This window comes from Vanessa tameamea, chromosome Z (assembly GCF_037043105.1).
Source record: "Vanessa tameamea isolate UH-Manoa-2023 chromosome Z, ilVanTame1 primary haplotype, whole genome shotgun sequence".
Taxonomy (NCBI): Eukaryota; Metazoa; Arthropoda; class Insecta; order Lepidoptera; family Nymphalidae; genus Vanessa; species Vanessa tameamea.
In genome coordinates this window covers 6,023,772-6,132,779 of record NC_087341.1, presented here as the reverse complement: position 1 = coordinate 6,132,779, position 109,008 = coordinate 6,023,772, and the positions used below count along the sequence as shown (strand labels likewise).

Genomic DNA, 109,008 nt, shown 5'->3' with positions numbered 1-109,008 from the left:
ATTATGTATATTTATAGGTTCTTCTTTTAGGCTACATTGTATGGAAACTGATGTTTGTGAAAAAATTGTAAAGTTATTAAACAAAATGTATTATATGATTGTGGCTAGTTTGCGTGAGGCTCCTGAATCATATTGTCCAATAGAGAAAATGAGATTTTTTATAGATTGTAATTGCAACTTTAATGTAATATCTTGTGAAAAGCATAAAGGCTCATTAATTGATTATATTATTAATCTAGCAATAAATAGAATAATTCACAGTTGGTGTAAAAATGTTAATAGAATTATAGATGGAAAAATAACGTCCTTTGACCAGACTGATCCAATTAAAGTTCAAGCATTTGATTATTTTAAAACTCACAAACACAAGAAAACATAATAATAAATTGCAAAGCATTGCGTCATAATATATTTACAACAACATTATGTATATTCATAGTAACATTGATCACCTTGATAAAATCTGTGATAATCATTCTATGTCCACAAGAAGTAAGGATAAACTCATAACGGCAAGGTCACTTCGCTAAGTCTATTGACTTCCTGAATCCTTCTTGAGGCAAAGTATTCTATAATAAAATTCCACAGACATTTTTAACTTTGCTGTTTGATAAATTAAAATAATTTGTAAAAAATACATTGATAAAGAAGGCATATTATTCAATACAAGATTATACAAACGATAAAAAAAGTGGAATTAATACTTGTTGACTTCCAGGCAGAATATATTACATGCATATATAATTGTAATTAACTAACATGACTGTTTTTTTAAATGTTGAAAAAGAGTACTGAGTTTCTTGCTGGTTCTTCTCGGTAGAATCCACTTTCCGAACTGGTAGTAACTTCACTTAATATAAAAAAAGTTGTTGAATGACGATTCAAAAGTGCTTGTTAAAGACAACTTGAATAAAGTATATTTTGATTTTTGATTTTGAAATAAAAATTTAAAGGTCAATCATGCAAGTTTTTCATTGTAAAAATATGTCAAATAATTGTTAAATGACAAATTTACTAAATATGATGAATTTGTGGATTTTCAATTTTCACAAAATTCTTTAATAAAAAATAAGATATAAATTAAATAAAAAATAATATATATAATAAGTTTAGGTTAATGCCATCTATGGGGCCAATGAGAAACTAACAACCGCCATCTAGTGGCCGAGGCCCGTAAACTTTTCTATTAAATCTTGAGTTGCTTATCTATAGCTATTTAGTATAAGTGTATTATCTTTATCTATGATCATTAGTTCCATCTGTCAAAAACGAATAACTGCTTGGATATTTTCGCTGAATATTTTAAAACATACGATACAATTCAGTGTTGCTAGAAATATTCTATAACAAAGGTTAATAAACTAGTTTTATTATTTTCACAGCTAAAATGTCAAATTATATTTATATGCCGTTTAAAAAAAAAGAGATTAAGTAAAATAATTTTAGTAGTTAATAAAACTTAAAAAATATGAATTACTACTTACCTTACACAATTTTTCCACTTGTTTGAAATACTGTCAATTAACATTTTATTCACAATTTAATTTTATTGTAGATAATTTATTTAATGTGGAGGGGTGCCTCTTCGTAAGTGAATAAATCTGTAGCTTTACCATGGTGACAGATCCAGTCCATAATGTTTGTTAGGGTACAATAATCACTATTAATAAAGTCAATCATATAAAAATCTTGTCACCAGCTCCCCAAAATTAAATTAAATTTAAAATGTTTTTAGTTGCACAAAAATAGTATACCATTATTTGTATTTCGTGCATTGCAACGAATTGTAACATGATAATCGCTGATAAAGTTATTAATATTTAATTTCCTACAAATTGCTTGGAGTACGAGTGGATAAACTATTTCTCCTGATTTACATATAAAGCATTGTGAGACTTCTTTGGTACTCCTGCAAAATTATGACTATGACATATTTACTTCAATTAAATACAGATTTTTCCCAAAATTACCTCTGTGATACTTAACACTTTTTGATTTCAGTACAATGTATGTTATTCCCTGATTGCTATTAGTTACTACTTATTCAATAAAGGATGCTGAAATTATAAAAACCATATACAATTTAGAATTAAAAATAGTTACAGTGAAATAATAAAGAAGTAATATTTAATTAAATGAAATTTTACAATATTTTAGTGGTTTTCAGTATTTATCAGAATCTGAATGCAAGTAATAATATTTGAAGCATGTTAAATTAATTCTGTATAACTGGAGAATTGCCTCCCTCACACAGGACAAAACCATATTACAAGACATTAAACACTGAACTGAAATGAATAAATAAAATGTTAACAGAGTAAGAAAACTAATAATAACTTTACTTGACAGTGGGGCTTTCTGCCTATGTGGTTATACAGTAATAATTGGTACTTTTGTGTTCCAGTTTGAAGGATGAATGAGCCATTGTAACTACGGGCACAAGAGATATATGTAACATCTTAGTTCCCCAATAGTTAATATTTCTTACAGCTGCAAAGTCAATGGGTGAAAGTGGTGGTGACCATTTACCATCAGGTGACAAAATTGTCCCTCCGGTTAACTATTTAAAAAAAAATCTTAACAGAAATGATTATCTAAATGATTATCAATTTTATTAAGAGAATAACAATTATTTACATTTGTTTGGATATTTATATATTTTTATGGAACTCTCCACCCATATTATGGAACTCAACACAAAAACATAATATATTATTATCTAACATTATTTTCAGTCCTCTTTCAATTCGACTCATATTCCATATAATAAATTTCAGAAGATGTTTAAGGACGGATAAATAAATTGAAGCTTATTTGCTCAATGGATAAAATGATAAAACAAAATTCAAATAAAAATTTTGAAACAAAGCAGGTGTTGCAAGAATTGACTTATATGAATTCTACGTAAGTCAATAGCTGCAAGCTTTTTGCCATTCATTTATTACTATTTTACTTTTGTGTTTCTTTTTTTATTAATTTCAACATCATTAAGTTTTATTTAAATATGTACTATATTAAAATTTTATCCCTTACTTTTTGCACTTTTTAACATATGCATTATAACTTGTCATGTTATATATAGTAAGAAAATATTATACACCATGTTTTATAAGCAATTCAAACATAATTTATGTTTTTTAATTAGTTCTAATTATTTTTTTATTTTGATTTTATCTATATTTACAATGTCTAGCTGAAAAAGGAAATATATTTTTTTAATAGTATCATCATTTCCTTGCACAGGAATCTCGCTATTGTAATAAAAACTTACTTTTATTTCATTACATATTGCAAATGGCCTCTTAGTGGCTCGATGATGCGGAATTGTTTCGCTGCAGATTTACCAGAAACCATCTTTGCTTAATCGGGTTTGTGCAATGAATAATTTATTTGGGTATGATGCGGCGCTTCTTATCCACAGCAGGAGTCTACTTAAGATATTTTTATTTTTGCGGCGCTTCTCATCCGCAGTAGGCGTCTTCTTAAGATATTTTTATTTTTGCGGCGCTTCTCATCCGCAGCAGGCGTCTTCTTAAGATATTGTTATTTTTGCGGCGCTTCTCATCCGCAGCAGGCGTCTTCTTAAGATATTGTTATTTTTGCGGCGCTTCTCATCCGCAGCAGGCGTCTTCTTAAGATATTTTTATTTTTGAGGCGCTTCTCTTCCGCAGCCATCAAGATCACTCGGATTGACATGTTTCAAAACTTAAATGAAAGTAATCAACGAATTAGGTTCGTATTAATCAATTCAAAATGTATTTAAACTGAATGAATAATGATAAAAATAATAATTTATTTTTATACTTACATTTTGCTATTTCAATCTTATAATACCACTCTTCACTGATCTATTGTTATGTCATTTTTAGCAACAGAAACTGTCGTTTCCACATATTACTTAAAACCGTCATCGCTATTTCATTCAAAACTATTTTATCGATAAATTTCTATAAAGTTAAGTGTTAAAAAAGTTTAACCGATTATCACAAAACCGTCACTTTGACAGATTCCAATCGCAACAGATTAAAATAGCGATTGAAATCGACGAACTCTAATAGCCGCCCCGCAGGTCCTAAAGCAACATTGTTTTAAATATTTATTATTGGTACTGCCAATTCTAGAAATACTTAAATTGTTGTGTTAATTACGACAATGTTATATAAAATTTCAACAACGTCCTCTATTTCTTACCATGAGTACTACGAGCAATTAAAAGAGTTGCACGTAGCGCTATCTGTCGTAAAAATGTATCAGCCGTTGTTAGCTTAATCCGACTCCAAAGAAAAGGAATATAGGACATAGTCGTCATAATCGTATATCCAAAGGAATAATAATAATAACACATAGTTACTTTTAATAAAATATGTTTTGTAATATATTTTTTTTTTTCATAAATAAACAGTTATATTTTCATATACCTAAGTGCTAAAGAACCAAATATTTTGATTTTATTTTAATTTTAGTACCATTGTCTTGAATATACTGTAAATTACTAGTACTAGTGACAACTGCATAATATAATTAATGTAACCCATTCGTATACCATATTCATAAAACATGGTATAAATGAAAACAGGCTATTAGTTCAAGATTTTCGTTTTCTAATTCAATTTCTAATTTAAAATGATCATTTTTAAAAATAAAATTAAAACACCATTTATGTTACATTACTTTTTATTTTAAATGACAAAATAAATGATAAAACGAACACAAAACACATCAGACAGTATCAGATCGGTACATAAATAAATTTTAGATAATTTATAAATTAAACAACTTATTCCTTACACTAGCTCCATCTCAAACACTTCACTGTTAATAATTACAAAACAAGTAATAAACTAGAAATTCTGTTACATTCCATTGTTCATAAAGTATTTCTTTATTAGTTACAATACAATTTTTGTTTTTAATTACGAGCTTTTATTTATAAAAATAATGTGGAATCTTATTTTTACAGGTTTTCGGGGTCCACTTAAAAGTGAGTAAATGTAATTAAAAGAATATTTTATATATCAATAGATCGTATTTCTATAAACAAAACATTAATATTAGTAAAATGCTTGGATGCGAGCTAAGTATTATAAAATTATTTGTGCTTATAATGAGTCAATAATTAAATTGCCCTTTTATTCTTCAGATATGATCGAGATTATAAAGCATCTCGCATCTACAGAGAAAATACTTCTACTTTTTTTATTAAGAAGGGCGATGGTCAGCCAAGCACTAGATCAATGATTTTTTTTCAATAGTGTAATGCTTCCCTACGTTATCTAGGCAACAGCTACAACGCAGTGGACCCTAGGTACTTAGTATAGGTTACAAAAATTGTATTAATTATAAATCGTTTTCAGACTGCTGAGAAAACTTTATTTGTTTTTAAATTTATTTTATTTTTGCATACAATTTATTTTGTATGTAAGTTAAATACAAGATTATTGACAAATTATCTTTGTTTTTTTTATGTTGTTTTGAAGTACAAATTATCTGTGTAACATAGTATAATGTAGGGAGTTGTTACTACCAAGCAGTATTTTTGAAAACTATAATTTAATTATCATTATATTATTAATGTTTCATTTGTCAGCTTACACATATACATATGTATATAGGTTTTGTGACACAATATTTTCTATGATCGAACTATAAGATACATTTCTTGAATTTTATATAATAGATTTGCGAAAGTTAAATTACACCTACTAGTGGTTTAGGTTAGGAATGACTGATCAAAAAATTGTCTATTAATATTAATTAGTCTAGCAACAATTTATTTAGTTTTATCACAAAACCGGGAGACATGTTGAAACTTGGAGGGTAAAGACAAAATAATATTTTACACTAATGTAGGAAGATACGGTTGATTAATTAATTGGAAAAGTGGAATAATTATTTTCTAATTTCATATAAATTCAATAAATCTATTGGAGTTATCATAGAGAACAATATGTCTTCAGTCAAACTTAATATTTGATCGATAGGTATTGGTTTATTTTGTTATGGAAACGGGAACTAGTACACTTAAATGCATAACTATTCTTTTTTATTCAGTATATGATCATTTAATTTTTTAAATACCGTGTTGCAATGTAATTTTCACACACAAACACTTTTAGGCAACATATAGGCCGTTTATATGAATTAGTTCTCGTTTTCATGACTAGTCGTAATTAATTTATATATTATACGGCAGAAGACAATTTTATTAACATCCCTTAGATATTCCAAGTGTTCTTATACTATTAACCTTACGGAATTGTTAAGGTTTGCTATGTTTTGTTACTTTTCGATAACGATTCTTAACCTTTAAGACTGTGAGCTACTTTAAATAAGTCAAAATAATTTTCTACGCAGCTACTTATTTATAAATTAACAAAACATTATACTTTTAGTTAAAGTGCAGGCTAATATAAGATATTTTATTAATTTAATTTCGACGTTAAAAATTAAAGGTACTTTTTAATATAATTATGTTTTTCTTAAACTGACTATTTATAGATAAAAGAAGGAAATTGCTAGGACGACATCTTAAAGGCAGGCAAAATGAGATGTTATGCGCGATCCATATATCCAATTAACTTCTAATAAAATAAGTAGCGAGTTGAGTCAATAATATGGTTGTAGTAACTATTCAATTTAAATTTATTTGAAAAGCTATTAATTCTGTTTCCATTGCTTCATAAAAATTAATGCAAATTCATATTAAATTTACGTTTTCCTTAAACTATGTCCTCTAGTATATTTTCTAATCACGATGACATACTACGAATTACTTCACCTTTTAATCATCTCTTTCTACCTCTAATGTGAGGCAACTCTAAGTTTGTATAATATACGTAGACTACTCTACATTATTACTTATAGAGTTTTGATGTAGGTTATTGGCTAGAAGTTTGTTCGTTCGTTTTAAACAGCATTATACATTCAAGTTTTAATTTTGAAAATATATTTTTTTAATCTGTGCGCTAATTGACTTGTTCGTCCGCGTCTATATCGATAGAAATATTTAAAAAAAACTTAATTAATTTTCTGGCAAAATAATAAATAAATAATGTTCCAGTATTTTCTATAGAGTTTGTAAACTATATTATATACAAAGCTTGCTGGTGTTAAAAGTATTTGGAATCGGTCTAGAAGTTGGAGTACTTATTTAAATTTTAGAGATTAAGAGTAAAAAGACAACTGGATATTTCATAACGTTGTGTATATGGTTATCTAATAATATCTACTTTTATTTATCTAATGTTAAACGTCTTCAATTTGCCAAAACGTAACATACCCGCTTAATAGCTATACTTAAACAATAAAAACCACAAGAAAAAAAATTCGTTGTCAACTTCGATATTATTGCTATCGTTGTTATATTGCTTTTATTCGATTTTTATAAATATAACTTTTAAAACACTACCATTTTTACTAACTTGTGTGACATACTTCTATCTTAAGCAAAACATCTTATAAATCTATACGCAATCACTACATCACCGATACACCTACAAAAGTTAAGTTATATAAAAATATTAAATATATAATTTAATACATTTTTAATCAATAGAAATTCTGGTGCATTGATACAAACTTTTACCTTAAAAAAATCTATACTGTGACTCTAAAAGCATTTTGACAACAATTTTTTAATAAAACAACTCTTTTATAATATATTGAAATGAGCGAATAAATAATTACTTTTTTATGTTGAACACATATAATACCTTGTTGGTAATTGGAATCGATTAAGCTTCAATTAATAAATGTTATAAAAAAAACTTAATAGAGTCACAGCTGACAACAATTTGAAACATAATCAACTACCGCCTCAAATAACAGTTACTCGGTAGTTGGAACGCAATATAAAAAAATCAACTTATTATTTTTATAACCAATAAAAATTAAACTTTATTTTTAAAGTAATTTACATCGCCGTAACAATATAATAATAGCACAAATATCTAAAAAAATAAAGGCATTGCTGGTTTATTAAAACATTTATATATTAAAGTAAAAAAAAATATATTCAACATTATAACTTATTGCATTGTAATATTCAGTGGTTTCTGATTATATATCATGTGACTAGATCAATATATTCGCTAGTTTGGGATAATTTGTACAATGACATGAAATATATCCGTAAGAAAATCACGCCCGAACGTTGTTTCACTAAAATTTTAATTGATAGCATTCTACTCGCATATTGCAAACCTTTACGATTAATTCAACGCCACTTAGACTAAACTAAGTCTTAATGAATATTAAAGTAAATAATATTGCTTTTATGATGTCAATTAATTAGACTATGACTAGATCTAAATTATTGCTATAATGTATTATTGCTTAGATATTGCTAATTTGGACAATCTTACTTGTATTATATCACTGTAATTGTGTTTTATATTTTATCTATAAACTTTTAAAAAATTCTTCTATTTCGTATCATTTATATACAAACGGCAAAAGGAACCTAAGAATTATCGCGATGGAGCCTCATTACGCGTGTGTGTTGGAAACTAATGAATAATTAGGTTTTTAGCTTCTACGAAATTATATATATATATATTAATGCATAATTGCATGCAAATTGTAATAGTTTTGTTTTCTAAAAATTAAATCTTAAATAATAAGAGTGTGGAATTTAATATCGATTCAAGATATATTTTAACTTTTTTAAAAACAAAACATGTATAAATTTATTTCAAAATGGTAAACAATGGTAATGATTGATTTGTTTATCGCAATCACATGCTATTTAGCTTATAAATAAAATTTTTCAAAATTAGTTACAGCTGTAAGGTGATCTCATTTTGATACAGACTATATTTTAATATTTCGTCATTATCAATATTACTTTTTTATAAATCTCCCTTCATTGTATACATATATTTTATAATTATTTCTTGGATATAATAAAGCTAACTTGCAGTTTCACAACGCATGTTTTGTTTTTAAAATAATTTGTCTTAGCATATATAAAAAATTATGTTTTTAGCTCCAATATATAAAAAAAAAAAAAAAATGACGTTTAGTATCAATTATATTTATTAATGATTAATACCGTTTTTAATGTGGTGTAGTTCATATTAGAGTTTGATTAATTTTGTAAAATGTACTGACGATATAAAATGTAGAATTATTTAAAGACACATCACTTTTTTTTCTTTTTAAATTCCGTAGTATTTACGTTTTTTAAAATTTCGTTTTTTTTCTTTTGCAGACTCTTTGGTCTGTTTAACGTTATTAGCTATAAATAAGTAATTATAGCGATTATAAGACTACATCTATAATTGTAAAGAAGAAAATTTGGTACACAATTAAATATTTACATTAAAATATCGTTATATATTTTTGTATATAAATTGGTTTCATCGTTATCATTATTGCTTACTATCACTAGCTTAACGTATAACCTCTAATACTACAATAACGTTAGTATAAATATTTGAATAAAATATCTCGATTAAGTTTTTTTAAAAGCCAATACTTAAGCATCTACGAAGACAAAAAGGGGCTAGATAGATAATATTACTAGGGTTAATTGAAGGATTATGTTTAGGAGTACAAACGCTAAATTCTACATGATTGGCTTAGATTTTCAATAGATAAGAGGAGGAATTAGAAAAAGTGGAGGGTAAGTGATTGAAAGTATAGCTAATGAAGTCACTATAACGTATAATAATTCAATTTAATTTTGAAAAACAATATCACATTATAATAATAAATTACACAATATTCGATGTTAATTTCGTTTCATTAATTTATCAATTTATTAAGTACTTCGAAGCACCAAAAATATCTACCAAATATCAATAAACGATGAATATAAACTACGTAAATTCTACCGTAATATTGCTTATAGATTTACATTATATTGCTTTTTACGCGCAACCATTGCCTGGTAAAGCTTATTTGTATTAACGAAATGGTATATCTTTAAAGTAAATAAGATAAAACACTGAAAACGCAAGTGTGGCACTGTATATAAGAAGGAAAAATATATCTAACATGAACTAATTTTAAACAAAGTGCGAATGTATAAAAAAGGGATTTCGATTTAAACAATACGTCACCGGTGTCAGTCTATTGTTAATAATTTTAAAAAGAAATTCTTAAATCTACATCTAATTGGTGAATTATTTAACCGTACAGGAACTTTTAATAGAGGATTTTATAATTGACAGGGTTAACTGAAATTCACTGACAAAGAATTGACTCGCGAGGCTTCAACTAATACGCTAGGGTGACGTCGACGACGCAGAGGGTGGATCCTTTAAAGATGTATGTCATCTATACTTATACACGTGAGCATAAATACTACACGAATAATCGTAGATACATACACGTCGTTAGAGGAGAATCATACGATTTCTTAAACCCACGGCGTAGTAGACGTAACAGTCTTCTACGAGAGCTACGAAACGCTACGGGGATAGGATAAAGTCTGCTGCGTCCATTGACAGCGGTGCGCGACTTGATAATACCTACATTATTATTGCTTTTCGAATACCCATTTCATCCGAGCACCTCGTGCTCACCTCAGTAACCTAGTGTTAATGCTACCTTATTCTAAACTAGTTTATTGCCAGTTACGTTCGACTTGACACTAATAACACACTCAATCTAAAGGCATGCTCGCTGAGTGACGCGGCGAAGCCCGTCCCATATAGCCGTCGCGTGGCTCGCCGCCGCCCGTCCATAACCGTTTACTTCAATCACTTTAATTATACATATTTGTAATGTATCTATCATAGCAATATATTGCATTATTAAAACAAATGAATGGTTTTGTGAATTTGTCCGTAATTATTATATATTTTTTAACATAAGCGTATGAAAAATAAATACGATAAAGTAAGGCTATTTAAAGTAATATATATCGCACGTGAGGGGGATTGCGTGCTAAAGGATAAGGGGGTAAAGTGGGCGCGGGTGTGGGACGGTGCGGCGCGTCGGGCGCGTGGTCGCCGCTAAGGCACTGTCGCGGGCGGCGGCGGGCGGCCCTGGCTGCGCGACGGATTGTGCGGAGCTTCGGACGGAAAGTTTTGGCAAGTTCCTCACCGAGACGGACGACGCGGCGCGCACGGGCGCTCCGCCTTCGTCCACTGACGAACTCGGCGCTTGGCTCTCGCGACTCCATTTTAACTTACACCCTAATACTCTAACCTACTTCGCGGTTTGTAAAAATCACCTACAAAAGATATTAGTTTCATTCGTATTTCATTACTTCTATGTATATAAGGGTATATTTTATCGACATGTATATACATAATTCAATGTTTAACGTTATTAGGACGTTTATCGCTACGGCCTATTACCGCGTCTGCGGCGCTACGGGGTCGTACGTGATTCGTTGTTTGCGAAACGTTGCTCGATTGCGGCACGACATGATCAGCAGATATTTTTCTCCGCTACAAGTCGTGCGCGTCTACCTATTTTAGAATTTGTATATTTATATTAATTATGCTAGTAAACTAAATTCATAATAATACTTTACGTTTATATGTAAATCTTACAACAGTGATTACGGTCCCTGGTTGCTTTCGGTTCTGTTGCGCGTTTAACCGGATGCGGAGGCAGGGGTTTCTGGTGATGGTGGTGAATCGTCGTCGCGCACACACGCCGATTCTTGGTGTTTATTGAGGTAGCTCTTCAGGGCGAAAGTCTTATGACAACGTAGGCATTCGAAGTTTTTATCAGCGGAGTGCGTCTGCATGTGCGCGCGCAAGTTAGACCGATCAGCGAATGCTTTTCCACAGTGTGCGCATCCATATGGTTTTTCGCCAGTGTGAGAGCGGAGGTGACCTTGTAGCAACCAAGGCCGAGAGAACAACTTACCGCAAACGCCACACACGTGTGAGAGCTGGTGCGTGAGCACGTGCATGGCAAGCGCTGGCATCGATACGTAAGCCTTACCGCATTCTCCACAACGCTTTGCGGCGACGGAATCGAGGCTACGATGAGTTTGTTTGTGCCGTGAAAGGTTTGAAGAGGTTGCATATCGTTTACCGCACTCACTACACGTATACTTCGATTTTGGTTCAGGCTGTTGGGCGCTCTCAACGGGGGCGTTTGCATAACTTTTGCGCTTCGAACGACCATCGCTAACAAAAAAGGCGTCATATGTGTAAGCGACTGTTTCTCTTGGACGCTCTGTTGTCTGCTCCTGGGGAGGTTCGGGTGGAGGTGGTGGTGGTTCCGGGGGTGCAGGGTCGGTGCGTGGCGGTGTAGTCAGGAAAACTGCATGTTGGCTTAAGTCGAGAATTGCGTGAGCCGCATTGAGATCCTCTTCGGCCCGATGGAGGTACGCGCGGTCGCCGAGACAGTAGGGGCGATAGATGTCTTTCTTCTTGGGCGGTAGAGACAGAAGGGTGCCCGAGCTGGAGTAGCACATGGAGTTAGATTTGCCGCTCGCCGGTGGCGGAGGAGGGGAGACAGGCGAAGATTGGAGCTGTACTTGGAGAAAAGGCTGTTCTGTCGAGTCGGAGGCGGAGAGGTGCAGAAGTGCGTAGGACAGAGGCTGAGGCGCCGGCTGAGAGGGGCCGGATGGAGCCGGGCTCACCTCGTTCGGCAGTTGTGCGGTGAATTGCGTGGAAGGCTGCTCCTCGGTGTAGCCTGTGTATAAGAAAAAAATAGTTCATTACTCCAAAAAATATAAATATTTGAATCGAAATATGCTGAAGTTTTCGACTGGTTTATAAAATTCAAACTTTACTAATATTCTTAAAGAGAACACTTAAATTATACATATGATATAAAAGTATTAAAAAATATATAAATTACACGATAATACATACATTCTTTAAAACTTCTAATAATATTTTAACAGCCATTTACAAGTAATTTTAATGTATAAATATATTGAGAAAAACTTGGGACATATTTCGATTGTTTTAACAAAGAGTATTTTTTGTTATTATCACGTTGTCATTTAAGAAATGTACAGATTTGGTACTGTACTGTTATTAATAATAAAGTAAGTGGAAGAACTTTTAGAAACAATAGCGGCAAGGAAACGTCGGACCAGAGCCGAAGCCCTTGTTTGCAAGAGTTATACTGGAATCGTTAATAACTTACAGAGGCAACCTGTGGCGTTCACAGACCAACCTGTAGCTTCTTAGATTTCAGAACTTTTATGACCATACTTTATAGACTTATTAAAAATATTATTATGTACCTATATAAACGTTTGCCTTACTTATATTATTGTAATAGATTATAAAATCAGAAAATTAATAACATACATTTATATCGCCAAGGTTTATGCAGTCGCCCAATTTTCATTTAAATACAAAATTTTAAGACAAAATTTATATCATAACAATAAAAAAGTCTTTGTACATAACTATGTAGAATTTAATATTTTATAAATTTATTAACCTGTTTTTTACAATTTAATTTTTTGCGTTGTCCTGTGCAAATTTTGCAATCGCACTAAAACTTACTTTTTCTTGAGCTAGACTGGAAACTTAAATCGTAGCTAGCAATACCAAATTGACACAAACACGGATATTTTATTTAAAGATGCTGCATAAATAAACATTTGAAGTAAGATTTAATCGCAAGGCACAGACGTGTATCTATCCGTATGTCATGTCCGCTTGACTCGATACTGATCGTACTATTGTTGTTTTTCTCTATTTAAAAAAAAAACAAATTTGTTTGTTCGACTGAAGTCAGCCAGGTTTGGAATTAATAAAGCAAAGACGCTCCAAATAATCATGTTACACTTAACATATATTCAGTTTGAAAATGTTTATAAATTAACTAAATCAAATGATTTTGTAATAAAAATATCTTTAACTTATAACTTTAAGTTATTGCTCATTTCTAAATGAAAATGTATTAAATAAACATCAAGTGACGCAACATAAGCTCCCCGGATCAAGAGGCTTAACATTGAATGTGTAAGTAAATGAAACTTTGCTACGAGACGGGATTATTTGGAGCGGGGCCGGAGGAGGGGAGGGTGTGCTACAAGGGGCCACTAGGAATCCTTTTCCTCTATCTGGTCTTTGTTAATGTTTTTAAACGTAATATTATGATTTTATAATAATTTGAACTGTTATAATACTTGCTTATATAATTATATGATATATTTACGATGAGTAAGTATGAATATTACTTCAGTTTGCAAAGTATGAACCAAAATAAAATCATTTCTCTTGTATCTTCTCATTTTTTTGGATTATAACTCGACTTGGGAACCTTCAAGAAAAGAGCGTACTCCTTACTGAAAGGCCGGCAACGCACCTGCAAGCCCCCCGGTGTTGCAGATGTCCATGGGCGGTGATAGTCACTTTCCATCAGGTGAGCCTCCTGCTCGTTTGCCAACTCTAACATAAAAAAAAATAAAAAATCTACTTATTTTTTTTATTAGAGCATGATATTGTTAAATGCTTTATACTTAGTATATTTGCAAACAATTATAATCGACTTTGACGTAGTAACATTAAAAAAAAATCAGGTTTCGAAATAACAAATTCGAATAAAATTAAAGTTAATTTAACGAAAATAGGACAGTTCATTTAAGGTAGTCAAAGGAATGAGTTAGTCGATTAATTCCTAATTTCCAGAATATATCATTGAAAAATAGACGAAGATAATAATAAAAACGTCTTAAAAATTAATAATTTGAAAAAATAATAGTTTCATGAAGCCTTAATTTAGACCAGAAATAATGGTCTTATTTGTTTAACATGTTTGATTTTAAATATATATTTATTACAACAGTTAACACTAAAATAGTATATAAACAGACAATAACGACGAAATTAAAGTGCCCTCATTCAATACGAGTGAAATTGGTAGCATTGGAGAATATCGCACCCAATACCGACGATCAACGTTCGGTTTTAATTAATCGAATTGTTGCAGAAAATCGAGTTCCGCCACTAAATTTATTCAAAAGTGGCGTGAAGCTAACAAGTTAATAAATCGATTTTCTAGCTCACAATCGACTAGCTTGGCAGGTCGATTACAGTAGACTGGCTGTTTGTATAGAATCCCTTCCTGTGTACCTTTGTCAATATTGTTTTTCAAAACGATCACGAGAGATAATTCTAGTTTAGATCAATTCAATTATTCGCCCACTTACTTATAATTTTGAATTGACTATTCAAGTGACAAAAGGTGTAGTTACGGTCTTAATTGAATACATTCTTTACATCATTTTGAAAGAACTAAAGTATTTCTTTATATATTTTGTAGGTGGAGACTGTGTAGACTGTTCTGGGTACCATCCACTATTTTTTATATACCAAATATACTTTTTTTTACTATTAGTACAGACACTACACATTGACAATGTGAAAAGTATTTTTTTTACACTGAGGGTCGCATCTATTCAATCAAACGAATATTATGAGTAATGTAATAAAACTTTTAATGCAATATTTGAAAATGATAATTACAGTAGCTACATGTTATCTGCCATATGCTACTTAGACACAACTTAGACGCAAAACGTAGACACTAAATGCGAGACGGACAGAGACTCCACAAACTCTAAGTAGAGTGCTATAGGGCGAGCTATGTTTCACATACATATCTTTTCAAATAAAATCTGAATGACATTATCCGGCGACGATTTAGTTTATCCGTCGAAGAACCGGAGTTACCAATACAGCTTTCAAAATTTACAGACTGAAGTTATAGTGGTTACTTAGAACCGGAATTGGCACACGCAGTGCAGAATAAAGAAGGTGTCGAGAACCGTTTAATTGCGGAAGATGGAATACGGAAGCCTGCATCAAGGCTTCCGTATTCTACTGGCATGGCTGGTGCACTCACTGATAATGATGATGTATGTACATTAGATGTGTAAACTTGATTTGGTTTTATATGAAAACAACAGTTAATGTTTTTATTACATGGATCACATGATATCTTAAGAACTCTTGAATAAAATTATTCCAATATTACGAATTGAATGTCAATTCAATTTCATTATTGGGACACGGTTTGAAGATCGATCTATAGATTGGTCCGAGATTGATTTAAATTTCGAATTGTAGATATACTGTAGCAATATTCAATTTAATCATAAGGAACCAACCCAATCTGGACAGAAAGATACGATATTCAGTATTACAGGTAAGGAAAATCCATCAAGCGGATTAAATTTTACATTGTTTGATTTATGGTTGAACATAAAAAGTGAAGTGAAGACACAAAACTTTATTATATATAGAAAAAATAAAACTTCACGTTACATATTAAATTAATTTATATTTCATTTAATAATGCTAACACAAAAGAAACACTTTAATTCGAAATTTGTCGTTGTTAAAAGTTAAGCCGCTTAATTTTACGAAAGCGTAAAATTTCGCTGACAAAGCGATTGGTAGGTTACACAAAGGTGCCTCGGAAAGCTCCTGTTTTTAAAGTGATTAAATATTTCGTCGGCGTTGCCATGGAAAATGTTGACTTATTTTTCAAACGAACGAACTGTTTCGAAGGGCTTATAATTGTTTTATGATTTCTAATATATTGTTACAATAGGTCAAATACCTTTAATTAAGTTGGGCTTGGCGACCCTTCGTAATACGATCTCTTACGTATAAAAATTAACACAGTGCGGCTAGTCCGTACGTATTATATTTATATGTATAAATGAGTGTATTGATATTGTATGTGTTTTATGTTTATTTATTTTCTATTTATCGACTCAGCAACAATTACTCAATTATTATAAATTTTAAATATTATATGATATTAATTATAATTGTGCTACATACATTATATAACATTGTAGTGATAATATACTATAGTAAAAGTTACTTTATGACATGGGTGTTCCCCGTGTCATAAAGTAACGAATAACAATAATTACGAAATATTGTTATCAATCGATATTAAAGTTGTAAATTTATATATCGTAACAACGTCAGAACAAATGATCAGGCAATCATTACGATTTCGTACCTGCCCGAAAATTTTCGTTTTCTTAATTTGTCTTTTTAATTTAACTCGTGTCTGGTGAAAGGATAAAACGAGAGAAGCCCTACATCAGTTGGATGAAAATCTTCCCCATGTGTACACACCAACCCACATTGGAGCGTAGTGAATTAGGGTCCAAACCATCTTGTCAAAAAGGAGAGGAACCCTAGCCCAGCAGAGACATTTATAGGATATTACTTTAATATAAAATTTAAAATAATTCTTAACTAAAATTGTACTAAGTATGAATTGTCAATGTAAGATTCTGCCTTACCGCACATACAACAAAGATAATTTAACAGAAAAAAGCAACTAAAGTAGGTCTCTATTTTAATTGCTCTTTTATTACAAATAGTGATTCTGTACAGGCCTCGCAACAAAAGTTACTGAAAAATGAAATTTATTTGACCCCTGTTTCATTTCACGTTTTTTGAGTGAATGCTGATGTATTTCTTTATTCGTTAAACACAAAAGATGATCAAAAAGATTTCGTATCTAAAAATATGTATATGCATTTAATATATGTTTCGAATACGTACATATATTTATTTATACGTATATATTTATATATATGTAGTACACGTATTTATTTACGTATTTTTAGATTTATTAAGATAAAAATAAAGATTTTTATGCAACAATTATTTCAATTTAAATCAATTATTTTAAGCATTATGTAAAGAAACGTACCTTAATGACGGATATAATTGTATGTCATATTGTCCACTTGATAAAACGTATGTATAAGTATTTTGCAGTAATAATCATTACATAGTATAAAACAAAATCTCTTACCGCTGTCTGTCCCTGTGTATGCTTAGATCTTTAAAATTACTTGTAATTATTTGTACACCTTATAAAGGTCTTCAAGTAAAAGTCTGCGATGGTATATGTCTATCTCATAGGGATAACCCACAATAACCATTTATTTTTTCCTTTTCTTTTTACGACAAATAATGTCTTATTTTCGAAGCGATTTTAAGCAATACAGCATTAATCCTTATCCAATTACCTACCTTAAATACATTGTGCATTTAATATAGATCAATAGCATTTAATATGGCCCTTTAAATCATGTAATTTAAATGAATATTATCGAAGATATTACAGATTTAAAACGCAGGGACTTAGCGGTTTGTATTGTCTAATGACTGAAAAACTGTGAACGTTGTAAGACATTCTGTAGTATATTTAGTACCAGCATTGCACCCGTGCGAAGTCGGGTAGGGTCGGTAGTTAAGTAATAAATCAATTGCTTCCTGTGTATTAGATTTATGCGTAGTTTGTGTTTGGTTTTAAGGTCTGATTTTTATAGTGTTCTTAATGCTGTTACACAGAAATTATTTAATAATGTGTCAAAAATTTGCACCTGTGCATTGTTACAATTTACAATGCAAACTGCTCTCGCAAAATGAAAATCATTTGCAACATTTGTTTATAGTCGAATATATAAAACAGTATTTCTTTTTTCCTTTCCTGGCTAGTAACCGCTATTTGAGCGACAACACATATTAACTAAGGCTATTTCAAAAACGGACGGATTTCAATAACCTGTATGTCAATATTGTTACTAGATTTACAAATAGTGTATAGTAACGGGAAACCAAAGCGTTTATATTTTTTTGTATACCCTTGAGTATAAAAAATAATATATTAAAATCAATTTTTAAATGACGGAGTTCTGAAGTAAAAAATATAAAAAATACCACTGAATTGATAAATTCCTTCTTTTTTCGAAGTGAAAAATAGTAGACGTTGCAGGTACTGGTAATACAATTTTCTAGAATGTCGTCTTTCTATCTCCGTTGTATTGTGTTTCCGTTGTTGTCCGGACTCGCTGGCGACTCGGTGGCGCTGGATATTTGATTTAAAATAATTTTGCATTTTTATTGAAGAAGTTTCCTTTAAATTTCACAACAAAATAATGTTTTATAAAGATTTATAACTTTACTTCATAAACATTAATAATATTCATAAAGTATATGTACTAGCCATTGGCTAAAATCACCACGATAACTGGCTGAATGACTTGGGAGTCATTCAGTCACACTGGGGTGTGACTATAGATTTATTGTTAGAAAACTCTTCCATCCGTGTCGAAGAAGGTCATCTTAATTGTTTTAGTGGGTAAGAATCTCACATAACCCGGTTCTGACCCAGAGTTCCGGTTACCTTCTTAAAGATTTCTACTGGTCTTGATGTTTATGGTGTTTTCCTTTTAACAAACTTTTAAGTGAGTATGAGTATTTAGGCTACTTAATCTAAGAACTATACTACTGGTCATGGTATTGACCTTGATCAATCTTTAGAGAATGGTTTGTGAAGCTATGCAGTTGTATTATTACGAAATGCCTTTGGTCGGTAGCAGAAATAATTTTATTTCTTGTAATTGGCACAGCTCGGTTTTGTGGATCTTAAACGAATGCCAAGTCACGAGATTCTTGCACAATAATGTATTATATTAGTTTTTATTTTGAAAATATCTTATCATTTATATTGAAAAAACTTTAATGCAATTAATTTTTTAATTGATTAAACTTAAAACTGTTTCTTCGACTAATTAAATGAACGATAGATAAGCTATTTGTATTATATACTTTATTTATTTATTTATGTATTTTACGTTCAATTAATTTAAGTGCATAAAAATAAGTTATCTGCTTGTATAATTCTTATATTAATATAAAATGTACCAGATTAATATACAGACACACTTAATAGTAAATTTGTTCTGATCGATTCCGTCTCATCAGCCATATATTACAACATGACATGTGTTTCCAATAACCGGTGTATTTCCAAGCTCTCGTATGTCATAGCTCGATGAGAAGACAATTCAACGCGAGTTATTAGACTAAGGCCTATAGCCCAATGCTGTACCCTTTTTTTGAGGTATTCGTTCGTAAAGCCGTTCGTTGCTCTGCCAACTTTACAGCTATTCCAGGAAGCTACAGAGCATTGAATGTCGGAAAATTTTATATAAAATCTATCTATTGGTTCAGAATATAAATCAAGGAGCTTGGAAACTGCAGCCTTGTATGCTATTTATTAGACCAACGAGAGCAATCAATCATTAGGAATATTATTTCGATGGTTTTGATAAATAGATAAGTAAAATTGAAAGCAGCACGTGCCGAGCCAAATTGATCTTGCATTTAAATCCATGGTTTTAAATTTATTTAAGGAGAAATTACTATTTTATATTCAACTCTTTGATTATATCTATCTAGATAGACTGTAAAAACTGAAAACGTGTCGAAATAGTAAAAGTACACTCAAACTAGTAAACTAAAGTATGACGTTTTGCGAGTGACAAGCCCAGGTCACGCACACCAAGATAATAAAGTTGGCCCGTTTAATTTTCCTTTTTTGTAGTGCGACACTCTACTTAGTTATGTATGTGTAGTATATCATATGGAGTCTTCATGTGAATTATTTTTATTAAGGATAAATACACTGACATATATTTATAACGAATCATTGTAATCCAAAACATGTTGTTCGATAAGAATTTATAGCGCTAATCTCTTTAATTAACGGTATTAAACTGTTATTAGCGGCTGTATTAGCGCTAAATTCGTTAAATTTTGTCTCAAAATTAATTATTATCTGTATAAATTTGTGTTAAATTAGCGGCTATTGTTCGATTTTAGATATTGACCGACGAGCGCTTTAAAATAAACACATCGTAATAAATTCGTGGCTGCGATCAAATTTCTATATAAATAAAGATACTGCATTTTTTTATAGCTATAAGTTAATTTTAACAAAATGAAAAAATAAAAATATTAAAAGCTCGACCATCATTTAAGGCATTGGATACAAAACAAACATATCAAAATCTACGCTTAGCGTGCCAACTGTGCGGCGCAAATACAATAGCAAAAACAAACCCGGACCGAGGGATGAGCGAAGGGGTACGCCGCATTGCACCAGTTGAATCTCGACCCCTGAACACCCCGAGGGTGCACCTCCCTCCGTCGCGTCCCCCCAGGACTCCCTCCTGGATACTTGTTGTACGTTCATACAGGATAGGGATGCTTACAGAATTGATTTCGAGGAAAATTGTAAAATATTTTCAAAAGAATTCAATTATTTTTGTCATTGAAAAGTTTGAGTATATAAAATACTCGTATTCTATATACCTTACTTTACTTTGTTTAATTTCGGCGTATAAGGTCAAAATAAATTATATTAAATTCCAATATATACTGAACAGATTAAATATTATTTATTCCAATCCACCATACAAAAATATTGTACAATAATAAAATCTGTTTTCTCTTGTATAATGTATTCAATAGGTATACATTATTTTATAACTTTCGGTACGTCAATAATGTTGAGCAAGCGAAATTATAACATGAATACCATTCCTAGATAAATGTGTTCATTTCCGTCTATTACTGGAATTGAACGAAATCATTGTAATTTCAAAAACATTTGGGAAGTACATTTATACAACGTAAATTAAACAATTTGAAATTTAGGTCAGGCAGACCCGGAGTTCGTTCTCGTATTCCGGACAAAGCTGTCATGCAGCTGTTTCGAAGGCTCGACATTCTCACATGCTCACGTTTTCCACCATTTACGTTTATCTGATTGTATTTGCTTAGGTATATTGTGTCAATTTAATGAAACAATTCTTTTCTACGATAAGAATGATTTTATTCGTTTAATATGCATATAGGTATAAACTGAATCTACTCGGCTCTAATTTATGAAAAGGAAAAAACGCTTTAGCACCAAAATGTTGCTTTTGGGAAATGGGATTCAAAGTAAAAACTTAATTTAACCTCATTTTCCAAAAGTACCATATTGGCGCTTTCGCTCTTCCCACTGACTATAAATTAGAGCCGAGTAGGTTCAGTTGTTAGAACACGTAAATCTTAACCGAGAGTTACTTTACTTTTAATATGAAATAAAAACAATTTGCTACCAAATTTATATGAAACTGACAAATTGTATCCAACTATAAAATCTCTTTTAATAAAATTATATTTTACATTTACTCTGCACTCTTCTCAAATATAATATGATTCTGATAGCAATCTCCCTCGTACAAGAACCTTGATAGTCCGCTGCCCGGAGTTGTGTGGCATCAGCAAATTTTAAAGCGGAAGAATGCACGGAAGATGTAGATTTATAGTTTTCTCTTTAACTGCTCTCGTGTAGTTGATGCGATCGAATACTTTTTGCAATTGCTTTTAAGAGTGACCTCTATATCATTGTTCTTACTACAATTATATTTTATTGTAAATTATATGGCTACAAATCTAGATGTTGTTCAATTGAGTTATCAACTAATGTTCAATAGCAGCTTCACATAAAATCCTGTTACATCTCCGAAGTGACGTCTCATCGAAGTATAACAGTGAGGTAAGAACGCTATGTGTTTGCGCTCAACTCATCCAATGATATGTTGAGAATAACATAATTAGCTATGTGTCTAAAGACATTCTAACAAGTATATTTCCACCATCACTCATCACAGCGTAGTGGAATAAACTCCAAACCTTCTCTTAACGAGTGCAAGGTGGGGTATTTTTACCGAGCTATAATTTTGCTACTTTACTTTGCCATGGAGTTTGCTGGTTTTGCAACGCAATTGGTACACATTCATGAATAACGAACCGAGCGTGCGCTTTTAACCTATATAATTTTTAATGCCCAGTTTGTCGACCTTGAAAATGTATTTGGTCGTAGGTAGCTTCTATTTAAAAACTGTGAAAACTTTAAGTGACATGTTAAAATAGTTCTTAGCCAATAATGATCATAATGGTAAAAAGCGATGATGGATACTAATTTAAACAGTTTCACAGAGAACTTCAATTTATACATCAAAAGTTAATGAGAGTTCAAAGTATTCATTCATACTAAGACGCACATTTTCTTGGATTATTAAAACCGAGACTTGAAGCGCTGCTTGTTTCACGTGATCGATCTTTTTGTTTGCATTTTAGTACCGATAAGTCTTCCTTTAGTTTTAGAGATATTTAGAGAAATGTCTTGCAATCGTAATCGTACCAAAATTATAGTTTATTTAATTAGTCTTGACTCCTTGAGGATTTCGAATGATAGCGGTCCCGTCTGCTTCATTTCGAAATCTGCTACATGGAAGTCTCGAGTGAGATCTCGGACATGTAGTAGTTACTGCGTAGTTATGTGAAATATGAATAGAGGGCTAAAGCACAGATCTTGTGAAACATATGAATGGGCAAAAAGTTCGACGTCTATAAAATTGTGATGGTGATTTATTTAAGATCTCAATCAAATAAAAACTAGTAATACAATTAGCGCATAATATTCCCGATAGAGTAAATCGTAAAAATAGAAAATAAAACCAAACAACAAATTGGTAGAAGATTAGAATCCCAATAAAATTTGCATAAGTATTTATATTTTATATTATATTATATCATTTTTATTTTTTTTAATAAAATAGAAGAATATTCAGACAATACAAAAGACGCCCCAATGTCACGGACAACAATCTATCACTATGCTATCTCGATACCATAGAATACTTCAGTTATATTTAGCAACAGTCAGTAACATTTTCAATAGTTGTCCACATTAGAAGTTCATCATCAGCGAAATTGACCGATCACTTTTGGATTTTCATAAATAGTGTTGAAAAACAACTTTTTGATTTTTGCAAGCCAAATGGATTAAAAAGTGTGCTTGTTTCTGTGTAATTTTCAAATTTCAATTCCGGTTGTAGTTGAATTTCGGCAGTGTAATTGTACTGGAAATTCAATTAAGCGACATACGCGTACGCATTACGTCTGTAGACACAACGGACACAACGTTGGTTCTGTTGACATAAAACGATCACGTCAATATGCTTATGCTAACAATGTTTAATCTACATATTTCATTTCGATATCTATTATTAACAATAAGCGTTATTTTCTATAATCAAATCAAATCAAATTATACTTTATTCAAGTAGGCTTTTACAACCAATTTTGAATCGTCATTTAACAAACTATTTAAAGTAAAGCTACCACCGGGTCTGATTGTAGATTTTACCGAGAAGAACCGGCAAGAAACTCAGTAGTTACTCTTTTTCAATATCTAAAAATACAGTCATATATAATAGAATATAATTTCATAATTTCCTGAATGAAATTTCGAAAAAAATCTAAAGAAACTTGTTTTGAACACAACATTAATATTGGAAATACGATCAACATTAATTTTCTTTATATAAATTCAGCTAAAAATGACTTTAAGTTAAAACAGTAGAAGTTGTCGTCATGGTTAGCGTCTTAAAAAATAAAAACAGTTTGTAATAGGATCGATAAATTATATTGTTCTATTTACAGTTTAATAAATCTTTTTATTTCTATGTTAAATGAGACATAAAATATCGACTTTGTTACCTTTTCAACTGTTCTAACAGCTTGCTGTCGTTTAACAACGGCCACCTCATTCGGTATAAGCATTAATATATCAGCAGGCCACGTTATTTGTCAGAAACAAATTAAAGCTTTTAATGTCAAGGAGAGTGGAACGACCACGCGACGGTAACAACGTGGTTTATATAACTTGGAATTTCAGAATTCACCATCGACATCGTCGAGACAGCATTTAGTGTGAGTTTGATATTTGTAGAACATCACCCTAATCCAAATGCAAAGGCATGTCGGTAATTATGTTTACCTTTACCTGTAGGAATACTTTTAGGAACTATATATTGGTTTCGATAAAATATATATTCTAATGAATAATGTGTTGAATCTTCAACATTCAATCAGCAAACATTAATACTAAGGCAGTTTTAATTAACGATTGATACCTATTGTAGATAAAACGCGACAAACAAGAAAACGAAATAAATCATCGGAATCAAGAAAATAAAATAAACAATGACTTTAATTTTTTCTCGTGCACTTTCTGAGGAGGGTTTACAATGCTTCAGCTTTTTAGGTCAATAGGCAGCGACAAACAAATATACCGTAAGCTATAAGCTGCTCTGCCGCGTAAAGGCCGAGCTGGTTACAGAGATAGAAGAAAATTAAACAGCTACTACAATGATTATTAATTTAAATTAGTACTGTAAATTGAAATTAAAATTAGAGTTAAAAAAAAATACGAGAAACGTTAATCTACTCAAACCGGCTTCGCACGGTCAGAATTGTCTACATAAGAATTTGTGTACTAGGAATCTTCTCGATCATACTCTGAACAATTCAACAAATCTTGAACTCTGAACAATTCAGCGGATCTTGGTGTACCAGCATATACAGGACAAGCATAGAAACATTAATATTTATTTATAAAGAAGATTCTATAGTTTAAAAAACGTGAACCTCGATGTTCTAATTGAACAGATCAAGTTCGGTGTAAAAAATAAGTTAATATTTTATTTAGTAAATAAAACATTCATTGAAAGAGAATTCATTAAATATTGGCTGATTGCTATTACATTTATTTCGTATCGTCGAATATCTTTACAAGCTTATATTCTGAATGAGACGACTAAGAGTAAAGGCACAAACTATACAAATTAGATTTTATCTGTTAAGTTTATTTTATTAAAAATTAATTAATTTAACGTTAAAGAGAGCGCCTTCCTGAGTGAAAATATGTAAAGAACAATGTTAAATAATATATTATTATGAATCACATATGTATACGTGTGATAAAAAACATATTAGCTTGAATCGATTTTCAATTCGTACAAATGTATTGAGTCTTACAAAAAGCCGTAGCACTTGGCCTTGTTTGGAACTCATAAATCGTAGACTCGCTTACAAAAGGAAAAAGTGCCGCGAGCCGTGTACCGATGAAAGTAATTTATTACTTCGGAGCATTCCATTACGGTCTGTTCTGATAAAGTATCACACCGCAGGTTTTGTCTAATCCATTTTTGTTTTAAATACCGTCCAATTTATCACAGAAGTGACATCTAAAAATATATTAAAATTATATTACTTAATTCTATATGATACATATCTTTTACATATTTTTCTGTATTAGCTCAGATTTGTAGATATTCGCTTTGTGATAAAACTATTACCGTGACAAGGATATGTCGATGTTAGTTTAGGAACATGTGTTTGCAATAGTTATTAGAAAATAATAAGAAATATTCTCACCTGTATATCATATAATATATTATTATCATCCACTTGTTAACCACAAAAGTTATTTTCTGTAATAGAAAACAATTTTCATTTATGTTCCAGAGTAAGTTCTTATTCTAGTTTTTCGTTGTATGTAGATAATGATGAAATATTCATTATGGTTCTAGTCAATAGTGATAATAGACAAATAATATTTCATTTATCATTTTAGATTATTGTTAGTGTAGTGCAATGTCTTGTAATGTAGTGTAGTTTAGTGTAGTGTATGGTAATTCGGATATGCACATTAAAAACTTTTTATGTTGTCATTTAACAAATATTTATAAAAAAATATAAAGGTGATTTTTAAACTTACTTTAAGATATTTTATTTTTATTTCAAATATTTTAAACTAAATGCAACGAATAAGAATATCTAGGTCATACTTTATTAGATATATTGTTTTCTTAATGGTCTTAATTTAAAATTTTATTCTGAATATCTCAACTGATGTCAAGATCTGGAGATGACCTGAATCTTGTACATCTTGGAAGATATCCAGCAAGGGCTACGCAGTAAGTGAAACTCCCTTGATTGAACCTTGAATTTGTTTTAAAACGAACTCTATTTGCCAAATACTTTTTGTCTGACATATTTATAGATTGATGATGAGATGGCATTAATTTGAGCAATATACGAAATCGAAAAAATAACTAAAACACTATATAAGTTTTTTAGGTACATAATAATTGATTATTACATGAAATCAAGTCTTAAGTTATACAAAAGATAACTCGGAAGTTTGTGTTGAATAACAAACGCGCTGGTAACAAAGTTTTGTGATTAAATCATGTTGCCTGTTTGGGTGATAAAAATTTAAGAGAAAAGCAGAAATATGCGTTTTGTTCTGAGTTGAAAACACATGGAAATAGAAGTTATTGTCCTTATTCAAAATTGAACATATTTGCAAGCATGTAATTTCCCAACTATATTAGTGGAAATGCAACGATTTATAACAAAATTCTGACCTGTGTAGTCGGGTGACACAGACCACAATCGAGTTCAGTCTCATCAACCAAATAATATGAAGGCCCCATTGCAGATTACATTCTATAGTGCTACCAAGAAATGTTGTAGTGACAATATCATCATCATCCTTCTGCTCTTATCCCAATTTATTTGGGGCCCGCGCAGCATGTTTTTTCTTCCATACTTCTCTGTCTGACGTCATCTCACAAGTAACATTCTTTCCAGCTATATCGTCTTTCACACAGTTCATCCATCGTTTCTTTGGTCATCCCCTTCCTCTATATCCATACACATCCATGCGCAAGACCTTCCTCACAATATGTTGCAGTGACCATGTCCATCATTAAGTAGTACCTCAGTTTTAACACATTTAACATTTGGAGTATTGACTTTGACTATTTAACAGTAAATTATTGACACTAAATCAACGTACTATTTCAGAAACAGCATTGTTTACTTCGTCAGATATTGCTTGACGTATTTTTATTTTATATATTAAATAAATAATCCGACGCAAATTATGATGTTCCAACAAATCTTGTTAGCGAAGAAGGCGAAGCCTGTACATCTAAACCAGAGATGAGGGAAGTAGTTTTATGGGCTTATATATAATTCAAGATTGGAAAAAGTAGTGTTTCTCCAATTCTCATTGGGAATCTGTGTTGATGACCCCTGTCCATTATTATTATTACGACTACCCGGCAAAGCTTCTAGACTGACCAAGGGTTTCTCTAATATAGTTTAAACAGTCAAGTGCTAAGCGATGATACTGAAGATGAATGCAACTGATCCAATATGACGAGACTAGGTAAAGTCTGCCATATACTTCCAGGCCTCATGGAATACATCTGTTCCGTGTTCATGGCTTGGTGGGAATAACTTCGGGAGGAAGTCTATGGAATAAAACACTTTTAAAATTACCAATGTTTAACCAACTAGTTGTTAAGCCCTTTTAAAACGAAAATTTTCTAGCAATGCTCTGAAATAACATGACCTACGGTGAAGAAATGTCGACATTGTTTGCGGCAGAAATTCAAGTTCACTCCCTGTTCTTTGGTAAAAGTTTGTATGCTGTCTATGTTGAGAATATCTTTTAAGACTATAATCTGAGATAAGTTTCGAAGAAGAACAGCACAGACTAAGATTGTAAAATTTGTATACAAAAGTGCAACCAGTCCTAGAGCGCGATTAGAAAAACGCAGTGTAAACGTCTACCAACGTCTCCGGTATCAGAGGACACTTCTTTTGGCCTGCTTTGTTTCATTGTATTAGGTAGGCAGACAAGTGGATATTAGTCACCACTATATCTGATGGCAAGAAGTCACCATTGCTCAGATATTGAATTAGAATTCGAAAAAAAATATTTAGGATACGAATATTTTACAATTGAAAAAATCCTGATAAAGATATTAAAAAGAAAGTTTTAAGCTTCTTATATCCACCAATGCACCATCAACCTTGGGAAATAGTCATATTCCTTGTAGCTGGAGTTATACTGACACTCAATCTTCGAAGCGGAATACAACAGTACAGACTATTGGTGCATGACAATTGAATATATTTATAATGATGTGTGAGTGGTATCTAGTCAGACGGGTATAAAGACCCACCACCAAATTTGGATCAAGGGGATAAATTCGTGATTGATTGATTAACGTAAATAAATTCGTGCTTAGCTGTAAAGGAAAACCTCGTGAATAAACCTGCACGTGTTGGATTAAAATTTACGACACGATTGTGGAATATATCTACCAAGGTAAACTACGCTACGCGTAGATATGTATCCCGAAATCTTTTCCTTAAGCATTTTTTTTCATGAATGACTGAAATATATTAGAACTATTTAATAGTATTATTCTATATTATATAAAATGTGTTATCATATAGAGTAATGTTATAATAAAATCAATCATCAATCAAAAAATCATGGCTGTTCCTCGATACTTTTTAGAATTTGAAAAGCAACATTATGTAATTAATAAAAGTTCATTTAGATCTCCACAACTCCAAATCGCTCGAAGTATTAAGAGAATAAATGAAATTATATTAAACGAATTTCCTATAAAGAATTCTTGGTATTTGACAACAAAGGCATTTGTCGGAAGCACACAGAAATTGTTAAGTGTTATACCGCATACCCTTCCATTAAAAAACGTTTATTCCAACTTTCAAACGGTTTATGCATGTGATTTTAATGGTTTATTGTGGATTAAATAACTTTGTTTGAGTTACAATACTTCAACTTGTGTACATAGCCTGTGGTGTTTTGCTTTAATGACATTATTGTGAACTAGAACTTCGTATAGCATTGTTGCATTTCAGAGTGATTTTGAAATAAAAATGTATTTTCACTTGATGTAAAGAGAGATTAATAGCAGACAAATGTAATCAAACGCGCTTATATATATGAGGGATTTATTTGTAGGAACACACAAGCATATTTTATTTATATGGGATATTTGACGAATGAGAGTTTCAGTCTTATAAAGTTATGAGCTCAAGATATATTGTCATTATTTATCCTGTTACAACATTTCGTCGTAAGTTTGATAAATGTTAGGAAACAGACCTCAAAAACTAAGCCATACTTAAAGCTTTTAACCCATAGAATACGATTAAAGTTTTTTTTTTTTTTTTACGTTTTTACATCATTTTATTCAGTACAGATATTTTAATAATGTAAGCGTTCATTGCTGTTTAATTAAAAATAATATTCGATTTTGAAATTGTAAAATATAAATGTACATTTGAGTTTATGAAACGTTTGCTTGAATAATTTTAATTCAATCTCGAGCAATTGTTGGATATGGACATTTAATATCTTTACTAAAGGTTTTGAATGTAGAAGTAATTGTTTTCGATCATGGTCCAAACATTCCAGGTATATATTATAGACACGCATGCATTACCTAAATATTTGTACTTATTTAAAAGCATTCAAAGTTTTCATTTCTATATGATAAAACTATTTAAAATTTTAAATTAATTTTATTCAGAATCACGGGGGCGTCCCATAGTACACTTTGAAGTAACTTGACTTAAGCGGCTTTGAAAGAAATTACTAAATTTTTTAGAACTTTGATATAAAAAATGTGACGTAATTCTTGCAATAAAAATACTTCTTTTGAATATATTAAATTCAACGTTACTGACCTGTCATGTCGAACATCCATAAAAATCTCTTATTTAACACTTATTATATCTATTTAACCTTAGGTAATATTTTATTTTAAATGAAATAAAAAATGAAAGACATACAAAATTTCAACTTCAATCTAAACCCCTAAAGCGATGAATTATCACAAACCTTTTTCATAAAAATATTGTAGGAACGGTCATTAACTCATGTCATTAAAAAAATGAAGCCATTAAAATAATTCGAATAATAAACGATCACTGAATAGAAAATCTCTATATTCTAGATGGAATTTATTTTATGAAATGAAAAACACACAAAATTAAAAGTATTTAAATATATAATAGAATAAAATTAAATATGTATATCGACGTCGCTCGATCTGTATGATAACAATTTATACGTCAATGAATACGCATCAAATGAAGGCCTACGGAACTCTGCCGGCCCTACATAATTGGCTACATGCGGCAGTGTGGACCAGAAAATCAATAAGTGACCCTTGTTTCATGGTTCGCCACCCAAGCGTTTACGGCGGACTGCACCTTCGTGATACAAATTCGATTAATATTCGAAGGCGACGAAATAAATTTTAAAAATGTTATATTTATATATAAAAATATATATATACATATACTGGAATTGTATTTAAACGTACACTTAGTCTAGAAATGTTTGGTAAAATCGTTTAGAGTTTTAAAGGCAGATCAACTTTGACTTTTATAAACTTTTTGTCTTTTTTTGCCACACGTCACCCCGTACCATAACAATTGTAAGCTGGCTATTGCAGAAAATATTTACTTTTTTAATATGATAATGATGAAAGCGATCATTTTTAAATATTTAGAGGAACATTAACCGTTGAACAAACACCAGTGTCGAATCAAGAATCTTTGATAAAAAATTGTGAAATATTTTTCGTGCGCAGTTGTAACTGGTTGAACTCCCGGCTAAACTCAGCAAGCCCATTGCCCGTGAGACAGCCGATAGTGCTTTATCATGGGTGCCCCATGAGTCGCCACTTCGACGATGGTTTTTATTTTCGTCATGTAAATATTTTTCTTTTATTTATGTTTATTATTATACTTAGTTTATACAGTTCATTCAGTTTTATGCATTTTTTGGAAAATGTTATAATGGTAATGACAACACGTGATTTATATTTGAAAAAATCTTTATAAGTTTTTTTATGATTGTCACAAATGTATTAATACTTATGATGTTTTGTTTTGATTTGTTTTATTATTATATCATTATTTTATAAGTACGATTCAGTGATTAAAGTGTGGAAGCACGTTAAACATTTAATCATTATTGACTTTGCACGAATATAGTCTCAATTAAAATTGAGAAAATACAAAAATAATAGAAGAAGCATTATTACTCGAAATAACGGCTAGTGAGTAAGCATCGGAAATTAAGATTGTTGTTCGAGGGTTAGACTCGGTTATCCCGTAAAGTGGTAGTTAAGCGAAATTATGTAAAAAATAAAAACACATCTTCAATAACCTATTGCTTTAGTTATTTTGCTCCCATCGATCATATTAGTTTGATTTCTGACTGAAAAGACGGTTTATGAATCTTATATTCATTTTCTTAAAATTTCTTAAGAGAGTATAATAAATATTTCTATTTATTATAATGATTATACTTTACAAATATATAAATATATGTTTAATAAAATTAAAGAATTGCAACTTACTAGCGCGAACAGATGAATCGTTACCAGCAGTGAGACGAACATTTCTACTTAGAATATAATCATAATTTTTCATGTATTCTTACACGAAGTACTAGTTCTGGATCTTACTGTATATGCCTGTAAAGTTAGTAGTTAGTAGTAGTAGTTATATATGGTAAATTAAATTTATTTCAGAAAATTTAAATGTATAGTTGAATAGAACTCATAAATCACACTCGACAGTGTAACGTATGAACAACCGTTATTCTATCGCATCAAAACAAATTAAATGTGTCCAAATCCGAAGAATTTACAAGTGGCCATTGAAAGCGTTCATCTCCTGACTCTATTGTCATATCAGTTCGATGCTTCCAAACTATTGCATTGCCGTACGAAGTACAAATACTTGCGAAGTTTCGAAACAATACGACAGTAGGAATTGGTTAAAATTGATTTCCTATATTCGTTTACATACTGACTTTGCTAATTAAGTACCGATCGAGCTGTAATCAATGAAGCGTGTAATAAAATCAAATAACTCAGGCCAACAGATAATGTATTCTATACACTTCTAAAACTAAAGTACAACAACATTTCGGTTGTTATACTGTCTACAATATTAAACAGAGTAAATAGATTTATCGTTATTATATCTGTGTAGCAAGAATTGATTGATTTGTGTTAAATCGTGACATATAAATCACGAACACACAAAATACTGATTATGTCGCTTTAAATATGTGGCATTACATTAAAACATCATAAAAATCTTTAAAAATGCAAGACGAAAATATATTTCACAGAAAATACATCGAATGTAAGTATACCGTCGACTTAGCCTTTCAAAACGTTAAAGTTCAACGTTTTCAACGGCTCATCGCAACTCTCGGCGAAAACGCGACACGACTTTCCTTTCCTCGCAGACAGGTACATCGCTTTTGCTTCTTCGCTGTCAATTGGAAATATTGTAGACTGAAAGTGAAGCGAACAGGCGTGAAAGCTCTCCGCTTCACCAAGCAAATGTAAAATCAGAGTGTATTCAAAAGTATTGAAAACAGGATTGACAGAATCTTAGTAAATATGAAATTAAAAATTATATTAGTTTTTAGATATTTCTTATAAAGATATTTCGAAAAATGTATTTTATGACATGATCGAAGTAAATTATACTAATAGTTCTTAGGTTTACTTGGTGCTACACAATTCACTTTTCATGTTATATTCTATCGAAAAAGAGCAATAATTTTTATTGTTGTGTTCCAATTTCAAGGCTAAGTAAGCCAATGTAATTTCCGAGAGATTTGTGGCGCATTGGTTATGTAATATAACTCACAGCGCCAATGTTTATGGGCGGTAGTGATCAGTTACCGTCAAGCGGCATATTTGTTAGACCGCCTACCTATTTCATAAGAATAGGTTCCTAGGGTTGAATCATCTTAAAAGCTTTCACCTTTTAAACCTTATTAACGTTATGAATGTTCTAAAGTTTCGTTGTATGTGGTAAGTATGACGAATAAACCTGGCAATTTTATAAATTAATTTACCAGTTAAGACACTATAATTATTATTTGTTATAATTGATGATTATTAAAGAACTTAAATAATATATTCTTTTATGATAACTTAATACGATCTATCATACAAATATTATCTATGCATATAGTGAAATCGTAACCGACCGAAATCTGTACATGGAAGATATTTGAGAAAAAATATTACTGGGGTATTTATCAACGCAGTAGATCACATTAATATGAGTTTTAGAATTTTTGTCTGTTTATCTGTTCGTCTGTTACCGCTAATCTTAAAAATAGCTTAACAGATTTGCATGCGGTTTTCACTGATTATAGTACACATACTAACTGTACTCATCACTGACTGTATTAACCTTGAATTAACATATAGCGTTTTTGTTATTAAAATCGGTTCTCAAATAAAAAATATATGTTAATTTTAGAAAAATACATCCAAATATTTATTGAAAAAATATCGTCAATCAACTTGACGATATTTTTTTAATAAATATTTTAGTTAAAACTTCGATTAACTATAGTTTATAAAACCGTATGATTAAAAGATAATGTGCACACAAAGTTAAAAAAAATGTAGATTTCTGCGATTTAGAAATTACCAACAATTTACAATGTAAGTTGAGCTCTCTTAGATGTAATCGGACATAATAAATAGGGTTCAGCTTAGGCTGGTTTTATGCTGGTTCGTAGTTTGGTTGCCTTTTAGTTAAGACTGTATATTTTGCCTTCGCGTATTCGGTATATAATTAAATTGACTTTCCTAATTAATATTGTGTTTGTGGGTGGTAAGGGGTGTAAGTAGGCGCAACTACATCTCAGTGTCCCAAGTCATCCTCACCTGCACGTGGTGCACCCTGCTGATTAACCAACGAGGCTCTGATGACCGATTGATGGCGGTATAACCATCCGAAATGGCGCAACTAAGTGACACAGATCGGTGACGGGCAGCAGCGTCACCGGTGCGAGAAGTTGCGCCCTGCGGTCGCCAACCCGCATGCCCAGCGTGGCGACTATGGGCATTACCCTCCCTTTGATAAGTCTAATCTACCTACGGCCTCTAGTTCATGGCGGCCCTACTATTCCTGGTTACGGCGGCGACCACGGTAACGGTATATTAAATCTCTCCGTATATCTCCGTTTATCAAACGGCCGCCCAAACAAACCGACCCTGGCGACGTACAATAGACGAACGATTAGATTGGATGAACACCTGGTGCAGCTGGAAGAGGAACTGAAGTACATAAGATGGCACGTTTTAAGTCTCTGTGAAGTCCAAAGAGAGGGAGAGCACACGATCACCTTAGATTCTGGTCATGAGACTTCATGACCAGAATCTAAGGTGATATACGCTCAGACCTAACATACTCCAAACGGTAGTTGGCTCCGAAGCATTCCATTTAAAACTGGAGAGCCGATTGGCCTTGGAATCCACAACTGACGTTGACCACGAACTTGACCAAGTGGTAGGAATCCTGAGGGATAAAGGCACAAAATACTTCGAAATGCGGCGTAGAGGCAGGAAGTCTGATCTTTCAGCAGAGACTCTGCAGCTCATAGAGGAGCGACGAGATAACCCACAAGCTACTTCGTCAGATAGGGCTCAGAGGAACAAAATCATCATCAGGCTAGTGCGACGCGACCTCCGAAACTTGAATACCCATTCCATCAAGCAGCAAATCGGGCAAAAACGGAGGTCAAAAATGTTCCTTTGGCCTCTTGGCAGGAGCCATCTGATGAAGTTAACAAAATCTTCTGGTCAAGTCGTCGCTTCTAAGCTGGAAGTTCTGTCTCTGAAATTGAAGACTTCTACGGCCAGTAATATGCTTCGCATGCAGATCAACCTGATTCCGATATTCGGGATCCTAGGGCCACTCTGACCCGCCACTACTCCGTAGACCTTACGGAAATCAGCCAAGACGAAATCGCGGCGGCTCTAAAACAGTTGAAAAATGAAAAACCCCAGATGAGGACGGAATTACAATAGAGCTTCTGAAAGCTGGAGGAGCTCTAGCACTACTAAAGCTGAAAAAGCTTTTTAGTTCCGTTCTCTTTGAAAGGAGAACTCCAAAGGCATGGAAAAAGAGTGTGGTCGTCTTGTTCTTCAAAAAGGGCGATAAAACCCTATTAAAGAACTATCTCACTTCTGAGCCATGTCTATAAACTGTTTTCAAGAGTCATTACGAAACTTCTCGCGCGGAGACTCGACGAATTTTAGGCAACGGAGCAGGCCGGGTTTCGAAGAGGATTTAGCACCGTAGACCACATCTACACAGTGAGCATATTATACAGAAGACCGAGGTGTATAATCGGCCCCTGTGTTTGGCATTTGTGGACTATGAGAAGGCTTTTGACTCTATAGAAACCTGGACTGTTTTAGAGTCATTGCAACGGTGTCAGGTAGACTGGCGATATATCCAAGTGTTGATATGTCTGTATGACGCTGCTAGACCTATCTCATTATGCAGGGGGGTACGACAGGGAAAGGTTATTTCGCCGAAACTGTTTAGCAACGCTCTTGAAGATATGTTTAAGACACTGGACTGGAAAGGTAAGGACATTAATATTAACGGCGAGTACAACTCACACTTGAGATTTGCAGATGATTTCGTCATTACGGCAGAATCGTTGCAGGACTTGCAACAGATGCTGCACAACTTGGCTACCGCTTATCTAAAGATCGGCCTCCGCATGCACTTGGATAAAACCAAGGTCATGATTAACGACCACGTTAGTCCGGAGCCGATCTCTGTGAACGCTATCCCTATCGAAGTTGTTCAAGAGTATGTATATCTCGGGCAAAAACAACTTCGAGATCCCTCTCGGGTAATCCTTCTATTGGCTTTTCAGCCAATAGAAGGATTCAGCTGGGCTGGGCAGTGTTTTAAAATTACCTAGAGTCTTCACGTCGCCAATACCCCAGTGCCTGAAGACGAAGGTCTCCAACCAGTGCGTCCTACCCATCATGACTTATGCAGCCGAGACGTGGACACTCACCGTGCAACTGGTCCACCAATTTAAAGTTGCTCAGCGGGCTATGGAGAGAGCTATGCTTGGCGAATCTCTGAAGGATAAAATCCGGAATGAGGTGATCCGACAGAAAACGAAAGTGGTCGACATAGCTCAGAGGATTAGCCAGCTGAAGTGGCAGAGGGCCGGTCACATCTGATAGCCGCTGGGACAAGAAGGTTCTAGAGTGGAGACAGCGTATCGGCAAGCGTAGTGTAGGACGTCGTACGGCACGGTGGAGCGACGATGTACGGAAGGTGGCTGGTAGAACATGGATGAGAAGGGCCGAAGATCGGGCTCAGTGGCACGCCTTGGGGGACGCCTACGTCCAGCAGTGGAATAACATAGGCTGATCATGATGATTGTGTTTGTTAAAAAATTGCGCTTACAAAAAATAGTCTTATATGATATTATTTTGTTTGGATAGTAGAATATATAAGAGGATGGGTTATATTTTATTATAAAAAAAATAGCTTGGTTAATAAATATATTACAGGTTAGGTTGAATTTTGGTTATATGTTTGGATAGGTGAATAGGCTTTCTTGATTATTATTATGTTTGTTAAAAACTCTGCTTACAATTAGTTTAATCTTATGAGATAAAAGAACTACGGTTACATTTAGTAGGAGTTATTTTTTATTTTTTGTGTGTAAAAAAGACCATATATTACTTACTTAAACTTAGATATTTTTTGACAAAAAAATTACTATGTTTTTTATTTATCAGGGTGACATTAATTTAGGTTTAGTACATTATTTTATTCTTGGTATACAACAACAATTTTAAATAGTCGTGTCGGTATTTATTCATTATAAAAATGCCTTAAAAAACAACCTTTCCCGATATAGCAAAACATCTAAAATAATGAGACTAACTCGATCACAAGAAACAGAACAACATTATGAGGCTAGACTTGCTGCATCTCAAGGCGACAGACCAAATTACATACTACAGAAAGCTCGGCTTAGTTTGAAACATGACTGCGTTTTTAAATTACTATTTGAGTCCTCTTTGAATTAAGATAGCAGTCAGCAACGTGAAGCACTCTTATCTGTGGTTGTAATAACATACCCTGATAAATGAGTCCAAGAGTTTGGTAACTGGTACAGAATCTCGGTAAAGTTTTCAGACGGTCTCAGGTCTGATTGCCTATCCCGAAGCTCATATTTTATCACGTGAGTCTGAAATATTTATTGACTGAGACTGAGTTTGGTCAACGCAGTAGTTTAAATTAAATTAGACCGAGATGCACTATTAATAGCTGATCAAGAAAGACACAACAACTTCAGAATTCTTAAGAAAAGACGAACATCGGCAACGATTGCGAACAGCAAGAGCAACTATATACAAATTCCGAGTAAGGAAAATTATTATTAATAAGCTGAGAGAGAAAGAGTAAGTGAAATTCACTATCAAGAAACTACTTATCACGATTGAATGCCAATCGACTTCGACATACTCTAAATAGTATCAGACGACTCTGAAAGTAAGGCAGAATCTAGAATTCTTTCATGGGCTATCAAAGAGATATAAAGCTTTTTGTATTCGTTTAAGATTCTGATCGATATAGACCTCACAGAGATATTTCAAGAAACAGTGACTATAATATGGGATGAATGTACTATGCAAACTGTAAACCGGCGGAAGCAGCAGATAGAGCCAATGCAAAACAACTAACCTATGGATATTAAGGTTTTTTTTGGGGTGATTTTCGTCATTTAGATGTTATACTACCAGGATGTTAGGAACCAGGGCTGAAGGTTGAAGGGCAGGTTAAAACCTTTTTAAAGAGTTCTAGTGGTGTTACAGCATCCCTCTGCATTTGACAATAAATATACGAACGTGAATTGGTGGTAATGAAAATGTGCAAGAGTTTTCGGATTTGCTACTAAATAATGGTAACGATACATATCTACAGGAATGAGGGAAAAGTCCTACGTGAAAACCTCTGTTGTACAGTTTCATTGATATTCCAGGGGATAATGTAGAGTACCTCTCAATCAAAAGATTTGTGGAACAGGTTGATTTTGCTACCTATTCATTTGAGTTCTTGAATCCCTGAGCGCCTGCCAGCTCATAAGATTAATTTTAAAGCTATGTAACGGTTTTATCAATAGCGAAGCACTCAAATAAGTCATCTACCAAAAGAAAAAGATCATAAACTGACCATGCATTTGGGAACTACAATGCCATGACAGACGCAAAGGTACACATATATGTCAACCATATAATACCCCTATTTTTGGAGCCGCGGGCACCAGATATATATAATATAATAAAACTATCTTTTACGATTCGCGCGTCATATATTCTCCGTTGATATTAGCATACCATCTTAAAGCAAGTGCCGAAACTGAGTGCGAAGTTGAGTGTAATCGGATGAACAATATGTGAAAACCAAGATCTTGTGATCTTGGTTTTCACATATGATTAAAATTTTATATATGAAAGAAAAATCAATATATATATATTTTTTTTAAATACAGATATAGTTCACATAAATCTAGTAAAAGAAGCGATCTGTAGACTATGCACTTTGTTTGATTGTAAATGTTTAACTGCTTGATGTAAGTATGCGTCAGTTTTAATGTAAAAATGTAGTACAGAGGCGTCATGTAAACTTGTTCAAAATACTTGAACAGGCAAACTTGTCAAGTAGGTGATGTAAGGATCATGAATAATAAATCTCTTTACGGTAAGTCCGTTCTATATTATGTTATATTTATTAGTAATCTTAACGTAAATCTTTACTTTTGTTTAAAGTAATTATACTTGGGCATCAAAATCAAATAAAATCAAAATATTCTTATTTGAAGTAGGCTCATATATATTTTTTGAATCATCATGTTACAGTGTTGATTTAAATGTAAAGCTTCCAAATGTTCTGGTTCAGAAAGTAGATTCTGCCGAGATGAACCGAAAAGTATCTCAGTAGTTACTCTTTTCCGTCATTTTAATTATGTAAAGTGATTGGTTATACTATATAGTTAGAAGTTTATATAGAAAAATCTAATTTAAATACAAAATTTGAGTCAAACCGTTAGAACTAAATGTATTACAAAACGCTTCTTGCGAAATTAGATTCCCTCGAGTGCACTGCGATCACTTTTCATATTGAAGTGTATTTTCGTAGTCAAACATTTAAATTAATACATCGAACGGTACGAGTTTCTAAATTAACTCAGTATCATTGTTAGGCACGTAGTCTATTTATTCAATAATAATAAGAAATCAGTGGACAGTGTTTAAACGTAACCACTATTTCTGGAAGGGACACAACATAGACCATATTATAATTGACAGAAATGTTTGCAAAGACATAGTAATTTTTAACTTTTTAACTTGTGGTCTCACTGGCTTTTTAATTACAGACACTTAGTTTTATATGTATTGTTGTTATCATTTTTTTTTTGTTTTTTTTCTTTTTTTTTTCCTATTCTCAGTCTCTTTAATGTTATATGTGAGAACTGTTATTAGCCTAATAGTTATTAAGTATTTGTTATTTTTGTTTATCAACGGCTGTATGTTCTCCAATTAAATAAATAATATCAATAATAATAATTAACTTTTAAGATAACAAAAAATAACATTTAAACGATGCAATAGTAAGCCTTTTTCTCGTCAAACTTATTTGTACAAAAACAAATCAGAACTAAGATTTTTCACATTTTGAAGAATTCCATGAAAATATTCAGCCGTACGTACCCGATTATCCCCTAAAGATATTCTACCTGTAACCAGCAACGCTTCGTGTCATTGTGTTCCAATGATGATGTGTGAGTGAGCGTTACTACAGGCACGAGTAATATGTTACTTCCACTTGAGAGTTCGATGGCGCATTGGCGATGTAAGTAATGTTGGTAGAAATACAGCGTTAATGTTTCTTGAAAAGTCAATTGATATGAGCACTTCTGACCACTTATCCCATCAGGTACGCCACCTATACTAAAAAACTTGTCTCTCGTTCTGGCATCCCTGGTTTGACATTTGACAGAATAAATGTGCATGGTTTAAGCACACCACCCTCGTAAAAATAATTTACAACTAAATTTAACAATTTCATTTTAACAATTTAATAACATAAGATAAATAAAAATCAGGTCAATTTCGAGTTTTCTTTTAACTAACTCCAGTACATATACGTTACCTTATTGCATAGATTCAAGTAAAGAAATATATCAATTCGATTTATTCATATAAGTATATCATAAGTCGAGACTAATTCATATTACCAAACTGACCTATATAAAAATAAATGCTCAAAATAGTCGGACTTCGCTTAACAAAAATAATAAATCCAAATTGAGATCTCCCAAACGGAAAGAGCCAGTATGAATGTCGAATGGCAGAAATAAATCATTTTATTTTTTTTAAACTTATACTTTACTATATATTTTTACGGGGTGGTATTTTTTATCAAACATTTTTCTTTTATTATTCGTATTAGTTGATTTTTGGGCGCTTTCCAAAAACTTCATAAAGGTATTTTTCTAGACAGATATAATTGAGATGATTCTTGAAATGCTTGATCATTGACCTAGATAAGTTTTAAAATGTTGATCATCATTTTAATCATTGTCATTGAAGCCGTTGCTCCAATGATAATAAAGTCGTTACTTTAAAAGTGTGTTTTTATATGAACTTCGAATGTTGACTTGTTGAATGAAAAGAAACTTCATAATTTTCATAATTTCATAATTTGAACAACTCTAGCGTTTTATCCATCAGCGATTTTTTATAGAAACACAAATCGATATTTGTCTGTTGACGCGACCTTCAAAGAGGTTCCCCAGACTAAAACTGTAAGCTTCAAATTTTCAAGAGTTAAAATCAAAGTTATACATGAAGATAATTTTTGGCCATATTAGAATCATAATATAAAGGAAAGCTAATCAAATTTTACTCAACCAAGATCACCTGTGCTACCCTATGTGCCTGTGCTGCCCCGATGAACCAGGCTACCGATCGGAGAATAACAATGCATTTGTAAAAATACGTTCATCTTAAACTTTCATTTTGATCGGTACTGTTTTTTTGGTTTAACACTAGTGTTACAGTGTTTTATATGTGTTTTATATGTAATTATAAGTTATCAGTGAACAATAACCATCAAGGAGGAAGAACATGATCACTAACCGAAATAGGTAGTTACATTTTTCTTCGATTGACGCCCTGTATTAGATTAAGTTACTGGGCAAGTTTATTGGAATGGGTTTAAGGATTTTAGGCATTGGATAAATCCACTTAGAGTCCAATAAGCGCTAAAGTTATTCGAAAGAGGATAAAAAAGGAAAATAGTTTGATCTGGAAACATCAATTTGAATGAAAGTGGATTTAGTGAAGCCATATCCAAATCTAAGTATAAATTACGGAGTTTATTATGATATGATTTTAATAATGGTAGTTCAGAATAATTCTTTCGTACAAACCTAGATGGATACATACTACAGAGAGTGAAATAAAAACATAGAATATACTTCTGACCAAATAATTTAAAAAAGTAACTGACATTGTAACGTCGATAATTTATAAAATATATTTTTAATTCCTAAAATATATCTTTATTTCCTAGATTACATGAATAAACAAAATTTTTATATTTGATCATCACATTGTGTAGACTATTATAAAAAGCGTTCAGGCTTCGAGATAAATCATGCTTACGGATTGATCCGTTAGCGCAGCAGTGTGCGTAACGAGGCGAGGTGTTTTGCTCCCCTTTGTCCCGCACTACTGTATTACTGTATACCAGTAATAGAAGTAACAGTAATAGTTATCTTTGTATATACTTTGGAAATAATATACAACGAAAACGTTTCAGATTTATAATATTAATTCATATTTATTTCTAGCTTTACTTTACAGACCGACAAAATTTAATATTTATAGGGAATAGAAACCCAAAAGTCAATTCTGGTCTATTTAATACACGATACCCTTGCAAAATTTAAACGAATAAAACTTTAACGGGTCCTCGTGAGAGGCAATTTAAAGTAATTTTTCATTTGCTGTAATTGCATTTCTACGTATAAAATACGCTTATGTTGTACTCAATAATCGGATTTAGATCCTCGGGCGGGCTTGTAATCCCGCCGTACTGTACGGATAATCGTTGTTTTTTACGTTGTGTGATGCGACGGACCGTAAATCATTCTTATATCACTCGAATAGAAAAAAGTGTATCTTTTTATAAAAATATTTTTAGGTTGTTAGCTTTAACGCGACTGTATGTAGGCTGGCGAACTACATATACGTTTACTAACACGACAATCTTTATTATTTCAATTATTAATTATTTTTAACACGACCATTTAAAAGAGTGGTAATTCTGTACTTATTGGTTTTCGTTGAATTTTAATTATTTTTTTAATTTTAAAATACATCGTATATGTATGTATATAAAACTATTAAAATTTTCAACTTTCTTATCTATATATATATATATTTGTATATATATTCAATGGTATAAAATTTAACAATTGATCTATATAGAACATTTAATATGAAAAATAAATTTGTGTTAACGTTTTCGTTGAACGGTTGCAATCGTGCCCTTGTTGTGTTAATTTAAAGGGACTGATTACAATATTAATATTGACTGATAATATTATTACATTATACGTTAGGTTTCATAATGAATTTTACTTTTATTAGTAGAAGACAATATTATTATCAGTTTTACGTTATTATCCTCCTTTAATATGAAATAATGTATTATTTACTTAAAAAATATACTACGAACATACAACTATGATTAACTAATGTAATAATTGATGATTTTATAAGCGCGTATGCTCAATTACTACTGAATTTAAGAAGATTATTGTTTCAATAAGCTAAAAGTTATATAAATAATAAATATAAGTTATATATAATAAATACAGCAACATAAAATAATGATATTATTTTTATAAATGCTCTCATAATATAAATTTCCAATAACGCTAATTGAATAAAATATTCAGATATGTACATACATACCGTTATATATCGTACAAAACATCGATGTATATGTATACGATATAATCCATATGAATTATACATCGATGTGTTGTACCTTCTAAATAAGGTGTTCGTAGCAACTTAAGATAGGTAATTACATTTTAAAGTGGTAAATAAATGCAATGGTATGTCGCATGCGCGTAGCGTTATGTCTAACGATGATATAGAATTCGCGAAAATATAATATCAGCAATCGCATACGGCAAAGCTTAAAATGTAAAGTATATTATAAATTCCATTTTGTGTCGAGCCCGATCTCTTAAACGTATTATTATACATAACCTTTTCTAAGATGCTTTAGGTTATATTAAGCGTCTTGCGTCATTCGTATACATAGGTATAGTTGAAGTATTCATTCCTTGGTACGTTTATAAAACTATTGTTTGATATCAGCGTGCCTTACTGTGTTTATCTTATGTACAGCAAGATAATTATTTGACTGTACATAAAAAAAAACATGGGACCAAGATCACGCTTGCATACTAGCTCCAAGTAATGTTATAATGATACGTTTCTGTTTATTTAAGGTATCGAAGTAACAGGCTGATAACGGCTCATGTATTTAGAGTACAGCTTGAGTTAGATGCGAGTAACAAGTGCTTACCATTGTAGAGGAGAGTTGGCTCGGGATCGCGAGGTGAGGGCCCCGGCGCGGTGGCGGCGGGCGCGGGGCTCCGGCCGCGCCCCTCGCCGACCACGTCGATCTCCTCGTCGGACTCGTCGGCCAGCTCGGTTGCCTGAGCCGCCTTCCACTTCTTGGCCATGAGGCAGCGCGGCATGGCGGCGCCCGCATCGGCCTCAGCGCGACCGCATCAGCGAGAAACAGACGAACAGAGAAAAAGAGAGAAAAGAGAAAGAGCGGCGCCCCTGGCGAGCGGCGTTACAGGCGATCGCGCGCGTCCTCTTGCGTTGTGAGGGTTTCTCGTGCGTTCCGCGATATATATTTGCAGAGGGGTGGTGCGCGCGCCGCCACTTCGATCGATGTGGGCGGAGGGTGGCACGCGCACCACGCCGCACAAACTTTGCCTGCCAACTTGGAGCGATACTTATGAAGACGGTGCGGACTTGACGGTGCAAAGAACCGCGACCTAACTCGCTACTCGCAATCAACCGGTGGAAGTATGCGCGGACCTATGCCTTCGAGTATTACTGCTATCATTAAGTAGCAAGCGTTATATTAATGAATATAATTTATATTGATTATAAATATGTAATTATAAAATAAAATTTCTTTCAAAATATCGAGATTTTCATATTTTTTCAATAGAGTGAGTTAATAATATTTAATTATTTATTTATATGTTTTTTGTAGTTGCATTATAATAAAATAAATCACTAACCACAAAGCCTAAAGTTTCTTTAAGGTATTAATTCTGTAGAACGTCGCTTAATTTCGTTTTTAATGAGTTTGAATATAGATAAATACATACCTACTTAAAACTTTCGAAACGTAAATAGTGTCATACTATAACTATGAGTTAACGTGTAAGAACTATTTTAATACTATCACTTTATATTATTTCGTGATTTCATAATGTTCGTTAACTAAGCAAAATAAATTATAGTATGGTCAGTGCGACTTGTACTTCTATTGTACAAAGGCTTCAAATAAATGACGTCCCGTAAATATTCGACAGCGGTACCAAGGCCTCTTTCCTAGTTAAGACGTAGCTTATTCCACAAAGATGCACCACTGCGGGTTGTTCACTGTACATAGAATTTCATAAGACATATATAGGATTCTTCATGATGTGTTCCTTCAATACCGAACACGAGCTGAATTATAAAAACAATATGCAAATGAGAAGACAAGTACAAAACTTAACTTAACTTAACTTAACTTAATTTTACATTCTTCGTTCACGTTATCACGCTGGGATCTGTCCACTGAGATATATTAGCTGTTTTAATAAATAACGTCAAATTAATAGTGATTGTTATCTATATACTATACTACAAGTAAATGGGTCTGTAATTGCATATTTCAGATATATTCAAAGTCAAACAAAGAAAATTATTTACGTCCTTATTAAGTTTCTAAACAAGAACTTTTTTAAAGTAATAATGATTGCTTGTTTTAATTAAGGAAAAAAATATATATATAATGTTCGCTAAAACAATATTCATAAGCCTTCCTAACCTCCTTCCTAACCAGAAGATTCGGAGAAGGTTTTAGGATATAGTATTATCATAAAAGTAGCTACGCTTCGCATTTCAATCCGCTTTAAATTAAGACTATTGAGGTGACAAGCGTGACACCCATGTTTTGGTATATAGTAAATGTATATACGACAAAAGCGGAGAAATTGATTGACTAGGAAATACAATCAATTGAGTCGGAAACAAAAAACGTTTTTTAGAAAATGTGGTTGACTTATGATCAAAGTTCTTTCAAATAATCACAACTTATATTTCTTTATTGCAGTTTGTAAGTCGTGAAAAAAATCCGCATTGATAATGTGGATTATGAGTTTTATGCAATAATATTTTTAATCGAAAATGTTTTATAAATAATTTATACATTAAATAAAACATTATGAAAATACAATTGTTTTCTTTAAAGTCTAAATAATGGTAATGGAATGTATAACACTACAATAATAAGAGCCATGTAAGTGTCCTACTTTTTATTTTATCATAAATGCAGTTTTCTAAATTACAATACATCTCGTATAACAAAAGCGGCTTAGTTGTCTGTCAGCGCGTTTTTAAATATTACAATATATGATCCTAACCTGCGTGCGTTTTGTCTACGATTATGTGCCAAAAACTATATAATTTACAAAAATCGGTTCTCAATTTTTTTCCAAATTATTAAAAATTATTTTCCGTTCTATTTTATTTAAAAAATACAAAGTATAATTAATCTTAATCACAAATAAATTAATCTCATCCTGCGATGAAATTAATTTTATTATATTAGATTCCCTCAATAATACTAAGAAAACTTATTCAGAATCGTCGTATTTACATTGTCAATATGTGTCGTAAGATGTGCTATCTACAACGCACGCAGGACACGCGGGACACGCAGTAACCGTACGTTTTATGTCCTTGGTGACCTAAAGGGCTTTCACTGTAAAACTTCACGAGCAATATTAGAAACATTACTCGCCTCGCTCGCCACAGTCGGTAACACTTTGAAGATAGCGCTTCTTACATATCAATAATTTAAACATGAATATATGCAGACAATTCTTCATACTATATGTTGCTACGAATGACGAGAGATTATATATGTTATTGAAAATTACACATTGAATTTACGATAATCCATTAACAATATACTTTTAAACCGTACTCTACACATACTTATTTTTTAGATACTATTTGGTAAATTCTACAAAAAATGTTTATACAACAAGCTATGTACACATTGTATTTGTATATTATGTATTATATAGTAACGTCTTCAACCGAAATTGAAATTTACAATCACTTATATAAAATTTACATTGTCTTTTGTATCTTAAATCGTTTAATTACTGTTGCTGTTTGTCATGATTATTTGAATATATATAATATATTACCTTAGTTATAAAAGAAATATATTACTGGCTAAGTAAATACATTAATCATATATTTTTGAAAATAATTCCAATTCAACTTTGAATTTGTAAATATATGTTCGCTGAATCCCTGGCAAGTTTTGATACACTAATACATGGTATATTTATTATGTTAAAAATTGTATTCAGCATAATTATAGTCGTTGTAATTTCCTTACTAAATACCCACATATATATATATAAATAATTTAAATCGGAATTCGCTAATATTCGTTGTCAATTTTTTTAAATAATTAAATTATAATTAATGTTTATTTCGCATTCTTAATTTATTGTTAACATAATAGATTGATATAATTTTCATTAATGTCCCCAAAGTGTTTTAGTTTATCTCCATGATTTCATTTATATACATATATATATTAATTTTTTTCTTATTATACACAATCATCATGATAAAAGGCTGTTTTTAAAATGTCAATATGGAATAAATTAAATAAAGTTTAATTTATAATTGCCATGTAATAGAAAAGCGTAATCATAATTTTCAAAACCTACATTAATTTATACGATGCGAACATTAGAGTATAAATTGTAATGTTTGAACTATATAAGAGGATTATTATAATGGTAGCTATATATTTATAATGAAAGCATGATTCTTTCAACTTAAATGTTTTTAAGGTGCTTTGCATTGTATACGTTCAATGTACCTTACGAAATCAATTCACGCTTTGTCGCCATTATTTTGTTTTTACAATATAAGTAAGCGTTTCGATTACAAAGTCTCCAAACTGTTTCAACAAATAAAATCACAGGCCAGAGTCTTATAAATATTGTATATAAAAGAAATAAACATAATAGAATAAGAGATTTTTGATAATTTTGTAGATTTGAAATATTATTATTTAATGTCGTCTAAATTTATCAGTATTCGTTTTATATATAAGTACGTGTTAGCAGTATTTTAAATTTAAATTCTTATTATATAATAACAATTTTGATAAAAGTTTTCAGAATTTATAGACTATGAAACTTATGAATATACGTTAAATGTTAATATCTTTATCGCCTACAGAAAATTGTACAGAAAGTATTGCTTTTGATTTCACTTAGTATTAAATTCTACACAATATTATTTATAATCGTGCATATTTCACAGATATTAATGACTAGAACTTTAAGAGTAGCGTTAAGTTATATCTAGGTATTAAATAAATAACTTAATAATATGAAATGTTTAGGTACAATAAAATAATAATTCACACAATCGCTTTAAATAAATTAAATCACTTAAAGAAAATTGAGTCAGAGCTTAAAGTTTTATGAGATCAATGATTAAATAATTCTTGTTGAAGTAATTGTGTCGAGAAACAAAACATATAGTTTAATTTTTCTTTCGTGTTCTCGTAGTCACGTAGACTTCGATGGAGATATATTAAGTTTATTACGTAATGGTTTACAAAACGAATATATTTTGCTACAAGTTTGTATGTCATTCGCATCGTATTCGTGTATTTAATAGGTACATCGTTATTTTTATTGCGACAGCTGCTATATTGAAGTACAATGTCTATATATCTATAGAATCATTAATTCTCAGTTTTACTGAATAGACAGAGTATTTTTATAAGTCATAAATTTCACAGAATTCGCAAAGATTCACAATCGTCTGCGAGGGAAAAGTTATTAAGCAACTTCGACTATGCGTTGTGCCTGTTGCCTTCCTCACAAAAGAAAACTTGGCTTTTCAAATTACTTTTCTCATAATACAATTATTGAACGACAGTTCCGTTTGAATACGACAGTTAATGTGTAAATATGTATATTTCTTTTAAAGAAAACACCTTTAACATTTTTCAAATATTCTGCTATACATTGATAGCATAATATTCAGTAAATTAATTACATCGCAATGAAGTTTATTTTATTTTTGATTTCTTTCGTGGGGCGTTATTAAAACTAGGAATAGATAGTTCGGGTTAGTTGTAATTAGGATAAATCGGATGTTCGGAAACCACTCTTCAAGTCGCCGAGGGTATCGCGAGCACATAACTCGGTGACATATTTTGGAAGACTTGACTCGACAAATTGAGTTGATTACTGTGGCTCTTCGGTACTTACGTTACATTGATACATCAACACAGCTCGCTTCTATCAGTCTTTTAAAGGTTCATTCAAAAACCATAGTCAATATTAACCTTATTTTTACATAACTATTTTTTCACTTCAGAATCCCACACTGCTTAATGAATTGACCTCATTCGTTTTAATAATAAGGGTATTACCAACTAAAACCAACCATTAATATATATCGCTACGCATTAAATATAAGTGATATATTAGAAATATTATAACGAGAAATTGACAAATGATTAATAAATTGACAAAATATTAATTAAAGGTGGGATTAGGTGCTCGAGTTTATAACTCTGCAATCTAAATATTCTAATTCCTAATTTTTTAATTATTTAAATTGCACATAAAATGAGTGTTTTGTTTTCTTTTTAAATTAAAAAGACGCTAACGACAATGTGGTAACAGCATTATCTATTATTTGAAAGCGTTCCCTAAAACTAATAATCGGCTTGATGCATTTGAATGAACTGTATCCATATTTGATTTGAATTCAGCTCTAAATTAGTAAAAAATTATATAATACTATTAAATGCGTATTAATCAATAAATATTACCGTCTATATCGACATAAAATAATTTCTATAACCAAAAGTAAATATGTAGAAGAAGAACTTTGTTGGGCATGGCTCGAAGCGGACGTAATATGGTTTGAAAATAAAATTATTTTCAATATTAGGCCAATCTATTTTTTAAATATATTATGTATGTGCCTCGTCATACGCCTATCAATCCTAAGTTATTTCAATTTATAAACGTTTAACATGAATAAATTTTGATCAATATTCTACAAATATGTTTCGTTGAATTATCGCATTTTGACAATTGTTTTGTATGATAATGTGGTTGAAATATGCAAAAATGTGTATGTTTAAACTTGAAATGAACCTGAACCTTGAAATGAATCAATTTGCTATCAAAGTTCGAACGCATATTAAATTCTATTTATACAGATCTAGCTTAAGAATAAACGTATTTAATATTATTGTTGATTTTGTTTTGTATATAACAACCACAAACGTATTGGATATAATTACACAATGTAAATCTCTAGTTTTACAACAGTTTAGGTTTTGTAAAACTCTCTATAATGACGTTCGGTAGTAAACTACACTAGTATGTAATACTTTATCACGCTCTGCTTATTATTCTATAATCGTTTAAAAGCAACTGATTATTCGTATAATTACCGTCATCAGCTGTCTTAATAAAAATTAAATATCATTGGAGTTTATTACGACCCTTACTTTTAATATAACATATTCATAAAACTACATGTCTTAAGATCACTAACCTATTTAAATGAATTACATCACAAATACTGCTCTCCAAACATTCTAAGCGTGTCTCTATAAAAATATTTTCTTAAATTGCATTTTATATTTACCGTATTTGCATTAAAGTTGTGTAAATTGATATTATTACAATATCTGAATACGATATTCAAAGAAGTACTTATGCTAACGAATATTACAAATGCCAAGCTTTGGTTTTTGTAAATTAATATGGAACTTATTTGTATAATACTCTAAAGTTTTAATATCTAAACCGATTCAATCTTAACATACCTACCTCTCTACATATTTATATGAACTAATGTTTACCCTTAATATCGTCGGATATGAAAGTAATGAATGTTTGAGTTAATAATATTATAACTACACGTCAGATATGCAAACACACAAATACGGGAACTCAAAGATAAAGTTGATACGTTGAAAATCGTTGCTTTTGTTTGACAGCTTCATGTGTAATTAACCGATGAACAACGAAAGTGAATCACGTTCAATCGTTACATAAACAGACCCTCACAAAATCTAACTAAATTACAAAATTGATTCAATTTGTCTTTCAATTTATTATATGAATGTACCTACTTCGTTTTAAGAACTTAAATAGTTATTTTTGTAAAATATTTATGAAAAAAAAGAACTTCTTTGTTTTATTTAATAATTGAACGTAATTATATAAAATGCGAGGGGAGCGCGGGCAACGTTTTGGTCCTTTGACGGCGTGGGCGCCGGCCACGAAGCTACTTTCTACTGACTAGGCATCGCACGCTACTCGTGCGCTTACGACTTTCTCCTACTCACATTACTTTATTGCTCTCTTTGTACCACAGCTCGACGGTTTCATTAAGTCTCTACGTATCACCGTAACTACTATCTATAACGTCTCGCACCACGCGTGTGGCGTATACTTACCGTACGATTTAAAATTACTACGTATAATAAATTACGTTAATAACATTGCAGGCTCTTGACATAAATTGACACGATTAAATCCGTCGAGGCTGGATTTATCTATTTTCAAGAAAAATACGTTTTTAAGACCTTATAGAAAGAGCCGTAACAATATTAGGTACACAATTATTGCTTATCATTTTTTATGCCGCCGGATTTACAATCGCCTTACTTATATATTAATATGTTTCAATATAAAGATGTAAAGAAGTTCATAGAGAAGTTATTCGTTGCAATTTTTGGTAGACTTCTGCTTGTTTTACTCATTCATGAAGACCAGACACGTCGTCTCCAGATGCTTTGTGAGGTAGCTCTTTAGAGCAAATGTTTTGTGGCAGCGACAACATTCGTAATTTTTTTCTGCTGAATGGGTCTGCAGGTGGGCGCGTAGATTGGAGCGATCCGCGAATGCTTTGCTACAGCCAGAGACGGGACAGTCATAGGGTCTTTCGCCGGTATGTGAACGCAAGTGTCCGCGGAGGAGCCACGGCCGAGAAAACTGCTTGCCGCAAACGCCGCACACGTGTCCCATTCTGTGGGTGAGAACATGCATCGCGAGTGCGGGCATGGACACGTATGCTTTGCCGCAATCGTTGCAACGCTTGGCCTCGTGCGAGTCGAGACTGCGATGGGTTTGTTTGTGTCTTGACAGATTTGACGATGTTGCGTAACGTTTGCCACATTCGTCACAATCGTATTTATTCATTTTATCTTTTGAATTTTGCAACTCGTTTTCTTCAATCAATTCGGGCTCCAGTTCGAGTTCCGGATCGAGTTCTGGTTCGACTTCCGGCTCCATTTGTGGTACGGGCTCCGTTTCGGGTAGGGGTTCGTGAAGAGCTTGGGGCATTGGTTCGGGCAGAGTTTCGTGCAAGGGTTGAGGCAAGGATTCTGGCAGGCATTCGGGAAGGGGTTCAATCAGGGGCTGGGGCAGGGGATCGGGGAAAGGTTCGGTTATCAAAACAGATTCCATATGCGATGCAGAGAATGGTACTGGATTTAGAGAATGTAGAGTTTCAATGACAGGTACAGCCACTGAATCTAAGAATTGGATTTGCTGTTCTGGCATTGGTTGGTAAGCGAGGTAACTTAATTGTGGTTCGAGCATATATTCGAACTGCGGTATGGGTGCGACCGTGGGTAACACATGATAGATAGGCTCAGGGGGCTCGTCAGCGATGATAAAAATGTTGGTCGGCTGTATGGTATAGGTATACACGGGGATGATGGGTGTTTCGGGAGGTTGCAGCATTGTGAATATTGGAGGTGGTGGTGGTGGTGGTGGTGGTGGCGGTAGCGGCAGCGGCGGCAGACTGTTGGCGAGCGAGAGCAGGTCATGTGCTGCTTCTGTGTCTGCTGCCGTCCGCTCCATCGGATTGTATGCTGGCTCCTCATATTCAGCACGACCTGCTTCTGTAACAATTGCAAAGAATATTGAATACTATTAAATTTCAACTTAACACATTAAATAAAAGAAATATATAGAAAAAAAAACGAGAATCATTTAATAATAATTAATTTATCTTGGTACCTAATGTGATCAGTATGTCGATAATGAGTAAATATACTCAAGTTTGCTGTGACTAGGAAATTATAACAGAAAATTACACACAGTTTCCAAATATATTACTAGCATTTAATTATACATCCTCATTGAAATCATTTGCATTGTAGCCAGCCAGACGCAGCAGGCAGTTTTCATAATATTTTCCTTTATAACAGAGCATAATGCATGCATAAATTAAGTGATATTCTATTAATTTAGCTTTATAGCAAAGAAGGTACTTTATAGAATTGTATTTAATGTAATTCCTTAATATCAGCGTTTGTTTTTTCAAATACTTATTTTCATGATATTTTGTCAGTACCACCAAATCAACAGATATTATACGATTGAGTATACAAGGGACATAATATCTTAGTTCCCAAAGTCGGTGACTTAAAAAGCATAACCACTTGACCGATCATGAAATGTACAATACTGGACAAAGGGCAACTAAAATATTCAACAACATGCCTACTTTTTACCCATACGCAATCAATAAATTTTCCGTTACCAATACAATAATAAAACTGCAACTTTGACAAACATGGTAATAGCAATTGGTATTTGATGAAAATTTCGACTCTATCGTTTGTTTTTTTATAATTGATTAAAGAAAAAATCGTGAACACTTTCAATTTTTATTTTATTATTTTGTGTATTTTGATTTATACCTAAGCCTCATTCGATCAAACCGTTCAAAGTGTCATTACTACAGATAAAATATGGACATATATGGATCAGATTATATGAATGCTAAAAAATCACAAATATACTATTTTAAATAAAGCTCGATCGAATGTTCGCGCCGCGTCATTAGTGTTGTTGTATGGGATATTTTTTGATTGATGTCAAGGGTTGCTAAATTATGAATATATGATCATGATTTTAGCGTTTGCTCCAAAGGCGGTGTGACTAGGCAAACTGCTGGCCATGAACTCTTTATACCCAGCGTATGATTTTCAATACCGACAATTAATCGGAGCTCGCCGTTTATAGGCATTCATATTATTCATGTATTCTTTAAGCTTTTGAAATATATGTAACATAACGAAAAAAACTATAAAATTTCGTTGTAAACCAAATATTAAAGTTGTTTTCATGATATATGTAGGCGGGCGAGCAAATGAGGCTTAATGGTAAGTGGTCACCACCGCCCATAGAAAATGGCGCTGTAAGAAATATTAACCATTCCTTAAATCGGCACCAACATGTGGCATTGTGATCTAACATGTTACGTCCCTTGTGCCTGTAGTTACACTGGCTCACTTACACTTCCAACCGGAATACAACAATGTTGAGTACTTTTGTTTAGAGGTTGAATATCTAATGAGTGGGTGGACCAACCACTCACCTATCTGGGTAGACAGGTTTGCACAAAGCCTTTCCACCAAGTAAAATACAGTTTTATTTATAAGAAATTAACATATTAACATTAAATGTTAGGATGAAGTTTATCCTAATATTATATAGAGGTAAAATTTGTTTGTTTGGATGTAATCTCCGGAACTAATAAACTAGTAATTAAAGATTAAGATTAGAAAGAAAACTACGTTATTCTAGTATTAGTGTTAGTGTGTATTATAGTATGAGATATCGCTTTATTCGGGCGGGTCGCGAGTTTTTATATAATTTAGAAAAATAAGTAATACAAGCAACACTCGATAGAAGTGATATAATCAATACGATCATATTATGTTCAAAACGTAATATTAATAATTTGTATCAAACAAATTGGAAAATACATTGAATAGTTTTGTTTGCTGAAATGTAATTAAATAAATATTTTCGTGCTAATTTACAACGTTATTGTTGTGTTTTAATTATCGGTATTTCGTGTATTTCGCAATTTCAGTTTGTATATTATATGAGAAATTTAATTTTTAAGTTCTATTTAATACATTAGCAATTTCCTTTATTATAAAATTTAAATGACATAAAATGTACATATAGTGTACATATGAAAAATTTGTCCAAATTTTGCTGAAAAAAAGCTGCCGGTTCTGAATTTGTTCGGGTGAAATAAGAATGTTATTTACTTCCCGCGCAACCTAACGGGTTTAATCTGAATATCCTTTGAGGGAGGATGAACGTTTTCAAGACGGGCGGCTAGTGTAGATATGTAAAATTTGGCTAGCACATTTAATTGAACTTTAAAATTGAAATCTGTCGTATAATATACAAAGTGAAACTGCGAAATACCGATCATCATCATTCTCCTGGCCTTATCTCAATTTTATTTGGGGTTGGCGCAGCATATGCTGAAGAAGACATATGTCTTCTTCTTCCATACTTCTCTGTCGGACGTCATCTCACAAGTAACATTCTTTCTAACCTTATCGTCTTTCACACAATTCAATTCCATCGTTTCTCTGGTCGTCCCCTACCTCTGTATCCATCCACATCCATGCTCAAAACCTTCCTCACAACATGGTCCTCATTCCTCCGCATAATATACCATAACATACACGAAATACCGATACGAAAACATATGCACAAAAAGCTATCAAAATTGGTTCAACCGTTTGGGACGAGTTCAGATACACGCACTGTTTATATAAAGATATAATATTTTCTAAGTTAACTAACATGAACTAAGTTGTTTATTTTGTTGTTTTTGTGTGTCTTCACTGTATCGAAATTAAATTATCATGTATTATATTTAAGGGAACAATTGTAATATGTAGTAATAATATTTATATAAATACAATACATTGCAATATAAAGTACTTTTAAAAAGCAAAACGGTATGGTAGCGTGCAGGAAGCAATTAAATTTTGCAATAAATACAGTGATTTAGTAAAATGGAACCGCACATGATACCTAAAAATATCAATAGCCTTAAAAATACATATTGATATTTCCGAACCATGTCATAGTGGCAAAGTGAGTGTAATGTACTGTATATTGGTTATGTGTATTTAGAGTAATATTATATTTACTTATTTAGTGCGCCAACAGCGCGCTATTTCATTTGCACATATTAATAATTTCAATATAGTGGTCGTTGATTTTGATATTTCATCAACTTTTGATCATTAAAATATTTTATATATAAAAGCTGAGCGATTCTATTTAATGCGCTCAGCGAAGCCACCTACTCATTAGCATCGGATTTGGTCCAGTCTGAAAATTTAATTGACATTTGGTTATACTATTTTCAGTATTAATTATCTGTACATAAACAATAAGCCCCTGCACGGCAAACCGCGCGCCGTTTCATTCGATTATAATATAACATTTTATTCAATTTACATAATGAATACTTGCTTATTCATTGCCAAAAATATACCACAGGTTCAGAAATAAAACCATCAGAGCTGAGAATAATTTGCAATAGGAACTCAGTAAGTTTATTATGTTTTACAATACAATTGACAAAGGTATATATTAAATGGAGACGATGGTATTTCATTGTAATGCTAATTGTAAATTATAGTTGTTTTTGATATCTTACGTCTATGTTTAAATTAATCTATTCTTCCCGGTTCTGCAAAGGTAGATCAAGAGTTTGTGTAAAACTTTATATTGAAAAAGAAATATACGAAGAAAAAAAAGAGGTGTCGTGGGACAGGACTTGCCGTTTAGAAGGTAGTTGCTTCCAAAGTATATTATATATCAAATAATAATATATAAATTGACACAATAAAAAGGGCTCTTGCTACCATCGAAGTTCCTGCTCATACTGAGCCTCGTGGAATTAGTCGTGATGATGGTAAGAGACCTGATGGTATAACATTGGTTCCCTGGGAACGAGGACGGGCCCTTGTGTGGGACGCTACAGGCGTTGACACGTTGGCCCCGTCTCATATCCGAGAAACAATGTTAGGAGCCGGTGCCGCTGCGGAAAAAGCTAAAGCAATAAAAAGATCTAAATATTCGTGTCTTATGTCAAATTACTTTTTTGTCTCATTTGCAAAAAGCTTCATCAAAAGTATAACACCTCGCCTTATTGCCTCCACTGGTGACAGGAGGGCGATTCGTTTTTAGCCCAGAGGATCGGAATTGCGATTCAACGGGGAAATGCTGCTAGTAGCTAGTAGTGTATTTCTTGCCACCATTCCACGCGGACAAGATTTATACAGTAACTATTTTTAATTCATATTTGTATATATTTATGCACTTAATGTTATCAATTCTTATGTTAATAAATACAAATCACAACATTAGTATTAAATATCAATAAATTAAATTGTTATTAAAAATCCTAAAAAGTAAGTTTAAATAATATTATATAAACCGAATAAAATAGAAAAGAAGTAAGAGAGAAAGACAATGAGAGAAAAAAGTCTCTTGGAGGGGGCAGAACACTTTCTCATGTGACGATTTCTGCCAGTTCACTCTATTGTAAGACGCGTAAAATAACTAAGTTCCAAAAATTTGAGCCAGGATCCTTTCTGGACGTACGTAGAACAACTTAACAAAGTTTCATTATAATAAGATGAATGGTTTCGTAAACACATAGAGGACGAAACATAAATACATTAGTTTCTCTTTATAGTTTCACTATCACTGTACTTTTAATTACAATTTAATCATCTTCTTGATAAACACAATATTGGGTGACTTCTAACTTTATTTAAAATAATACTTTCAATCATATCCAAGAGCTTTTGAGTTTGTTTAAAAATTATTTTTCTCTAACAAACAAGCGAACGTGTTGTTCGGCACCACCGGAAGGATGAAACTTCAGTCACTTTATCGTAATCCTATCATTTAATAGCAGTTCATTGTTACGTCGTTATGTTCAATCTATTTGACGTAGGAAATAATTACCTTTCAAAACTACCCGATTATAAGCAACTCAGCGCTCGAGACTCTATAATCTCTTGTATCGTTCTAACTACTACGTAGTAGCTTTGTATCTGTCAGAAATAAATACTTCAATTCCTATAATAAAAAATATACAACGGTGAGTAACATTTATTACATCAATATCGATATAACAAAGCTTATGTATTTCATTTATTGCATCGAATCACATTTAAAAGTAATAGTAAACAAAATTATATTTTGAATATTTGAAACAAAGACGGTTAGATCGTAACATTTCCTGGTCCACGCCACCAAAATCAAAATATACTTTATTCAAGTAGGCTTTTACAAGCTCTTTTGAATCGTTCTTTAATAAACTATATTAAGTTAAGTTCTCACCGATTTGGAATGTAGATTATACCGAGAACAGCCCGCAAGAAACTCAGTAGTTACTCTTTTTCGACATCTAAATTACATTTATATATGTACGTTAAATACAATTATATATGTACGTTATATATCCTGCCTGGAAGTCACACACACACACACACACACACACATCAGCCCGCATTCGTCCACTGCTGGACATAGGCCTCTCCAAATGCACGCCACTGTGATCTTTCTTCGGCAACTCGCATCCAGCTCCTGCCAGCCGTCTTGCGCAAATCGTCACCCCACCGTGCCTGAGGACGTCCTACACTACGTTTGCCGAGACGCGGTCTCCACTCTAGAACACGTTTTCCCCAACGGTTATCGGTTCTACGACAAATATGGCCAGCCCACTGCCACTTCAGCTTACTAATCCGGTGGGCTATATCGATGACCTTGGTTCTCTGACGGATCACCTCATTTCTGATGCGATCCCTCAGAGATACTCCGAGCATAGCCCTTTCCATAGCACGCTGAGCGACTTTAACCCGGTGGACCAGCTTTGTCGTGAGTGTCCACGTTTCGGCTCCGTATGTCATGACGGGTAGGACGCACTGGTTGAAGACTTTCGTCTTAAGGCACTGTGGGATCGACGATGTGAAGATTCGTCGTAACTTCGAAGTCAACAAGCATTAACTCCACGCTTTTTTATCATCTATATAATCTTTTATCGATCGATTGATATGATTGCCAATTACCGAAAGGTGAATATTTCATGGTCTGAGTTCTAATAACATAAAAAAGTTTTTTTTAAGTAAAATTTATTGTAATAAACACAATATTTTAATAAAATGTAGATAAACGATTTTCCCGTTTCGATAATTATTTAGGTATATCTGATACAAATTCAACAACACCGATGCGCAGTTAACATGACACGGAACGTTTAATTATTCTCAGGAGTGCTTACCGGCCATCACTTACGACTGACGCGACGATGGCATCATAGGGTTATTCCTGACACTTCTCTGACAGTAAGCAGAGCAGAGTTGACTGTGTGAGTTTTGAGAGACTGTATGGCACTTATTGAGGGATTCCCATCTGCTTTGTTGAGGGAATAGCATAGACTGCTGCTGGACACGTATATGGTAAACTACTGACGTCCCAGATCGTAAACCCATACATGTGACGTTTTATACACATGTGTAGGATTGAGAGTTATTCAGAATTCATATAAAAAATCATATAAAATGAATCCTGAATCAGGAATGTTGTCGCAGCGTAAGACGATGCATGCTGATTCAGTTGCTGCTGTGATTTACGCCACGGTACCGACGGATACCCACGCTGAGTTACGCTAGGCTTATCCAGCTTCGGCGTAGAGGGCCGTAACCTCCTTCTGTCAGACCATCATGGTTCAGAAGGAGACAGCGGAGTGCGAACGGGAAAAGACCGATACCGCATGGCGGAGACGTCGAAAGCGTCGTCTCCCTTAGCTCCACCATCCGGGTTATAAAAGATAGGGCGTGACCTTGGGGCCGTAGACGCATGAGAGCCGTCAAGCGTTTGGTTTGTACACAACAGAACAGCAAGTGAGAAATTGTAAGGGGAAAACAATAGCCTACCAAAGAAAGTTAGGCAACTTCGTAGAGAACTCGCAAGGGGTCAGAGAAGAGTTTACAACCAAACATTTGCAAAAGCTCCTTCTGACTAAAGTTGGGCCATTGATAAAAGCTCGCTTTTTGGCTCTATTTTTATTAGCATCTGGCCGCCATAGAGTTGTTGTTTGCCATTATTGTACATAAGTGCGTACACGGAGGTGCTGCACCCACTTCGCGATCTTCCTTTGTTTTCTTATAAACACTCTAGGAGACGTCTCCTAGGCGGAAGGAACGCCTACGTAGGCGTTTTATTGAATGGCTAATTTAACAAGTTGACCGCGAAATACAGATCTATCAACTCACGATGGCGTGCCCTTTTACATTAAATTATTATCGGCGTGAGTGAGCGCCGGTCGTGCAATATGTCGCAAGATGTCTTAGTGTGCGTGAGGCAACTGAGACTAGTACTAGTAGTAGACTAGAGGGGGGCATACCTTCGTGAGTGAATAGATCTATAACTATACCTCAATCCAAGAACCACATTCTCTTATAATTTTAATTTCCTGGATGAACTAAGTCATTAATCAAATAACGCGCGTATTTCCAGTTAACATTTATTCGAACCAGAAACTTCGTACGTAGAAAAGTTCGTACTGTAACATATTTAAATATTAATTAATTTTATTTATAATTTACTTGTAAACCACTACACTATTGATTTTGATTTCGCCTTGATAACTTTGACGTTGGCTTTATAGCAAATCACTACAATTCTGATTTTGTCTTGAGTTTTGACACAATCATAATTCATTGTTGCTAATCTAAAGATGTTACTTTTGCTTGGCGTAACCGTTAACACCAATATTGAAAATTAATATTAACCAATAAATAAATAATAATACATTTACTTGTCTCCGTTACTTATATTGTAAAAATTGTTACAATCCAACTGGTATATTAATGTTAAGATTGTTTTCTTTAATATTCATGTTCTGTGTAATGCCTCAATAACCTTTACGGTTAAAAATAACACAACGTTCACGATGTTTATTTGCGAACTAAGACTATAATTTCTTGTTGAATTAACATTTTTCTTGAATTCCACGGGCTTATTCATAAAAATGGAAAATGCTCAGCGAAAGAAATCAGAAACGTCTGTGAATTGAAATGACGAAGGTAAATCGTAAAAACTCGTTTCCGCTTAAAGTTTAAACTTTTTTATTGAATATAATATTGAAATTTAATAAATGTAGTTCATTTGCTGACAGGCATTATATGATGCGAAATGTCTATAAGTTTACTTTTAGCAAAAATTATATTTTTTTACAAATTATTTAGTTCTTTCTTGCTTAATAAACTATTTTCGTAAACAACGGATAAGTTCAACGAATGATGATGACTCTTTCGTTGAGCTTGCTTTCTTGTAATAATTGTAAATGATTTTTATCAAAATCAGTCCGATTTTTAAAATTCCAAAAATCCTCTTGAACTCTTCAGTTGGTTCTTGGCTTTAGAAGATGTATGGAGCATAAGAAGCAATAACCGTGTGGAAAGAAAAGAAAGAATCGCGACGACTATATGATGCGAAATAATTTGAAGCACAGTATAAGTGATACTTAAATTAATTTGGGATTGTTGTCAAAAATATAATAAATATAATAAATGCAACTTAGGCATAAGTCAAATTCAATACGTTAACTTCATTTATAAGCATTGAAAAAAGTATTTGCTTAAGGCTATTAGTGTTTTATCCAGGTTAAAAAGCCTATTCATATTCGAAATATAAAGTATTGCTTTCTATACGAGTATGAAATAAACGAAACTTTTAACATGATATTACTTATGAGCTTAAATCTGAAAATGTCGAGAGTTATATTACGTTAGTTTTTAAATCCTTTGTAACCTTGCTGTTGTTTTAAAACGCAGTGAAAATAATCAGAATTCGTTGATCGGTTCACTGAATTGGGGAAAAAGTGGTCCATTTATCTGTTTGTTATCATTCGAGTATATTGTTTGGAGCTAAACCCCAATACATTACTTTGATTGAAGCAATAAATATGAATATATATATATGTCAAGGAACGAGCAACGCCATTTGCTATTACGATCAAGAACTATGCCTCGGTGTTGCTAGTTAATAAATTATCGATATCGAAATGTTAAGTGGACAATTGGTTGGAATCGATTTTGCGAAACGGCAACACTTCATTTTTGAGGGAGCTGTTATTCATTCATTTGTTATTACCGATTTGATTCCGTAAAATAAGATATTGAGAAGTCCGTTAACGGGTTTATTTGAGCACCGAGTAATGGAGGAAGAGCGATCTGAGCCCGAACGTGCGGAGGATGCGACATATATATATATACTAGCTGTTACCCGCGGCTTTGCCCACGTAGAATATGAATATATTTAAAAATGAACTTAAATGTTACGTTAATGTAATACCTCTTTGTATACCACATTGGTGTGTATTTCAGTCCTTAGGGTAGAATATCCAGAAACGCTTAAATGTGAATCAACTCATTTTTAATCGGTAGCCCAAGAATAAAATTTCGAGCTTCTAACTTCAAAATGACAGACTTCCAGACTAACCTGAATACGAAATGTTAACACCTATTTTTCCCTTTAGGCCTAAAATATCAAGAAAGGCTTAAATACGTATCTACTCATTTTTAATCAGTAGCTCAAAAATAAAGTTTCATGCTTCTATCTTAAAAATGACGGACTTCTATACAAACTTTCAACCCTTATATCACCCCCGTAGGGGTAGAATATGCAGAAACACTTAAATAAGTATCTACTCCTTTTTAATCAGTATCTCAAAAATAAAATTTTATGTTTGTAACTTAAAAAATGACTAGCTCCCATAAAAACTTTCAACCCTTATTTCACCCCCTTAATGGTAGATTATTTAGAAACGCTTAAATACATATTTACTCAATTTTTATCAGTATCCCAAAAATAAAGTTTCATGATTCTATCTTAAAAATGACGGACTTCTATACAAACTTTCAACCCTTATATCACCGTAGGGGTAGAATATGCACGAACACTTAAATAAGTATCTACTCCTTTTTAATCAGTATTCCAAAAATAAAGTTTCATGTTTCTAACTTAAAAAATTCCATACGAACTTTCAACCCCTATTTCACCCATTTAGGGGTAGAATATCCAAAATTCCCTCCTGTTTTAAAGCTTTAAGCATACAAAGGGACATAGCGACAGAGAAAGCGACTTCGTTTTATACTATGTAAAGAAGATATATTCATATATATATTATAAACAAAAACTTCAGTTATTCTGCGATTTAATTGTATAAACCTTAAAACATACTAAGCTATAATTTAAGAATTTATTTTAAAAAATTATAATTTACAGAGTAATTTGAACGAATAGATCAAAGTTAAAACTTTATTGGTCTCTCTTTCTCTCTCCGTAGGTATATATAATACGTAAACATCGAAATTTATTGTACATATTTTGAATATTTATTATAAAAGCGATGGAATAAAACTTCAATTATAATAATCATTCAAAAGGTTCTGAGCCTTTTGTCTTGAAACAACAAAAAAACAATTGGAATTATTCAGGAAATTTATAATTTAACATTTCACATTGAAATTTAAAATATATATATTTATAAATTAAATTATAAAATATTTTTTTTATACAAACGATAGAAAATATTTATTATTCTTATGATTTTTTATTTGAGTTATTTATTATTATGATGAGTTTTAGTAATGATACTATATTATGATCACGGATTCAATTAAGAATATTTTGCTCCCTTACTTGCTTTGACATGGGTTTAAGAAATAATCAATATATACGCTACTTAAATCGGTGTCATTTCTATCATTTATCTTTACTCGTATCTAATTAAAACGAGACATCGCGTCCGCATTGATGCTGCGGCAGTGTCACTCGTGTCCCACATAAGATATTAGCGGAATTGAGACGTTATTAGGTAACGTACCTTTAAATACGATATAAAAGTCTTGCTTCTATAGATGGTTATCTGTAATATATATTCTACAATTCGTTCTTTTTTTATATGAGTGACATTTTTATTTTTTTATTTTGCATTCGTACACTAGATCGTCCAGTTTATAATAATTTTAGTATTTTTATTTTTGTTCTAAATTATATAAAACAAAGTAATGTCCGCTTGATCCTTCTAAATAAATCAATAAATTTCAAAAATATATATAAAAAGAGCGATTAACGAGGGTAGTATTCATAAATATTTCGTACCAAAGTGCTGAACTGTAATAACGTATCTCAAAAGCTATTTCCGTGCGCTTACATGACTAGGGTTGTCCAGAATTTCGGAGATAGATCAAAACAATATAAGAGAAAATTGTAGGTCCTACAAACGTCTACAAAAAGTCCACAATAACATGTGTCCATCGCTAAGGTACATGATATCATGATATGATTAGTAAAAGATCAAAGGTTATTTACGAGGCATTTTCTCCAATTCATTATTACTTATTCAGATATTAATATTAGTTACCTTGGGCATTTAATATAATATAAAAATAGACGATAAAAATATAGTTATAAATTTAGATTAAATTGTTTTTTACACTATAACATTTGAACGAATAGTACAGAAAATTTCACCGTTTCCACATTATGTGCAACGAAAAACGTTCGCTGTGAAATGGGTCGTCGAATAACGAGCTGTAACAATAAAATTTTAACCTTGGCAGTTAAAATTTGAATCTATAAGCCGTGGACAAATTTTGATATATGTTTCTAAATAAAAAAAGCACTTTTTTTGCCAAGCGCACTCACTTCTCATTATCTTTGTTAATAAATTCCCCCCGTACGAAGCCTGGGCAAGTTGCTAGCTTGTATATGCACTTTTACAAAATTATGTATTAAAATTTCTCATATTCATAGTAAAATATATTAGTATTATATTAAATTTAGATTACATAGTAGATTAAATTCTCTTCGTGTAGGTATTCCAACCATTTCTTAAACGAAAATATTAAAATCGTAAATATTTTTCAAGTGTAACTGTCATCGGATGTAAAACTGCTAGTTTTAACTTCTTGATCTTCTTTCAACTTCACAATAAACAGTTTTTTCAGCTTATTTTTTTAGGGAACATCTTACTTATTAATATATAAAAATTAGAAGCGCATAAAACATTAATTGCCATTTTCTATTTGCATCCCACTAATAGGACATATAATATTGACATAAACAAATATATCTTATCTGAGTCCAGCGTCTCCCATGAATATAACCACTGTTATAGCTGACTAAATCAGAGGTCGCGTGGTTTTTAGCCAACAAATGTACGACTCATCTGAGTAAGCTCGAGGCGATGCCACGACGTGAAGACTGAAACCACCCGACTCATATAGGTAATGGACGATCACGGTTGTTTTGGTAAATACCTGAATAAGTTCGGATGTGTAGCGACAGCGATGAGCTACAAATGCCAGGTGGACAGAGTATTATTACTCAGCAAACGCTGCGTCCTGGTTAACCTGGCCCTCTCAGAGGACTTGCTGAACTAGGAAAGAAAGATTCCCGCTCGGCTTCTCGACTCTTATATACAAATGGTGGAGGAGCATATGGGTCACCTGATGGTAAATACTACATATGCCCACAATTATGGCAAAATAAGAAGCAGTCACATTAACACATACAGATCACATCACATTTCAATCATGTCTGTAGATGAAAACTAAAATAGAACTTAATAACCCTTTCAACGTTTCCAATTTTATTTCCTATATTTTCAGATATGTTTCGTTGCAGCTTATATTTGAAACTACACGAACCGTCCATTATTTAGAAATGACGTCAACGTCGTTGTGATTTTAACAGCTGTGCAAAAACCAGAAGTGGCTGAATTATTTATTCTTTAGTCGTAGTTAACCTTTATAAAATATAAAATATGCAAGAGGCAATTTTCGTCGTCAATTCCTAACTGATTATTTTATTTGCAGTCATAGGAACTAACTGGTAGATTTTTGAAATATATGCTTTCATATTTAACGGGTTCAATTAGTTTCGCGAAACTTTTTAACGTCGAATTACCTTGCAATCCGTATAGTAAACTTATAATTAATATAAACAACAAACATAATTAATAGGCAATAATTATTTAATATTATATGCAATAAATAATAATTAATTAATCTTAAGTCCGTTAAAGAATGAAACTCCAGGAACTCCCAGTTATTAGAGATATCGGTGTCGTAACTGATAGTAGAGATGGTCAGAAGCCTTACTAGAGCATGAACGTTTTTGGGTTTCATCACACGTAACAGAGCTGACTTCAGGAGAATCAAATGCATCATAGCGATATTTAATAAGATGGATCGCTGGATGTCCTCGAATATGCGGTCACGGCATGGAATCCACACTACCAAATCATTGTAGGCATAGGGCGAATTCAACGATCTTTTACGAGGTACCTAGAAAGACTCTTACTAGGTATGTACTTATGTAATCATGTAATCGTAATCTTTTTTTAATTTTTAAAGACACAACACTGTATAATTAGTAATTAAATTAAGTTTCGCACTACCGAGAGTTGTATTAGATTTTGTTGTTTCACTATAATGTTGCCCACGGCCCCTGTCCCTATTTTTTACAATATGACTAGCCTGTATATATATTGAGTTATTATTGTATGATAATATTTAGCTTAAAAGGTTTTCTGAAATACATTAAATTGATTGGAAATTTGATTTCAAAATACTCAGAATTTTTTTCGTGATCCTATGTAAGAAGATTATAATACAGTATATTGTCGATAAATAAATAAAATAAATCAAAAACTTCCATTCGCTTGTGACTGTTGCTAACTATTTAAATGAAATGAAAATATATCCGTGTAAATGATCCTAAGTGATTAATAACTGTCCAACTCTTAATTTTGTTTTCAACTCTTTGCTTTCATATAATTAATATGCCTTGACAGATGTATCAGTATTTTAATATTACAATAAACCGAAGAGCATAAATCATACATAAATTAAAAAGTGGTTTCAAAGTAACGTGGAACAAATATAACGAAATAGTTTTTGTTACTTTATTTTAGATTTTCTAGTTACCTGAACGTCGGTGCAATGTCAATCAAATTTTCGAAAAAAAAATCACACGTTCTAGTGAGAGGAACGAAACCAAACTTTTTTCGTTGTAATGTATAATATTACTTAATCAATGATTATAGAATTGATAAAATCATAAATATTTTCTTAAGAGAACGTTAAAGATATTTACGATGAATTATACTTGGTGGGAAGGTTTTGTACAAGCTCATCCAGGTCAGATACCTTATCACATATTCTAATACCAATCAGAAATACTTAGTATTGTTGTGTTGTGTTCCGCTTGGAAAGGAGAGTAAGCCAGTGTAACTATAGGCACATGGGACTTAATACCTTAGTTTCCTGGGTTTTTGGCACATATTCGATTTAAGGACTTTATGATAACCACTCACCGTATGGTGGATCTAGGTCCATCCGACGGTGACGATCGATCGCAATCGAACCTTTTAGCCTCTGTTGTAAAATGACAAAATCAAAGTAATATTAATTTAACATACAAAGTACCTACATGATAATAATAAACATTGATAGAGCGATATTAGAAATATCATCCTATTTTGTCCGCTTTGATGTAAATGACTAGGTTTGTGGAAGGTCCTCCCGACCCCCGGCTGCCCTCTAGCCGGCCTGAGCATTTGAACGAAATTAAAGGGGTGGCACTCGATTTCCACTCTCTAAAACCAAATATAAGAAAATGTATATGTTAAATGCTGCAATGTAAATCAATCCAGCACAGCGGGCTCTCACAAAGACTAATTGATATTTTGTAGTACTTTGATATTGACTTTATATTCAAATGTTTTGCCTGATTTTAAAATAGACTGATAGAAGCGTTGACAATACACGAAGATTAATTAAGTGTTTTCATAATACTTATCTCAGACAGGTGTAATTATTATTATAAATGAATATATAAATATTAAAACGAGGTACAGTATTATGCACAAGTATACTTTATTTAAGTAAAAAAAATAATTGAATACCAGTCAATTTCGATGTTTCGCATCAGCCAGTCCATCGAACGCCCAGTTTAGGCCACATTTTTTACAGTTTTTATAGTTCTCTTTGAGCATGTGTCACTTGTATAACAAAAACTTTTTCATCGGGAGCCTTTCAATGAATATGAAGACCATTAGGGAATATTAATTAATCCGTAGAAACCTAATATGATTGAAAATCTGACTATGTTTCCCGTCCGTATTGCTTGGGGCGAGGGCGGCTATAACGAGCACTGGGCACTTTGAATTATTTACCTATTCGTTAATGGACTACGTTTATATGCTTGTACCTACACGAGCTTAATATCAAGCTTTGTCATACGATTCAGTTTTGAAATAGATTGACTATGACAGGTACGTTTTAGTCCGAATACAAAATGTTTTACGGCGCGGCCCACACGAACATATCAACGATATTTTATTTCAAACAGATCATTGTAATTTGTAATATGCAAATTATTTCGAGAGGAAATGTTTCATGGAAATGAGTGTTTAATGTTATTAATGTTATATAAGTGGACATGGCCCAGTGTATATACTGATAACAGCGGGTTCGATTTTGGATATGTATGGTTCAATAAGTCGCGGATGAAATTCTACCACATGTGTATCCACTAACTGCTGCGAAGAGGATAAGCGGATTGCTAGTCAGTCTCGAACCATGACAGAGCAATTTGCTATTTTTATATAAATGCATTTTTTTTAACCAAGTGAAACTTTCAAAATAGTTTTTGCAATTTAACATTTAAAATGCGGCACTAATAGAAATCTAAAAAAATCTTTTTGCATTTAAGAGCCCAATTTATGGGGAATGTTAAAGGCTATTTACTTTTCGCTACGGCCTGCGGGGCGGGGGAGAGAGCGGGACCGTTTAACGCGGGAGAACCAAGTGCGGAGTAGATAGTTATAATATATTTTTCGTTATATAAAACAAATCGACAGCTTAAACATTTATGTTACAGGATGTTCGACGATTTTATCATTCGATCAAACTACTTTAATCCTAATTTTTATTTTATACAAATCTCTATTATTTCAATTTATGTCTGAAACATGAAACAAAAAAAATTGAGATTTTTAATAATAAAATTAAATGAAAAATGTTGCATTCCGTACATCTCTAGTTTTAAAAGCGATGTTTCAAACGAATCATAAATTAACAGTAATCACAAATTACTTTTTACGTTTATATGGTTTGCGTAATATGAATAGACTATAATGAAAACGAATATTCGTCCATCGTTAGGTATAGAAAGCTGCATCTTAAAAGAAAATTTACAAATTTTGTTGTAACCGGCTACAGCTTGTATAGAAAAGGACTAGTACTGAAATAAAAAATAAATGTCAAATGCTTTTAACGAGTAAAAAGCGCCTTTGATTATATTTTAAATACATAATAATTGCCCAAACACCTCTATACGTTCTATTTATTTAAATGTAGATATAATTAATAAATACATAAAACGTAACCATGGAAAACGCATAACCGTGGAATTACTCAAGGGTGTATTTAAAAATTATATTAAGAAATCATGCGACTGATAAATACGAACGTTACTTCTGAGTACAATAAGCTTTTACCTAAAGTTCAGATAGATTTAACATTGACAAACAGACTTTAAATAAAATGCCCCTACCATTTGGAGATAATTATATTACTAAACAACCACACATACCGAAGTGCTGTTTCGGATAAAGGATATTTTTTACAGGATTGGAAGGATTTCAATTTGCTCTTAGCACCTATTCATAGCGCTCATAAAATTGCTGACGCTAGCTTCCAGCGACAGTTGAAATCAATTTGCTTAAGATGTTGAAGATTTTACGTATACTATTTGAGCGTGAAAAATGTGTACGAAAATTAATTACTTAAATAAAATTAATGAGATAGTGGTATGGTTTATTTACTTTTATTTTTTTTAAATAGCCCTTACAAAGGTTACGAATAACATAAACAGCCTGTAAATTTCCCACTGCTGGGCTAAGGCCTCCTCTCCCTTTGAGGAGAAAGTATGGAGCATATTCCACCACGCTGCTCCAATGCGGTTTGGTGGAATACACATGTGGCAGAATTTCGTTGAAATTAGAAACATGCAGGTTTCCTCACGATGTTTTCCTTCACCATCGAGCACGAGATTAATTATAAACACAAATTAAGCACATGAAAATTCAGTGGTGCCTGCCTGGGTTTGAACCCGAAATCTTTGGTTAAGATGTACGCGTTCTAACCATTGGCCTATCTCGGAAAAAGTATTTCCGTGAAATAAGTTTCCATATTAACCAAAATAATAAGTGTTGCTGTTAATATTAGAGGAAATGTAAAATGTAAATGTAACATTTATTTGTAAAAAGGATATTATTATGAATAGAGATAGGTCGCATATGCAATTATTGAGTTAAACATAGATATCATTGTAGCACGTGCCATGATTTTTGTTATCACTATCGTTAACAAAAATATACCTTTAGAGAAGACTAGTTATTTATATTAGAGAGTCAGTTCTTTGTATTGTCAATAGAAACGCGCGTCCTGAGAATAATGACACGGATGTAAATGAAGATGTCTTTCATGAAGCTCAACAGATAGCCGGCGTTTATATCGGAATAACTATTCAGGTACGAAAAGGACCTGGTAGAATGAATTTAAGTACACGAAAACTAATTAATAGAAAGATTTTCTATAAACGTAACGTATGAAAATATTTGTGATTTTTTTATTATAGTTTATTTTTTTTGTGTAATAGTACTCGTAAATAAGAAAGATTTTGGTTTACTTAACAAGAATAAATGACATATAATATGTTGGTTTTATATCATGTTTCTGGCTACTGCAAATAATGTCAGAAACCTTTTTCATGAATATCACTCCAAGGATTTTAGTAACGCGTTTGTTTATCTTTTAGTGACAAACGATTCTGTAGTCAATTTATATTTATTGAATGAAAAGATTTTATCAAAACTGGTACATTATTAGGATTTGCTAAATTTAAAAAAGCATCATAAGATACGACTTTATTTCATATTGGTTTTCACGTATTTGTAACTAATTGTGACTCTATATTTATTTTTCAAATGTAATTTGCAGGCCACCTGTTGTTAAATGGTCAGCACCGCTCATGGGATTGGCGCTGTAACAAATATTAACTATTCTTTACATCGCCAATTCACCATCAACCAGAGGAGCTAAGATGTCATATCTTTTATTCCTTACACACCCTTCAACGCAGTTTGGCGGTAGAATATCTGATGAAAGGGTGATACATGCCTAAATGGGCTTGCACAATAGATTAAGTACTCTCAGCGTATTGAGAGTACTCAACGAGCTTTGCCGAAACATCTTGTTGTTCATGAAAAAGAATTTTCCCACAGATAATGATGGCAAAATTTATTTTGATTTATCTTCGGAGTGGGCGCGAAATTTTAGAACTTAGTTTTCTACTCAGTATTGTCAACAATAAGATAACCAGTTTGGAAAAAAACGTGAGTAAACTGAGATCGGTTTTCTCTAGGACTTATACCCCTACGCTGGTTATATCGGCCACTTTGGTAAGGTTGTGTGATAGATATAACAATATTCTTAAATCTGTTCCTGGCAATGACATTTTTACGACTGTCTCTCAATCTTTAGAAATAAGTTATTTAACTATTATTAAATGTATATTGAGTTAAGTTTTTTAATTATTTTGACATGAATCTAGAAGTGCTGTAATGACATGCATATTAACTATTTTATTATTGTTATGTTAGGTAATATTTAAATGCTTTGTTCGTACATTGTAAGTGTGCTTTTACAAATAAAATAAACAAAAACTTAGTGATAAAAAAAGAGAGAATTATTTATTAATTATTTTGTTCAAACCAAAGAAATAAGACATCAGGTTAGTAAACCAACAATTAAATTACGCAATTGTTTGGGATGCTTTCGATTCTAAAACACCTTAATTCTTACATCGATTTTTCAAAAAAACAAAAACAGAATCGAGCGGTGCTCATTGATATATATTTGCAGCTTTTACGTCACGTAAGCCCTGCGTGCAAAAGCACGTACACCATTTTGTAATATTTGATATACGTGAATAAGTTAAAACAATTTATATCATCATCGAGTTTCCACGGATTTAATTGGATAGACAAATACAAACAGCCAAATTAAATTTCAATTGCATTTACGTTTGATCTACAATGAACTAAATTCGCACATGAACTAACTTTACCACATACTAGTAGAAAATCAATGGCGAAAGCCTAATTAGCGTCATAAAGGTTGCATCCATTTCATCAATGTTAGACGCTTAGTCAATAGATGTCCCCGCTCTAAGCTGTACAAATATAAACACTTAACATTTATGCAGTTATGAACAGCGTTCAGTGAGATAGGTTTATACGTGTAGTTATAACAAAGTTGCTCATCCCTAGTACACGTGGAACAAGTGGGTACTTACAGCGTACAGCTGAAATTAGTGGAATATGTTTTATGCATCATCCACGAGTAGGAATGCATTTAAAGTTTTGAAAAATGAAAGCGTATTTACTATGACCGAGAGTTATCACTCTTTTGTGTTACGTTAACGATTTTACTCATAATGCTGTTTTCGTTAAGTCAATATCGTACGTACCATGGCATTGATACATGCAATGCACAATGAAGCCTGTTAAAATTATTTTTATAACAAACATGAAGTTTATGATTGGTGTATGTATCGTTTCGAAGTTTCCTTTGATGTAGGTACGGGGTTTCTTCTTTTATAAATTGTCGAACGAAACTCTGTTCGCTTAGATGAAAGATTCCAATGACTATTACATTTTTCACAAGAAAATAGACGAGGTATAGTGCCTATAAGAAACAAATTCTTAGCAACAAAATTTTTAATAAAAAAAACGATCATACACGAGGTATGTAATATCATGTTTCTTTACAGTGAAATATTTCGTCATTAAGTATCTCCAATTACCTTACGTTAAGAGGGTATTTTCTTTTCATCAAATCTATAAGTTTTCAACGTCACTGTCATTTTGCACTACTTATATATTTAAAGGTCGAAGTAAAGGGTTATATATAAACAATTACCTGTGGTAGCCGTGTCCTCAGAGGGGCTGTAGCAAGGCGGAGCCACGCTGGCCTCTGTCGGGCTGCAGGGGGGCGGACCATCATGACGCTGGTTGCTTTTCTTCACCATATAGCAGCGCGGCATCGCGGCCAACGCTGTCATATAAAATTACTTTAACATAACGAAACATTTTTTATTTTCATAACGTGAGTCATGTATTCGTTTCAAATACATAAATTATAATCTAATCAATAGTTCAAGGCGATACGATGGAGGGAGTCTTGTTATTATGGGTATTGTGTGCTGCATTTTTAGTATTCTAAGATAGAAATTACTGTCAATAATACACATTATCTTTTTTTTTTTTTGTTCTTAATTAATAAGGCATGGTTTCACTTATATTTAAAGTAACTTTTTTAATGTTTGTATTTTTCGTCGAAAACTTCGTCTGGTCAGTCTATTTGAAGTATCTTTCGTGTTTGTCCATCTCGTCAAAATATATGGAGCAAATTATATTTTTACGACTTTAAGATTAGACTAAAGCAAGATCTTTGTTAACCCCTCAACCCTCTGACTTACGCAGTTACCTGAAATTCGGGATTTAATAAACCTTTGTTTTTTTTTTTCACAAAAAAAATGTTTATAATTCAATGGCGCGTCTAAAAAGTACCACGCTTAATGTTTATATAATATTTTGCTTATGATACAGGAGAGTCGGTATTAATAACATCAAAGCATATGATTATACAATTCAAAATAATGCTATTGTCAGACACTTTGCGTACCATGTACATAAATGCATCCTGTGAAAAGTTTTCTAAAATAGCAGGTATTCAATGTAATCGCTCGCTCAATTACCTTTGTTCGGTTTAAAAAAATACTTAAGTAGTTTTATCGTACAATAATGATACAAGATGAGTTTCTATATATCATTTGTTTGTACGATATAGTTTAAATATAACTGATATAACTTTTATTTTAAACGATAACCTCATTTAATATGCAAATTTTTGTGCAAATCCGCACCGCCAAATTGTTATATGCGTGATAGGTAAACATCGCTAAGAAACCTGGATGTTTTGGATGAAAATCTGTTATATGTTTATTCCAATTCCCATGGGAGCAGAGTGGTGGGATAAGGTCCTAACTTCTAACGGAGATGTCGTTATATTCAACCAGGGATACTTATACTTGCTGTGACTTTTGTGCTGCCCATTTAATGAAAAAATAACTGAAACACAGCTGAATCGATTTTAGAGAGTACGTACTCGTGTGTTTATTTTATTATACGTCGTTTGATCTTAAGATTCGATACAAACAAAAAAGGGAGTAACTAGGGTTTTAGCTATTAGAATCCAGTGTTAAGCCTAAACAAGTAGCCTTTCTTCTCTTAGAGTTCAAGCTTGCTTCATTCCAAATTTCATGAAATTCGATTCAGTGGTTTGATAAAGCAACAGACATACTGATACACGGACAGAGTTACTTTGGCATTTACAATATTATTTTAAATATATTTGTAGAGTCCATATACACGCGACTTACAAAAAAAATTAAAGAGGCATTGCAACGTATGCAGACCATGACTATTTACGTTACCATACTATGTTAACTTGTTAAAATGTGAATAGTATGACGGGTAACGTAGATTTGAGCGTCGGTAAAGTTATCGACAGCTCTATATTAACTCCGATTTAAAATTTATAGAAACTCATCTCACAAAACGGATCTTTAATGATTTTTTAAAATAAACAACACAATAAATTTATTCAGAAAGAAAATACTTTCAGGCTTTTATTGTGTCGGGGTAAATTTTTTGTAATTGTATAATTAGAGCGAAGTCGTATTGAATAGATTGGAATAAAAGTCGGAAACCAATTAAATGTCCGAACTTTGTTAAAATTTCGTAACAACATTTTCATGAACGATTGAAGGCAATTTTAAATGTCATAATTGACACACCAATTAATTATTATAATTAATAAAGGAAACTAAATTAATGTTTCAAAGCCTAATCACAATGTTTTAATTACATGTGCTCTTAATTCATCTGCACGTTAAAAACATTGAAAATACTTAACACTAGGTAATATTTGGTGCTTGTCTGGTACGCATGTGTACATAGATTTGTTCGTTTTGTTAACAGCGGGAGGGAAGCGTCGCTTTGTGTGTGTAACGTGCTTCATTACACAGAACAAATTGTTTTGTTATTGCACGGATGAATGAATAATATCCGAAGTATTATACAATAACGGTATTTAACTATATATTATTTTCGAATGCAATTTGTATTTCATCATAAGTGGTATTAAAGTTGATTGATTTGTGTTATCGATTCCGTCGGAACCCGTGCCTCATGAGAGCTGCCATGGCACGCGCCGCGTTAATCGATAAAGTAAATGATATAACGAAGCAAAGTAAATGACGGAATGCTTTCTCTCAAACAGGTCTGAGGGAAATTCGTCGACACTATGATGTGTTTATCGACTTCAGTATTCTGTGACTGATTATTACTTACAGTGACAGTATTCTTAAGTAACTGATACCTATTAAGAAGTTAGATAATAAACATACGTTTAAGAGTTATTCTTCTCAGATGCTATTACTCAACATAAATGTATACGTAATACAGATGCTTATGTTCGAAAGTATATATTTTTTACTAATATAATACCAAAGTGCGTTAAAGTTATCGATTACGATAATGACGTAAGTTTGACAAGCCCGATGAAGATATTATGAAAAAAAACATTACACTTTCTATTATATTTAAGATAAAATATTTTAGTATCTAAAGGTGTCAACACTAGTAGAATTCAATAATATCTGAAAAAAAATCGATATCATCATTTATATTATTTATATATGTTGCAGCATAATTAATTATTAGTATTTATTATGCATATCACTCTGTATCTTAAGAATTATAAGATGAAAATATATATAACTGTCGTCAAGCGATATTTTTTGTAAAGCTATAATCGTACTATATACATCGCGTCCGAGAGGCTTTTTGATAGTAACAGTCGGGTACACTAACGAATGAAACGTTAAAAGGATTAAAATATCATACGACCTGTTTCATTAAAATTTTGAAATATTATGAAATATAAGAAGATTAAAAATTATTAAAATAATTCTTTTTTTTTTGCCGATGATTTGCTATCTGCCTGTGCTTTATTCTGAAATCTTCATGAAAATAATTGATATGCATATTTGCGTAGACATGAACTTAGGCAATATTTGCCGGGAGCAAGCTGACGTCGTCTAAATATTTGTCTCTCAGGAAGCGTATAAGTGCATCAACAAGCAACCGATATCTTTCGGTCGGCAACAAGTGACGTCTCTTCTCGTCATTGAAAATTAATTTATCACAATTGCTGCTCCGCTTCTGCGTGTATTTTCTTAGTTGGCGTTTATTTTATTTTTGTGTTCCGTTTTATTAGCGTTTCACGCTGTATAACACGTTTTCTAAAATCTGATTGAATTTTAAGTTTACTTGGTGGGTAGGACTTTGTACAAGCTCGTCTGGGTAGGTACCCACTCATTAAATATTCTACTGCCAAACAGCTGTACTCAGTATTGTTGTGTTCCGGTTTGTAGGGTGAGTGAGCCAGTTTAACTACAGGCACAAGGGATATAACATCTTAGTTCCCAAGGTTGCGCATTGGCGATCTAAGGAATGGTTAATATTTCTTACAGAGCCATTGTCTATGGGTGATGGTAACCACTTACCATCAGGTGGCCCATTTGTTCTTCCGCCATATAACCTATACCATAAAATAAAAATAAAAAAATAAAGAATAATCGGAAAAGAAGTTCGTTATAAAGCACTAGAGTGGTGCTCATTATTAAACCGACTTTATCGTTACGAAAGGTATATTAAGACACGGCATTGTTTTAAAGAGCAATGCTGTCTCCGAAGTAAAGACTTCAATGTATAATATAATAGACTATCTCATTTAATGACTTCCGAGCATAAACGCTTATTGAAAATAATAAGCGATTTCTCTTGGGATAAATAAAGATATTACGAATATATTTAGTAGCTTTTACTCGCTATTTCGTTCTCGTAGACACTGGCATTCCGCCACTGTTTATAGCATTTATTCAAACTCTAGGCGTAAATTAGCAACTGTTCATAGAAAATAAGTGAATATCAAGTAGTATAAACCTGTTCTAAATAATGTGCTTAACAAAAATATTATTCAAACACATTTAATTTAGACTCAGTTATGTAGGTCGTTGTATTGCAGTTAAATCGAAATACTAGATATTTCCCAGTGACGCTATTGAAGTAACTGACAATGTTGATAGATGTGGCCTTAGCCTTTAACGACCTCCCTTTTTCTTTTATAACACTGAATGACTGAAATTGACACGAACTTTGCCATTTGAAATATTTTGGAAAACAATTATATTTTCTTCACATTAAATTTTTAATTTTTATTTCTATTTTAATTAATAGTTTTAATTAGTCAATAATAATACTATTTCTATATACACATTATTAATATGTTGCATGTCAACAATAATGTTGCTAAGAATATCAAAATAATATTAAGTTTATTTCTATTAAAGGTAACCCGTAAACTTAATATAGACCATGTAACCATGCTGGTTATAAAGATGGTCAGATAAGTAGACTCACTGATTCATAATGATACGTTTGACATGTATACTATACAAAATAAAAAAACACGCTTTTCACCTCAATAAATTTAAAGCCGATGAAACTACGAACCGCAACTTTACTTTATATAATAATATTATATACTAAAAGCTTTTCCGAACCGCGTTGCATCTTCTGGTATAATTTTTGTGTATAATTTTTGTGTTTAGTAGTCTTATTTGTCGTCATTCGTAAGAATAGACGCACAATATATAATAAATTTATATATTTTTATTGTATAATTGAAATGTAACGTTAATAAACGGGTACGCGGGAATGGCACTAAAAATAAGCATCAGCCACGAATCGGATAGTAATTAAGTCTCATTTTCAAATCAGTCCCTGCATTTGACCACTTCAAACAAGGGCTTAACGGAGGCTATTAGCTAACGGCTTTACGGCTAAGCATCAAGTGCTATTCATTTCATTCTATTCACAGAAATATTTGAAACCCCGCTCTGAAATTAATACGCGTAATGAAATCATCCAACTATTGAGGTAGTAATCTAAATTTTAATAAATGCACGTTAAGAGGTAATAACATAAATTAAAAGTTAATGTTGCTACGAAAAATATACAAAACAAAAATTTAAAAAATACATATTGTATAAGTAGGTGATCTAACTAACGTACATTAACAACATTAAGCATCCCTTACTTCGAAATACAATAAAAAATATAGCTATTTGACGGTGTCGGACGATGTGATAAGTGGGTGGTATATCCAAACGACCACATAAGAAGCCCCGCGAATCATTTATTTTTGAAATATTTTTATTTTTAATATTATTTTTATGGTATATTATAATTATAAAATTATTTTTTACGTCTGGAATATTTAAAAAGTGACATATTTGACATTACAGTCATTAATTTTAAGCGAAAAGTTCGTAGGTATTGTATGCGGTGTGCGTGTCGACAGAGAGAACGCTCATTATGGATTATTCTGTACTATCATTGAATGTCACAATTCGTACGAAATACGTAGGTACAGGAATTGTAATCCCGTAGTACCGTATTAAACATTCCCTGTTTGGCAATTTCCAAATCTAGCAGTTGGGAGTAATTGAAGTTACTGTTATTGGTCGGTGTGAAAACAATCTCAATAATTTCGGTCTAATTAGAATATCTTGTAGGAAGTTAGAACAGGTAGGTACAACATCCTCGTTGATGAGACTGTAGCAGTTAAACGATTGGCTCTTTTAGCCTTAAACTTTTCGCTCTTAATCATTGTACTTTTTAAATTATCGCTTAAACGAAAACATAATCCAGTGTGTTATAATTATACGCAACCGCGTGTTTAGTAAGAGCTATACAATTAAGATTTTTTTCAAGACAGTCGTCGCCTACACAATATATTTTAAATTGATTTAATATAAATGAACATAATATTACTGAAGTAATTTTGGTAATATCCCTTTTATAACATACACAAGTAGCATAAAATATATATTCCAGTTGACTTTTAATAACCAATTTGAGTGTACGTAACAAAAGGGATTCCCTTTACCAACCGTTGGTGCCTTGTCGAATCAATTATATTTAAAATAGTTTTGGAAGTCTTTATAATATAAGAGACATCACATTATCGTCAGAGGTTATACTTAAAAAATTGGGATGTTTTCATCCTCCAAACTCTTAAGACACTGTTGCCACCAAAGTATTTCCCTTCGTAGCAAAAGGATCGCATCTGCTAAGGTGTACGACTTAAGTTCACTTAAGAGATCATTTTATTTGAGGCGCTGCTAAAACTATTAGTAGAACATTTTTCTAGGATTTTTTTTTAATTATGTCCTATAAACATCAAAATACAACTCTTTTTAATTTCCATAGCTAATATAGTTTATTCAATTGTATAGATACGTTCTCAATTTTGTAAATTAACGGAACCGCTGTTGTTACGTTTATAGAACTAGTATAGTATAGTATTGTAACCCGCCATCGTCTGAGGGATGTGTGCAAAATTTCATGATGATCGCTTGATTAGTTAATCATTATAACCGTAACAAACAAGTAAACATACAAAAAAACACTTTAGCATTTATATTGTTAGGATGTAACGTTTACAAAGTCTTGCATAACAATTAACTGTGCATATGGACATAATATAGGTCAAAATAAGTATTTAGAGAATGTTAAGGTAAGGGTACAAAAATGACAGTTAACTGCTGAACTGCCTTTTGGTCCGCTTGGAGTTTCCGCTAAGTGATAATTAGAATGACGTTCTTAATAATTAACTTCTTCATTCGAAAAAGCACGAAATTTAAATCACCGCCAGTTTAAATTCATTTTGCGAATATTATTTCAGATTCTTACGTCGTATATTATTCTTATATTCTATAGCATATTCTATTTTATTACTTTTTTTATAATATAGGTAGGCGGAGGAACAAATGGGCCACCTGATCGTAAGTGGTCACCACCGCCCATAGACAATGGTGCTGTATGAAATATTAACCATTCCTTACATCACCATTGCGCCACCAACCTTGGGAACTAAGATATTATGTCCCTTGTGCTTGTAGTTACACTGGCTCACTCACCCTTCCTACCTAAGTTATACATTATATTATAATCTACAGACTTGAAAGCAGCAAGGCAATCAATCGTTTATTTTATCAAAATTGAGATCGCAAAAATATGTATATTTTTAACTACATCTTTAAGTAGGGAGTGACGATATAATCTATTCAATTGAACAAACCACATCTCTTATGGGAATTGAATAGAGTTGTATTTGTATGTTTATAGAAAATCTTTAAAAATGAATTTAAGAAGATATTCAAGTCATAGTTTTAGCGGTGCAACTTAAACATGAGCCTTAATTTTGTTTACGTTTTTCATTTTTTTCCTCATGCCGTAGTACCGCTCTCTAACCGGCCAATAACTTTTTTGCGCTCTGTAAAATTAATTCTTTGTTAAATCATAACAATTTAGTAAATTGCAATCAAGAATCCTCTTTAATTTTCTGCACATCTACGGCTGGAGCTCTTCAAAATATGGCCATAACCGTTTTTTTATGTGCAGCTATCGCCCCATAATCACTGGGACAAAAATCGGCTTACGCTATTAATATATAAGATGAATATAAAATATATTTATTTAAAGTGTGGATGATGACTGGATGACAGACAAACAGATACAGCTACTTTCGCATTTATAATATTCGTATAGCTATAGATATACGTAGAAATCGTTTTGATAAAAGCAAAAAAATAAATTTTAAATGCAAAATGAATTAGGTACTCACTTAAGATCGAGAAATATACGCATAAAAGAGGCCGAACATCTAACTGCTACAACTTCTTCATTGATATTTAGTAGTAGTTACCAATACGACCTACCGAACTAATACGAAAAAAATGACACAAATTTGAAAACCTGCCATTTCAACTCATTGAACTTGAAACTTCCATAAAACCATTCCTGGTGTGCGTCTACGTCGCGAAAATATATACATAAAATAGATTTACAACTATAATAAAAAATAATTGATTTCTCTTTTTAAGGTACATATATTTGAAATATGTTAAAACCAATTAATTTGAATTCTCACTTTATTTAGCAATTATAATTTGATATATATAGTTTACTTTATAAGATAAGCAAAAATATTTTATAGTCAAAGACAATACAGTTAGGATTTCATTTATATATGAAGTGAACAACAGAAATTAACAAACGACGAACTCAAAACACAACACTTATTATAAATGCCTTTCTTTCGCGTGATTTAATTATAAATATATTTGAGAAGATTATGAAAGGTATGTATAAAAAGGAACCACTAGGTAAGTAAGGTAAGTAAGGACGGAACCTTAATAAACGTCGCTTTTTAAATATAAAAATAGAGTAAAAGAAAATGAGAAGGTAAGTAATATTTGATATTCAATTTGACTCCGGTTTCGAGAACATGCAAATCCGATACATATTTATTATTAAGGAAAGTTTGATAGAGTTCTTCTAGTAATGCATTTTCAAAAATATTTTATAGAACGCTATCCCTCTGATTGAATTGTGCATAAGAGATTAAATTCCGAGAAGCGCAGGGGGAACACGAATACCGCTCAATTCATAGCGAGCTCGCACTATTGCTTCTCGGTAACCATTAAACTACGAACTATTACAAGCGATATAGCCATTATCACACTTAAATTATTTACCGACTATTTGTTGCAATTCTAAGCGTCGAGAGATTCAATGACATGGAGATAGACATTATCCCGATGTATATATATTAATTCTCAACGGTTATTCACTAACCTAGCAATTTGTGTTTCGTGTATCTTGATATTAAGTAAGTTATCATTAACTCGGAAATCATCAGTCCGATTGACATAAATATTAATGCGTTGAATAGTCAGGTTTAAAATAGCCAACACTCTAAATGACTTTACATTTATTATTATTATATTAATAGTGACCAGCGAACGTAAATGTTAACAAATCTGGCAAACTGTATTGCTGTTTAGTTAATAAGATGCACTTGGCTATGTACTCCACGTCTGTAAAAAATATATTATAGTGGCTGATATTTAAAAGTCCGAATAAAGTCACCTGTTTTCATATGTAACCCGCGAGATACCCGCGGATAGGGGATCCGTCCCTCTCACAGATCGCAAATATATCTAGTATTACATACGTATACAACCAATAAAATTATTTAAATGTTTCCCAAATTATTCCGATTTTTTTTTTATGTTAATTGATGCATCATGATAGTTATTGCAAAGCGTAATTATGTATTATTCCGTAGCCCTCTCATATCAACGGAACGATAGTAACTGATATAAGAAATATACATAAAAGACCACACACAGTCTTTGACAAAAATAAAATGTTGAAAGCACGAAAACTTATTTTTCGGAATAAATAGATACCGAAAGGATTATAAAAAAGGCTAATATATAGTATCCCTGGAATATGATTAAATTTATTTATATACATATTTAGTTAATGTAACAATAACCAATCGCATTTTGAGCAAAAATAGAAAAAAAAATGTGAAATGTGAGTGAAAATTAGAGATCTATTCGCAAATGTTTTCTATCGAGAAAATTTAAATAATTAAGATCCTAATCAACGCCAAAGTCAACCCTTGAACTTTTTGTGTAATTTAAAATGTACATGTAATATATTTTATTTTTTACGTTAAGTTGACTTACCTATGCAAAATCGAAAAATAGCTTTATAATATTTAAGCGTCAATAGCGGAATGGTTTACGGGACCGCCTAGCGATGTTAAAAGTCGCCGGATCGATCCCGATCCCTTGGGCTATTGTCGTCCCCTCTCCTAACACAAGTGATAAGCTTAAAAGGGGTAAATAGGAATATTAGTTATTATATTATTAGTTATTCCTTAATTAATTTGAAGCGTTGCTAACATTCTTTTAAAAAATAAGAATAAAATGTCTCATATATTAGGGACGAAATTTATCAGAAAGATTTGAAAAAGCAGTCCTTAATAAAATATATTATATGCATAGAAATTTTCTATATCACTAGTAAGCATCTGAAATCAAAATGCATTTATTTTTTGTATCTATTCATATATAAATAAGCAAACCCTTTGACAAACTACACGGAATACTATATCGTACTTATCACTCCTTAGAAGTTCTTGTAATGTACAAGTGCACACACAAGTTTACTGCAGTACACATTACCGGAGATAGATGACAAATAACGACTATATCTGCTTTACGAGGCGATAGTGCCACACAGATAAATTTGTAACTCCGGGCTTCTAGAAATCCTTGAAGGATAAACTCAATATCACATGTTAGACGTAAAGTCATTTTATACTTGTAATAGATATTTGTAAAAACATCTAAAGTGAGTGAAAAAATTAATGAGAAAGTGAGTTCGTTTATTATAATTTCATGTCTTAACTAACCGAGCATCATAAAATTAAGTAAACACGTTGTCAAGGAGACATCGGGACATACCATACCTCATCCACAATAGCACGTAAAAGCCGCGGACATAAACTAATATATTGTGAGTTTGAAATAGCTGATCTTGCCATACTAATGTTATAATATAATGTTATTAAAGTTTCTAATAACATTACCTATATATGTGTACGACTTCCCTCGTTGCCCGATATCGTTCAAATGCTGGATGTAGCAGTCGCATTAATGTGAGAAAACATATTCCTTACTAAAATTGCATCAACTTTTAATTTTAAATATCAAAGAAACCAGCCTTATCGTAATAAAATGTAAAGCGCTACTAATTTTGTACAGTAAGTAAAGTACTACGATGTCGAAAATTCAATAGAATTTCGGATCAAGTCAGGTCAAATTATTTGCGTTAGCCGAGATGGCTCTGCTCTGTTTTCAGTATTTGAATAAATAAACGTAACTTGCGAGTAAAAATGTGTTGTAAATTAGAATGAAGACATGACATATGTATATATACGTGATGTACAGGTATATGAATGTATTTACGGCGATAACATCATTACCTAAATGGCAAACAATGATCAAAATTCGCGCCAAGTCGCTAAAAAGTCTAAAGACTCTGGAAATAGAAATAAAGGAAATGGGTCGTAGAAAGCAAATTGAACTATGTATTCTTTCTGTTCTCTTATGGCGTCTATGATGTATCGACGCAACTAGATATTTCAATTCAGAGAGAATGATTGATTATTTAATATCACAGTCAATAAAATGTCGTTTTCGCAAAAACATTAGTCTTTTCGTTTCATTGCGCCTAATGCGCAAATTATTATGAGGTAAAAAAATATTATAAATCATTATTTAATCAAAACGTGTATATTTAATCCAATCGTATTTTAAAATCCGTAAATAACACATTTATTAACCAATGACTTTGACTACAATCAAACAATGATGGCGGTAAATAGAATAAATTGCCTACACCCACTATGACACCGAAGTTGGTTATGCTCGTGACACGTACAAAACTCGCCCTCCTATTGTAAGCACTAAAACAAGCAGCTACAAAGCTGGCACCACACACCATCAAAACACAGTTAGTAATTATGGGTACGAACGTGCCCCGAATATGTAGTGAACCTGTATGGTAGACACTCCGATGATAATTAGTGTTTTATTACAAACTCTATATCCAAATACACGAAAAATTTCGACAATCACATGCACGCAAATAGTAATGATTCACTATATTGTTATTACTTTGTGTGTCTTGCCGAATTTTACAATCGATATAATTTTAGTGACTTATCTGAAATAAAAACATTGATATTATGAAAGGTCGAGCCTGGTTTTAGGCCAGATTAAAAAATATAATTCATATTTTATTCGTATTCGCATTTGCACATTGGATACTAGCGTCAAGCGAGCAACAGGATAGAAAAAGAAAATTGGGGTTAGAGATTAATATAATAATAAGTAATTAAATATAATATGATTGTTAAATGACATTGAATATTTAATGGGCATGGCCAATTACAAATGTGATGTTCAATATAAAGACAATGCTGAAATAATGCAGTTTAACGATTAGATGACGAGTAGAGATTTTTATAGTTTTTTTTCTATTGAAAGATGTTGACGTTATGTAATCAAAATACACTTAAATGTCTTTCGCTTGCATGTGCATGTATCAATCGCCAGTCAGTTGTTGATATCGTAAATTAGGTCACGAGAAGAATATATACTGTTTAGAGCGCAGCCGTATTTCCGTTAGTAAAAAGCGATTAATGGAAACAAAAATGTACAAAATCATACATAAATTTATTTATTACAAGTTATCATTATAATTTTAAAATGTCTGCCTAACATGTAACGCACAGCCCTAAACAGTTGGATCTGCAAGAGTGAAATTTTGCACAGGAATTTCTTATGAAACGTAGGCGAGCAATAAGAGAGTATATTTTTAAATTAGTCTCTTAAGGGGGTTTAATTGGGGATGAAAAACTGTATTGTAGTCGACATTTCTGATGTTAAAGTTATGGAATTCTTTAAACCGTAAATATTTATAATATTTCTAAGCTTTCTTTTGGTTAAGCATTTTAGTAAGTTTATGTGGCAGTTTTTTTAATAATAGGCGACATCAAAATTAAGTTATTTCGTTTTTATTAACAATTTAATCATATTAGTAAAGGTATCAAATGCTTAACAATAAAATATTTTTGGCGATATTGAAAATTATATTATTAATATATATTGTTATAAACTACAAATAATTTCAAGTTATTTTTTTGAAATAAAATGTTTTAATTTCAAAAAAATTCACTTGCATCAATTTACGTAGGCTATATATTTTCTTACCAATTATAATATCCCTTTATCGAATCCTGGCGACCAATACAAAAGGTCTCCAAATGCACTTGCACTTACTGATTCAGATAATAACCTCCTCACTTGTAGTTCAAAATAAATGAGAGTTAATATCTTTGTTACCACTCTTAAAACTAAAAACTCAGGTCTTGTATTTCGGTAGTCATTCACCGCATAAATACGAGCGTTTAATTTAAGATAAGGTAACTAAAATAGTGAGTCCTGTTTCTCAAATCACTCAAATTGTTTATTATTAATTGAAAACCACTACACTTTTAAATGAAAGTTTTTTAATTCAACCAAAACCAAATGAAAATGAAAAATCTTTAGTCATTTCAATATTCGGCCCGGAGAGAAATTACCGGATTTTACACTTTACATTTTAAAGAGGACACAATAATTAATAAATAAAATACGAAGTGAACACGTTGAAAAAATGGCACCGGATTAAACGAACACGGAATTACGAAACGAAAAACACGACGATATTACACCTGTAGGTCGTAGAGCGATTCTGCAACACACGGGACGTCCAAAAGCGTCGACGCGGCGTTGCACTCTAAACCACCGTTTAACAGCGACCCGTACATGCGTCCTACGTAGCTAGCTATACATAGCTTGTCAGTCCGGAGATCCTGCTGCGAGAACAGGACATTACAAGCTACGGTACAGTATACACGTACGTAGCGGTGGATTTTGTTATGTAACGGAAATGTTAATTTACTTAAATATTCGGCCAAATAAAATGGAAATGATTTTTTTTTAGTATTCGAAACGCAAAGTAGTAAAAGGCACATATCCTGATTTAAATTTCTACATTGGCTATGTTACTATCACTAAAAATTGTGAGCAATGTTTTTTTAGCAATCAATTTATAGTTGGACAATATTTGCGTTTGAGTTTTGCTTTTTTTTTTCATTTACCAACGGCAGTTGTTAAACATTATATTTGCTCTTACCTGATTGATTTGGGCTCAGTGCTGTGTATTATGAACGGCATAATAACTGACACAGCTTCTTGGGAATGCTTTTGGTTTGGGTAGGTTTCCTACAACCATACATACGGGTAGTTAAAGTCTCGGTGGTATTTATAGTTTCATTTAACGGAAAATCATTCTGTCAACAAAACGAGTGTCTCTGCGTTACTAGAATATATAGAGAAACATATCAGATTTTCTATGGAACTATTTAGATACTATTTCAAAACTTGACTTGCATATTCCAACATCTATTTTAACTTATCAAACGCTATAATTAAGCCCTGTATATAACATTCTAATACATAAACTTTAAATCATGTTGATGTTGAATAGTTAGAGTTATTACTCTGGCAGTTATACGAATAAATATAATACAACTGAAATAAAACTACTTTGATGTAATTCAAACAAGTAAGAAACGATTTTTTCTGCAAACTATTGGTAGTTTTTGTTTTAACATCAGCTTTATTGTTATGATTAAATCGAAACTCACAAACGATTTCAAAATCGGATTATAATTGATATTCAATTATAGGAAATGCTTTATATAAAACCATTTTCGATTGCACATATTTATTCGAAATATAATCGTAATGTGCAAATATACTCCACAAATTGGAAATACAATTTAAATGTGAGTGCTTTCTGTAATACAAAAAATATTTCAAAGAAGTATTTCATTGAATGTTTTATATTTATAGGTAAATTTAAAACAAAGGACATTTAGTACAAATAATATGTGTATAATTTAATATATTAAAATTTTATAAATAAATTATATGCAATAAATAAATATTCTTTATACTTCAAATATTGTGTACTACTTGGGTGATGAATTGTCAGAAACTCTGCCACAGGTCAGTCTTTTATTCCTATAGAAGAGCCTAAATACCGATTTATTTATTTCTAACTTTCAAAATGACTAACAACCATACAAACATTTATTCCCTATTTAACCTCTATAGGAGATTAATTTTGACGTTGCGTAAGGAATTTTTGTGCAAAATTTCATCCTATTTGACCCTTTGATTTAGACTGTGCGTTGTATGTAAGCCAGTCATTTAAAAATTGCCTTTTGTAGATGATAAGCAGTTTCTGAAATAATTTTCAACAACAATAATATTATATTAAATGTTAATATAACTTACAACGTTGGAATAGCAATTAATTATAAAATGCAGAGCATTTTCGAATGAAAATTGATGTGATAGATTGATAATTTTGTGTACATGTCTACATCGTCTACGCGCCGCACCGTTCATCACAATATGTCAATAAATTGCGCTTCACCGGCTTATATACCGTCGGTAATTATCAATTCCATCCTGAAACCTTTGTAGGACCTATTGCACCCATTGTCATTACGCGGCAATAGCAAAATAGAACTAATGGTTGATTCCAGACAGACAATATTAAATTAGCAAACCTATTAAGTGCTCATAACAATGATCGGATTACAAATTAACTGTTCTTTTCAAGAACAGATTTATTTTTCGGAAAGGGGTTTATATTACTGCCAATGAATTTTTTTAACAAAAGAATTACAAGGTAATTAATGTATGATCGGGTTATGAAATATTAAAGTCTATGAAAGTAGTATGATTTTCGTGCATGTCTCTCGGGGTGGGTTACACCCAATCACCTATTATTCTGTCCCCAAGCAGTATACTTTGTAGTACTGCGTTCCTGCGTGAAGGGTGAGTGAACCAGTGTAATTACAGGCACAAGGGATATAACATCTTACATCTCGTGGTTGACAGCGCTTTGACAATGTAAGTATTAGTTATACTTCTTACATTTCCAATGTCTATATGCAAAGGTTTTAATTTATCATCGGGAGACTAATTTCTTCTTCTGTTTTGATGTCTTTAAAATAAATTGAAAATTTGACAAACTTATATGTAAAACTCTGCATTTAATCAATTCATTCAAAATCAACTATTTTCTTATGATGATTTAAGTTTTATTAAGCAACAGTATTATATAAATTTAATTTAACTTAACTCATAAGGTGAAATAGAATTCAAATAATAAAAATATTATTATTTTTAACAAGTATAACTTTGAAGTATATGTATTTGTATGTGTGTGAGTCTGTTGCTATTGATGTTTTACACTATGCTATCTATGTTTTTTGTTATATTAGGGAATAAATTATAAATTATAATTAATTAAGAAAGATATTACGTTTGAGTTGAATATTATGAATTACATATTAATCCAAATACCTATATTTCCACGAAGTTCCTTTGACGATACGCAACAATTTTACATGTTAATATTAATAAGCACATAATATACACTTATAAGTCTTCATTTTGTAAATAACTATAAATAATGCTAATGATCGTGAACTGTCAAAAAGTAAAAAACGACATTGATGGTATTAGTTACAACATTTACAGGGTAAGTCGGTTTCATCATAACTCATTTTAAAAACATCAAAAATATTATCGTGCGCGCGTTCGTCCGATAATGTATATAGGTCGCCCTACATGCAGGAGTCCGGTAAATAATGGATAATCTAGCGTAAACTTGCAGAGAAAAAAATTAAAAACAAGTTTAAAAAATATCTCACTTTAAAAAAGAGTAAACAGTTTGCTTCCCATATTAAAATTATTGGCACAGTTGCCACAGTCTGAAGAAAAATAATGTTTTTTTTTTTTTTAATATTTCAGAATGAGCACCTTCACAATTTTTGGAGGAAAATGTTTAAGAAACAAAAGTATGCAAGTATGAAAGTATGTATGCTAATTGTGGTTTGTTCTAAGCCGCCTGGAAATGTTAGGTTGTCGACATTTCGAATTTCTCGGCGTTGGACGGAGTCACAAAGCAGTACGTACGTACGTTTGCAACCAGTTTGGCATTGCTTTCTATATGACTCCGGAATTGGACCTAGTTCGAAATATCGACCCTAAGATTTTCAAATATTCAATTTTCTTGGTAATAGAGTAAACAATGGCCCTAAATTAAAGATCCATGAAATTGAAACTATTTCAGTATAAAAGGGGGACAATAGGCGACTTTGTGTCGTAGACAAATCTGCAGCACACATCTCAAATGCGATAGCTGGTATTCCTTCATGACCACTGGATTCATCATTATATTTCCCCTTTAAATCGGTTGCTTGAGGGTCTTTTACAGCAAGAGCCGCATGTCAGGCATGATAATGTTCCTGATTCGAAAGAGATGAATTCCATGAGAAGTATTCCATGACCCAGACGAATGGATATTCCGATAAAAAATAAACCTCCCATGGGTAAGAGACGTAAAATGTTACAGACGATCTACACGATCTAAGCTAAATAATATAATACTTAATAATATTGGTTATATTTTTTTGTCTATATTAACAGGGCTAATGTGAGATAAGACATTTGTTCTTATAGAATAGCGCTGCTTGTGTAATATAACTATAAACATATTTTATCGTATGAAAACCTTAAACCAATTAAGGGTATACCAACTTCCACCTGGGTGGATTTTGATTCGTTACCGAAACTATTTGCTCATGAATTTTTTTTATTGTTTACATTAAATAAAAAATCAATTTTAGACAAGTATCCTCATAACCATATGTTCAATGTTCTGTAGAGATTTTGATGATTTCCATCGTCACTTCCATAATAAACGTATGAATGGTTAACAACGCATAGAGCAAATAACATACCTACAAATATTTATTATTATTTTTATAAATCTATAAATAAATACAAAAATTGATATGGGTGCGGTTAGATCTGTCTTAGTTTACATCAGATGGCAAATTGATGGCATAATTTCCCATTTGAGGCACTCAAAGACATCAGTTGTTTAATATACCAAGAAAGGAATTGATTAATAGTTGATAGTTCAATACTTACAAATAACATATCATAAATAAATATTTTCAAGAGAAGAGAGTCAGAAAAATTACAATCATTTATATCTAAACAATTTTTTAATAACAGAAGCAATCGTCAGCAATTATTTTTAAAGGATTTTTATAAAAGGCAACCCGCCCTAAATCCCCGTATATTCTATGTTCTACTATATAAATTTTAGTTGCTAACGAACCAATCACGAGCCATACCTACACCAGATAGTATTATGTATTTATTTAAATATTTTTAGAATTAGGGTTACTTTAAAAATATATACTGTTATTTTTAAGTTGTCTTTTGTCTAGTACACAATTGGTCTTTACTATTTAGTAAGTTTTTATGAAAGTTTTGAAAATCTAGATATATAAAATTAAATGTTTTCATGTGTATCCTTTCAAATGCAGTTAGCATCCGACCTTTAGGAATTAAGATTGTGTTTTAAACTGACGTCATTATACACCTTTAAACTAAGTTTATATACCCTTTGAGTGCCGTTAGAAACATTATCGAATTAGTTATTTTTGCCTTGTATTCGTCGTATCCATACGACTGATGAATAAATAAAACCTTTTTTATTTTTATACGTGACATTGGTATATTTGACTTTCAAATACAAATATAGAAGTAAAAAAAAACAAAATATGAACCGTTAAGATTATTTTATAATTACAATTTTCGTATATTGAGAAAATAGAAAAATATCAATAAATGTAATAATTATAAACAATATGCGCAAAATTTATGCGATTTGCGTTGACCGGCTGCCATCGCCGGCAGTAACTCAAAACAAAACACTCGATCTACAATAATCGAATCAACGTAGTGTTAATTAACAAGTTTTTCAGAAGGCTAATGACAATAATATTCTGTAACGAACTTTGCTCACATTATTTATATAGACGTGTTATAAACACACGCACATTAATTGCATAATGAATGTGCGTGTTTTATACGTGTTATATATGTCGCAGCAAACTTGTTAAATAAACCTTTTAATTAACAGCCTAGCCATTTATCTAATCAATGTTCAACCAACTTACTGAATGACAAACACTAAACGCAAGCAAATAAATAACTTCATTTTTACACCTAGTCTCCATTATAATGTCTGCATCATGCATATTCTTATTTTTCAGGATTCAGGATTTTAGTTACCAAACCTAAAAGCAAATAAATTAGAACCCGTGCTTGTTATTTTAAAAATTGAATCCCGAAGTCGCATAAACGCAGTGACGTAAAACCTTTATTTGCGGAGTGAAATTGTTTCGCAACGATCTGTATCGCTATGAAAGAAATATAATTATTTATCTGTTCTATCGTTTTATTCATTGAAATTTTCGTCAGCTCCCTAATCTTGTCAAAGATATCATAGTTGTTCTAAATTAATTCTAATTCATTGAATCTGTTGGTAAATAGTAATGAACGAAAAAAGTACTGCCGGTATGTAAAGTCGAAATTTTTAAAAATCAGCTACGGTCTCCGACTGCGATGGAGTACATATAAACAAAACTTAAAATAAGTTTGCGATAGTTCTAAGCGTCGATTTGTAACCTAAGAAAATTGTTAGCCCTTGGAAATTTATATGACAAACATGGATGGTCGACTAAATTCTAATCACCGAGAAAACTTAGGTGGTTTTCTTGGAGATGGTGATACAATACATGGTAAAGGCCCACTCACTTAGCTAACATAACATAAGTTAAACATAAGTTGGTAACAGGTATGCGCGTGGTTAATGAAGCGTTAAGATTATTTTATTTTGACCCAATTGCACAATATCTTATAAGTGCAGCCTGTGCGCAAAGTATCCACAAATGATGCAAATTCAGTTTGGTGCCAGGGTTGAACCATTCTTAGGACCGAAATTGGGATATATCTGGTTCCGCGAGTTGAATGTTTTTTGGCAGCAATGCGCAAAATGTGTGTAAAATTGATTCGTAGACTACGAAGCAGCAACGATAGCAACCTAGAATTAATTGTTAAAAGATAGAACTGCGCTATTTCGAGCGGAAAGGTGCCAGTGACTCACGTAATAAAATACCTGATTATATATTTTATTACATATAATTTTGAAATTCTAATCACTTAATGAATATTATAAATGCAAAAGTGATTTGTTTTATATGTTGGTTTGTAACGCTTTCACGTTTTAAGCACTCAACGCATAATATTTAGATATTTTTATTTTTAAACTAAAACTAACACTCGTCACTCGTCGTGGTCCGTCTCCCACTAATAAGTAAGAGTCACTTACTTAACGATACATTTTAGTGTTATTATATAACGATCTTATCGCCTATGGACAACGTAATTATATCTTATCAAATTCAAATGTATATTGCCTACCTAATATATTTCATGAATATAAATACAATCGGGTATACATACAAATATTGTCGGATTTAGTTTTTAAACTTTTTTTTGGTTAAATTATTTTGAGGTTTTACTTGGCAAGAAAGTGAGTGAAGTTTTAATTATTGTACAAACTAGACCCAATTTAAGAGATATTTTTTTTGGAACTGGAAAGATTTAATATGTACAAACTAATAATCTGATACATATACGTATCATGGGCTCTCTTACTTTCCAACTTCTAAATCCAAGTTAAACACATTCTTGAAATTTTCCTTTTTTTTAATATTTTTATCAAAAAGAAAAGAATATATCGCTCAAAATCAATATGTGTATAAAAAATAATTTTCTTCACAATCTCAACGGACATTGGACACGCGATTTTATGATTTATAGCCAATTATCGAGTTAATGCAATCAAAGCAAGATAACATTTATGTTCAAATGTACTGATGAATGTACCCTTTCATGTTATATCCAACACAGCTTATGTATGTAATCATGTATAAATACAGAACCGTAAGTCTACTATATATATTACTAGAGGGTCTCCCGCGAAACTTCGCGTTTATTTAGAAGATTTTTTAGAAATTTCGAAACCTATAACATGTTTTTTTTAGGTTTATTGCATTGTAAACTACAAGTCACATTTGGCGCCAAAATTATGAACCTTTTTTAAATTAAATTTTTAATGTCAAATAGTTAGAATTGGAGTTTGTGAGTAACAATTTATTTTAATTTTGTTTACGTTTTTAATTTTTTTTCTTATACAGCCGTAGCACTATCAGATCTAAAAGGTTAGTAACGTTTTCCGCTCTCTAAAATTAAATCTTTGTTAAATTGTAACAATTTAGTAAATTGCAATCAAGAATCCTCTTTATTTTTCTGTAGATCTATGGCTTGAGCTCTTCAAAATGAGACCATAACCGATTGTTTGTGATGTGCAGCTATCGTCCCATAATTACTGGGACAAAAATCGGCTTACGCTATTAATATAAATATTATAAAATTTAGTGTGACGTCACCTAGCCTGTAACCAGCGGAAGATCGAAAAGGTTCTAACGATATTTCATCTGTCAAAAGATGATAGGCAGTTTAGAAGACATGCGTGAAGGTATGCACAATATGTACGTTTATCTGTTCTCGCGTATCTTATATAGGTTCATATCCGACGGAATAATGTACACTTCATAATAAGGTAAATGTTAGTCTTCCAATTTTTGCTCTAAGGGCCCTAACTTTATCCTCTAGTCTTTTGTGCCATTTGGATATAAGCCTTGTCTTGTGTATAGGTTCATGTTCACTAATTTTGCATCCGTTATATATAGAAGCTGTAACGCCACTCCAATATATAGCATTTTCAACTTTACTACATTTCGGATTCTGGTGATATGTCGGCAGAAAGAACGGATAGGTTTATACATATATTGTACTATGCTACCAAAAAAACCAAAACCTTTTGTTTAGGAAAGGAAGGTTTTAAAAGTATATACTTGTTATTTTATATATCTACGGAAAAATATTAATTATTTTGTGAGAAAATGTGATAGACATAATGTTGGTACAAGGAACTAACACAAACTTATTACTCCTGTTACTTTGTTACATGGTTAAAGAATGCTTGTGTGCAAAAGGCTTATAAGATTTTATAAGAGTTAATAGTGTGTGCTAAATTAAATTAATTAAGCTTGTCGTTTGTTTGTCGTTGAGCAGGAATCAGGTATTCTATGTCCTCTTCTGTACCTCTTTAAAACGGGTGTGTGCGTGGTACCTACACAGAGAGGCTTGCACGAAGCTCTTACACCAAGTTACTATACTTTTAAAATGTTTACTTTTACTTACTACTTTTAACCAATAATTTTAAAATGTTTTAAAATAATTTAAGATTAAACAAAACATTGCTTACAGAACGATTGCCCCGATGCATAAAATATTCACTGGTTTATTGAGAAGATACAAGAAAGAGGGTGGTTGGCGATTGGAGCCGAAAATTAATTGTTATACGTTTTTATTATAGTGACCTTTCAAACAAGATTTTTATAAATTAAAATAATTTACACTTATATATAAGAGAATGCTTATTTCTCTGGACTAAACCAAACCCGTTTTTTATATCAAACATAGATAACGATCAAGAGTCTAAAAAGTTTTATTTAATAGTAATTTGCAACGGCATTAAAATACATCTTATGATCATTTTAGACTCTTACGTTATGTTTGTTATTTTTAGTAAACTAAATGTATAGTGTATGGTTTGACGGACCCCTGTTTGTCCAATCTACGCAAAGCCCCATCATCTGTACCATATCTATAGAATGAAATTATTATGTTCAAAAACTTCAGTTTATATAATAAACGTTGAGAGAATTTAAAGTCAGAGAAATACCTGAGTGCTTTAAAGCGTCTTTAACACAATGAACGTTTTCATAATTGAGTAATACAAAATCACAACAGATACAAAAGCCTTTATTTTTAAATTTATTTATTTTGGAAAAGCAGACAAATGAGCCACTCATGAGGTAAACGTAAGTAGGCAGTGGAAATCCAAGAAGCGTAAACCACTTCTCACAGCGTCAAAATGAACTAAGGGATCTATGACTCTTTAAGCAGGAATACATAACTAAATTGCTTGGGTACAAATCAATGCTGTGTATAGACTTTTTGATCGTGTACATTTTCGCGTACACCAGTGTAATAATAGTAGATATGAAATATGTCAGTGAAAAAATATATATCAAAGTAGTGTTTAATAAAATTTATGCTTTATGATTTTTAATTAAACCGATAATTGTTCTCAGCGACTTAAACGCGAAGTCGCGTGAATGGGGCAACCCCGCCACGAATCCGCGAGGGAGAGCCGTTCAGGTGTGGGCCCTGCTCTCCGACCTGTCCCTTCTCAACAGGGGGCAGGTTCACACTTGCGTGCGCCAACAGGGGGGTTCCGTGGTGGACGTTTCGTTCGCCACTCCTGTCGTTTCACGCAGAGTGGTCGACTGGAGAGTGGAGGAGGAGGTGGAGACTCTATCGGACCACCGTTACATCCGATTCGAGATCTCCACCTCTCGCAGGCCGGCGGAACCCCAGAGGGTGCCGACTACGCTGCCGAGGTGGTCTCTCGGCCAGGTCGATCGAGAACTGGTCAAGGAAGCCGCCATCGTGCAGCGGTGGGGTTCCGCAGGAAGGACGGAGGGCGCTAGCTCAGAGGAGCTGGCGGGCCGCATGCGCAGTTAACTCAAGCAGGTCTGCGATGCGGCCATGCCCCGGACCCGGCGCAGGGTTCCGCGCCGGCAAGTCTATTGGTGGTCGCCCGAAATCGCCGACCTTCGGGCGATGTGCTGCCGGACGCGGAGGGCCTACGTCCGTGTCGAAGGCGCAACGGCCTCGACACGGACCTGGAGGGACAGATGCTGGACGCTTATCGCCAGTTGAAAAAAGATCTGCAGCTGGCGATAAGCAAGGCCAAAGAGAAGGCCAGGGAGGAGCTTCTGGCGGGTCTCAATAGAGACCCGTGGGGGCGCCCGTACCGCGGTGTGCGCGGGAAGTTCCGCACTCAAGGCGCCCCCGTCACCGAGACGATGCCGCCAGAACTCCTCCTGCACCTGGTCGGGGAACTCTTCCCCCATCCAGGCGAGCATGTACCTCCACAGATGGCCCCCCGCTCCGTGATCGAAGACGCAGTGGCTCCACCACTGATCACGGAGCGGGAGATGGAGATGGCCCTCTGCCGCTTAAGGGCCAAGAACACGGCGCAGGATCCGGACGGGGTTCCAGGACGTGATCTGTGCGACGCCCTGGAATTTCTCGGTGACAGGCTTCGGGAGCTGTTCGACGAGTGTCTGTGCAGCAGGCAGTTTCCGAAGCCTTGGAAGGAAGGGAAGTTGGTCCTGTTGCCGAAGGAAGGTCGGCCGATGGATTCCCCTTCGGCATACAGGCCGATTGTGCTGCTGAACGAGACGGGCAAACTCTTCGAGAAGGTCCTCGCAGCCCGTCTCGTTCAGCACCTCGAGGAGGTTGGTCCGGGTCTCTCAGAGGCTCAGTCCGGGTTCAGGGCGGGCCGGTCGACGGTCGACGCCCTGGACGCCCTGTCGCTCGACGTGGCGAACGCCTTCAACAGTCTCCCTTTCGAGACGATACGGGAGGCACTCCGATACCATAGGGTGGTACCTATCTCAGGAGGCTGCTGGAGGCGTACCTCCAGGACAGGGAGGTCTTCTGGGCGGGGGTCGATGGGAGGTTGGTCCGGCGTCGGGTAGGCTGCGGCGTTCCACAGGGGTCGGTTCTCGGCCCAATTCTGTGGAACGTCGGTTTCGACTGGCTCCTGCGAGCTCCCGTCCTTCCCGGAATGGGGGTGTTGTGTTACGCTGACGACACCCTCGTCACGGCGACTGGGCGGGACTTTCGGGAGGCGGCTCGCCTCGCCAAGGTCGGAACGGCTCTCACCGTGGACCGTATGGGAATGCTGGGCTTGAGGATCTCCATATCCAAAACGGAGGCCCTCCTATTCCACGGTCCACGGAAAGGACCCCCACGAGGGGCGAGTATCACCGTCCGGGGAACGGTGATCAAGGTGCAGGCCCAGATGTAGTATCTGGGCCTCATCCCGGACGGTCGATGGAGCTTCGGGCAGCATTTCGTCCATCTCGGCCCGAGGCTCATCAACGCCGCCGCCGCTCTCGGCCGCCTCCTTCCGAATGTGGGGGGGCCGGGATCGCTATGCCGGCGTCTTTATTCCGGCGTAGTGAGGTCGATGGCGCTGTACGGTGCCCCGATCTGGGTCGACGCCCTCACCGCTGACAATCGGGCCCTGCTGCGGAAGCCGCAGAGGGTCATAGCGGTGAGAGGCATCAGAGGGTACCGTACGGTGTCGTGGACTGCGGCGACACTTCTCGCGGGCGATCCGCCTTGGGAGCTCCAGACGGAGGTGCTCGCGGAGGTGTACCGGTTCCGGGTCGAGGCGAAGAACCGCGGCGACCGTCCAGGGTCGGCGGAGGTCGGGCGGATCAGGGCTCTAGCCCAGCAAGCCCTGATCGCCCGATGGCAGGAGGATCTGGGGTCACCCACGGCGGGCCTGGCGACAGTGGAGGCGATCCTCCCCACTTGAGTCGCTGGGTCGAAAGAAAGAAGGGCACACTCACCTTCAGGATGACACAGGTACTTACCGGGCACGGATGCTTCGGTAAGTACCTGCACGAAATAGCGCGGCGGGAGGTGTCACCCTCCTGCCACGAGTGTGGTGCGCCAGTCGACACAGCGCTTCACAGCCTGAGTGAGTGTGCTGCGTGAGGGCCCGAAAGGCACACCTTGGCGGCGACTATGGGCGGAGACCTCTCGCTGCCGAGCATCGTCAACGAAATGCTCGGTAGCGAGACGTGCTGGTCGGAGATGCGGTCCTTCTGCGAAAACGTGATGTCGCAGAAGGAAGCCGCGGAGCGGGAGCGGGAAGAGGATGCCGCTACAGACCCGCTCCGCCGAAGACGACCGAGGAGGAGGAAAAAGCGCTACGCGCACCTTCTCTCCCCGCCTCAATAGGCGTCGCAGGGACTAGGGGGGGTCTCAGTACCCCGAGAACCCCCTCTAGGTGTTGGAGGCCCGCATAGGCGGGCCGACCGTCAGGGCGTCACGGTAGCATGCGCAAGCGATCCCGTGGCGCCCGCCGAAAGACGGAGAGGGTACCGCTGGTTTTTTAGTGGGTAAACCCGGCGTACCTGGGCGCATTCGGCGCCCAGGGCTCCGGGGAGTCCCACACACCCCCCCACTTTCCATTACGTGGGGAATGCGCGTAAAGCGTTTTTACAGAGAAAAAAAACAAAAAAAAAAGGTGGTTGTGGTCGTAAAGTGTTTGTGGTTATTGAGTGAGTCTAGAAATTAAATAAAATTATTGGCTATACCTTTATCTCGGTTGACTAACTCGTTTCATTGTAATATGCTAAGCTGGAGTTTCATGGCATTTTTTTTCTCATTGGTGACTGCTTTCCGAAACGACGGTAATGTTCAAATATAGACTATTCAAAAATACTTAATTGTTAAGTTTAATCGAATAAAATACGTATTTCTTACATAACGTTGAATAATCCACAAATTCAAGGTCACTTAGCAAGCTATGCTCAGAGTATCTTTGAAGGATAAATCAGATATTCAATTTTGTACAGAAGAACCAGAAGTATCGACAAGTCTCGCAAAAAAACGGAAGTGTAAGTAAGTCGAATGACCAAAGGAAGACGAGTTCTAGATGGGAGACCGTGGATTATCAAACACAGCGTAGAACGTATTTCAGACAGCTGGACTGATGACCGAAATAAGGGGTGCAAATCGACTGGATGGGAAAGGCAGAGAACCGATTAGATGTGAATGTGATCCGCTGGTTCTGCACACAGTATAAGTCTGTAATTTTCCCAATGCTTGGCTAAGGCTTCCTCTTCCTTTGAGGAGAAGGTTTTTGGAGTATATTCCAACACGCTGCTTCAATGCGGGTTGATGGATACATATTTATATAAGCAGAATTTCGTTGCAATTAGACACATGCAGGTTTCCTCACGATGTTTTCCTTCACCGCCGAGCACGAGATGAATGTAAACACAAATTAAGCACATGAAAATTCAGAGGTGTATGCCTAAGTTTGCAATCATCGGTTAAGATGCACGCGTTCTAACCACTGAGCTCTCGGCTCTATAATCAGTTTGTTCTTCACCAGCTGATCATTATTATGAATGTAATAAGCGATCATTACTCGAAGAATACAACTACATGTCTAGATAAATTCATAAACCGCCAGAGCAAGCCACTGGTCCTAAAAGGTGAAATTTTAACAAAGTATACCTATAATTATATAGATAACCTAAAATCAATAAAAGCTTGTCACGTCTACAGTTAAAACATTAAGTGGGTAATACTGCGAAGCGCAACTTCTTGTATTATAATACATTAAAACCTCTGATACATGTTTTTTTTTCAGTTTAGCTATTACAAATCATCAACTCATCATTTATAAGCATAGATTTATTGATCGTCTATCAAGGTTAAGGTTTTATTGACCTTCTTATCCAAAAATGATGAAAACACTTATGTGAAAGTTAGTCTGAATGGAGGAGTACCTAAGTTAGAATAACGAAAATTGATATTTGGGGAAGAAATGTGTCATAATAATATATAACTCTACCACAACCAGTAGGGTAAGCGTGGGTGATTGTATATGAGTATGTTTTTGTTGAAGTCATGAAAAAACGTATTTTATACTACTGAACATTCTGTCCCTGAAGGGCTCATCACAGACTCGAAAGTTTGATTAGTAAAAGGCTATAGAAGTGATTTAGCATAGTAGGAACGCTTACTTCTTGATGCAGTGAAATGTAAAATACTCAACATTCTAATATTCTTCATGGGGCGATGCTATAAGATGGTAAAGAATTCACAGATACAACGGGTTCCTTTGGCCTAACCTGAAACTCGGTAAAAATATTTCTTAAAACTCGTTCGTTCGCCTTTTTCGTTACGCCGCTCAGTATAATCTGTCTCTGAGCGTCGTTGGATAATATATTTCATGCACAATACTCCAATTTTGATAATAATATTATGTTGCATTGCATTTCCCAGTAGTGGTTCCTTACATATTATTTAATATTAAATTTTATGTTTATATATATGTTTAAGGTACACAACCGAAAGTGTTTAGCAGCTAATTTCTAATAAATAGATCGATTGCCTTTCGGCAATTTTTTTTCTACTTCCGATTATTCATAACGGTAATAGCACTTTGTCCTTTTCCTCTTTTTTTAAGTTATTATGCGAAACCTAAATTATGTTCATAATAATAAAAATAAAGAAACATATTTAAAGGTCTATTAAGATTTCTTTTTGTAATATTAAAATAATCCCTTTTTACTAAATGCGTATGTATACATATACATACACAGTACACATATCAAAATAATGTTTTTTACAATTTTTGTTTGTTTGTCTGTCTGTTTGTTCCGGCTAATCTCTGGAACGACTGGACTGATTTTGACGGGACTTTTAGAGATGATGATTTAGAGATTTTGATATTTTAAGATGTAATAAGAAGTAACTTAGGCTACTTTTATTTTCTTAGAATATATATAAAAAATCACGCTGCCCTCGCTGATGCCACAACTCCGCCGTCACATCGGGTGCCTCCTACCAACGAATTAATATCACAAAACTACCTAATACAGAATTAATAAGTTATAGTTAAATCTGAGAACTGAACGATAACTTTTTTGTTAAATTAAAATGAGCATGAAGTCGCGGGCACAGCTAGTTAAAAATAAAGTTGTTGAATACGAAGGTATTGAGACGAGATATACGCGTGGCTTCGTGTGAGAACCCAGGATAAAGAGATATATAGCTCTAGGAGTCTACTTATATCAATAAAAATAATTTTGACAAAAACATTTTTGAGTAAATAATATCAGTAGAATATATACGTTCGTAAATGACAGACGGGTTTTGTACGACACAAAAACAAAAGCACGTGTTACTCATGTATGATACACGTGACCTAGGTAAAAGCTTATTGCGTCACAAATGCTGCATGCACAAACTTTGCAAATCAGACATTGAAATCGGAAATTATTAAATACGTATGTAAGTGTAACGCTGCTCGACAATAGTAATTAAACAAATCTTCGAAGATATAGTTTGAGTACTATAGTTTACCTACTTTGAAATAGTTTGCAAGATATCTAGAGCGCTTACATTTGCTTTCTTGCTTGCGTCAAAAAACTTTACAAATTCCGTGCATTGAATATGGTCTCTTTTTAAACAAAAGATGTGATACAAGTGCTGTCACTCAAATTATTAATTATTATTAAGTTATTATTATTATTAACCTGAACACTCGTCGTTTTACACGTTCCAAGCGATTCATGTTACTTTTGTTTTATTAGCTTATTTTTTGCCAGTGGTATGACCAAATTCCGTTAGTCATAACTTTCTAACTTTAACGTTTAAAGTGTACCTGATAAATTTACTAGAAACTTTAAATCTACAATCCAGAAATATGAAAAGTTTACTTTAAACAAAACGTTCAACACTTTAGAACATAACTTTACAAAGGTCGAACTCGGTACAAATGACAGAAGTAAATCATTGCGACAATTAATGTTTCAATGTAAATACTCATAGAAATGTTGCACTCGAATCTGACCTTTAACTCTCAGCGTGCCCAAAGAGGCGTCACTTAACATATTTAAATAATCTCAATAAACTGCCATCAAATTAAATTATTTAGAGATCGGTGAGCATTTCAGTAAACGAGAGTGAAAAAAATAACTTAGAAGTGCATATATGTTTTATGTACATACACACATTATAGTATATTAGTATATAATATTAGGGTTGATTTTATGTTAGTTTAAACAGCATAAATCTTACAAACTTACAAAAGTAGTGTCACTTGATTTAATTATATTTGAGGATTATTTTGGAAGAAAAAATAAAGATGTTTTAACTGACATACTTTCCATATTAACTGCAATCAATCCATATAATTTTTACTTAATATTAAAATTAAACAAGCATATTCGTGTATTTTGTGGATGCCGTGTATAATTTTTTTAGAATCAAGAAAATGAGTTATCTCAGAATGTTTTTATAAGATAGAATACTCAACTCTGCGAGGGTATTTTTCTCTTTGGTGGCCTTTAGCAACTTAGGGTAATTAGAATTCGACTGGCTTCTGCATGAGCCACTCCTATTTCGTATAGATACTGATGGCAACTCATCTGGCTAAGGTCATAATTTAATTTATTATGGACTGGATTGCGTTTTATACGGAAGTTCTCTTCTTTCATGATCTACGGACTGTAATCTGGGACCACGCATGTGGTATGGAATGGAATGTAATGGAACCGAGTCAAACACCTCCATATGGATGGACGCCACTTGAAGAGACCACAAAAGAAGGTTATATAGCACTTAAGTAAAGTAATTTGATCTCAAATCAGAACTTTCGTCTTGCGATTGCAACGGTAAGACAATCTGCGATTCCCTGACACTGATTAATACGACACAGTACTCTCACTTAGGAAAACGGAGGTACTTGGCACATACGTCAGTTTTGGTAAGTAGCAAAGTAGAAGGAGCCACTTACGTACTAGATTAGTGTCTCGCTATACAGCCCTCATCATCTTGCACTAGCTACAACAATATGTTAAAAATAGTACTCAAGTTAATGCGATTCATGATTGCATGATTTATTGTTCGGTGGTGGCTACTACCTACTGCGAGACCATCATCGTACCAAAGGAACACGCGTGGTGTTAGTGAGAGCATGATATTTCCGCAAAACCCCATTCTCCAAAAAAACGGGAGAAAGGAGACAGCCCTATTAGGACCTTCTGTCACCACTATAAAACTCTTAATTTCGTTTTAATTATAAAAATGGTTTAGTTTCCGTACTGTGTTAATTTCGTGTGATTGTTATAAAGTTTGGCTAGGCTCTACCGACCAACCTCTAGTAAAACATATATTATCTATTTTATGTTTACTATGAGCCAGGGGATTCTAAGCTGACTGAGTGAACAATTAAATAAATATTTGTCCTTGATATTTTTTTTATTTTTTTCTAGTTAAGTACTTAGAACCTTCTGATCGGTGAGAGAGCACTTTTGAGTAAAAAATTGTGATTGACCTTACACAACTATGTATTTTATCTGTTTTACATTTAATTCTCAATCAATACAAAATTACGATTGAAGAAAGATTTACGAGTCTACTAGCATAAAGTACCTACCTATAAAGAATTTGTTTGAGATAGTTAGCAGCAGGATCAAAAACCCTCATAATAGTTATTTTGTGAATCGAGCTGTAAAAGGTATATTTTTAAAGGATAAAGTCAGAAATTAAATCCAGAAACGAACTGGATTTACCAACACAGCTAGTCGAAGTACCGATGGCCATTGAAGCAGACGTATCCTCGAAATCACAGCGTAGAACGCACTCCTTCCAGGCGAACCGATGACCTGAAGAAGATGGCATCAACAGACTGCTTGTAGAAGACAGAGAAAACTTTGGCGCAAATAAAAACAGTGGAAATAGTAACAGCCCAAGACACAGCCATAAACAAACAACACCTTTTTAATTGTTTTCTAAGTGAACGTACTTCCTAACCACTTGACGTTTTTAATGGAACAGTTATATTAAATAAAAATAATTACTACAAAAGTAAAGTCCTTAATAATCTGTTTCTTTGATATTCTTCGTTTCCATAAGAATTATCAACACTACCCTCATATGTGCTTAGTTATAAGGAAATCGTATTGTACCCTTTTTTTAACCAGGAAAACATTCTCAAGGAGGGTTAACGTCAAGCTTGCGGCATTTCAAAGAAATTTATTTTTCCATCGACACTACAGAATACTGCTGTATAAACTTACAGCACTATTATTGCCTCTAGGCAATTATTATTTTTTTTTATTCTTTTTTTATTTTCAAAACAATTCTTTTGAAACGTGGCATTTTATTATTTTTCTGCTTTTCTCAGATGTTACCGACAAAATGATTTCATGAAGTATTGTGTTGTGTGTTACCTATATCGTATGAAAAAATATCTGGTGTATGTTAGATGAACATTTGACTGATATTTTGAACGTTAAACAATACATTCATAAAAAAGTTTTAATGACAATCAAATCCTGCAAAAATAACACTTAACATTGTTGGTATTATTTTAAAATTATTTCGAAATATCATAATTCCTAGATAACAACTTTGTTATAAACCATAAAACGGTGATTTCACTTCCGTATATGTGAGATTTAGATAAGTGTTATCTAAAGAAAGCGTCTTTATTTTTTTTGCCCATAAAAGCGAAGGTATAATATATAGAGAATTAAGATAAATTAAGTTAGGCATGAAAGATTGTAAGTAATTGTGCAAAGCCTACCAACGTACGAGAAAGAATCAGAAGAGAAACCTTGTATAATCAAAGTCACCATTTATTAAAGTATTTTTATTATAATATGATTTACAATAATAAATTACTGCATTTTTTATGGTTTTTTTTTCCTCTCAACATATTCTTTGCAATAATATTCACTTATCATTTAGTAACTTGATCACATGTTCGATATTTTCAAAAAATTGGAAAAAAATCAGGGTTTCGTTTCGTAATTATCATATTTGTCTGTATACCTTGCTATTTATAATTGTAGTCACTTATTCTCTTGAGAGAGATCATAACTCAAGATGTATATAAGCCTGAAAATACTGAAAATATGTAAATAATGTCATAATTTAATTTGAAACTTGAATAAAGAATGTAATTAAATTTGTAATAAATGTCATTAAAGTAAATAAAAATTATTGCAATGCTTTTCTTTTCTTAGCATAAGGTTTCTTTTCAACCTTTTATGATTGTTATTGGCTTCACCAGGTTTGTTGTTCTTTGATCGCCAGTCTAATTTAAAACGTCTATCAGACGAATATATGAAGGTCGAAGATCAAAAATAATTAAAATTATACGAGTAGTATTCGTTTATCGTCTCATTCTTCCATTGCCTCAACGAGAGCATCTTCGTCTCAAGTACTTCATCGTGGCTGGACACCAGTATTACGCTTGTACTTAAGCGGCATAGTTAATCTACAACACAAATACAAATTTAGGTATAGAAGAAATTCTTTAAAGGGCAGTTACACGTCGAATTCTTTATTACAATGTATATTTTAAAAGATAAAATATAAACTTAGTTCGAATGACGTATTATATGAATGTCCTTGTCTAAACTTTCAAATTAAAACTATAATAACTCTTCGAAAAAGGATTTCCATCGTTATATAATAATTTTAACAACTGATCAAACCATCACAGGTTCACATACATTTATAAAGAAAACAATTCTTTTGAAACGTGGCATTTTATTATTTTTCTGCTTTTCTCAGATGTTACCGACAAAATGATTTCATGAAGTATTGTGTTCCAGAGTAAAGTTTAGTTTGTCAGTGTATATAAATGTATATTAACGAGTTCTATTCTTGTTAATATACAATATATAATGGACAAAAGTTACCAGTGATCTTACAATTTATGAACCAAAAATCTGATTCAGAAAAGCTAGTTAAAGCTGTAAGAGGAAAATTTACCACTAATCATCAGGTGACCCGTTCGCATCTGTCATGTGTACTATATAATATAATATATTTTAAAACTTTTAATAAGTACCTACATCCGACTAATTTAACCATTTGGTATTTCAACCTAGATTTCCTAAATTGTCCTAGAAAATCAAATTCTGGTATCCGATAAATGTTTCAGATTTTTAACATATTACATGTAGATGCAAGACGTACATGTTACTTTGGTGCGATTCACCAATTTCAATAGTAAATGCCAATTGTTACAAATTTAAATATAGATATATACAATTAAGTATATATGTATAGTAAAATTAGGTGCTATTAGTAGACGTGGAGTAAAATAAATACACTGTATTTATCAGTATTTTCCAAACGAATTCAAATAATTCTTGTCAAATTCATTATAGAATTTTACAAGATAATATAATCTATCTAATGTCCCTAGGCGTGATTTAGCGTATCGGTTAACATCACGTTAAAAGAGTTAATCGATAAAATGTTTTAACTTGCGGAGACAATCTAAAAAGAAATGCGGTAAGCAGAATTTACTAAAATAAATGATATAATGTTGACGATTTCAATGAAACATTACCTAGTTCGTCTAAATTAAACTATAATTTAATACTTATTTATATTGAAAAACAACGACGATTTGATTATACAATAATTCTAGGTACGGTACTTATAATCATTGTACAATCGAAACAAAAAAATATTTACATTTATTGTTATTATTATATAAATTATATTCAAATATTAAATAAAACTGCAGACAATGATCAAAGTATTGACGGATTAATTTACCGATTAACCAAATGTACGTAAACAATTAAATAACTATCACAACTATCACTTCAAACATGCAATAATTACCAATTTGTACGTAAACATAAACAAGTATTACTTTTTAATAATTATTTGCTATACAAAATTAAAAAAGTTTTTAAAATTATTTTGGATCATCATTTCGCTATAAAACAGTCAATTGAATGTGAAAATTTGTAAACTTGACTGATTCAACTAAGAATGACCCATGAATATTATGTTCATTCATATTGTAAACTTAACCTTACCTACAGTTACAATAAAATAAATACGCGCCAAAATTGTGACAGTATTTTTATTTTTTGCTTTTAAAATAATATCTGAATTCGCAGCGGCTTGCCGGATTATGAATTAAAGCAAACTTACCTTGGATTCACGGCGCCTCCATGTGTTAACAGGTGGCCTTCGCAACAAGTCTAGCGGCGTCCTACAGGTCGGGGGCGTGCGGCAACGGCGGCGGTCCGGCGGCGACACGCGGACGAAACACGCGAGACGCAAGCGCGGCCGGCCTCCTGCCCCCATCGATTTTCAATGTACGCCGCCTTAGGCGCGGTATTTACTAATGCAGAGAACTGCCAGTTCCCCTTCCTTAGATTTTCTCTAATTCGCAGCAAAAGCCCCTTACAAAATATCGCTACCACAAATAACTGATCTGTATGCGTATATTTTGAATTCATCCATATCAAAATCTCTTTAACTCCTAATAAGATAAGCTCAAAGGTAACTTTAATATATTTCTTAAGCTATGCGCTAATATTACCTGATAGATGTTGTCGTAAGTAGCATAAATTTTTAGACAGATATCATTGAGAACTACCTATCTACACACATTGTATACACGATAAAAGTGAAGTAGACACTTCATAGTCTATCGTGGAAAAAACGTCGCCATTGCAGTATACTGCATGTCCGTCTGCATAATATCGGCGAATGTTTTCCAGCTAGCCCCAAATTCGATATAGTGACCAAAACCTAAACATTACCGCTTTTATCAAATATATACAAAAAATAAATCACTTTCTGACTCTGGAGCAAATGTTATGACACTACAACTTACGTATACCTAATAAATTATTATAGTTACTCAATCGATATGTAACAAAGCTACGACGTGTTTGTATTTACATAATTAATATAATTTAAATAATTAGATACTTATAACAACAAAGCATAAAAAATTTAGTAGAGCAAAAATTATCATTCTGAACATTAGTATTATTTCGTGCCACTGTAATTTTTTATGATTATTATAAAGTTAATGTATTTTTTTATGTAAATACCACCTATCAGGACGTCTTACATCACCACCGCCCCTAGGCGATGGTGGTATAAGAAATATTAACCATTTAGGACATCGCCAACGTTGGGAACAAAGATGTTATGTCCGTTGTGCGGTGGAGGGCTATCATAAAGTTCTACCACCAAATTTCTATTATATACGTAAACTAGCGACCCGCCCCGGCTGCGCACGGGTGATACAAAATATACTACATAATTGTCTTACAACGTTCACAGTTCCACAGTCATTAGAAAATACAAACCGCTATGTCCCTGCGTTTTAAATCTGTAATATCTTCGAAAATATTCATTTTAATTAAATGCTGTAATGGGTCATATTGATCTATATTAAATGTACAATGTATTTAAGGTACTAAATGGGATAATGATTAATTATGGCTTAAAATCGCTTTGAAAATTAGCCATAATTTCTCGTAAAAAAAGGAATAAAAAATGGTTGTTGTAGGGGTATCTCTAAGAGATAGACATATTCCATCGCAGACATTTTTGAAGACCTTTATAAGGTGTACAATGCTGTAGTACATTATTTTCATCTATCTCGTAGGATTCAGCCAGCCTTTGCAATGTAAGCTCAAAAAATGTGTTTATTTACGACATCATTTCAGAAACCTCTAAAATTATCAGTATTTCTCTTCTATATTGTCCTTCTATAAACCTTCCTCTTGAATCATTGAATCATTCTATCTATTAAATAAACCGCATCAAAATCCGTTGGGTAATTTTAAGGATCTAAGCATACATAGGGACAGACAACGGTAAGAGTATTAATGTAATGATTGTATTAATTGAAAATATACTAGTTATATACTAGTATATTTTCACTCTTTAATTAAATAATTAATTATAATCTCTGAGCTTAAATATTTAAAATATATGGAAGATAATTTATAACAATTGCAAGATATCTTTTTAAAAAAATAAACTTGAACATTGAGGCCACTGTGCATATAAAGGCACGTAAATAACGTACCTACCATC

General features: G+C 33.0%; 3 protein-coding genes across 4 annotated transcripts; 1 reads left to right on the top strand and 2 right to left on the bottom strand.

The window, feature by feature from the left end:
• Positions 1-10,869: 10,869 nt before the first annotated feature.
• Positions 10,870-44,500, bottom strand: LOC113395989 (transcriptional repressor scratch 2-like). The gene is made up of 2 exons (XM_026633753.2): positions 43,998-44,500; positions 10,870-12,606 (listed from the first exon to the last, which is right to left on the bottom strand). Exons 1-2 carry the CDS (start codon positions 44,170-44,172, stop codon positions 11,552-11,554), a joined length of 1,230 nt encoding a protein of 409 aa, XP_026489538.1. The 5' UTR covers positions 44,173-44,500; the 3' UTR covers positions 10,870-11,551.
• Positions 44,501-49,967: 5,467 nt separating this feature from the next.
• LOC113395978 (zinc finger protein SNAI2-like) lies at positions 49,968-107,195 on the bottom strand. Of its 2 annotated transcripts, XM_026633739.2 has the most exons (3): positions 107,098-107,195; positions 72,702-72,836; positions 49,968-52,694 (listed from the first exon to the last, which is right to left on the bottom strand). In XM_026633739.2, the coding sequence occupies exons 2-3, from the start codon at positions 72,823-72,825 to the stop codon at positions 51,541-51,543; spliced, it is 1,278 nt and encodes a 425-aa protein (XP_026489524.1). In that variant the 5' UTR covers positions 72,826-72,836; positions 107,098-107,195; the 3' UTR covers positions 49,968-51,540. The 2 variants fall into 2 exon arrangements, 1 of the variants encoding a protein (XP_026489524.1); XR_003368710.2 differs by lacking the exons at positions 49,968-52,694; positions 72,702-72,836 and adding an exon at positions 104,870-105,412.
• Positions 97,437-97,948, top strand: LOC135194654 (uncharacterized). The gene has a single exon (XM_064220384.1). It carries the CDS (start codon positions 97,562-97,564, stop codon positions 97,913-97,915), a length of 354 nt encoding a protein of 117 aa, XP_064076454.1. The 5' UTR covers positions 97,437-97,561; the 3' UTR covers positions 97,916-97,948.
• Positions 107,196-109,008: the final 1,813 nt, after the last annotated feature.

What these genes read in the sequence shown, in the direction of transcription:
- LOC135194654 (XM_064220384.1), top strand. Translation starts at nt 97,562, where the DNA reads ATGGCGCTGTACGGTGCCCCGATCTGGGTCGACGCCCTCACCGCTGAC.
- LOC113395978 (XM_026633739.2), bottom strand. Translation starts at nt 72,825, where the DNA reads ATGCCGCGCTGCTATATGGTGAAGAAAAGCAACCAGCGTCATGATGGT. An exon ending in TGAGGACACGGCTACCACAG is followed by an intron (nt 52,695 to 72,701) that starts GTAATTGTTTAT and finishes CAATTGTTACAG; the next exon opens with AAGCAGGTCGTGCTGAATAT.
- LOC113395989 (XM_026633753.2), bottom strand. Translation starts at nt 44,172, where the DNA reads ATGCCGCGCTGCCTCATGGCCAAGAAGTGGAAGGCGGCTCAGGCAACC. An exon ending in GCCAACTCTCCTCTACAATG is followed by an intron (nt 12,607 to 43,997) that starts GTAAGCACTTGT and finishes TCTTATACACAG; the next exon opens with GCTACACCGAGGAGCAGCCT.